General features: G+C 38.2%; 3 protein-coding genes and 1 long non-coding RNA gene across 14 annotated transcripts; 2 read left to right on the top strand and 2 right to left on the bottom strand.

Annotated features, from left to right (window-relative positions):
- Window positions 1-7,399: 7,399 nt before the first annotated feature.
- HAGHL (hydroxyacylglutathione hydrolase like) lies at window positions 7,400-43,850 on the top strand. Of its 8 annotated transcripts, XR_012484448.1 has the most exons (10): window positions 8,182-8,331; window positions 11,635-11,754; window positions 14,559-14,623; window positions 21,187-21,304; window positions 22,352-22,460; window positions 22,778-22,881; window positions 24,242-24,343; window positions 26,460-26,539; window positions 33,367-33,614; window positions 41,208-43,846. XR_012484448.1 is itself a non-coding variant. In XM_074279748.1 (9 exons), exons 2-9 carry the CDS (start codon window positions 11,650-11,652, stop codon window positions 33,530-33,532), a joined length of 849 nt encoding a protein of 282 aa, XP_074135849.1. In that variant the 5' UTR covers window positions 7,400-7,632; window positions 11,635-11,649; the 3' UTR covers window positions 33,533-34,386. The 8 variants fall into 8 exon arrangements, 7 of the variants coding, with proteins under 7 accessions (XP_074135849.1, XP_074135850.1, XP_074135854.1 ...); XM_074279748.1 differs by lacking the exons at window positions 8,182-8,331; window positions 41,208-43,846 and adding an exon at window positions 7,400-7,632 and having other exon boundaries at window positions 33,367-34,386; XM_074279749.1 differs by lacking the exons at window positions 8,182-8,331; window positions 41,208-43,846 and adding an exon at window positions 7,933-7,953 and having other exon boundaries at window positions 33,367-34,386.
- Window positions 34,718-64,812, bottom strand: CIAO3 (cytosolic iron-sulfur assembly component 3). Of its 4 annotated transcripts, none has more exons than XM_074279746.1 (12): window positions 64,597-64,740; window positions 62,053-62,148; window positions 61,337-61,421; window positions 53,308-53,451; window positions 52,749-52,881; window positions 50,698-50,832; window positions 50,047-50,165; window positions 48,165-48,294; window positions 46,712-46,784; window positions 39,090-39,227; window positions 36,529-36,686; window positions 34,718-36,000 (listed from the first exon to the last, which is right to left on the bottom strand). In XM_074279746.1, exons 2-12 carry the CDS (start codon window positions 62,076-62,078, stop codon window positions 35,762-35,764), a joined length of 1,380 nt encoding a protein of 459 aa, XP_074135847.1. In that variant the 5' UTR covers window positions 62,079-62,148; window positions 64,597-64,740; the 3' UTR covers window positions 34,718-35,761. The 4 variants fall into 4 exon arrangements, with proteins under 4 accessions (XP_074135847.1, XP_074135848.1, XP_074135845.1 ...); XM_074279747.1 differs by lacking the exon at window positions 64,597-64,740 and adding an exon at window positions 62,827-64,449; XM_074279744.1 differs by lacking the exon at window positions 61,337-61,421 and having other exon boundaries at window positions 64,597-64,812.
- Window positions 64,813-64,846: 34 nt separating this feature from the next.
- LOC141549807 (uncharacterized) lies at window positions 64,847-66,063 on the top strand. Its single transcript, XR_012484449.1, has 2 exons — window positions 64,847-65,042; window positions 65,325-66,063. It is a non-coding gene; the product is annotated as an uncharacterized LOC141549807 (long non-coding RNA).
- An 11,501-nt stretch (window positions 66,064-77,564) lies between these two features.
- On the bottom strand, window positions 77,565-104,045 carry LOC141554483 (mesothelin-like protein). Its single transcript, XM_074286417.1, has 15 exons — window positions 103,951-104,045; window positions 103,013-103,062; window positions 101,624-101,744; window positions 100,476-100,561; window positions 99,393-99,522; window positions 99,035-99,216; window positions 97,619-97,709; window positions 94,242-94,359; window positions 91,924-92,117; window positions 91,138-91,290; window positions 90,095-90,228; window positions 86,979-87,115; window positions 84,275-84,369; window positions 83,663-83,852; window positions 77,565-77,952 (listed from the first exon to the last, which is right to left on the bottom strand). The coding sequence occupies exons 1-15, from the start codon at window positions 103,993-103,995 to the stop codon at window positions 77,840-77,842; spliced, it is 1,839 nt and encodes a 612-aa protein (XP_074142518.1). The 5' UTR covers window positions 103,996-104,045; the 3' UTR covers window positions 77,565-77,839.
- Window positions 104,046-109,628: the final 5,583 nt, after the last annotated feature.

The following is a 109,628-nucleotide window of genomic DNA, read 5'->3' as shown; positions in this document are numbered from 1 at the left end:
CATATAGATACTCTTCTAAACTTTAGTGCTAAAAAACTACCGGATACTATGGTGGACACTGAAAACAGATAGTTTGTTCATTGCACAGATTCATGAGTTCATTAACACAACATTTCACAGTGTGAACCTGCCCATCTATGCCTTTTCTTTGATTTTCTTTAAGATACAGATAAAATCCTTCTACAAGGAATCTTTCCCAATTGCCTTTAATACTAGTACCTTCCCACTGTTGATCATCTCCAATTTATCTTGTATATCTCTTGTTTGTATATAGTTGTTTGCATGTTGGCTTCTCTTAACAGAGGGTAAGACTGTGAGCACCCAGGGCTTTTCTTTGCATTCTTAGTTCTTAGTGCAACCTGGCACATAATAGGTGCTTAATTAATATTTTGACTACAAATCTTCCATAGGGTTTCACTCAACAAGTTGAGGGCCTTCTTCCAGGCCTCTTGAAATTTTGGGCCATCTATATGGACTGTTCCATTGCTTATCCTTTGCTCTTGTCACATGACTAGTTCAATCCCTTTTCTGAGCAGAGTTCCCTACTGACATCCTTTATTCTCTTCCTTATCGTCTTTCTTTGGTCATATGCTGCAGCTCACTCGTGCCTACCACGTTTCTGTATTGCCTTTTGGATACCCCTCATATTTAATTCTTTGAATACTGTAAAATTTCATAATGATCATATAGAATTATTGGAAAAATATCGATGGGCCTTGGTTTCAGAGAGGACATTAAACCCATCTGTTAGTTTTTCTTTCTTTTAAAAAATTTTTTTAGTTTTTAAATGTTTCTCTTGATTTCTGCTTTTTGTTTTTGTGTGTTCTTTCTTTTTGGATGGAGAGTTGTTAAAATCACCAAAGTTTCTCAAAGGTAATCCAGCCAATTCTTCTCTTCTTATTTGATTCTTAGTTCATTTCTTATCTGCTTATATCATTCCAAGATTAATGTATTTCTGTATTAGCTCTATGAAGTATAATAGGACAATAGGTGCTTAGATGTTTTATTGATGCTCTTTTTTTCTTTTTTATAGTATACTTTCTAATCTACCCCACTCCAACAATAATTATTTTTAAAAATTTAATTAAATTTAATTTTTATTATTATAGTTTTTTATTTACAAAATATATACATGGGTAATTTTTCAACACTGATCCTTCCAAAACCTTCTGTTCCAACTTTCCCCTCCTTCCCCCCACTCTCTCCCTTAGATGGCAAGTAGTCCAATACATGTTAAATACAACAATACAGTTCTTAAGTGTAACACAATGAAGTTGAACAAAATATGTCAACACATTGGCCATGTCTGACAGAATATACCACATTTCTCCCCTCCCAACATAATAGTATTTTATTTTTTCCAATTACATGTAAAGATAATTTTCAACATTCACTTTTATAAGATTTTGAGCTCCAATTATTTTTCTCCTTCCTGAGATAGATATTACTTATAATTTTAAGTAAAGCTCCATGTATTCCTTTGCTCTTCAGTGGTTATTTTTAGAAATTTTATTTTAGTAGTATATTATTTTTCCAATTACATGTAAAGATGGTTTTCAATATTAATTTCTAAAACTTTTAATCTTTGTGTGTGTGTGTGTGTGTGTGTGTGTGTGTGTGTGTGTGACAATTGGGGTTAAATGACTTGTTCAGGGTCACATAGCTAGTAAGTGTCAAGTGTCTGAAACTAGATTTGAACTACAGTCCTCCTGACTCCAAGGTAAATATTCTCTCCATTGAGTCACCTGGCTACAGCAAGTCTTTTCTTTCTTTTTAATTTTTAAAATTTTATTTATTAGTTTTTAATATTTACTTTTATAAGATTTTGATTTCTACTTTTTCTTTTTCCCTCTTCTCATTTCTCCCCAAGACAATAATTGATCTGCTGTAGGTTATATGTGTATAATCATGTTAAATATATTTCCACATTATTCATGTTATGAAAGAAGAATCAGAACAAAAGGGAAAACCATAAGAAAGAAAAAAAAACCAAAAAAGTGAAAATAGTATGCTTCAATCTGCATTTAGACTCCATAGTTTTTCCTCTGAATGTGGACAGCATTTTCCATCATGAATCTTTTAGAGCTGTCTAGATCATTTCATTCCTGAGTAAAGAGCAAAGTTAATCAAAGTAGATTATCTGAACAATATTGTCTTAATTGTGTATGATGTTCTTCTGGCTCTGTGCACTTCACTTAGCATGAATTCAAGTAAGTCTTACCAAGTTTTTCTGAAACCTACCTACTCATTATTTCTTATAGAACAATAGTATTCCTTTACACTAAACCACAATTTGTTTAGCCACTTCCCAAATGATGGACATTTCCTTAATTTCCAATTCTTTGCCACCACAATGTAAACTATTATAAACATGTTTGTATATGTGGGTCCTTCTCCATTATTTATGATCTCTTTGGGATACAGACCCAGTAGAGATTTTGCTGGGTCAAAGGGAATGCAGAGTTTTATTGCCCTTTGAGCATAGTTGCAAACTGCTGTCTAGAGTGGTTGGATCAATTCACAACTCCACCAATAATATTTTAATGTTCTAATTTTCCTACATCCTCTCCAACTTTTATCATTTTCCTTTTCTGTCATATTAATCTGAGGTATGAGTTGTTTTACTTTGTATTTCTCTAATCAATAGTGATTTAGAGCATTTTTTCATATGAATATAGATGAGTCTTCTCTTTTCAACTAGACAATGCTACCTCTCATATATGAGAGTATGATATCATGATCTAAATGTGGGGTTTCAAAGTCAATCAATCAACAAGCATTTACTATGTGTCATGCATCTTGCCTAGCACAGAGAATACAGATCATTCCTGCAGCTCAAGGAGTTTTTATTTTATCAAAAGAGAGAATAAGCACATAAACACGCATATGCAAAATAGGGGGAGGAACTGGCAGCTAAGGGACTCGGGAAAAGTCTTATGCAGAAGGTAGAGTTTGAGTTATCTTTGAAGGAATTAGTGACCCAAGGAGACGGAAGCGAGCAGACTGCAGCATTTGAGGTACTGTTGTTCCAAGATACAGAGACGAATTGAGAAATCTTTTTAAAAGGAGAATTTATTAAAGTTGACTTTGACCACACTGGATGAGTATCCAAATCATGTAGCCCCGAACAAAAGGACATAGGGCCTTTTATAGGGTCTAAAGAAATCAGCCTGCTTCCTTATTTGTTTGTTTGCAACTGTTAAGGGGGCAGGGATGCAGAAGTCTTGCATGAGATTTCCCCTACTAATGTTATACAAAAGAGGAGACAAAAGTGCAAAAGGGATTGCTGGATCTTTGTAAATTCTCAAATCTAGTTTTCCTGGGGGGTTGGGGCTATGGTTGTATACAGTCAGTATAAAAGGTATAGACAGGGAAAATTGAGGGCTTTGTTTGAGTAACAAGGCCAGTCTGGATGGACTTTCAGAGGGTATCGAGGGAAGTGATGTGTAATAAAACTGGATGGAGCAAAGTTGTGAAGAATTTTAAATGTAAAATTTAGTAGTTTAACATTTAATTCTAGAAGCAATGAGTTATTTAGAGAGCAGAGATTAATTGGAGTTCACTGGGGAGAGAGGCAGAGTTTGTGACATGATCAGACCTGTGCTTTAGGTCTTGGTGGCTGCTTAGATTGGAGTAGGGGCAAAACTGGAAGCAGGGAGACCAATTAGAAGGCTATTGCAATAGAAAGAAAAGGTGATGAATTCCTGAATTAGAGTGGGTACCTGTAGGAGTGGAGAGAAGGGGACATATTTGGAGATGTTTTAAAGGTAGAGATGACAAGATTTGAGAACTGATTGACTATGTGGGGGTGAGACCAAAGTATCAAGGATGACAAGATTGTAAATCTGGGATTCTGGAAAGAAAGTGGTACCCTTGAAGAAATAGGAAAGTTTTAGAAGAGTTTGTGAGGAAATATAATGAATTCTATTTTGTACATGTAGAGTTTAAAAGTCCTGTGGAACATCCAGTTTAAAATATCCAATAGACAAGAAGAGATGCAAGACTGGAGCTCAGGGTAGAGAGTGGGGTTGGAAAAGTAGTTGTAGGTATCATCTTCATAGAGATAATAATTTGCTCACAGAAGCTAATGAAGTCCTTAAGAATAATGAGGGAAAGGAAAGGGGGAACCCATTTGTCAGTGCATAGATCCTATGAGGCACAGTGTCCCCTGTAAAATGAATTTACAGGCCCGAAAACCTAGATTGATAAATAAAAGGTTTATTGTAGAAATTTGGAAGTAAAGCTCAGTTAGAAAGACACCAGGGCCAAAGGTGGCCATTGGTGGGCAGGGACCCTTACATGGCTGGAAGGATACCACGTGTTGGCTGGGAGGGCTCCTGCAATGAGGGCGTTCCAGCTTGTTTCTTTTATACCCAAAAGATGATGGGCAGTACCCAGTTCTGGTGGGCTTTTCAGTTAGCCCAGATCAGGTGAGGGCTGGGGGAAGCTGAGCTGATGATGGTGGGGGCTGGGCCCGGATATTCAAAGGGTGCCTTTGACCAGAATTTGTGAATCAAGGTCAGTCATGGGTTGGGCAATTAGAAAGGAATCTTAAAGGGACCCCAATCCTCATCAAGAAGAGAAAAAAAAGGGCCCAGGGCAACCTTGGATCATGCCCATATTTAGAAAGGGGAATATGATGAACCTCTAAAGTAGACTAGGAATAAACACTTAGACATGTAAGAAGAGAAGCAAGAGAGCAATATCCTGGAAACTTTTTTTTTAAATTAATTTCATAATTATAAAATTTTTTTTGACAGTACATATGCATGAGTAATTTTTTTTTTTTTTTTTACATTATCCCTTGTATTCATTTTTCCAAATTTTCCCCTCCCTCCCTCTACTCCCTCCCCCCGATGACAGGCAATCCCATACATTTTACATGTGTTACAATATAACCTAGATACAATATATGTGTGTAAATCCAATTTTCTTGTTGCACATTAAGTATTAGCTTCCGAAGGTATAAGTAACCTGGGTACATAGACAGTAGTGCTAACAATTTACATTCACTTCCCAGTGTTCCTTCTCTGGGTGTAGTTATTTCTGTCCATCATTGATCAACTGGAAGTGAGTTGGATCTTCTTTATGTTGAAGATTTCCACTTCCATCAGAATACATCCTCATACAGCATTGTTGTTGAAGTGTACAGTGATCTCCTGGTCCTGCTCATTTCACTCAGCATCAGTTCATGTAAGTCTCTCCAAGCCTCTCTGTATTCCTCCTGCTGGTCATTTCTTACAGAGCAATAATATTCCATAACCTTCATATACCATAATTTACCCAACCATTCTCCAATTGATGGACATCCATTCAACTTCCAGTTTCTAGCCACAACAAAAAGAGCTGCCACAAACAGGTCCCTTTCCCCTCCTCAGTATTTCTTTGGGATATAATCCCAATAACAGCAATGCTGGGTCAAAAGGTATGCATAGTTTGATAACTTTTTGAGCATAGTTCCAGATTGCTCTCCAGAATGGCTGTATCCGTTCACAACTCCACTAGCAATGCATCAGTGTCAATATCCTGGAAACTTTCAAAGAAGATAGTGGTCACCAGTATCAGATGCTATAGAAAGATCAAGACTGATAAGAATTGAGAAAAATCCATTGTGTTTTAGATTATATGATAACCTTGGAAAAGGTAGTTTCAGGTGAGTTTATCTATTAGTTAATTTGGGATGGTCGGATCTAATGAGCATTTTTTGTTTTGTAAGGACAGGGAGACTTGAATGTTTTTGTAAATATGGAAACAGTAGCTGTGGGGAGAGATTAAGGATTAATAAGAATGATAGTGTAAGAAATTTGATGAAGAGAGGAGGAAAACATTGTCACTATTTTAGTAATTTTGACCATTTCCAATTTTGTCATGTTCCTAATTTTATACTTAAATGCTTTCAGGATGATCTGGCTTATTTAAACCCCTGTAAATATTAGCTTTCGTCCATAGCTACAGACTGTTTTATGTACCTGTATAATTTGCCATTATCTTCCTCTATAGGGTTTTATGTTTATATTCTAAACTACTGTTGCCTTGGGGGCCATTATCAGTTGGCAAGGAGATATATTTGCTGATTGAGGCAGTTTCTAGGTTCTTTTGAGCTTCTCCTAGTCACAAGTTACATTGGTTAAATTTTCCTAATTGTGATGGTGTTTGTCATTGTTATCAATTTTCTTATTTTTTGGACATCAACAACTTCTTTAAATAGGCCAAATGAAAGTTACCTCAATTGCGTGCAATAACTGTTCATTTTTGTTCTTTATTCTAATTTTGATCTTTGCTTTAATAATTTGGTAACTGTACACTGACAGCTAATTTGGAAATGACTCCCACATCAGGACCCAGTTATTTCTTGTCTGTTAAAATATGATTAATTCCTTTTTTTGTGTTGCTAGCAAGGCTCAGTGCCTCCCACCTCTCTTTTGAAGATTATATATTTCCTAAAGATATGACATTTTCATATAGTCTATAAAGTCTTATATCCTTCTCATTTCTTTTTTTTTTTGAATGTTTTTAAAAATTAATAGTATTTCTCCCAATACATGCAAAGACAGTTTTCAGCATTCACCTTTGCAAAATCTTGTGGTCCAAATTTTTCTCCCTCTCTTCTACTCCTCCCTATCTCCAAGACAGTAAGCAATCTGATATAGGTTAAACTTATTTTTATTTTTTAATATAGTTTTTATTTACCAGATATATGCACGGGTAGTTTTTCAGCATTGACAATTGCCAAACCTTTTGTTCTAATTTTTCCCCTCCCCCCCCATGGCAGGTTGACCAATACAATACAATGTTAAAGTATAAATTAAATACAATATATGTATACATGTCCATACAATTGAGGTTAAACTTATTTTTAAACCATGTTTTACAATTCTTTGCCGTCCTTCTCTCTTTACATCCAAGTTGGAGGACCTGGGGTTAACAAGCATTTGGTAGAATGTTTACATCTCTTCAAGTTGCTTCATCTTATTTCAAACGTTTAGCTTGAGCACTAAGATAAGCAAACATCTCATGAAGTGATGATTCTTCTTGTCACTAGACAAACTATTAATAAAACAAACTCTGCTAATTCCTTTATTTTTGTCCCAGGGAAGAAACTGAACTATTCTCTGTTTGGTGACAATCCCCTTTTGCCTTCTCACATGTCACCTCACCTTTGATGTTCATAGTCTGTTTCATTTAATCTAGGCCCCTTTTCCGTCCCTCTGGCCACTCACTGTCCCTGCAGGAGCATCAAGCTGGTCAGATAGGACTAAGGACCATTTCATAGTTTCATCTGTTGCCACAGTGAAAGGCATTCACCTCCAGGTGCTTAACTGGCTTCCGTGTCTAACTGATCCTAATAAAGCTATGCAGTCCGGTCCGCACGTAAGAGTTCTTCCGTCCTGGGAGAGCCTGTCGGACAGTTGGGTGCTGGTGGGTTTATGAATCCCCTCCTTGCCAGTGGAGGCCTTTGTGGCGCCAGCCAGCCTGAGACTGGAACCTAGGTTTCGGAAAGCCTTTCTAACAAGGGGGAGAGCCCGGGTCTCTGGACTCCTGTCAACGAGCTCCCTAACAGGCCATTCTTTGCCCTCTGGGAATGGAGGCAGAAGGGCGTGTGGGAGGAAGCCGGAGGCCGGCGTCTGGCACGTGAGAGGCAGGCTCTGAGCTGGGGAAGGGGTCTTGGGGGACGGAGGACGTTTGCTCGCGGCTGGAGGGAGGGGGGAAAAGGCAGCCACACGGTACTGTAGGTGCTTGCTCAGGGATGGGGGGATGGGAATAAGGGAAGTAGCCTGGGAAGACTCAGGGGAAGAAGGTTAGGGGAGGATTTCAGGGACTGAAGGCAGGAGAAAGTGGAGAAGGAGCTGGAAGAGGACCGGCCTGGGCTAGGAGCCAGGGTGGGGCGGAGTGCTTGTGGGCCGGGCTTGGTCTGGGACGGTGGACGCTGGGGCAGGGAAACCTCAGAGATAGGTAACTGAGGCGTGGGAAGGACTCCTTAGTCCGGCAGTGCCGTGGTAGCCTGGTGGGGGGAAACCGCAGAGAGGGACGGAAGCTTCTCTCCGGGGCTTTTGGGGATGGAGGGCAGTGGGGAGGGAGGGGGCGGAGCTGGAGCTAGGGGGGAGGGAGGCGGGGGCGGAGCCTAGAGGGCGGGGGTGGGGCGCTCTCCGGACGGCCGTTGGCGGCGTGCTCTCCTGGTGGGCGGGGTTGCTCCCGGGGCCAGTGACAGCGAAGACCGGCCCCGGACGAGCCCCCAGTGCAGCCTTCGGGCTCCGCCCCCAGCTCCAGCGCGCTCCCCCCACCCCGCGCCGTTCCTACTGTCTGGACAGGTCAGGCCAGGCTCAACCACTGGTGAGGAGCCCGGATCTTGGGTGGGGTCCTTCTCCCCAGAAGGGGAGGGGGGTGGTGGCTGTAGGGGAGGGGCCGACGGGGGCGGAAGTGGAGGGGAAAACCGGCGGGGGCGGAAGCTGGCGCGGTGGGCGGAGCAGTGGGCGGAAGTGGGTGGGGCAGGAGAAGTGGAAATAGAGCCTGGGAGGGGCGGGGGTTGGGGGGAGCGGGTAGACTTTTGGGGCGCTTCTCTAAGAAGACTTGAGGCAGATGGGCAGAAGTTTGGGGATATGAGGAAATTTTGGGCATGTCAGGAGATGGATGAAGTTGGTTGTATTTGGAAGTGTGGGATCCTGCAGATGCCCAGTCCCTACATTGTTGCAGAAATTGAGGCCCAGTGAGAAGTGACACCTTTGCCCAGATCCTTTATGGAAGCCGCAGCTGACTGAGTCAGGTTCCCTAAGTGACCGAGAGGGCCCTCCATCCGCCGCCGCCCTTAGGTGCCTTGCTCGCCATCCTGGGGAGAAAGGAGTCTGTAAGGCCATCTCCCACTGTGTGTCTGTCCTTTGCCACCACGCAGCCGTGTGACCGCTTATGCTCCCGTTCTCCCAGCCTGCTCTGAGCTCTCGGTGAGGTGCGAGAAAGCAGGATTTCACAGAGTTGTCTGCAATGAATTCATGGACTCAAATCAGGAGAAATAGTTTTATGTGATGCTTAGCAAGAGGGTCAAGCTCCTAAAGAACTAGCAATTAACTTGGGAGAAAGGGCTCAAAACTTGCCTCAGAAAGCGATCACCCTGGACGGGACAGCTGGTCAATGCATTTAAAATCAAGGGTCAATGTTTGTTACTTCTTTCTGTGCGGCCTTGGGCAGACTATGTCACCTTTTGGAGGCTCCGTCCCTTCATCTGCAAACTGGGGATAACACCTGGGCCACCCAAGGTGCTTGTGAGCATCAAATGCTGGCATTCCAAAAATCTTAGACACGTCTCAGTAAATAAATAGTTGCTACATTTCAGCTAAACTGGATCACTCGCTTTTCTTTCAAATTATCTTTAAGAACTTGCTCTCACCAGTCAGACAATAGCATTTCAGTAAGCACCTATTATGGCGCTGCACTGGGACAACATGTGCACATAATAATGTTTAAATTATATATAAAGTCAGTACAAGGTAAATTCACGGGGGAGGTGCTAGTAGCTGGGGTGGCGACCAGCTCAGGTGGTTCCTGAGCTGAGCTGTGAAGGAAGCTGTCACCATGCTTTCAAGTCTTTGTTCATGTCATGCCTTATGCCCAGATGCCCTCCCATCCTTTTTTTTATTATTAATTTTATAATTATAACATTTTTTTGACAGTACATATGCATAGATAATTTTTTTTACAACATTATCCCTTGTACTCCCTTCTGTTCCGAATTTTTCCCCTCCTTTCCTCCACCCTCTCCCCTAGATGGCAGGCATTCCCATACATATTAAATATCTTATAGTATATCCTAGGTACAATATATATGTGCAGAACCGAATTTTGTTGTTGTTGCAAAGGAAGAATTGTATTTGGAAAGTAAAAATAATCTGGGGAGAAAAACAAAAACAAAACAACAACAAAAAAAATGCACAGTTTACACTCATTTCCCAGTGTTCCTTCTCTGGGTGTAGCTGATTCTGTCCATCATTGATTAATTGGATCTGAAATAGATCTTCTCTTTGTCGAAGATGTCCACTTCCATCAGAATACATCCTCATACAGTATTGTTGTTGAAGTGTATAATGATCCCCTTGTTCTGCTCATTTCACTCAGCATCAGTTGATGTAAGTCTCTCCAAGCCTCTCTGTGTTCGTCCTGCTGGTCATTTCTTACAGAGCAATAATAATAATAATAATAACCTTCATATACCATAATTTACCCAGCCATTCTCCAATTGATGGATATCCATTCATCTTCCAGTTTCTGGCCACTACAAAAAGATGCCCTCCTATCCTTGCCTGTTAATAGCTATTCTTCAAAGCCCAGCCCTGATGTCATCTCTTTCCCTGGTCCCTCTGGCTAAAAGTCCATTAAATGCTTGCTTTGTGAATGAACATTGATTGAGCACCGGCCAAACACTGAGGATACAAAGAAGGGCAAAACCCAGCTTGTTCTCAGAGCTCATGTTCTATCAGGAGAGACAACATGTAAATACTAATCAGATATATTTAGGATAAATTGGAAGTAGTCAACAAAAGGAAGGCACTAGTATTAAAAGAAATCAAGAAAAGCTTCTTGTAGAAAGTGAGATTTTAACTGAGACTTGCAGAATCCAGGAGAAGTTAGGAGATGGAAATGAGAAAGAAGAGTTCTAAACATGAGTGCAAATTCCGGAGTCTGGAGATGGAGTGTATTGTGTGAGGAAGAGCAAGTAACTGAGTGTTACTGGATCACAGCTTATTTAGAGAGGAATAAAGTATAAAAAGGTTGTAAAGGGAACCATGACCTGGACTTTCTTATTTGTTATTAATAGTATTCAATTTTTCTAAATGCATGTAAAGATAGTTTTCAACATTTACCTTTGCAAAACCTTGTATTCCAAAATTTTCTCTCTCTCCCTGCCCTTTCTTCCCCAAGACAATGAGCAAACTAGTACAGTTTGTGCAATTCGTCTAAACATATTTCTAAAGTTGTACAAAAAAAATTAGATCAAAAGGGGAAAAATAAGAAAGAAAAACAAACAACAAATACTATGCTTTGATCCACATTCAGTCTCCATAATTCTCTCTCTGGGTGCAGAAGACTCTCTCTATCACAAGTTGGAGTTGGCCTGAATTGCCTCATTGTTGAAAAGAAACACATCCATCACAGTTGATCATTACATAATCTTGTTGCCATGTACAATGTTCTCTTGGTTCTGCTCACTTCATTTAGCATCACTTCATGTAACTGTCTCCAGGCCTCTCTGAAATTCTCCTCCTCATCGTTTCTTACAGAACAATAATATTCCATAACATTCGTATACCACTATTTATTCAGCCATTCTCCAACCAAAGGATAAGGGACTTGAAATGATTGATTCTTCTCTGCATTCTTCCAGGATTTAATTAGTAGCACTTATATAGCTTTTAAGGGGTCCTGATTTATACTATACTTAACTGTAGGTATTTTATGTTTCACTATATATGTATATATAATTTGTTATATTTCACAAATGTGTTCCTCAAGGGCAGGAAGGTCTCTCATCCATCTTTTTCCTCCCTCTTTAGGATTGCTCATACAGATCCTTTCTGTAGTAGATACTTAGGAAATGATTGTTAATTTACAGATTGAAAATTTTCATTTTCTTTAACTTTCATGTAGAGCTGGAAACTGACCATGAAGGTCAAGGTTATTTCAGTTTTGGAAGACAACTACATGTATTTGGTCATTGAAGAGAATACCAGAGAAGCCATTGCAATAGATGCAACAGTTCCCAAAAGGGTAAGTATAGATTTGAGAACTTGTCCTTTGTGCACCTCAGTAAGGTGGCAGCCGCCAGGGCCAACTATTCTCAAGAGGCTGGGGTTGCTTCAGAAACTGAAGAATTCCCAGTTTTGAGTTATTGTACTTTGGTTAGTGAGTTATTAGGATTCTAATCAATGTTTTAAAGTTTAAGCTCTATGATAACTTTTAAATTATTAAAGAATTAAAATGAATGAAGTTGAACAACAGTTAAATTTAAAAGCAAAAAATTTTGAGGAATCTTTTTGGGATCCTTTTCCTATTCAGGTGATTAGGATAAGGGTGACAGATTAGGCAGGAGTATACTTTTTCTAGATCCCAAATTCTGTAAATCCTCCTGTTTTAGTAGATTTGGTCATAGTAATAATGGTAAAATGGCATATGAAAGAAAGGAATAGCTTTATTGGATTTCTGGCTCTGTCACTGTGTGATTGCTGCTGTCATTTTTTTTTTTTTTAAGATTATTTATTTTTAAAGTGAAGAGGTTTACTAGATGAACTTTAAAGTCACTGTTGACATTAAGTATGGCCAAGATTTTTATGGTAATAGAGAAAGAAGAAGTTATAAAACTGAGATTGAGAAAATTTGTTGCGTCTTGTCTCTTGATAATTACACTTCCCTTGTCCTCCATGCTGATCCCTCTCAAAGCCCTGCATATACCCAACTAATGGCCTTCCTGGAGGTCGTGCCCCTTAGGGATCATAAACATGAGACACACCTTTAAGTCTGACATTGAGGTTATGGAATCTCTCACACACCTGAGGAAGAGCTCAGAGAGCCTCACTATGGCTGTATTGGAGATGTTCTCACATCTTACCTTTGTTTCCTCTGTGCTTCTACAGCAAAATGGTGGTTAGATCAGGTCACTAAGCTGTCCTCAGTGAGGTGAAATTTCTTGATGCGTTTCTTTAGAGATTCAAATTTGTCTAGGGATGGGCTGTCATTGTTGTCTGCTTAGCAACTGTGTCCTCCTCTTCTGACTAGCCTTATTTAGGAATCAGTCAGATTGCTCTTCCTCTTTTTTAAGCTGTCTCCTGTTGTTTCTGAAAACTACTGATCCAATTTTATGAGTCAAGGGGAGGGTAGTTTCGAAACAAGGACAAAAGGCAGAGATTTAAGAAGACATATCAATGCAAAACAATTTTAAAGAGAAACAAGTGCAAAAAGATGTCAGCTGACTGCAGGAGCAGAAGCAGAAGAAGAATTCTTAGGATGGGTCCCAGCTAGAGCTTAGGTCATTGTTTACCTGGAAAAGAGACTGAGAGCAGGAGCCCTGTGTCTACTGTCCAGGGTCACTACCTTGGACTATTTCCAAATATAACAAACAATCCTGATGCAGGACTAGAAGCTCTTTTACCCATGCAGCCCATTTGTGGGAAGTCCTGCCTAACACTGCCTAAGCATTCCATGAAAGCCCTCTGTTATTCCAGCTCCTTCTCTTCTTCCCTCTCACCCCTCTATCCCAAGGACTCATTATTCTACTTTCTGATATCTGGCCTTTGGATCCTCCCAAGATTCAGTTCTGGCCATGCTTGTGTTGAGAAACTTACAGATTGTTATGTGTGTTATGCATATGTGTATGTTATGTATGTGGTGGGTGCCATATGCACATAGGTTATGTGTATTACATGTTATATGTGTTATGAGCATGAATGTTATGTGTACTGTGATGTGTGTTGTGTGTATTTTATGCATGTGTATATGTGTTGTGTGTTATGTGTGTTATATGTAGAGAGAGAGTGTGTGTGTGTGTGTGTGTGATACCAGTGGTAGGTGGGAAGAGATACAATGAAATACAGCTCATTGTGAGCTGAGCAAGGACCAGATTTATGTAACTACTGGGGTGAGCTGTGTAGGTGGGAGGGGATGGAGCCCTGACAAATGTCCCAGCAGTATCTTTTCTTCAGCCCTTCCCTTAAATGGAGCAGAAGCCTCCAAGCCATCTGAGGGCTGGGCTTTGCCCGAGGAGTGCCTGTCTCCTGCCTTGCCGCCTCCTCCTCTTTGAGCTAGACTCACTTGGGATGGCGCCTGCTGTCATTCTCTGTCTAGCCTCAGGCCTAACTGGCCATTGCTGCTTGTCATAGTCTGTGCATCTTCGGTGCATGTGTGCAAAAGCATGGGCACAAGCACAGAGGGGGATCAGGGAGCTCAAGAAGCTACTGAGCAATGAAAGGGCAAGCGACCTACCCGTAAGCTACAGCTCTGCCCCGTGTTAGCCTTGTGACCTCCCACGTGGGGCCTCACTTTCCCACTATGGAAAGTCTAGATAGAGGATTAATTAACCTCCAAGCTCCCTTTCAGTTTGGATAGTCTGTGCTTGTGCTTGTGATTCTTGGGAAGGCTTTTGCTTCTTGGTGGTAAAGCCCCTTTGGACTGATGGGCTGGTAGCTTCTGCTGACAAGAATCTATCGGTACTGATTCTAGTTCTTATTTTCCCCAGATGCCAAAAGATTCTTTGTGAGGGTTCCTCTAGGGGAGACAGATCTGGGAAATTCCTTAGCATCCCCTCATCAGTTGCTGTACACTAACCTGATTATAGGAGGATAAGGTCTGCAGGCTGCCCTGCTTTAGGATCAGTCCTGTGCTCTGTATGGCCCCAAGCAGGCTGCTTTAATTATGTGTTCCTACCTAATGTATGTATTCCTTCCTCCTCAGTCCTCTCTCTAGTATTAAGACTTGCCTCCTTTACTCCCTCAAACCTCTCATCTCTTGCTGATTAATATGGTCCTTGGGCAGAGCTCAGGAGGAAGCAGATTTCTCAGGAACTCCCAATTCCCTTTCAGTTGCTGGAAATTGTCAGGAAGGAGGAAGTGAAGCTGACTACCATCTTGACCACTCATCATCACTGGTAAGTTATTTTCCTTTGTCTGAAGACTGTATGTTCTAGTCCTAGACCCTTCAACAAGACTAGATCTATTAGGGGCAACTAGATGGAACTAGTGAATAGAGTGTTGACCCTAAGTCAGGAAAACCTGAGTTTAAATCTGGCCTTGGCTACTGACTAGCTGGGTGATCTGGGTAAGTTACTTAACTTTATTTGTCTCAGTTTCTTCAACTGTAAAATGGGAGTAATGTAATTACCTCTCAAAGTTGTTAAGAGGATCAAATGAGATAATATTTGTAAAAGTGCTTAACAGTGCCTGGCACATAGCAGGTGCTTAATAAAAGCTAGTTTTCTTCTCCTTCCCTGCACTTCTCTATATCTTTCAGAGAGGAACTTGACATTACTTTCTTTTTTTTTCTTTCCTGAGGCTGGGTTTAAGTGACTTGCCCAGGGTCACACAGCTAGGAAGTTAAGTGTCTGAGACCAGATTTGAACTCTGGTCCTCCTGAATTCAGGGCTGGTGCTCTATCCACTGCGCCACCTAGCTGCCCTGACATTACTTTCTTTGATGAGCAGCACATGTAGGTCCTAGACAGATTCACTAGTGTGGGGGGAAAAAAATCACCCCATAAGACCAAAAGAGAAACTGAGGCAGAGCTCCAAGCCAAAAGCACTTAATTAAAGAAATCCCGTTCCCCTCCCACCAAACAGACCTCAGACCTCCCTCTTGATCTGAGGTACCCTTTAAGACACTACTTTTATAAGGTAACAGTGATGCTAAATATAGAATCAATATAGAACAGAATAACTATAGACAGCAATTTCATTGGTTCCCATAATACAAAGGCTAAACAATGAATACCAGCAAAGTCATAAGGTTTCAAGATGGGCATTCTCAGTCCTTTTTTGGAGGAATTCAGCACTTAATAGCCTTCATTACTGTTCTGTATCTTGTACTGGTTTTATATCTGGAAATTAAACTTCACTTATTGGAGAAAAAGAAGGTAGGCAATAGGAGATGGAGAATAAGCTGTGGGGTTTAGATGAAAGGACACTGGATTTGGAAAAAGAGGGCCTGGGTTTAAGTCTCAATTCTATTACTACCAATCAGTAAAAATTTATTGTCTATTGTGTGCTGGGCACTATGACAGCATGATAGGGCAAGTCATTCCCCTCCTTTGAGCCTCAGTTGCCTCATTAGTAAAATAGGGATTATAACATTTACATGATTCACCCCATGGGATTGTTGTAAAAATTGTATATTATGAGTATTAAAAGGCTATAGTAATGTCACTTGGCATTATTATTGTTTACAAAATCATCATGCCTGGAAGAAAATGTTGCACTTGACTATACTACTACCTGGACCAATCCAATATAATCCAAGATCAAAGTTTGGGCTTGGAGTGAGATGAACTGAGGTTCTGAAAAAATGGTGATTATCCATACTTTGTTACATGGCTGTGTTTAATTTTTATTATTTTTTTATTATAGCTTTTTATTGACAGAACATGTACATGGGTAATTTTTCAACATTGAACAACATCACTTCTGTTCCAATCTTTCCCTTCCCTCCACTCCTTCCCCTAGATGGCAGGCAGTCTCATACATGTTAAATATATTAAAGTGTATCTTAAATACAATATATGTGTACACATTTATACAGTTCTCTTTTTGTAAAAATAATCTGGGAAGAAAAACAAAAATGCAAGCAGTCCATACTCATTTCCCAGTGTTCTTTCTCTGGGTGTAGCTGATTCTATTCATTACTGATCAATTGGATCTGAATTGGATCCTCTCATTGCTGAAGATATCCATGTCCATCAGAACTGATCCTCATACAGTATTGTGGTTGAAATGTATAATGATCTCCTGGACCTACTCATTTCACTCAGCATAAGTTCATGTAAGTCTCTCCAGGCCTCTCTTTATTCATCCTGCTGATCGTTTTTTACAGAACAATGATATTCCATAACATTCATATACCCCAACTTATTCAGCCATTCTCCAACTGATGGCATCCATTCAATTTCCAGTTTCTTGACACTACAAAGAGGGCTGCCACAAACATTTTGGCACATACAGGTCCCTTTCCATTCTTTAAAATCTCTTTGGGATATAAGCTCAGTAGTAACACTGCTGGGTCAAAGGGTATGCACAGTTTGATAACTTTTTGAACATAGTTCCAAATTGTACTCTAGAATGGCTGGATCCATTCACAACTCCATTAATAATGCATCAGTGTCCCAATTTTCCCGAATCCACTCCAACAATAGTCATTATCTTTTCCTGTCAGATTAGCCAATCTGACTGGTGTGTAGTGGTATTTCAGAGTTGTCTTAATTTGCATTTCTCTGATCAATAGTGATTTAGAGCATTTTTTCATATGAATAGAAATAGTTTCAATTTCTTCATCTGACCATTTATCCTTTGACCATATATCAATTGGAGAATGGCTTGATTTCTTAATAGAGTCAATTTTCTGTATATTTTGGAAATGAGGCCTTTATCAGAACCTTTGACTGTAAAAATGGTTTCCCAGTTTATTGTTACCCTCCTAATCATGTCTGCATTAGTTTTGTTTGTACAAAAGCTTTTTAACTTGATATAATAAAATTTTTCTATTTTATGATCAATAATGATCTCTAGTTCTTTGGTCACAAATTCCTTCCTCCTCCACAGATCTGGGAGGTCAACTATCCTATATTCTTCTAATTTATTTATAATCTCATTCTTTATGCCTAAATCATGAACCTATGTTGATCTTATCTTGGTGTGTAAAGTGTTAAGTGTGGGTCCATGCCTAATTTCTGCATACTAATTTCTAATTTTTCCAGCAGTTTTTGTCAAATAGTAAATTCTTATCCCAAAAGTTGGGGTCTTTGGGTTTGTCAAACATTAGATTGCTATAGTTATTGACTATTTTGTCCTCATGACTGTGTTTTAGACAGAAAATCCAGAGTATACCTGTGCAAGTCATGTTTCTTAGGTTATAGATATTTCAGTTTCTTAACTTTGGGAGTTTGAATACTTGGAGCTTTGATTTGGTTTGTTGTCCAAATACAAAAGGCCTAGATAATGGAGAATGGAACTGTATGGACTAATGCAAAATGAAATGAGCAGAACCAAGAGAGAACAGTGTACACAGAAACAGCAACACTGTGCAGTGATCAACTTTGATAGATTTAGCTCTCCTCAGCAATATAATGATTCAAGACAATTCCAACAGACTCATGATGGAAAATGCTATCTACATCCAGAGAAAGAACTATGGAGATTGGATGAAGATCAAATCATACAATTTTCACTATATTTAAAGAAAATTTAGGATGGAATATATTCCCATGTATAGATAAATCAGAATATTAAGTTTGAGATAGTTTTCCAACACTGTGATATAGGATAGTACTCCAGGTCAGTAGAGCAGAAAGAACTCAATGATTTGGAGTGAGAGGATTTGGTTGGCCTCCAGTTCTGCTACTTATTTTGATGTCCTTTGTCAAGTCACTTTACTTCATTGAAGTTTCCTTATCTAAAAAATGAGATTGAACTAGATGGCCATTAAAAGGCTTTCATTTCTAAGCCTATGGAATCCTAAATAATTTCACCATTCTTTTTTGTTTGTTTGTTTTTTGTTTATTGTTGAGGCAATTGTGGTTAAGTGATTTATTCAGGATCACATAACTAGTAAGTGTTAAGTCTTTGAAGCCAGATTTGAAGTCAGATCTTCCTGATTCCAAGCCTGGTGCTTTATCCACGGGCAGCTCTATCTAGCTGCCTCTAAGTTCACTTTTCTGATATCAGTTTCCCCATATGTTATAGGCCATTTGTACTACCTGTCCACAGGAATGTTATGAAGAATTTTGTTGAACTAAAGAGCATTATGCCAATGTAATGGAACAATTATCTTTTTTCCTTTGTTAAAAACCATACCAACCTTAGAAACTTATTCTTATGTTGTGAAATATATATTGATGGCTGTACATGAAAAGGAAGAAAATAAGTATTAGGACCAACATCAAAAGGACTGGCAATTATGGATTAGGTTGGGGTATTCAGGATTCAAAGGTAGGCCAGTGTGCCTCCTGCTGTAAATTGTGAATTCAGGGATCACTGTAGAAAAAGGTAAAAGGTAAAAGCCTTGGGTTCAAAGCTACATGGTCCTCTGCTTGGTGATAAATGGCGGAACTAATATATTAGGCAGTTTGTGGAGAGTTAGTAAACCTAAGACCTAGTATGAAATCCTTTACATGTAGGTGGTGGCAGCTGGGGACTTAAGGAACAGAAAGTAGAAAAGAGAAGTCCCTTATCTCACAGCATAATCTCATTATTTCATAATGCAGTTATTCCTAGGGCATCATGGATATTAAGGCATGGCACCCCCAAGATCTAGAAAATCTGCATAAAATGTATTGGCCCTCCCTTTGTAGCAGAGAAGTATCAATATTATGGTATTAAAAGATAAAATATATTGATATCATATAATCCTAGACATATATTTTATGTATTTCTGAGTTTCTAAACTTTTTCTTTGTTGTTTGCTGGCTTTCCTGTGTAGTCTGTGGCTTCTGCAAAATTCCTTCAAAATTCCCATTTAATTTTCTATACAACCTGTGATATACTGAAACCATGATTAGTAAAGTCTCAATGTGGAAGGGATAACTATAGTTGGAGGAAACCCTTTGTGGTTCTCTAATAGAACTTGTACAAGGAACTCTTTCTTCTCAGCTAAGTGATCATTTCACCATCTCTTTGAAAGATCGCCAGTAGGCTCTCAGATCTGTGGAAGAAGAATGGATTTATGACCAAAGAAGAACTAGAGATCATTGTTGATCACAAAATAGAAAATTTTGATTATATCAAATTGAAAAGTTTTTGTACAAACAAAACTAATGCAGATAAGATTAGAAGGGAAGCAATAAACTGGGAAAACATTTTTATAGTCAAAGGTTCTGATAAAGGCCTCTTTTCCAAAATATATTGAGAATTGACTCTAATTTATAAGAAATCAAGCCATTCTCCAATTGATAAATGGTCAAAGAATATGAACAGACAATTCTCAGAGGAAGAAATTGAAACTATTTCTAGCCATATGAAAAGATGCTTAAGTCATTGTTAATCAGAGAAACTCAAATTAAGACTAGTCTGAGGTACCATGACACACCTGTCAGATTGGCTGGAATGACAGGGAAAGATAATGCGGAATGTTGAAGGGGATGTGGGAAAACAGGGACACTGATACATTGTTGGTGGAATTGTGAATATATCCAGCCATTCTGGAGAGAGATTTGGAACTATGCTCAAAAAGTTATTAAACTGTGCATATTCTTTCATCCAGCAGTGTTTCTACTGAGCCTATATCCCAAAGAGATCTTTAAAAAAGGGAAAAGAGCTCACATGTGCAAAACTTTTTGTGTCAGCCCTCTTTGTGGTGTCCAGAAACTGGAAACTGAGTGGATGCCCATCAATTAGAGAATGGCTGAATAAATTGTGGTACATGAATGTTATGTAATATTATTCTTGTATAAGAAATGACCAACAGGATGATTTCAGAAAGGCCTGGAGAGACTTACTTACATGAACAGATGCTGAGTGAAATGAGCAGGACCAGGAGATCGTTGTATACTTCAACAACAATACTATATGATAATCAATTCTGATGGATGTGGCCATCTTCAACAATGAGATGAACCAAATCAGTTCCAATAGAGCAGTAATGAATTGAACCAGCTACACCCATCGAAAGAACTCTGGGAGATGACTATGGACCACTACATAAAATTCCCAATCCCTCTAATTTTGTCCACCTGCATTTTTTATTTCCTTCACTGGCTAATTGTACACTATTTCAAAGTCAAATTCTTTTTGTACAGCAAAATAACTGTTTGGGCATGTATATATATATTATATTTAATTTATACTTTAACATATTTAACACGTATTGGTCAACCTGCCATCTGGGGGAAGGCGTGGGAGGAAGGAGGGGAAAAATTGGAACAAAAGGTTTGGCAATTGTCAATGCTATAAAATTACCCATGTATATATCTGGTAATAAAAAAACAAAACAAAACAAAAAACCAGTAAAATCCTTGAGGACATGAAAAGAAAGAAAGAAAGAAAGAAAAAAAAAAGAAAGAAAGAAAGAAAGAAAGAAAGAAAGAGGAAGAAAGAAAGAGGAAGAAAGAAAGAGGAAGAAAGAAAGAAAGAAAGATTGCCGGTAGGGACAGCTAGATGGTGCAGTAGATAGAGCACCAGCTCTGAAGTCAGGAGGACCCGAGTTCAAATGTGGTCTCAGACACTTAACACTTCCTAGCTGTGTGACCCTGGGCAAGTCACTTAACCCTAATTGCCTCAGAAAAAAAACAAAACAAAAAACAGAAAAAGAAAGATCTCCAGTGATAGGAAAACCACTCTCTCCTGAGATAGTTCATTTGAGTGTTAGGTAGGAAGTCACTTTACCCTTTGCTTCTCATTCTGCTTTTTAAGATTAAAGCTCTTACTTGGTTTTTGGAGCTGTGGGGAAGGGAAGCTGGGATGTAGAGAACTGTAGCTTATTGCTGGTCCTTAAAAGCTTCCTGTCTGTGCAGGGATCATTCCAGGGGCAATGAGGAACTGGTGCAGCTGGTTCCAGGGCTTCAGGTGTACGGGGCTGATGAGCGCATTGGTGCCTTGACACACAAGTTGATTCACAACCAGGAGCTCAAGGTACTGTAGCTGACTGGGGGGCAGGACAGGGTCATGTGTTCCCTTCTGTCCTTCCCTCCTCTCGGATGTCCTGTGCCTCAGGTGTGTCAGCCCTGGGAACTTTCAGAGTTAATTTGATTGTTGGGCTAGAAGCAGGGATCAAGAGTCGGGAACGTGACAAGCAAGTCACTGCTAAGTCACTTAGCATGAGAGAGAGATGAGAAGGAGGGAGATCCGGACTCTGTCTAGAAGGCTCAGTCTGTTCTGGGAAGATGGGAATTACACACGGAAAAAGGAAAAGAAAGATGATTATCAGGGTACAAACAGGTTGCCCGGGGGCATGGAGAGGAACATGGATCGGATACCATTTTTGTTGTATGCCCTGGGCTATACTTCGAGGAGTCTGTGTTGGGTGCTTCTATCTGATCTTTGTGGAGAAGCACTCACAGGGGACCTTAAGAGAGCTTCTCCAGCTGGCTCCCACCTGGAGAGAGGCTAAAGCAGCTGAGATAAGTTTTGGCCAGAAGGGGGCATCACTGAGCTTGCGGTGAATCGGTGAGATCTCCTTGCTAAAGAGAGACCAAAATCTCCTTCTAGAGGGGGTTTTAGAGGATGAGGTTGGCCTTCTTTGGTCTTGTAAGTGCCTCCCGTTGGAGGCAGTGTGGTGCAAACAAAGGAGCTGGGGTAGATTATCTCCAAGGAACCTTCCTCCTCTGACCTTCTGTGTTCTGAGGCTGGCCAGATCAAAGGCTTCATTGTTTACCCTTTTATGCAGAATGGGTAATGGAAATTAGGGGGAATGATCCCACCAAGTCTGTCTGTCTTCAGGAACCTATTTAGGTGAGACACAGAGACTTTTATCTCAGTCTTGTTTCCATTGGCCTCCTGCCATGAGAGTGAGACAAACCATACCTGGAGGAAGGATATGGGATAGGGGTTATAGAGACTACATCAGGCAGCTTGGGAGCACACCTTGGGTTACAGGTTGGGGGGGGGTCGTGACAGGGTAAGGGGAGGAAAACTAGTAAGGCTCCAGGCAATTTCCTGGCCCTTCCCTTCCCTCTGCAGTTTGGAGCCATCTGTGTGCGGTGCTTGCTCACACCTGGCCACACCTTGGGCCATATGTGTTACTTCATGTGGGAAGACAACTGTCCAGATGCTCCAGCTGTGTTCTCAGGTACCTGGAGGCGCTTCTTTGTGTGGCTTAAGCTTAGGAGCCAGGGCGAGCAGGAAGGGGAGGGAGCACTCTGGTTTTCCCTTGGGATTGTAGTCGGCATCATTCCCTGAGCATCCTCCTTTGGCGGATGTCATTGTGTGTGGGTGTCTTGTCCCGATGGGACCATTCCAGCAGATACCGCATGATAGTTTTGTCTGCTTCCTGCCATCTGGGATTGTGTGTGGCTGTGTGTCTCTTTCCTCTGTGTTGTGTCCCTCTCCATGATGTCCCTTTCACCTGGCAACTAGAAAGAACTTCCACTCCCCTCCCCTGAACAGGTGATGCCTTGTTCGTTGGTGGTTGTGGTCGACTCCTAGAAGGGACAGCAGAACAAATGTATCGGAGCCTCAATGAAACACTGGGGACTCTGCCCAAGGAAACTGTGAGCACCCACTCTTAGTCTGCTTCCCTTCCTTCCCTTTTTCCTCTTGATAATTTACCACATTTTCCCTCCTGAATCTTTCTCCTTGGGAGGCTTTACATGGATCTGGAGATAAGCTATCTGATATCTTAGTAAGGAGATGAGCTATCTGATACCCTAGTAAATGACAACCTGACTGGGACCTGATACTTCCAGATCTTTGGGACAAAAACCCAAAGGACCTTGCAGTATGGGAAAAGTAAGGAGTAGGAGATCCAACAATCTAAATCTGTTGGAGCCAATTCATCTAGTGGGATTCATCTAATTTATGTTTTGAGGAGACAGATGATTTAGGTATGTCAGGCACAGCCAGCAAAGTCTAGAATCTAGCTCCGTAGTCTAGCCAAATCTATGTCTGCCTGCAATTGGGAAACTGAGTGCTTTACCCTGAGAATGAAATACCTTGTGTATAGAACCCACTTGTTCAGGTCTATAACCTTGTTAGAACTATATAAAAATCTATTTGTTCACCATAATTGAAGCAAATGATTACTATCCACTCTTCCTTTTACCTTGGATGCTATTTCTTAGCTAGCCAAATTGTAGTGATGTTCTTAGTCCTTTCTGCTTGCTTTCTCAAAGTTGGAACATTCTTGGAAGATCAAATAGCTGGCTATATTTATAAATATCCCATACAACTTTTGCCTTATATTAAAAGTATTATGGACCAGTTTTTTAATTCCTTAGTAGGATATATTTTCTTTTTTTTCTTTTTTTCTTTTTTTCTTTTTTTTTTTTTTAAGGTTTGAAAAGTGACTATATGCATTATTTTATTTGACTTTTTTTAATTTATTATTATATATATATATATATATTTTATAATATTATCCCTTGTATTCATTTTTCCAAATTATCCCCCCTTCCCTCTATTCCCTCCCCCCGATGACAGGCAATAGTAGGATATATTTTCTGAAGCATGTCTTGGGTTTTAGTCTATACTCCTACTTTAATCCTGTGTGTGATTAATCTAGACCCTTCGCTTTACTCTCTTTTCTCTCTGTCTGTAGTCCTACAAATGGCATCAATTCTAGAAAGCTATGCTAGGAAGAAAAAGGGAGAAAAATAGACAAATTCAATGTTAGCCATTTTGGGGAGAGAGAGATTTGTTGAAAATAGAGATTCATAGCTGTTGTTCATCAAAAGGTTTGGAGAATCCCACCTATCTGCATGAATGATGGACATTGAAATGGTGTGGTACCTCATTGTCCCCAGCTGAGCTTATTCTTGAGGTGGTCTGGAACATCTTTCCATTGGCTGGATGTGCCAGGGCAAAATCTCGGCACTATGGGAACCCTAAGTGTCTCTTCCTTTCCTTTTGCAGAAAGTGTTCTGTGGGCATGAGTACACTGTCAGGAATCTCAAGTTTGCTTTGAAGGTGGAACCTGATAATGAAGATGTGAAAACAAAGCTGGCTTGGGCCAAAGTAAGTATTATATAATTTGGGAGGAAGTGGAGTTATTAGACATTAAGTAAGCCTGCTTTGAAACTGAGGACTTAGAAATGGGGGAAATTTTTATTTTACATATTTTACATAATACTTCCTTTTGGGGTTTATAAGTCAGAACTTAACAGCTTCATTTTATTATCCAAACTTATCAAGATACGTAAAAGGTGTGCTGGTCAATTTGTTAAGATTTTGGAAATCTCAGGTTAAAAGATATAAGCTATTTGCAAAAACACTTTAGAATTGTTTCCCAAAAATGGGAGTGACCAATTTCTTTAGGTCTTTATTTCATGGAACACTGGGAAATAATATATTTCAGTTCTTGATTTTTACTTTGTAGAAATAAAGCAAAACAACAGATATCTTGGGAACACTTGGATAGAGGATTCTTTTATCATTACTCCTCCCCATCTTCCTGTGTTGACTGGGATGTTCAGCTCCATAGTAATGGTTCATTTTGGGGATAGGTCCTTGGCAACCTCATGCTTCAAAGAAGAGGTTTTATTGGGTCTGGGCTATCAGGAACCAGATGTAAATCTGAGAAAAGTCATGTAGAGAAATTGTCAGGATCTAGTCAGTCTATTCAATTGGTCTCTTGCTTTCATTCAAGCTCATCCTTTTTGGTTTGGCTGACACTCTGACTTCTCTGTTTAATTTCTCATGGACATTTAGTGTGGAGAGATGATGACCCAGATTAGAACGAGTTTCTTCAGCTCACTAGAATTAGCTTTCTCTCTCGGAGTTCCTGTAGAGGATACCTTCATCTTCTGGTCCTTAGCACACTGAGCCTGCTGGCCTCAAAGTGGAGATATTAATGATTGTTAAGACATTTGAAAGACAGGGGAGTAGGGCATGTAATGCCTCCTTTTGTACAAACTGACACAGTGGATGATCTCTAGCATCTCCACTACCAATCTGAGCCCTTTGACTGAAGTTTCTCTCTTTATGATAGCCAGTAAAATCTAATTTATTTCCCAAGCATAAAGTCCTTTCTAGTGTCACACAGAAACACTTTCTTTACACATTGCTATTGCCTCCCAGAGGAGAGGAGCATGAGCCTTATATAATCCCAAGCTCACTGTAACTTGTTTCATTAGGGACTTTAGGAGGCAGTTTAATGAATTGTTGTGGTAGAAGAAAGTAATCACTTGAGCCTCTTTGTATTTAGCTTGATAGGGTAGTCCTTGGATGGCACAGTTACCCAGCAAGCTTCACTGAGAGCCAGTTCCTGAGCTCCATTGAATTTACGGTCACTTTCAGGCCACAATGAGATGTCAGAATAGAGCTTTGGCAAAGGAGATTTTCAAGACTTGTTAATTACTAACAAGTTTTACGTCAGTTTGTATGCATACCCTAATTTTTAATAATTTTTCATAACTACCAGGATATCTTTGGCTTATGTTCTTCCTCCCTTCTGCTCATTCCTTCATTGTTTTGATGGTTCTTCTGTTTTCTCCTGTTAGAACTTTTCACCTTCAAATCCCCCCAGCTTCTTTATCTTAGTTTTTTTTTTCCTATCATATTGACTTTTGCCTCTTCTATCCCTTGATCCCTGCCAAATTTTTTTGCTTTGTTTCTCCCCCACTCTTCCCAGTACTAGTGTTTTGAGCTGAGTCAGCCACTTAGGCAGCTGTACTATCCCATATACCATATTTAGCCTTTAGTATATTTTAATCATATTGCATTGGGTTTATGGTACAATAATAATGTTTCATAACACTCATTTGATGTTGAATAATGGGGATTTTTCCACACCCTTCTTGGACTCATGAGCCATTTTCATTGTCTTCCCCTTTGGATACTAAAAGGGCAGTAATAATGTCTGGCCATTAATTCCTTCTTGCCTCTCCTTTTGGACATGGGGTTGTTGAGTGATGAAAGGAGTAGAGGTCAGGCTTGGCCCCTGTAATTTTCAGCTTTTCTCCAAAGTGGGTAGCTGCTAATAAGAAAGCTAGAAAATTAGAAGGATAAGCTGAGCATTCTTTAGAAAGTACCTATAGTGGCTGGTTCTGAGCCCGCAATTGATTTTGCTTTTTTGACAACAACTTAATTGTGACATGGCATATGGTCACCACTTAACTTGTTATTGTTCCAGGCTAGAGATGACGACGACATACCCACTGTGCCTTCGACCTTAGGAGAGGAGTTTCACTATAACCCCTTCCTCAGAGTAGCGTAAGTATCTTCTTGTTAGTTGGGCTTGCTTTGTAATATGGAAATATTCCACATATTTATGTGCCCCCTTGTCCTTTACCTTGACCTCTTCTTCTGTCCTTCTCTCCCCCTAATTGAGCCTTACTATTCTAAGGTATTGTCTTCAACCCATTTCTTAGGTGTCCAGGGGTTGCTTGAACTTGAGAGTCTAGCACCAGGTATTCTCAATTGAAATGCTATTTTGAAAAATACTTGTGTTGTTAGTTTTAGAAATATGTAGCTTCCATGGGACGATGATGATATTTTTGTTCCAGGGGCTTTCATTATGACTGTTGTGAGCCCAGGAATGTCTAGTAGTTGAGTAAGAAAATCTACTTTGAAACAGATAGCATTCTTAGAATGAGAAAACTTCCAGGTAGGAGAGCCATGTGGCAAGTGACAGGCTCTCATTTTCCTCAGGGCTCAAGTCCTCCCTTGGCAATAATTTGGTCAATTAGTGATGTCTTTATGGGACCATTTGCTGTACTAAATGGCGTGTCCTTGGTACTGGTTATAGTCAGGCTCATCAAATTTCCAGGCATAAAGAGCTGCTTGAAGCTCTGCTCTGTCTTGTATGTGGACTTTTGCTTGGGTTAGTGAACATATCATGAGTGGGTTCTGTTAAGTTTTGAAAAATAATAATCATATAATTGTAAAATGGGAAAGGATTGAGAGGGCTGAGTTTTGAGGAAACTGTTAGGACTGTGAAAATTCAACCTAACTTATTATATTCTTCTTCCGTTCTTGGTCTTGGCCTTATTCTCTAGAGATGGGAGCTCAGTCCCTATCCCTGACACATAATGACATATTAATTTATAGCGACCATAGGAGATCATTCAGCACTCTACTTGAATGCTTCTAGTAAAAATGCCTGGCCACCTGTCTCATTTTTGGAGAATAATTGTTAGGAAGTTTTCCTCGGATCAAGGTAAATACCCTCACTTTTTTCATTCAGTCTTTGTATGGCACAGTCTTGAGATCCTCATCATCTTGCTACTTACCTCTGGACAATCTCTGTATTGCTCATCTGTATCATTCCTAAAATACAATAAGAACTGAATACCATACCCCAGACATGTGGTCCAATAGCAGACAATTATGGTCCAATATTTCCTCCCCTTTTCTGGACGCTGAAGCCTAGGGGTTGTAAGGAGGCAATTTTGTGGAGCAGAAATCTAGCCTCAGAGGTAAGGTGGAGTTTCAGGCCCTAACTCTGACATATACTGACTGTGTAACTAACTCCCTAAGACTGAGTAGAAAAAGTTTTCATTCTGCATTATTAGAGAAACTTTTCCCATTGGGAGTGGCCTATTCCAATAAAATCATAGGTCTTGGTTGCCATATCACATTGAAGCTGCTTTCCATTAAAACCCTTACATCTCTTTTCTGACTGCTTTCTAACTAATCTTTCCCCCTCTCATACTTGTGAAGTTGAATTTTTTTTTTTAATTCAGGTGCTATTATGGCTCATCTTATTAGATTCAATTCAGTTATTGAGTCCACCTTTCTCTTCATCTAAAAGAAGAATATAGTGTGACATGATGTTTTGCTTAAACCTAGGTAAAGTACATCCATCTTGTTCTCTTGACCTAGAAATCGTCAAAAAAAAAAAAAAAATAAAAAGGAAATCTTGGGGCAACTAGGTGCACCAGCCCTGAAGTCAGGAAGACTGAGTTCAAATCTGGCCTCAGACACTTAACACTTCCTAGCTGTGTGACCCTGGGCAAGTCACTTAACCCCAGCCTCAGAGAAAAAAAAAAAAAAAAAAAAAGGAAATCTTGTTAGTATGGCCTGACCTGTTTTGGAAGCTCTTCTAGTTCTTGGGGCACTGCTTCTTTTCTTAGCTTTTCACTAACTTTAATAAGTTCTAGGATTTTGCCAGAAATAGAAGTCAAAACTCACTAGTTCATAGCTGGCACACCCAATTCCCTGTCCATATCTCTCCCTTTTAAAACAATCACGACATTTTTCCTTTCTGATTCTGGGGCATCTTTCTGGTTCATTGACAGTGACCCAACAGTCACATTGTCAGCTTAGTAGCTCAGGATAGAATTCATTTGGACCTGGTGATTTGAAGCCATTAAGGGCAGTTACTATTATCATACTTGGATATCTATTCCCTACTAGCTATTTTTGTTCACTCTTTCCTAGCCCAGAGATTGTTCTCCTTAGAAGACGAAACTATTCATTCATTCATTCAGGACAGTATAGCAATAAAAGAGTTAAATGTCTCTGTCATCAGTTACCATGGCCAATCCACCATGAATAGCAACATTGTATTTTCCTAATACAGGGTTATTGGTTTTTTCCCTACCACTTTATTTTGCTGTCCTTAATATTCTATAACTTTGACTTACATATGTTCAGAGTTTTAGCGCTCCTGACTCTATTCTCATTGGTCAATGCCACACTTCTGTATTCATCTTCAATTCTGATTTCATAGTTTCTATATATTTTGAAAAAAATTTTAAAGCTTATACTTATAAAGTGGTTGGTGATTTTTCAGTGCATTTATATCCATTCTTTTGAACAACTACCCTTTTTTTCTCCTCAATGAAATTGTTTCTCTTTTTCTTCAGAATTTTATTTGCAAGAGTTTCCAATTCCTCTTGGACTGCATACCTTGGTATCATTTTAGTCTTTGCCATCCTATCATTTCCTGAATCCATTGATATCTGCCTTCCCCAAATCTAGGATGCATATCAGAGGCTCATCTTTCCACAGGCAGCTAGGTATTGGACCAGGTGCCAGTAAAACTTAAGTTCAATTCCAGCCTCAAATCTCCTTACTAGCTATGTAACTGTGAGCAAGTCACTTCAGCTTTGCCTCTTATTTCCTCATCTATAAATTGGGGATAATAACAGCACTTCTATAGGGTTATTGTAAGGATATGAGATCATATTTTAAATGTTGTAAGGACATGAGATAATATTTTAAAGATAAATATTTTAATATTCATATTTAATAAAGATAAATATTTTAAAGATCTCTGTAAATCTACATGGCACTATATAAAAGCTAGCTAATTATTATTATTGATTATTACAAATTCTAAGATAGTGTGGCCATTTCATCCCAAGGTTCTCATTGTTTCCATTCCAGCAGTCAGTTCTTCCCTTTCTTCAAGATGTGCTATGATCTGTCCATTTCCTTGCTAAGATATGATGTTCAAAATTGGACATAGTAGTCCTCATGTGCATGACCAGGTAGATAACAAGGCAGTGGGCTTTTCTTAATGAAGTTTAAGATCACATTTGGAATGTTGGCCACCATGTTTTGCATTGAGCTTGTATCCTCCCTTTAGTCCCACCCTACTGAGTTTTTCTTCTTCTTCTTATTTTTTTAAATGAACTATTCCATAGCCTCATTCTCCTATTCAGGCCTTTAAGCCCACTAGGTTGATTTTTTTTTTCTTTTTTAATCAGCTTGTTTTTAGTTAGAGGAATACTCTACTACTTCATTGTAAGGAAAAAAAGATTAGAAAGGAAGGGAAGAGGCACTGAGAAGTGTGGACTGGATTGAGTTTTTACAGGCATACCAATTTCCAAGGCAGGATTGATTGGTTTTGGAGCTAATTTAGTCTTCCTGTACTGCTATTAGGTATGCCGTTCTTCCCAAACAGGAGAAAACTGGACCTTCTGAGGAGGAAGCAGCTGCTTGTCCTTCAAGGAATCATGATGTGTTTCTATAGGGACCATCAGTGAAAGACAATCCACTTAAGGATCAGAGGAAGAAGACATGCTGATGAGACCTCCACAGTTGTCTTCTTAACAATAATACAAGTCTTCTGTCTTCTTGGGGCATGTGTTCTTGGGGCAAGAACTTCTTAAGACTTGTTAAACCTGATTACTGTTTACTTCTTGTGAATGACATGGCAAAAATGGTTTTTCCAGAAGTAATCTATAAAGCACTGCTTAAGGATTATGAAATCTTGGTTATGAAACTGAAAACTTGAGAGCAGCTTTCATGCTGTTAACTAAAGGCAGGAGCTTCAGGAGAGAAAGGCAGATTCAGGAAGTGAAAGATGGTTAAGAAATGTCTGAGGAAGGGATTTAGATTTTCTGAACTGCAGCTTAAAATACAGAAATAACATCCTGTTGCCCAAGGATGGACTGCACTTAAAAAGATCAGGTAAAAATGAAATCTTTTTCTAATCAAAAGTGAATTACTTATGCGTATCCACCAAGCTAGATACCATAGAGAATAACTCCAGTGAAGGAAAAGAAGCAATAGAGATTACCTAAGATTTCATAATAAGATTAAAAAAAAAACCCAAAACATCCATGACATCAGGTACTTATATATAAATGCACAGGAGATGGGTAATAAACAAGGTAAAGAAGTAAAATTGTATGGATCACTGGAATGTGAGGAGATGGAGCTCATGATCAGAATATGCTCTGGAAAGCTATTCCTTTTTTCTAAAAGAAATAGGATAGTTAAAAGGAGCAGAATAGTAATGTACGTAAAGAAGATGTTCATCTGAGAATATGTTCATCTGAGAAATCCAGGCAGCAGAATTAGGGGAAGAGTTGGTAAGGAGCACATTTAGGTAAAGAACAACAGAAAAATAAACACTATTGTCATGCAGTGGTATACAGTAGACCACTAGGACAGAAAGGGAAAGTAGAATAGGGATTTAGGAAACCAATTATGGGATTTGCATATGGGTGTGATTTAGAAGTGATAGGATACTTCAGTTAATTGGACACTTGTTAAAAGGAGAGCAACTAATAATTTCTTCCCGTTTCCAAAGATAATTCCATTCTTCAAAAGTTGGAGAAAACAAAGGGACCTTTTCTGGACCTGATTCTCACTAAAGAAGGAGTTACTGGTCACTGAATAGAAAGGAGAAACTTAGCGGGCGGGGGAGGTGGAAAAGCAATCACTTCATCTTAGGAAGGCAAGCTGGGCAGTATAAAGTGTACCCTAGAGTCTGGGAGTTCGGATTTCAAAGGGTTTAGAGAAAAGATAGGATTTCATGCACTAAAATTTTCAGGGTAAGTCAGCCTAACAGGGAGGACTCCGGAATGAAATTCCAAAAATGGAAATGGAAACAATTCTATTGAGGGACAGAGGGTGCAGTTGTTCAAAGAGACCATTGGTGGAAACCTAGAAAACTCATTGAACTACAGGAGTTAAAGACAGCTATAGAAGATGAATATGGAAGTGTGGCACAGTGTGGAAGAACAGTATTAATGATGCTAAAGTTCAAAATGGGTGGAGGTTGGTGAGGAAAGTTAATGAGAACAAAATAGGATGAGGGTTTTTTTTTTTTTTTTGTTTTTTTTTAAGCTAGACTGAAGAAAGAAAATGGGAAGATCAAAGAATGAATAAGACTATTGCTGCCAGGATGATGATAAATAGCTATAATGATGGAAGACAACATGGAGCTACACAACTTTTAATTTTCTTCTGTTTTTCCTCCCTAAGAGAAATATCTTTGATCCAGAATGTTTAAAACAAAAAAGTAGCTCATAGGGAGTTGAAACATAAGATAAGGAAATAGTAAAAGGACACTTAGCTGCTTTTGATGATCAGGACCTGATGAATATTAGAGTACTATAAAAGAATTTTTTGAATATAATTGCTGTCCCACTGCTAATAATCTTTGTAGGACACTGGTGAATGGGAGAGGTACCACAGGATAGATTTTGAAAAAAGGAAGAAAAGAGAGTACTAATTAGATAAGGGCATTTGACTTCAATTCCTGGTAAAATTCTAGAACATACTTTTTAAATTGGATATTGAATGAACATCTAGAAAAGAAAGCCAAGATAATAAACCATCATGATTTTGAGAACATGCCAAACACCATTTGCTTTGACTAGACTTGTAAAGAAAAAGCAATGGCATTACACCCTCATCTACCAGACTATTTGAATTTCAACAAGATATTTGACAAAATTACAAGCTATTCTTATGGATAAGAGAGGGATGTTAGTTGGAAGACAGTGCATTTAGGGGATATCAAAATCAGTTGAATGAGTGATCCAAAAATTTGCCATTAAAAAGAAGCCATGAATTTTCCAGTACCAGCTTTGAAAGAGGTATCTAGTGGAGTGCCTCAAAATTCTATTTTTATCCCTGTGCTAATATCATTTTCGTTGACTTGTATAATGGCACAGAGAGCATGCTTATTTGTTTTGTAGAAGATACAAATTAACAGCTTAGATGACAGAACCAGGCTCCAAAAATATTTGATAAACTAGAACAGAAGAAAGCAAACTATATGCCCCATGTGGCCCACTACCTGTTTTTGTATGAGAGATCTAAGAATGTTTTTTACATCTGTAAATCATTTTATTGTATTTAAAAAAATTTAAATCATCTTTAACTCAGGGCTGGATGATGAGTGGCTGTAGTTTGCTAACCTGTGGACTAGAACATTGGGCTGAATTTGATAAGATGAAATTTAAATAGTGATACATGTTTTACATTAGGGGAAAATATATCCTAGATATCAGGTCTGTGAGGCTTGGATACACAGTGAATGTTAGATTGGGACTGGTTGCTGATTGGTAGTTGGAGAATCTGTGATTCCAACAGTGGCATTGAAAGAAACTAATGAATTCCTACTCTCATAGTTAAACCTGCCTCTCTACATTGCCACTGACCCAGACCTTTGTGGGTAATCCTGGTTTAATTAATTATTTGTATTTCTCTCAAAGATGACGTATTTTGAGATTTACGGATTGTGTTTCAGAGTGTATAATTTTGTTTGCTATTGTAACACTTTCAGAACCCTGATTGGATTATTTTACATCTCTAACATTTTTACTTGAACTAAAGCTACCTTTTAATTGTAGAGAAGAATCTGTCCAGAAATATACTGGGAAAAAGGATCCAGTGGAAGTCATGAAAATTCTACATACAGAAAACGACAACTTCAAAAAACCTGCAGAGCCACTGGACCCTCGTGCAGTCTTTGCACTAGAGTGGGGCCTTTTGGGCTCTTTGGTGCAAAAAGAATGAAGCCAGGGAAACCAGCTCTTGCAAGTTGGACCCATCTCACCTGACTTTGGCAACACTACAGCTGGGAAGATCTCCTTGAGTGGTACATTGCTTGTTTTAAATTAATACTTCGGAAAGCTACTCCTGGGCTTATTTTGGCCTACTGCTGCTAAGATTTTGGGAATGAATCTTCAATTTTTTTGGGAGATGGTTTCTTCCTATAGTTAGCTAATCTGTGATTTTTAATCTGATTTGGCATTATTTCAAAGGGGAAAGAGCCCTGTAGCTGGAATCAGAAGACTTCGTTTAAGGACTGGCTCCATCCTCTACTGGCCATTTGACCTTGGGCAAGTCATACCATTTCAGTTTCATCTGTAAAATTAGGGGGCTGAATTAAATGCTCACTGAAATCTCCTCTAGCCCTAAATTTATTGTTCTGTTGCTAATTTACCACTTTTCTTTCTTCCTCTCTCCCTACCTCTTTCTCTTCTTTCCTTCCTTCCTTTCTTTCTTAGAAAGTTAACAGTCCACTCATGGGTCCTGTTCCAATACTGAGGGAGTTTGGAAGCTTTAATCTGCTGATTTTTTCCAACTGGGGGTGGTCTGCCCCCTCTTTGGTGGTTTGGTGGCCCTCTTCTCCTGGGAACTCCTCACCTCAGTGTACCTGATTGGCTTAGAGCTTCTTAACTCAAAGCCTCAGGGACTACAAGGTGTGCACTATCACACTCAGCTGCAGCCATATTTTTCCCTAAAAGTATTAAAATCCAGTCTTAATCATGGCTTATAATCTTTCCTTCCATATCACTATTGCACCTACATTGCCTATAATATGTAAAGAAAGTCTGTGAAAATAAAACCCATTTTGGAAAATGGAATATGGAAGCCAAGTTGATTTTAAAGAGCTGCTTAGTAGCAATGTGAGACAACCATTTTCATGTTACTGTGCAGAACTTACTTATTTTTAGGAATGGTGGCTTTTTTTTTTTTATCTTAGAAAAAGCTTTTTTTAATTTGAAGAAAATGTCAGAGGGAGGAACTTCTCTTTTAGAAGTGTTGAGTGGCTTTCTCATAGATAAAAAAAAAAAAGCACAGTAATTCAGTCATGGTTCAGCCTGACCTGCTGTATAAAAGCTACAGTTTAGAGGATTTCATCTAATACATGTTACAGTCAGAACCCTGAAATGAAACAAGAGGCTCACAAGAAGGAAATGGAAAAATGCCAGGGACTGATTTTTTTTTTTTTTAATATTGTTCATTAAGTCACTATGCAGATTTTAGAACATAATTATATGTAAGCAAAAGAGATTTTAATGACCATAGGAGTCACTGAAGCATTTTAAAAAATAAATACTATGTTTTACCTGAGATAGCAGCACACAGATGGATTCTTAAGGCATCTGAGTGGGTTAGGTACTTGACACATTGAACCTAAGTCCTTGATCATGCCATTTGTTCAAATACCAGGATGGTTTGGATATCCATATTTATCATTTGACTTAAGAAAATGACTTTAATTCAATATTCTACAACCTCCTGATAATATCAAGGAATTAGGGTTGGATTCTTGTCAAGACAACCTTAGTTGTACCTTGTACTTTCATCTTTCCCAATCCACAGACATTTTCAGGGAATGACTTGAGACTCATATTTTGCTTTACATTAAGATCTGGGATCAATTAACTAGTAATCTATTTTTTTTTTTTTTTAAATGAAGCTAGCACCATTGAATTATTGGAAAATTTCCTAACACGTGTGTAAAAATAAGAGAGACAAACATCCAAGGAGCTCAAGGAAACCACCCTCGGACTCTTAGATCCTGGTGACAAAAATGCAAATCATAATAACATATGGAAGTGTTTACAAAATTACTTATGTGAAGACTAGATTGAATGGGTATTGGGGCTGGGAGAGGGGGCAGAGGAAGAGAGAATTTAGAGTTTTTAACCTTTTTGGTAAAAACTCTAGGGCAGATAAAATGTAATGTCAAAATATCTTCTGTCCCATTCAACCAGAAACCCATCTTTTCAGCTGGTTTCTATTTTTATCTGAGAGCCTCCTTGCCTCACTATAACTCTAAGATTCTATCCTGTGGTAGTCTTGTAGTTTGTTTTTCTTAGTGAGCAGTTGGAATGATGACTTTCTTGGGATTTCTTCTGCTGGGGCCAAATTCAGTCAACTTCAGCAGCCTTTGTTTTCACAGTGTTCTTATTCCTTCAAGCAGAAATTGCACGCTGGACCCTTTGCTTTTCCCTACCATTTAATATTAAAACCAGTGTTCATCTTCTCTACTGCATGATATTGTGTATGCAATGTTGTCCCAGCTTTTTCGGAGTCCTTCCCTTTAAGCCACTGTTCATACAATTCCTTGATTTCTGGACTTGTCTCAGGCATTACAGTGCTAACCATCTCATAGAGCTTTTCAACTTGCTGGAGAAGGTCCTTACTGGAGATAGCTTCTGCTTTGATCTGACCACCACCATTTAAACAGCCTAAATGCAAAAGAAAAGCTCATGAATTTGGAGTGAGATGTTCTATTTTAAAGACACTAGAGAAAGCAATTATTGCAACTATAAAAATATTCAGAACTACAAAGGTATGATGGGCTTGATGCTAGAGGTGAAATAAAGGTGATATGGGGAAGGAAAGGGAAATAAAGTACCAAAATTATCAAGGATTGATTTAGATTTGCCATTACTTTACTCCCTCATCATATTCTTTCCTCCAAAGAACATGAAGAAAAAACCTCTACTCTGTTCTGGGATGTAGGAAGGGTCCGAATAAACACCCTTGGCTTATTCAACAATGGGAAAGTAGGATCAGCAGAACTTTACTATCATCCCCTACTGGTCACTGTGAAAAGCACAGTCCTACCATCTAAAGCAAGGCCCCATTATACCCTACCTGATCCCTATCTTATCCAAAGTTAATGCCAGCAAATTTATACCTTTGTATAAGAAATCATTAGGTCTTAGGCCAGTATAAATGCTCTGCTAGCCAGTTAGAAGCAAAACTTTTACCTGATGGACAGGCCATGACTTCCACATAGTGATATGGAGACTTTCCTCTCTTGAGTTTCTGTACTAAGTTCTGAATGTTTCTAAATCCATATGCCAATGCAAAGTGAAGTAGAACTGTACCATCTTTTTCTAGCACCACTTCTTGGAAATCTTTGTTTCTAGATGAAAAAAGAGGAAATGTAAGAATATAAGAAACTATGACCAATTATGTTAATGCACAAAATATTCTATTTTCTGTATAGATTGGGGAATGGGAATTTGGCAGATTTATAAGGAAATAAGACCACTTGTGTGCCTTTTCAAATGAAGTACAAATTCCCAAGGTCTGCGATTGTAACACTACTAACACGCTCTATTCCCTAAGCAGATGTGGAATGATTAGAATTAGACTGAGCTGAAAATTGGACTCAGGCAGGACTGGCAACAAAGAAGAGCTTGTTGATATAGAAGGATTAGCTTGGCTTTGAGTTGAAGAAGGTAACAAAGTAATTATCAAGAGTCCTCAACCTTTCCTTTGGCAGCAAGCTGCCACAAACTGCTAACTGCTAAGTGAACTCTGAAGAGAAGGAAAGGAGAGGCGCATGCCGCACAGGCTGACTTAAAAGAACAGGTAGAGGAGGGTACCAATTTTGGTTGCCATCTTCTCAAATGGACACCAAACTCCTGGGAAAGCAGCTGATGTTTATCTTCCCACTTTGTTTCTTCTCACTCAGGTCTTAATCCCTTGTGATTTAGCTTCTGATCATAGCCGAATTGGACCTGCTCTCTCCTGTTACTAATGATGTCTTAACTTACTAATCTGACGGCCTAGTCTCAACCCTTATCCTTCTTTTCTGCCACATTTAATACTGTTGACCACCCTTTCTGGGATCTCTCTGGGTTTCTGAGACATCACTCTCTTTTGGCTCCACTTGTCTAACTATACCTGTAGGTCTCTCTTGCTAGGTCTTCATTCAGCTCACATGCTCTTTCCCCTACTTGTGTTATGACACAGTTCTCTTTTATTGTCCTGACTCAGCTTCCCTAATTATCCTGACTCAGTCCTGCCTCGGTTTCTGCTTCTCAGTTCAGCAAAATCTCCCCTCCCTCTTTATCAGAATACTTGATAAGGGTAAAAGATCTTATGTTTTAGAATTTCGGAATGGCTCTCCCCACCCCAAGCTATCAAAATGTCAGATAACATCTTATCAAGATGCCTCTCCCCATTTCCAGTGTCTACCCCTGATTAGGCCATCTCATCTGTTCCCACTCTCAGCACCCTGAGCCTCAGTCTGGCCCCTGCGTCTGAGCCACATGTATATAGGTCATTGAGAACTCTGATTGTTTGCTGGATTCTTGGAAAGGATAGTCTCATTTAGCCCTGGACCAAACCATGGATCCATTTGGTTCCAGTATATCTCTCCATTTAGTAAACTATTAAATACTCTCTAATCTCTATCTCGCTCAGTTTCTCCAGCATTACATTTGTGGGTGTACTTTAAGATTGTATCTTTTTTCTCTTAAACACTCTCAATGTCCTCATCAGCTGCTAAGGATTCACTTATTTTTTATGTAGATGACTCTGGTCTCTTTCCTGAACTTCTGTACTTGATGGCTGGATGTTTCAAACTGAACATTCTCCAGGCATCTTAAACTCAACCTGTCCAAAACAACTAAAAATCTTTTTGCCAAAACCTATCCATTTTCTGAATTTCTCTATCTGTTGAGCACCCTATCAGTCTTCTAGTCACCCAGGTTTACAACCTTGGACTCATCTCTGATTCTTCACTCTTGCCCATCCTAAAAATATAATCAAATATCAGATGTTGTTTTCTACTTCCACAACATCTTTCACCCCACCCCTCACTCATATGGTTATCATCTAACTCAGACCTTCATTACCCCTCACCTGCACTATTATCTCTTCCCTCCCTCTCTAATCCAGTCTTTATTTAGCTGACAAAGTTATGCTGATTAGAGTGCAGGTCCGATTACGATAGCTTCCTCAGCCCTATTATTCAATCAACTCCAGTGGTTCCTTATGCAAACTCTTACATAGTCATGTAACACTTTTTACAACTTGGTTCTAGCCTATTTTCCCCACTTTGTTACACAAGATTTTCATAGAGTCTTTTGCTTCAGTCAAATTTGCCTCAGAATTTACTGCTTCTCACACAAAACACTCATTCTCCCATCTTTGGAAGGCTGTCTTCCACGTGTGGAATCAATCTTCTCAATTCTAGCTCTTGGAATCTCTAATTTCCTTCAGAGCTCAGTTAGAATGCTATCTCCTTAATGAGGCCTTCCCTGATTTTTCTTTCTGTATCTCCCTAATAAATTAGTATTGTGTGTGTGTGTGTGTTTTATATATATATATGTATGTATGTAACCTGCATATGTTTTTTAAGAGTTTTACCTCCTTGAGGACAGGGGCTATTTGCATTTGTATTCCCAGCCTCCAGCACTGTGCTTGCACATAGAAGATACTTGATAAATGCTTGTTTATTGCCTGCCTTAATATAGTTATCTGGAGTGATCACACTCTAAATCCTCTTTTCTGCATAGTAGTTGAAAAGCCTTACTTCAAAGGTTTGTAGGTGATTCCATCCACATGGATTCCAAAGAGTTCTTGGGCAGCATATCGGAATATATGCTCTAAATAACCACCAGAACCACCGCCACAATGGCCGAAGAGCTCCTCTCCAGAAACAAAGCTAAACCTGGGGGAGAGAGGACATGAGATCATGACCAGCTTGATAAGACACATGTAATCACAAGTTCACATGTTCATAGATGCATGAGAATCTCTATTTGGGCAAAGATTCCATATATCAGTAACAAGGAAAAGGCTTTTCTCAGTCGACCTGCTGGTCCATAATGTCCTGCAGAATCTATGTGGCAGACAGGTACAGTACTTATGGAAATCCGAACCATGGACTCATTTGCTGACAATGGAATTTTCGCACTAGCAACAGTGAACATGTTTATGAATGTCCTTAATGTTCATAAACAGCAAGAGTAAGTTTGTGGGGAAACAAATTACAGGACACAATGGAAGCACAAAAGCCTTTTTGTATCCAATGTACTGGGTGAACAAATATACTGCACTTTAATACTGAGATCTGGGAAGGACTCAAGTTGGATCATTACCCTTTTATCACATTACACAGGAGACAGGCATATGTGCACTGGTGCAAGAAATGAAGTAAGGCTTTCCCTTGGTTCATCATGTTACATTCAGACTATTCAACTTTAGCAGCCCACTAAGGCCTATGGGGCAGGGCTCAGTGCACATGATACTGCTATGCTGGAGTACAAAATCAACTTAGCCCCATTTCCATATCAAATCAGGGATGGATAGATTTCCATATACTTTGTCTCACTCTTCTGTGGAATGAGATAAAAAAGTAAAATTTGATCCAACAAGTTTATGATGAAAGTGCCAACAAAATGTTTTATTTTCTGATTTCCTGGTAATGACCAAGTGCCTCTGATATTAGGATTTCTAAATGTTTGTGAAAATGAAGTTATTAAGATTGGCCATAAAAAAGAGTTGAGAAAAGGAACCTCTCCCTTCTTTGTATAGGTGGAAGATTATGGGTGGGGAATAGTTCATAAAATGTTAGATATGATTGGGGTTCTGGTTCGATCTGCATAACAGTTTTCCCCCCCTTTTTTTATTCTTTGTCACAAGGGATGGCTAGTTGGATAGGTACACATTCAGAAATGAAGATGACATAAAAATAAACGATACTAGCAAAATATATTTTAAAGTGGCCTACTATATCAGGCAAGGAAAAATTCATTTAACTTCATTGACTTTATTAATCCTATGAGGATCTTTAGAAGAATGGAAATGGTTGTATTCTGGTAGTTTGGGTGCTTATTTACAAAGTGGGAAAAATTCTTTGAGTATTAATCTTTCCCCCCCCCCCCCTGAAGTTGGGGTTAAGTGACTTGCCCAGGGTCACACAGCTAGGAAGTGTTAAGTGTCTGAGACCAGATTTGAACTCGGGTCCTCCTGAATTCAGGGCTGGTGCTCTATCCACTGCGCCATCTAGCTGCCCCTTGAGTATTCATCTTATGTGGGAATCTATCACTTGACAGCAGCTGCCATTGGTATACTATTTTAAGATTTGCAAAGCACTGTCCTCATACTGTCCTAAAGTAGGTCATGCAAGAATTATCTCTGTCTGACAGATAAAATAATTGAGGCTCAGAAAGAGTACGTGATTTCCCAGGGTCACAAAGTTGGTATGAGTACTGAGTTTCAAATTTTCTGGCTCTATTTCCCACTATCTACTAATTCCATGCCATCTCTCATGAGGGTATCTTTAAGCATGAACTAAGCCTTGAAGTCATTTATAACTTGTTTCATGTGGATGCAATTTCATTTCATTCATTTGTTCATACGTATACTAGACTTTATTTAGGTCTCAGGCCTTCACAGTGGAAATAAGAAATTCAATGTAGAGTATAACAATAGATTTGTATAGGAATTAAGACAGAAAGCTGTTATTGTGGGAATAGCCGAGCAGAAATCAAAGCTGCCTTCTCCCTGGTCAGTGCTGAAATTTTGGTGCCAGAAATAAAAGCTGTGGTCTTCTAGATTCACATGTTCACATGTTATGAAGGGCAAAATTTTTCCTGGGAATCTGCTTCAAAGCTTCTATTTTTAACTCCCTTGCTCTTGTTTACAGGAACTGAGATTCATTAGTAAATGCTTCAGTGTGTTCAGCATCACGTCCTGCTGGTCTCTACCAGGAGAGCCACCAGTAGTAACCTCATCAGGAAACCAAAGCAGATTCAACTATAGTCACATCAAGAACAGTGGTTCTGCCACCAGCAGGCCAATACCCCCACCAACTTGATGAGCCCCGTTCTCTTTTTCCCTATATGAAAATAATCCCCACTAAAAGCAGTCATTGGGCTGTTTGTATTTGTGCTACAGCTGTCCTAGAAAATGTCTCTCAATACTTAAGAAAGTTAAAAAGCCAAAAGTAAAAGGAGAATGGTTACTGCCTTGAGGTGAAATCAAATTTGGTACCTCTTGAGTGGCCTTAATATGTATATTCACTGCCAAAAGATCTGAAGCCAGGAAATGAACACTCTAGGATCCTTACCCCCACAGATACTGTTGCCTCTTTATTGTAAAAGAGATTACCAAAGCTGAAGTCACAATTATGTCACAAGTTATGATGCCATCAATTTACCATAATCAATCAGTATTCCATTATCCACATTGGTGCCTCTGGCTCAGGAGATCTTTGGCTGAGAGCTAGGTGAGAGCTGAGCTAGAACAGGATGTATGTCAATATCTGCATGTTTGACTGAGCTCCAAATTAAAATACAATATATATAACTGGCACTCACTGTGGTTAGAGCTTAATAAATGTTTGCTGGTCGATTTGATCTGGGGGTAATTTGTAGTTTGATATTAACTGTTTGTGTGGATCTGTGTTCTGGGGGTGCTCAATGCAATGGTACAGATCACAACCATTCATGGCTATTCTAACTGTGGACACTCCTATCCATGTGATGCCCTAAACTGACAGTGTAATTCCTTGATCCAGCTTTCCTGGTGGAGGCCTTCCTTTGTCTTTCCTAACAAACATTACATGGATGCCAATGGAGCACAGAGGCTGTTCATCCCTTGCTCGCTCTTTGTGACTGGCCAATCTTTTCCTGACAACATCTTTTATGTGATTTCTTCCAAACAGTTTTTCATTTTTAATGTATTGTATCCTATGTTTATTTACATGTGCCTTCCCACTGCCCTTTATGTGACCCATTTTACAACTCATAGCCATACAGCATCATCTGAAGAATATTAATCTTAAAAGGATGAGCCTCTGTTTCAGACTGGAGTTATTAGGAGCGCTGAACAGCTAATTGCTTAAAGGCAACTCAATCCTATTTCCTTCTCTGGACCAAGCTGACTGTCTATTTTCAGCATCTGTGCAAGGCATATGTACTGATGAATCAGCTTTATCTGCAAATCAAAGTCTGGACAGCAGACGTTATTTACTTGTATTTTTCTGTGTGATTGGGTGGAATGCTTTTTAATGATCATGGATCTCATTTAAAAGACTGTGTAATATGTGGAGTCTAATGAAAATGCACAATGTTATCTGTAGTGAGACATAGCTGGAGAATCTCACTATAGGGAATTCTTATTTGGACTTAAGAATCCCTAAATGAAAGAATCAAATATAGTTGTCAAGCATATCATTCTATTTTATGTTTTGCCCAACATTTATAAATGTTGAACAAAGTTATCTTGGTTGTTATATCATTTAAGGAATTAATAATATATAATTTTGACATACATGGGATATACTTTATTAGAGGAAAACTTCAAGGTAGTGTTTTGCTGTACCAAATCAGGTTTTTAAAAAAGTCAACAATAAATACAGTGAGATCTTGTATTTTCTCAACTTTCATTCAACTCTATAAATATATGGCTTCTTATAAAATAACATGAAATTTTGCTGATTCCTCTCTCAAACCTTCAAGTATGCACTCAAAGCAAACATAGATTACTCCACAAAAATATTGTTGACATGGAAAACAAGTCAAATCAGTATATGGATTGTTAGTTATAGATAATTTTTTCAGTTGCCCTTTAAAAAATGCAACAAGATTTAAGATTTTTCCCCTAAAAAGTTTGGTATCTTCCCTTTTTTTTCATAATTAATTTGAGAATCAACACTAAAGTACTCAAAACTGCCTCACCACTACTACAGATCTTGGTACATACTTGATTCAGTTCAAGAGCTCTTGCCATTTTAAAATTGTATTCTAACATTTATTTTTATTCTACATGTCAGGAGTCGTCTGTTCAAATCAGATTGACTAATATGATAACTAAACTGACTTACCACTGATTTAGAAGTTGACTTGCTTATCAGTATTGATACATCAAGGGATAACTGGTCTTATATTTTTTATGATATAATTTGCTGCTCATCAAATCTAGTGTCTTCTTAGTCCAATCATGAATAAAGCATCCATGATATAGATATGTAGCTTCTGTGTTGTCTTGAAGTCAGAACCTTTTTGTTTTGAGCTATATTTTTCAACATGTTTTCACCATGCTCATCTATGTTCACTTTTGCAGTGAAATTATGAAGAATCAACTGGATTAGGTTCTAATACTTTTTTTTTTGCCATTAACTGTGTTGTTTAATAACCAAATTAATACAGACTTAACATGAAAGATGTTACCATCAAATTCATTGTGGAATTTCTCTATCTTTTCATATGATAGGTTGGTGCATATGTTACAGTGATTTTTATAACACTTTTTTTTTTCTTGCAAATACTTATGAGGACTATAATAATAAAATAACCTACTATTCCTTGAAATATTTCTTTATTTGAATCTTGAAAGAGAACTTATGAGCCATCTTTTCACTTAGCTGTACTTTCTTTTGTCATCTTGTTACATTTATACTAGGAATCATTTTCAGATTGGTTAAGATTCAGGCCTTCCAGTAGTAGGTTCACTTGTTAGTTACTGGTTATAAACCTCACATTTAGTTAACTGTTGGAGGGTCAAATTTATGTATGATTGTGAGGACTTCCTCCTCTCTTGTCTGGCACTATGCTACTATCTTTGCAGAAGCTGTATCCAGATAACTGGCTATTTTATTTTTTCCTTTGTTTTCTGGGTGGTCATAGATAGAGAATTCATCACCATGTGGCCAGTCCACTGGTGAAGAATCTACTCCTCAGGAAGTGGGCATTATCTATTTGTAGCCTCTCTAATATTCTGCTGATAGCCTTTGAAAATCCAAGATCATCTCTATACTTCAATGAGGCATTGATACTATGTTATAATAGTTTTTACTATTCCATAGTATACTGTTACAATTACAGAGTGCTTTCTTCACAACCATCTTGGGAAATAGCTCTTTATTATTAACATTTATACAGAACTTCATGAGTTTAAACATAAATATTATGTAATTTAATCTTCACAGTAATCCTGTGGGAAATGCATCAAAACTAGTAGCATTCCCAACTAACTTTATAGACAGGGAAACCAAGATTTAATGGTGACGTGACTTATTTCTTAATTCCACAAATCTTTCCTCTAATATAATGTAAAATAAAGTCCAAGAATCTTCTCCTCCCCACCCAAAAGAAAGAAAAGAAACAAAATATATAAGTAAGCTCTCATATTAATGGTTTGTATATTTTTTGACCATAAAATATTCAGGCTGGCTTCACTTAAATACCAAGTCACATTCCTGCCTCCTACTTCATGCTGACAAAGTTTTTAAAAGACAAAAACAGGTGCAACTCTTAGTAATTCAAGTTAAAATGGCATCTCCTGGGTAGAATTCTGCAAACCCAAGGATACCTTGATGATAAAAATGTCTCAAAATAGGTTATACTGTGCTACTTTTTTTTTTTTTTTTTTTAAATCTTTAAAAAAGGAATACACATCGATAAAAGGTTAAAAAAGGGGCAGCTAGGTGGCGCAGTGGATAGAGCACCAGCCTTGAATTCAGGATGACCCGAGTTCAAATGTGGTCTCAGACACTTAACACTTCCTAGCTAGCTGTGTGACCCTGGGCAAGTCACTTAACCCCAGCCTCGGGGGGGGGGGGGGGGGGGGAATGGCTCGATAAAAGGTTAAAAAACCCTATCAAATCCACAATTAATTCTATGAGTGATGCAGTTAAGCCAAAGTTCACTTTATTAGCCCTCAGCAGGTCACAGAGGGAACAGAAGGACCCTTTAAGGTCATCAAAAGAAGCCTGCCTTCTCATACAGAGAAGGCTCTCAGAGAAGCCTCATATTGAGGGAAAGGAGAAGACTGAAGATCCCTGAAGGTCAAAGAAACAGGAAGAGAATCCAGATCTCTGGACCCTGAGTCTAGGTCTTTTCCCCACAAGGCAGCTTCACTGTGCTACATTTGGATACACATGGACACAGAAGTCCAAATTCAACTTTGTCCATGGTCCCAAGCTATTTAGTAACACTGATTAAATAGGAGGCAAGACTACAAAGCCATTTTCTGTGCACTTAAAAAGAAATGGGCTTAGTCGAATATGGTACATTACAGCTGATACTAATTTAGAGCAGCAAAACATGTAATTTAGAAGTTATTCAAAGTCTTTTGAGGCCCATCTCTGTTTGCATGGATGGCATCCAGCCAATGGTGCTGCTTTTCACTTTAAGCATTTGAATCACTGTTCATCTGTTTTTCACATTTGAGAGCTCCTGCTTTTATTAAATTGAAAACAAATGACACACACAAAGGGGTAGGCTGAAGTGACCCCAGATGACTTTATCGGTGTACTTAGGATTCCAATACACTCAGGAAATGACTGACTAAACAGAATGGCCAGAGAGGGGAAAAGGATTGTGCTATTTATCACTGCATAATCTGTTCCAGGGAATTAAACATCTGGATAAAAAAATTGGGGACATTCAAGAGTAGACACACATTTCCTGTAACTTTCCCCTCATCGGTTAATGGGCCTGGAGTCACAAATAAATTTTCTAAATATATAGGTACTCCTTAGGAAAACAGGGAATGGTGTATAGAAATAAAAGACAGGAAGGGCACAGAAGCCAGAGTAATAGGTTAGAGACTATTTTGCATGCCCAGAACAGGGGAATCAAATGATCAAAAGCATTTACTGAGTGAGTGCCTGCTCTATGCTAGGTCCTTGGTAGGTGCAAGGGCTATAAGTATAAAGAATGAGATAATCCTTATTTGAAAGGGACTTGAGGGTTTATGGCAGCGAATGCCTATTGGTCTCTCAGGATGCACCATGTAGTGGAAAGAAAATTGGCTCAGCAATCAGAAGTAGGTTCCAGTTTTGATATTGCCTCTCTCTAGTTGGGTGATTTTGAGTCAGTCTTTTTCTTTGTTAATGAAAGGGGCTGAACTTCATATTATCCTAAGGTCCTTTCTTCATCTCAGGAAGTCATAGACCAGTCAAAGAATGGCCACTACCAAAACTGACTTACACATTTGATTTGCTCAGCTTTAGACAACTGGCCACTCTAGACACTTCCAAAATAAAGTTCCTTATTTCTAATGTGACACAAGAGCTCCTAGAGTCCAATACTTTGATAGTGAGTAAGAGCACTCAGTAATGTTTCTAATGTTGTTCTGTTCCTCTCCAGTTTTAGCTTTATAAAGGCGCTTTGGCAAATGTGCCATAAAAATATTTGTGCTTACTCAGCATCCAAAGGGGCTGGATCCACATCTGACAAAGAGACGCCCTCTTGTTCCAACAGCCTTAATATTTCCCCTAGAACAGAACCACAGCATAGATTCTTTTTTCACTTGGTATGTCAATAAAAATTCTGAGTCATCTAGTTGAAATAAATTTCACAAAAGACATGAAAAAGCAAACAACAACTGTTAGGGCTTGAGAGAAAAGGGGGACACAGTCACATTGTGTAAGCCTTCCATAATTAATACAAGTGAACTCAGTGAAAATACATATTCTTATAATCTAGTTCCTACAAGAACTCAGAGCTGGGACCCTAAGGAATCATTAAATCTTTTTTTCTGTTCAACTGGTCAGATGTGTGATTCTATCCAACTTTAAAGTTGCCAAGAAGAGATTCACAATTTCCGATAGCAACTAAATACCTGAGCTAACAAATCCAAGACATTTTTCCTTATCATCATTGCTGACTCCCCTACTCCTATCATTATCACAGAAAATACTGCAGGTTTAGACCTTTGTCTATAAACCCTTTTAGGTGCAGCATAAGTCAATCTCTTCCTATTTGTTCTCAGTGGAAATTAATAATGGCTGATCAAGAATGACTGCTATATTAGGATCAAGCAGAAGAGAAGCTCCTTGAGGGCAGAGGCCATTTTTATTTTTGGCTTTTTATCTGCAGCAGTCAGCCCTGGGCCTGGCACATATGCACTTAATAAGTGCTTGCTGAGTAGATGTCTGATAATGAAGACTGATTATGTTTTCTGCTTTCTAGGATAGTACCTCAGGTTATTTAACCTTCCCTCAAAAAATTTCTACTTTTTTAGGGATTCCTTGAATCCTCTCTAACTTCTTCCCATTTTCCTAAAGGCCAGATATGCACATGCCATCTTACTAAAGTGTCTGCAAGAGTTGAATTGTGAGGGGAATGTACCAAGTCTTGTGCTTGCTGTTTGTCACATAGCACAGCACTGCTGATTCCTATTCAGCTTGTGACATAATCCTTTTATGTTATCAACTCTCCTCAAAATGAGAATGTTTTGAACACTATTCCAATTCTGTGATGAGAAAAAAGCCAGGACTTTTTGAGCTTCAAAAGAGGGAACAAAGGTAGCCTGCTATACTCAAAGCATTTAGTTGCTAAATTCACGAGAAACCTGGAAGTCCTCCAAATTCAGAGTTCAACTCTAAGGGAAAAGGACTAATATTGATATTTCACATTTCACATAAATATGACATGAATAAGAAATAAATGGGAAAACCAAATTATAGCTAGATTTCACTCAAAAGTAATAAAATAGTATTGTTTTCTTTTATGTCATGGGAGGGGTGCTGGGAAAGGCCAGGCACCTAAGAGATGCTGTTAGTCTAGTAACTAATAAGAAACAACTGTAAAATGCAATGAAAATATTAGGTCCCAGAAAAATGCTAAGTATATTATAATAATGTTACCCATACCTGTGGTAATTACACAGTCTACATCTCTAGTTTGGTACTCTTGGTTGAAAAAGTCTGGTCTTGATGCTTCTAACTTTTTGTCATAGCAGGGCATCACTGTTACATGATAGATCTTGTCAGGAGTTAAATGCTACATTGAAAAAACAGGGAAAACATGGAATTGCTGCATTGATTACTATTCATAAAAATAATCTCATTACTAAATTATAACAATTCACAGTCCTATAGTACTTTATGGTTTATACGACACTTTTCACTGACAAAGCTGGAATGAAAGCTCATGCTGTCTGAGTCCTAGCCAAACATTCTTATGAATATATGATATTGCTTCTCAAATACATTGAATGAGGGGGATCAAGCATATATCATTAGAGACACAAAAATACAATATATCCACCAATTTCTTGGAAGGCCAGGAAATAACTCTGATAGTCAAGGCCATTTAAAAGAGTTTGCCAAATATTTTTTGTCTCTGTCAGTTTTTTTTTTTTTTTAAATGCATGCAGATGTCTTGAGTTAAATTTAGTAGAAGAAAATGAAACCATTCACAGATAGTAAATCATTCACAGATAGTAAATCATGGAATTTGTAGTGTTTTCACATGTTCCCTAACAAAATCAATTTTAAATAAGAAAAGAAAAAAAAACCCATAGGAGCTATATATCTAAGGAAGAATTACAGAGATCAAGTAGAAAAGAAAAATCACACTGGAAAAAATAAGCTTGCAAAAAAAAATCCATTAATGTTTTAAGGAAAAACAAATAGTCTTTAGGGAAAATAATTAAATGGATTTACAGGGAATTTTCATCTATTCCCAAAGGCTATATTGCAAAATATTTGGCACATTCCAGGTAGAATAAATGCCTCTTTTCTATAGAATCATAGACTGCTTAGGGCTAGAAGGAACCCCAGGGATCAACCATCCATTTTATGGACAAGGGTCAATAGTGAAGTGAGTTGTACAATCACATGGCTATTAAGTGGAATGGCAAAGCTGGGACTACAGCTTAAATCTGATGACTCATAATCAAGTGTTTTTTTAAAATTATATTATACTGGCTTTTCATCCCTTAGTTTCATCCCACTCTCTTTAGAAAGTATGAGGGCATCATGGATGCCTCTATGTAAGTGCAACCTATATTTTGGAAATGGGACCCTTTATTAGATTAGCTTTGATTGCTCAATGGACATCAGCATTCAATAGTTATAAATTATTGAGAAGTTGAATGGGGAAAAGTATATAGTATTAGTACCCACACCATGTTAGGATATTTAGAAAAAAATTTTGTGAGCTGACAATTAATGGGAGGAACATGGGTAACAGTTAAACAGGATGAGAAAGAATGAATGAGTTTTGATGTATACCATAGGAGAGAGCCCCCACATCAACATCACTACATATTAGAAGAACTGGGATGCTGTCAATGTATGTGTACTCTTTCCACTAGTGGGGACTGCATCCTCATTATACCTTTGGAGATGGTTTTCATGAGATGCTGCAATCAAAAATCTGCATGGGGGGGTCAACCTTCTGGTACAAAGTCTCAGCAGACATAGTTTGCCACCAAGCCCAGACTCTAGCTCAGGGGTTCTCAAACTATGGCCCATGGGCCAGATGCGACGGGCTGAGGATGTTTATGCGGCCCGCTGGGTTATGGCAAATGGGCTGAGGGGCGGAGACAGAGTGTGAGTTTTTGTTTTTTATTATAGTCTGGTCCTCCAATAGTCTGAGGGAAAGTGAACTGGCCCCCTATTTTAAAAGTTTGAGGACCACTGCTCTAACTGGTCTTGTTAATCCTAAAAAGTGATCAAGTAGTGAATAGATCTAAAATAGAGAGTGCTCTCAACATTGCCAGCTTCATATAGACAAGAGAAATATTACCTGCTTTTTTGCAAAGTGATCCTTGATAAGGCTGCCCATGACCTGTTGGGGAGATTTAGCGGTACTAATGTAAGGGATAATAAAACTTCCATGGGTTTTCTCGGCATAACAGATCCAACCTGTAAACCACCATGGAATTCAGTTACTGCACAGATCTGATAAATTCAAAAAGCCTAGCCACCCACTTCCTAAACAAGGTTAAGATTCCAGGAACTTTTGCTGCCAAATGTCTATGAAGCAGGTTTGCAAATGACATGACACTTGGGGGAGGATTAGCTGCTAAAGAAAGTCTTGACAAGAAAAAAACATGTATATGATGACATTAGAGAACTTTCCTATTTTTATCACTATTATTTTTATTAACAGTAGTTCAAATGATCACATCAACTCTGGTTTCATGAGAATTGAAAGACTAGAAAATCGATTTCAAGAACTAAGAAAACTTCCTGGCTCCTAGAAGAAATTCCTGTGGGTTTAGGAACAGTATATTTTATGTTTATATTATGAACCAGCTCTTTTATATAATTTTATTTCCTACCCCATCTCCTCCCAAGAATGGTTCTTCCTCTGCTTATTTTGAATGATTGATGACCTGTCAGGCTTTATTTTGATATTCAGAGCCCAATAAAAACCTGTATTCTTCAGGCACACCTGGGCAGGCAGAGGCCAACATGGGCAAGGCTTGTTTGGATTCTGTTCGTCTTCGAAATCTCTGTACAAACTCTTGTTGGCTTTCCAAGAGGCTGAAATTTCTTGAGAAGGTTGTGTCAAACACATAGTGTACTCCTGTAAAATGATTATCTCATTTAGAAACAAAAAAACTTGAAAAAACCCCCCCCCCAATCATGAATCTACCTAATTACTTTATATTTGGACTGTTTATTATTTGACTGTATCAAAATAACCAGTTTGCTCATTTTCAGTAAATACTACAAGTTAGAACTGAGGTTGAATCTGGTCTCTCAATTAACTCTGCCTAAGGAGGAAATGATACTGCTGATTATGCCACAAAAATAACAGTGATCTTTTGAGTCCTAGTAATGTTATTGCTCAGCTGTTTTTATATTAGCCAAAAAAAATACTATTTTCTGCAAAAATGCCCCACAGACTATCTGTTGTGTTTGTGTATGAAGCATTTTTTATAAGAAGCACTATTCCCTTTTGTCAGAATGCTAACAGCTTCAAATTGGACTCTATAGTCACAAATGGGGCAGGTAAAAGGAAGTGCAGCTAGCTCAGCATAAGCCCACAGAAGGGCTTTCTTATTTGACAAATGGGATGAAAAGAACTGCAGATGTTTAATTTGAATCAGATTTAGAATACTGAATACTTGTCAACATGTAAACATGATTAGACTTATTCCGTTCATTAGGACTGATGGGTAAAAGCAGAAGTTATAGGGATTCACGCTTTAAGGATGGAATGCACTATTGTGGGTTCCCTTTCACCTAAGGTTTCACCACCGAAGGTGGTTCTGTGGAGCCATCATTCATTTGGAGAAGGAAGGAATTCCTAATACAGGCAAGAGCTCAACTAGATGACTTCTGAGGCTGACTCTGTGATTCTGGAAGCCCGACATGGTCCCTGCAGTCCCTGACCGAGGACTGTCACTGTACAGGAAAGGCAATGCTTCCACCCCCCAGCTACAGGAAACACAGCACAGTGGGGAGAATGTGACTTGGAAGTTTAGACCCTGATCCAGAGATATACTATGTAATTGTGGGCAAGTCATTGTCACTTCTCGGGCCTAGTTTCCTCATCTGTAACATAGCAAGAGTAAAGACCTACTACCGTCCTCATGGGGCTATAATACAGAGGGCAACTTCAATGCTCCATAACTATGAGTGATGATGAGCAGAGATGTAGGACAGCCCAATGCGGGGGAGAGGTCCAATCTCTCCTCCCCAGGGCAGGTGTCAGAAATCTCTGATTGCCTCTGATCAGCATAATACTGTGCAAGGACAACCAAGACAGCATCCTCAAGGGGCTGCTGCCCCCCCTCCCCTGTACTGGATGACCTGAAGTGCAGGCTTTGGTCAGCATTAGGTAAGAAAGGGACTGAGAGTGACCTTAGAGATAAGCTGGGCCTGTGGCTATAGATTGGGCTTCCCCTTCTATTAGAAGGGACCACCAGAACTGAGGAAGGGGAGGAGGTCTATTTGCACAGTAACTTTTAAAGGTAATTTAATAAAATCCAGAGGACTGTGATCTGTACATCATTGAAATCTCAGCTCTCTTAAATACTGAAGAAGTGGCTGAATGATGTAATTAAAAGAGCATTACAATCAGAAGATGTGGGTCTCAGCCCTGGCCTTGACACTGAGGGTGATATCATGTTATTACATGCTATGACCTCTGAGAGCACAGTAAAATGCTTTACAAATCAGAAAGCACTAGACAAATATGAAATATTGTTGACAGGAAAACTAATTTAACTCTGAACTTTTTCGGACCAAAGTCAGAATTTTTAACTGTTTTACTTTAAAGTGCACTGTCCTTGATCTTCAAAAGTGAAACTCCAACTTGAAGTCAAATATAATATAAATGGTTGAAGTTTCAAAAAAAAAAAAAATTACTTAAGATTTCAGTCAAGTACAATGTCAGTGACTAATAGGAATGAGAATACTTCACTTCCCACCTTGATAGTTTGAGGACACCCCCTTATTATCCAAGGGCAACTTGAACAAGGGCCCCCTTCCCACCTCTATTTTTAAAGAATGCAGTTAATTTCTTGGCAGTATCTAGAGGAGTCAGTTGAAATCTTGCTGCTAATGATGCTCTCGACTGTGGTGAAACAGAAATGATAACTAGCTTTTGCTGACTTGGCTCTGCAATCTGGAAAACAAAAAGTGAAAAATTAATGATAGTTTCAAGAGATAAAATGACTATACTGAAAGAGTACACACATGTCCTTGGCTCTGGGTCAGATATTCATCAGTTCTACGTAGATGGGACATCAAATTCAGTCACTTTTAGTTGATCATATCAAAAGAAGCTACAAATAATATTCTACAGTGGCTTTTGTGAAAAACACCATTTTAGGCTGAGAATAAATTGCTTCATGTTATAAAATTCATGAAGAGTCCACTTAGGAAATGTTAAAAAGGAAGGCAGCTCCTGGAAAATGTTTTGATCCTAGATTTTTAATGGAAACCATGGAATGTTTAAACACAGTGTCAGTAGGTAAACTACACTTTTGAGTCCTACACCATGCATAGCATTTGAAGAAAACACACATTTCAGAAGTTTGCTGCCACATACTTTGTTAAAATTTAAAATCTTGTACAGCTCTTCATGGCTTTGCTGGGTGATTAAGACACTTTCCGCTGAAGTAATGCAGCCACTGCAGGCTAAGCAGTCATTCAAAGAGATTTTAGCTTTTTCAAGCTTCCGAGAGCCTCCATCCTAGAGGAGATAACAAAAACAGTTCTTAAACAACTGACAAGTGACATAATTATTTCGGCATAAAGCTGACATAAAAACAATTAAACTTCTTTAAAAAGTTAACAAAGTCTTCATCTTCTAATCTTACGGTAATAGGTGATTGCATTTATAAAATAGTGCTTTATGATTTGCAAAGTGCTTTATGTATTATTTAGTTTGAGCCTAAGAACTCCTGTGAAGTAGGTGCTATGAAATAGGATGAGATCTAGAAGAATAAAAGGTCAAGAATATCGAGGGAATTAATGAAAAAAATAAAAATAAAAAAGGATGGTGGCTTAGCAGTACCAAACCTAAAACTATATTATAAAGTGGCAGAAATCAAAACCACTTGGTTTTGGTACTGGCTAAGTTGTGGATTAGTAGAATAAAGTAGATATACACAACATAATAATCAAGGCCTATAGCAATCTAGTAATTGATAAACCCCCAAACTCTAGCTTCTGGAATAAGAACTCACTATTTGACAAAAATTGCTGAGAAAACTGGAAAATAATAAGTCAGAAACTCGGCGCAGAGAACTAGAGAACATTATGAAAGGCAAAAGGGACAACTTTGATTACATTAAGTTAAAAAGTTTTTGCACAAACAAAACCCTTCAAACAAAATTAAAAGGGAAGCACAAAGCTGAGAAAAAATCTTTATAACCAATGTTTCTGATAAAGGTCTCATTTCTAAAATAGATAAAGAACTTTGTCAAATTTATAAGAATACAAGTCATTCCCCAGTTGATAAATGGTCAAAGGATATGAACCATTTTCAGATGATGAAATTAAAGCCAATAATAGTTATATGAAAAAATGCTCTAAATCACTATTGATTAGAGAAATGCAAATTAAAACTACACACCTCTCAGATTGGTTAAGATGACAGGAAAAGATAATGATGAATGTTGAAGAGGATGTGAGAAAACTGGGACACTAATGCATTATTAATGGAGATGTGAAATGACCCAACCATTTTGAAGAGCCATCTAAACTATGCCCAAAGGGCTATAAAATTGTCCATGCCCTTTGACCCAGCAGTGCCATTACTGGCTCCATATCCCAAGGAAATCATAAAGGAAGGAAAATGACCTCATGTGCAAAAATGTTTGTAGCAGATCTTTTTGTGGAAAAGGAGTGGATGCTAATCAATTGGGGAATAGCTGAATAAGTTGTGGCACATGAAAGTAATGGAATATTACTGTTCTTTTAAAAATGATGAAAAAGCTGATTATGGAAAGGCCTGAAAAGATTTACATGAACTGATGCTGAGTGAAACAGTACAACCAGGAATATATTTTACACAGTACATAGTAAGAATGTGTGATGATCAACTATGAAAGACTTGGTTCTTCTCAGTGGTTTAGTGATCCAAAGCAATTCCAATAGACTTTGGACAGAAAATGCCATCCACATCCAGAAAAAGAACTAAGGAGACTGAATGTAAATCAACACATGCTATGTTCACTTCTTTTTCCTGTTTTTTTCCATATCTCCCATGGTTTTTCCCTTTTGCTCTGATTTTTCTCTCCCAACATGATTCATAAAACATAAAACAATGTGTATTAAAAATAAACTTACTACAATTAAAAAAAAAAAGAATATTAGAAAGGACGAGACAGGGAAATTGTCTCCTCTCTACCTTGATATCATTAAAAAAATAAGCAGCATGAGAGAGGTTAAGTGATTTTCCCAGCAGCTAATAATCCTCTAAGATAGGATTTGAATTCAGGTCTTCTTGCTTCCAAGTAAGGCACTTAGTTACCTCTGTAGCTTATTTGCCTCTAATATTTGGATCTGAATGCCAGATGTACCATGTCCCAGGTACTGTACTAAGCACTTAGGTATGAACAAACAAGATGGTAGAATACAAGAAGCTTGCATTCACAACAGTGTTCCTGTAACAGTCAGTTCTATACCCATAATGTTTTTGGTTCTGATGCCATTTTGTAATTGCCTAAGGGAGGGAAAAAGTTCCTACATGAGAGAGTCCGAGGATGTAGCTGGGGTTTCAGTCTGAGTCCTGGTTCCAACACTTTCCAGCTGTGTGACTGTATATTTTACAGTATAACCTCTCAGTTTCCTAATATATGTACTACCTACCTCTCAAAGTTGTTTGTAAAGTATAAAAAGCTATATAAAAGTGTGATTATTAGCACCACTATAGCATAACCAAACCCCACTGAGATTTTAAATCTCACTCTTGTTTGTCAGATCAATTGTTAAGCATTTAACTGTGTATGGACATGTGCCTGGTGACTGGGAATACAAAGAGAAATATGAGGCAGTCCTAGGCCTGAGGGAACTCACGTGCTAATGAGGTAGACAAAACTCACCTATGTGGAGATATGTACAGTATACATATAAAGCAAACATAGTAGGGCAGACAAAAAGAATACAAAGCAGAAGCTAAGTAGCCTTCAAATCAGCTCTTCCTCAAGTTGTCTAACCTCTCTGAATGACTGTCATATTATCCTGCCATTTCTAACACTTCCTGTGGAACCAACTACCCACACACTATAAAGCTGTATTTCCTAGGAACCAATGAATGACTTTAGGTGGTGTCTACTTATCTCCTGAAGCTGAATGTTTATGGAAAATAGCACATTCAATATTCCTAAATTTCAAGTTCTAACACTTCATAAAAACTCATTCATAAATAGCGGAAAAAGACAACCATTCAGATTTCCTGTAGCTGCTCTTAGATGAAATAAAACAGAATAAACTCAAAGAGTGAAATAAACAAAAGTAGCAGTGAAATCAATGAAGGGGAAGAGCAGCTATATTCTTAAGTCTAAGTTTATTTTCACAATGGGCAATGCAGTGCAGTAGTCAGTGAGCTGACCTATGAGTCAAGAAAGTTTAGGTTCAAGTCTCACTTTTGACATATATGAACCTTGAGGCCCTGGGCAGGGGCCCTTTCAGGGCTCTCTCTGAGTTCTGTTGTCACTCAACTTCTTAGTGCCTCAGGTTCAAAGACTACTGAACCTGCACTGGCAGAGTGAGTTCCTTATACTAATTAATCACATATCTGAAGAGGGTTCAATTTTCTAACAGCCTTGGTGAAAGTGAGGGCAAATCAGAAAAGCATATTTATGCTTGCTTTCTCTAATGATGAGAAGGGAAAAAGAATGGTCCAGGGGAAGCCAGAAATAAGAAAGTGGCAAAGGAAAGAGTCAAAGGAACAATAGTGACAGTCCTGTAGCCTGGCACAGGCAGCCCCTAAGATTCAAGTGCTTATCATCTTATCTGATCCCCAAACTCTGAGCAGGCAAGCTAGGGCTCCCACCTTCTCTTTACCAAGGTGAAAAGAAGGGCAGGCCCCTGAGGCTCCAACTTAATTAACTCTCAATTCTCAGCTCTTGGTACTAATAATTACTTTGCCTTTTGTAATCCAGAATTCTAAAGAGAGACAGGGAAAAGAGACGGAGGAAGAAGCTAAGAATAGCAAAAACAAATAACAACTCATTTATGGAGTTCTCTGTGATACCAAAAAGAACTTTCCTAAGGTTATTCTGTAAGGCAGCCAGTGTATGATAATGTATATTTTTACAGGTGAGGAAACTGAGGCTCAGAGAGATAACTGACTTGCCCTGGAATCCCAGTTTAAGTATTTTGAATTCAAGTCTCTTCACTGCACTATCTGGTTTCTCAGAATAACATAGCAACCTATGGTGTGCCTGGCTTTGTAAACAGTATAGAATCTTTGTGAAAAGCTTTATTGGCTCAGGAGTGCAGATCTGACTGACAAGGATATTTAGCTCCCTCACGGGTAAATACTGTGGCAGAGCTGAGAGTTTTTCAGCTATCTGGAAATTAGGAAACCAGACCTTTCTTTTTAAACTTTATTGATGCGAAACTTAGAACTTCACAAACACAATAGCCCAGTGTTAAATGTTGGACTTCTAAGCTTCACATTTGGTAAAGACTGACTTACTTTTTGCTCAATGAAAATCAATAGCTCTTTATCCTCAACTTTAAAAATGTAGGGACAAATTGGGTGGGGACCAAATGATCTGTAAAGAGTCTTTTCTGACATTTTTTGCTCCTTTACCAGAATTTAACATATCACAACTTACTGGTACAGTAGGGGTGAGGAGGGAGTAGAGATAGTGAGGGAAACCTAAAGTACCTCTCATTTACCCTTGGGGCCTTTACTATACACTAAAAAGTCTTTATATAAAAAGTTGTTTAGAAAGTGACCTCCAATCAGGAGCCACAGGCTGTTTGGAAGAGCAACCTTGGGGAGACTGGTTATAGTTAATCTACAAATCTCTTGGTTAAATTTGGTCAAGTGAGTTTGCCAAAGTCAGGTCCTAGTAGTCCTAGCTGTCTAGTCTCATCACTTGAGGTGCAAGCATAATTTAACTCCCTCCTGAATCCTCTGATTCAGGCTCTCAAAATGTGGTCTGAGGACTCCTGGGAGTGCCTAAGACCTATTTAGGGGGTCTTAAAGGTCAGAATGATTTTCATATTAATAAAAGATGTTCTAAGTTCAAATATAGTAAATATCAACAGATAAAACATATCAACAATGCTGTTGTTTTTTTATTTTAAAATTTAGTTAAATTTTTTAATTACAAAGGTGTATTGTACCAAAATATTTGAGAATTGCTACTAAAAAAAAAAAAAAATCACTTCTACTTTTCTCCAATCACATTCCAACTCAGTTCTCCTATCACTTATCCTATTTTCCCCCAGTCCTTGGGAACCCCTGTTCTGTTGTCCCTCTCTACCCCCCACATATCTCCAGCCTTATCTTATTGCTCTCTCATGCACTAAGTGCTCTGGCCAAAAAACACAACTCTCCAAACTCTGCTGCTGTTCTTTGTGCCCACGATGCCTTCCTCTCCCCCTTTTGCCTATTGCTTTTTTTAACTATCCTTTGTCTCCTTTGCTTACCCCTTGTCTTCTTGACTCCCTCAGGTGAGCATTCTCTACAGATCTGTGTCCTAGGTAGGCCCTTTCATTCACTTCTACGGTTTCAAAAATCTCATCTTCGTAGGTGATGCCCAATCTTTATTTTCAGCCTGACCTATCTTAAAGCATTCCAGACTTTTGCCCACATGGACATTCTACTGGTACAGCACCTTAATATGGTCAAAACTGAGCTTGTTATTTCATTCCAAACTTGCTCATTCTTCTAACTTGGTTATATTAATCAGTGGCATCACTAGTCTCTTGTGTTTGAAAATCTGGTCCTTTTGACCCATTCTTTTTCCTTTCTTTCTCATCTGAGAAATGACACACACTTGCTCCCTCCTTCCTATTCTAAATGTCTTTGCTCTCATACAGATTCACCATTACTATTTTCCCTCCAAATCTACCCATCACATTGCTGCTAGATTTATCTTCCTTATGCAGAAGGAAGCAGTTCGAAACTCTTCACTGGCATCTTGCCATCTGCCAGATAAAGTCTAACTTCCTTACCATGTAAAGCCCTCCATAATATGGTACAACACTATCTTTCATTTTCTCCTTTTCCCCTTTTTATTAAGAGTTTATTTGTTAAAATTCAATTTTATTTTGTTTTATTTTTTTTCCTGAGTCTGGGGTTAAGTGACTTGCCCAGGGTCACACAGCTAGGAAATGTTAAGTGTCTGAGACCAAATTTGAACTTGGGTCCTCCTGAATTTAAGGCTGGTGCTCTATCCACTGCACCACCTAGCTGCCTCCCAATTTTATTTTCAACTCCAAATTTTTCCTTCCTTTTTCCTCTTCCTCCAATGGAGAAGAAAAGAAAAAACAAAACATGACATATACCATGTATAGTCATGTAAAACAAAATTCTGCATTAGCCATGGTCAAAAAAAAAAATATGAAAGAAAAGAGAGCTTATTCTGCATTCTGAGTCCATCTACTCTCTACCTGGAAATAGACAGCATTTTTCATCATGAGTCCTTTGGAACTTTAGTGGTGAGTCACTATGTTGGAGCGAAAGTCCCTCAAGGTTGAATAACTTTACTATTCCTGTATTAAAAAATTCTTCTGGTTCTGCTCACTTCACTCTGAATAAAGTAAGTCTTTCAGAACTTGTCCCTCTCATCATTTCTTTTCTTTTTTTTTTTTAATTTATAGCTTTTATTGACAGAACATATGCATGGGTAATTTTTTACAACATTATCCCTTGCACTCACTTCTGTTCCAACATTTCCCTTCCCTCCCTCAACCCCCTCCCCTAGATGGCAGGCAGTCTTATACATGTTAAACACCTCTCATCACTTCTTATAGCACAATGGTTCATATACCACATGTACCACAACTTCAGACATCCCCTATTGCATTTCTTCAGTTTCTAATTCTTTGCCACCACAAAAAGAGATGCTATAAATATTTTTGTTAATATGGGTTCTTTCCTCATTCTTTGATCTCTATGGGGTATAAACCTAGTAGTGGCATTATTGAGTAAAAGGATATGCACTGTTTAAAAGCTTTCTGGTATATTTCTAATTTGCTTTCCACAATGACAACCCTGTTTTTCTAGTCTTGTCTCATGCTATTTCATTCCATGTTACTTTGCCTTCCAGCTGAGTCAGACTACTTGCCATTTCTTATATATGACCTACCTTCATGGGCTCATTTTTCCTTCTGCTCAGAATGCTCTGCTCCTCTGCCTTGGGCCACCCCCTTGCTCTTGTCCCTATTCACAAGTCTGCTGAATTCTCCCCATGGCCCAGTTCTAGCATCCCTACCTCTGCAACCCTGAGTGTAGGTTAGTAAAAAGGCCTTTTGGCTTGGGAGTCAAGAGACCTGTGCTCTAGCTTCAGTTCAGCCTCTGACTAGGCTGTTCTCCCCAATTCAGAAGCATTTTTGTTAACTGTGATCTTGTATTGGGTGCTGGGGGAAAACTACATAGCTTAATTAAACTTAGCTATGTTATGGTCCTAGTAGAAAGATGCAAAAATACCATGGGTGCTCTCCTATGACTCTCCACATTTGATAATGAGCACTTTGCTTGCTCCTCTCTTCATATAAGTAACTTTAATACAGAATCAGCTTGATCAGGGCTCATAGCTCAGTATAACACTAGTAGAACACTCAATAGAAGACCAGGAAATCAAAGTTTTAGAGGAGACCTCCACATATACATCAAATTCCCTAAGTATGAGAGCAGAGGCTTTGAAAAGGAAAACTGTAAGCCATGTAATGAACTCTTTCTGAAAAGAAAGAGTAAGGTAAGTGGGTGAATTCAATAAATCACTGGACTAGATGATAAAGATGTACTGGAGCTAGCTTTGTGAGAGGTGATTTTAAAATTTCAGTGTGAGCAGTGACACTTCAGAGGCTACAAATCAGAGCTTGATATATTGCTTTGTGGATTATCTAGATTTAATAAAGTTAGAGAAAATGTTAATAATGTAGATTAAATTTTAAAATGTTGTCACACATCTATTTCCCCCCAGAGAGTCCTTTATTAAATATTTACCAGCATACTTCTGGATGGAGGGAACCTTAAAGGAAGAGAAGTTAAATGATGATGGCAAAAGGAAAGACCAGAAATGGAAGAAATATGTTTCTTCTATCTGCTCAGTGAATGAAAGGAGGAGCAACTGGTACTGGAAAGGGTGGTCAGTGATCGCTCAGTCAATATAATCCAATGTCTTTAAAAAGAGGCAAGTTTCTGTTATAAAAAGATGGAAGGAATGTGGAGTAGAGAGATCTAGGACAAAGGGAAGTCTGCCAGCAACAAAATAGGGAATCCAGAAGTTATAGTAGAATGGAAAAGTAAAAGGTAATCTGGATGAAGGAAGGATAGGGCTGAGAGGACTGAGTATGGAGAGAGATTGAAGAGAAGATATATCTCAGCAGATGGGAATTCTAAATTAAGGCCCAGGAAAAAAAGAAGCAAGTGGGAATATGCTTACCATAACACAAGGGTGTGACCAGTCTCTTAAGGGCTCCTCAGAATAATGCTTTGCACACAGCCCTCTGTCAATATGGGCTCTCAGCCTATTGAGAAGTCAAGTGACTCAGATAGTTATATAGCCACAACAAGCAGCAAAACTGTTTTGGGGACTAGAACAAGCCTCCTCATTTCCAAGCCACTGCCTTTTCCCACTACATGACATTCAAGTTTCATCCTCGGACACGCTTTCATTTCCTGCTATTAGATCACTGTAGATCTACTTGAATTATATAAATTCAATCCAAATTATAACCAGGTAAGAATTCAGTGAAGTAGCTTGATTTTAATATAAAGAGTTTGATTTTGATTATATCATCAGCTAATTATGCAACAGATGTTCACTCAGGATAAGTAGTTTTCATTTGAAAATCTCACTTTAAAAACTTGAACATGCTAAAGAGAAAAGAGACCAGTCACTTGCCATATCTTTCTTAAATGAATATCATTTGCTGAACAAATCACATTCATTGTTCTATATGAATGGACTCCTCCATCCTTCCCTGATTACAAGAGAAGAGCTCTGTAAAATCCAAGGACTGATATAAAACATAAATTACTTCTGTGTAACTAGCATTCAAAGATGGAAAGCAAGCTGGAAGAACAGAAAAATGGATCTCAAGATGTTAGTTGCAATTTTGTGTTGAGGAATAGTGAGAAAAGCCCCCCAGTTCTTACTTGATTAACTTGGAAATAAGTCCCATCGTCTTCAATCTGGATCTTGGCTGTGCCTTTTCCAAGTTTCTTTTCAACTTTCATAGGCTTTATGCAATCCTAGGCCAGAAAAAACATACAAAAGCCAAATAGTGTAAGAGGAAGAAAATCCTAGTTATCAGAGATACAATGTACGTAGGTAGAATTAGAAGGGCTCCTAGGGATCATTAGATCTAACCCTGTCAATTTTCTGAGAAGGAAACAGAGGCCCGGTGAAAGGAAGGCACTCACTCATTATCCCACAGCAAGTAAATGGCAGAACTAGCATCGAGACCCTTGTCTTGCTAATTTCTAGTTCAATACTTTTTATTCACTGTGAATACCCTGACCATAACACAGGGTTTTATAATTTAAAAGCTCTTTCCCCACAATCACCCTATGGGGAAAGCAGTACAAATACCATATTTCCATCTTATACATAAAGTTATTAGTCCAAGATCCGTCACACAGCCCGTATTTAAGTCATATAGGACCCGGACTCCAAACTACATTGCAGTAACTTCTGTCTGATAAAGTCTTCTGCAGAATTGAAAAGGTCTCACATAGCTTTACTGATTATTTTAAAATTTACCTACAAAGATATTATCAAATATGTGCATTAACTTTTTCATTTTGTATCTCACTTCTTCAGCCCTTCACCTTCTCTTTCCAACCAATCCTGAAATAGTAAAAATAAGCTAATTGTTGAGGCTTGTTTCTGCAAGCAGAAATCTTCAGTACAAGATAAGAGTTGCTTACCTTGTTTTCACACAGAGAACAGTTTTCTAACATTGTGGAGGAACCCAAGGTTATTCAGCTGATCATAAAAAAAGCCCATGAAAGGTTCACTCTAACTAGCCAATGTCCGCCCTGCAAGTGTCTATACCAGCCCCTCTAAAGATCTCGACTTTCCTTTTTAACAGCAGCAAACAGGAGGTGTGGTCACTAAATTCAGGATGACAAAATGCTGCTTTTGCTCCTGAGAGGGAGGTCTGTGAGAAATGTTCTGCATTAGAAAATCTGCTGCATAGACCATATGCAAGAACTTCCCTTTCTCTGCATCTTCTCCCTAGATTCCCCGAGGCTAACCCAATAGTGCCAGAAATCCTCCTTAGCTAAGAGGAACAGAATCCTTCCGGGCATGCTGTCATTTCTCACAGATAAAATACCCCTCAGGGACCGAGACAAGTATAAAGTACAGCACAAAGAGCCTGGGAAGAGGGCTCTAATCAGGATTACAGAGCGGTCCCAAGCAGGAAAATGTATAAAGATCAGCAGTTTGTGGTGACAAAAACGGAAACAAAGTACAGGCTCCACAACTGGGGTCAGGGTTAGAGTGCGCTCCGTGCAGGTGGCAGAATATTACCGATTCATTTACAAAGATGGCTATGAAATATTCACAGAAGTGGGGAAGCCGTCCGCGCCATCTGTAGGGTCAAACACCGGACACAATGTATACATATGTATTTACACAGAGACTAAAAAGAAACGAAACGCGCCAGCAGAAACCAAAGCCGAGGGTTGCGTAATTATAACCACCGGGTTTGGCCTCGGAAGGAGACACCCTCCTCCCCTCATACACAGACAGGTACTATTGACTTTTTGCTTTTATTTCCCGTTTTAAAAATGCAAAGGATGTGTGGAGGCCGGAAGAATGATGGAAAAACCAAAGAGAGCAGCCGGGTGACTTCGGCCCCAGGCACAGCCATCGTGGCGACAATTCACAGCTAGAACCGGGCTCGTAAATGTTACAAAGTGCCTTCCGCTCTCTGCCCCACCTCGGGAGTGATGACTTTTACCAAGGGCACACAGACACTACGGACTGAGAGCAGTCTCGCAGCTGGGAGACCCGCCTCGCAAGTAAAGGGCTCGGCAAACGTCGGGGGCGGAGGAAAGGAGCCGGCACCGAGCCTCCGCGCGGCCCGGCCAGGCCCGTTCCAAAGCGCTGAGTCACGGTGCCCCGGCGGCTCCTCCCAGGCTCCTCCCCGAGAAGGCCGCGTGACACCGGAGGAGGGGAAGGTGGTGCGTGTGTGGGTGTGTAGGGGGGTGCGCAGGCCAAGGCCTCTCTCTCCCCTCCCGCGAGGGCCCCTCTGGGGCAGCTCGGCTGGAAACCGAGTCCCAGGCAGCTCGAATTCACGTGGACAGGAGCCAGTGTCAGAGGCAGGATTCGAAAACAGAACTAGAGACCAGGCTAAACTTAGAACTTTTGCCACTCTCCGTGAGGAGAGGGAGGAGTCCTGGCTTAGGCCCTCGGAGGAGCTGGGTCCCTGAGCGGGTTCACAGAAAGCTGGAGAAAGCACCATTGCTGGAACTCAGTTTTCCCCATCTGAGAAATGGGAGGAACGCCAAAGGAAGGCGGCGACAGCGTAATTCTTTAAGCATATAATTCAGATAAGCCCCGCCCCCGGCCCTCCATGACGTCACTAACAACCCTTCTCTGGTGCCCCTACCCCTTCTTGCAGACCCTCGCCACCATCAGCCACCAGGCTTCCGTCCTGAGGCTCTTCCCCCCCGGAACTCCTGGCCCACCTGAGACGGCCCAATGAAGTCATCCAGGTCCGTTAGTTGCAATGCCCCGCTGAAGGGCGACGCCATGACGGCCACACTGCTGGGTGGCGCTCCGGCTCAGACGGGACTGTCGTCAAAGGGCTTGCAGGGTGGTTCATTTCCGCCACACTGCCGTCAAGAACTACTCACGCACGCCCAGCCCCTTTCCCCCCGCCTTTCACTGGAGGTCATGCGCACGCGCAGTGCTTGTACTTCTGGAGCGCCTCTTGCTGAGCCCCTTCCTTTTCTGGGAGCGGGTGGCGGTAACTGTGGTAGTGGCGTCTGCTGCCCCCTGGCGGGGTCTCTAGCTCTGCTCTTTATTATTAAGCACCTCAGCCCAGAGGAGCCAGTGATCAGACATCCAGCCTACTAAGAGGCGGTCATTAAGCACTTCCTTCGTAAGAGGTGCGGGTTACCTCAGTGCAAAGGTGAAGTGTCCCTGCCCTGGAGACGCTTACCGCCTTACAGGGGGCAAAAGTACGAAAGAGGTAGCCACTCTGTGGGAGGAGCAGCACTCGGGGTCGGCCTCAGGCGCTTACTAGCTGTGTGAGCCTGGCCGTGCCCTTTAACCCCGTGTGCCTGTTTCCTCATCCGCCGCAGTGTCTATGACAAGAAAACCCCGAATGAGGAGTGAGGGAGAGAGGGGGCTCCGTGAGCTTGTTCTGTGAATGTGCTAATAACCTCTTCTTTGTAACTGCTTCTCTCGGTAGTCCCCGTATGCTGAGTTAGGCGGAACCTTTCCCGGAGAAGCGCGCCAGAGAGCCCAGGACCCAGAGACGCTGCAGAGAGGGACAGAGCGGGGATCCAGAGCGGCGCCTGAGAGAGGAACCTCAGCCCCTGGAGCTCAGACAGAGAGAGAAGGCGGGAAAGGGGGGGGGGCGGGCAAAACGCATGGTAAGGCTGGAAAGAGGGATGGGGCCCTGGTGTATCAGGAGGTGAGTTACATCTGTAACTGTGGTCAGACTTAGGCTTTAGACAAATCTCTTTTTTCTTAAAAAAAAAAAAAAAAAGCCATCTGCATCTAGAAAGAACTATGGAGAGCGAATGTAAATCAACACTTGCTATGCTCACTTCTTTTTTCTGTTTTTTTCCCTTTTAGTGGTTTTTCCCGTTTGTTCTTTTTCTCTCCTAACATGATTCATAAAGAAATGTGTATTTAAAAAGTTAATATAACCAGAAAAATTAATAAATTAAAAAAATTTCTCTCCAATTTAGGTTATGGATGGGCTATGATTCTTGCTAATGAGGAGGCAGACGTTGTTTGAACAGAAGTCAGAACACTGGAAGGCTCTGCTCTGGGTCTACAGAAAAACTCACCCCAAGACCTGGGGGTCAGAGTGACAAAACTGCGGGATCATCCCTGGTCCTTTAGGACACAGCTTCTTTTTTCTTTTTAAAATTTTTATTATAGCTTTTTATTTACAAGAAATATACATGGGTAATTTTTCAGCACTGACCCTTGCAAAACCTTTTGTTCCAACTTTTCCCCTCCTTCCCCTTCCCCTAAATGGCAAATAGACCCATACATGTTAAATATGTTAAACACAATATATATATATATACACACACACACACATGTCCATACAGTTATTTTGCTGCACAAGAAAAATCAGACTTAGAAATAAGATAAAAATAATCTGTGAAGGAAATAAAAAATGCAGGCAGACAAAAATAGGAGTAGAAATTCTATGTAGCAGTTCATAATCATCTCCCAGAGTTCTTTCACTGGGTGTAGCTGGTTCAGTTCATTACTGCTCCATTGGAGCTGATTTGGTTCATCTCATTGTTGAAGAGGGCCACGTTCATCAGAATTGATCCTCATATAGTATTGTTGTTGAAGTATACAATGATCTCCTGGTTCTGCTCATTTCACTCAGCATCAGTTCATATAAGTATCTCCAGGCCTTTCTGAAATCATCCTGCTGGTCGTTTCTTACAGAACAATAATGTTCCATAACATTCATATACCACAATTTTTTCAGCCATTCTCCAATTGATGGGCATCCACTCAGTTTCCAGTTTCTGGACACTACAAAGAGGGCTGCCACAAACATTCTTGCACATACAGGTCCCTTTTTCTTCTTTAAGATCTCTTTGGGTTATAAGCCCAGTAGTAACACTGCTGGATCAAAGGGTATGCACAGTTTGATAACTTTTTGAGCATAGTTTCAAATCGCTCTCCAGAATGGTTGGATGCATTCACAATTCCACCAACAATGTATCAGTGTAGGACATAGCTTTTTAAACTGGTTTGCAGCCCCATATGGGATTTTATAATTGAATGTGGCAGTTGTGAAGTTATGATTTATTACCAGTAAATGTTTGATTTGTAATCTATATACCCAAGATCATGCAAAAATTTCTTGGGTGGAAAAAGAGTGGCCAGTGAAAAAAGTTTTAAGAAGCCTGATTTAGGGCACCAACCCTGGATGGAATTAACACCAGAAGGCTCTGTGACCCAAGGACTTACCAAAGGTTCTCAATACATCCTGGAAGTGGGTTTTAGTGAGTTAGATGCCTATATCTGTGTTGTCAGATGGTATCTTTTCAGGCAATCAAGGCTTAATGAGCTATGGAGCAAAATTTAATAGGCTTTAAAATGAGGATCTGTTCTTTATGCAATTCAAATTAGAGTGGGAATCATTAGCTCTCATAGGACACACCTATAGGAGTATTGAAGGAAGATCCTTTAAATGACTGGTGACAAATTGGTTGTTCACAAATTGACTGTAAGTCACTACATTGACATCAACTAAGTTGTGATTGCCATAGGGTATACTGGGCATATTGTCTAGTTTGAAGTTTTTAATCTTTTTTTTTTTCATAATGTATATGAAGATATGCCAAATTACTTGGATTCTTAAAAATGCAACAGTTATTATAGTGAATGAATTGACATTGTTTGCCAAAAAAACTATTAAGAGCGTTGTAATTCTTTAAGACTAAAGCTTTACCAAAATAAGATACTTTAAAGTTATCCCCTTTGGCCATGGCCAAGTTAGAGAGAAAATAATTCTGTTAGAAGTTCAGTTCTTATTGAAAGTATATTCTGTTTAATTATGCAATTTGCTAGCTCATTATTTTACCTTATTCTCTAAACTTCTGGGAAGATGTCTTGCTGTTTCCAGAAATATAGTAATGTGTATCTCAGCTTTAAAGTAGTTTTTGTAGTTCTAGTAGGATTTTTTTTTTTTTTTTTTTTTATTGCCCTTCAGTTCCTGGGACTATAGATAACAGATTTTTGTGTGCTTTCTTTGCCATTCCATTTTATTTTGCCAATCATTGCCCTGCAATCCCTAGGAACTAGAAAATAGAAACCTTATTTATTTTTTAAATCAGAGATGGAACTTTTTCTGCATACAAAGGAAAAGCCAGTGAGTCATCTTTAATGCTGGACTGCTCTGCCCCCAGTTAGCCTCCCAGGTGCTGACTCCTCACCTGGAGTGCTGCCATATTCTAGTAATTCTCTTTTTTGCTGACATCACATCTGTAATCCCATCAGTCCAACTTTGGTGCTTCAGTCCCCCCTGAGATTCCTGAGAGTTGTTGTCTCCCACTAGCTGATACGGGATCTTTATACTTTTAAAATAAATGGCAGAGAATCATTGTTGATGCTTTCATCATTTGTTGTTTGTTGTTGTTTGGCAATGTATTTACTAACCAGCATTGCTTATTGTGAGGGCAATTTCCTCTACATGTTGGAAGTAATATGATTAATTTCCCTTTTTAATATTTTCCTGCAGATGCCAAGAGTAATTTTAATTCAGTTGGTAAAAAGTAGGGTAATAATTTAATCTATATTTCCTATATTACAGAGTTTTTACAGGGACCTGACTCCTTTTAACTAGCTCCTTCTAGCTTCAAGGAGGTGGGAGGTAAGGGAAGTCATTAATTTTTGTATTCTAAGATTTTGTGTACAAGGACAGAGACAGGGGTCATTAATTACTTTTCTAGGATTTAGTATACAAGGGGAAGAGGGGAGTCATTAATTCCTGTATTCTAGGATTTAGTGTACAAGGCAGAGAGAAGGGAGTCATTAATTCCTGTATCCTAGGACTTAGTCTTCAAGGGGGAGAGAGGACTCAGTAATTCTTGTCTTCTAAGATTTATTCTGCAATTCTGTTTCCCCATTAAAAAATGCTGAGGAATTGAGTCTCAGAGGACCTTAAAAGATCACACAATTAAGTAAATGTGAGAAACAATGGGCTCATCAGTTCTGAACTATTTCTGATTTAGTCTAAATCTCAGACTCCTTTTATTAGTTTACCCTACAGCATAGGACAATGAGGATCTGGGTTCAATTCCTGGTTCTGCCACTTACTTGCTGTGTGACTATGATCAAGTTGTTAATCTCTGTGCATGTTTCCTTTCTGTAAAGTGAAGATAATGTTGATGTTACTTACCTCATAGCGAAACTTGAACAAACTTAGGTATTTCCAGCACAGGAAATACCAGTGGGATCAGGGACTTGTCTCCAGCTGACTCTTATAATCCAATTCACGGTAGTTGCTGCTCTCAAACAGCTTATGCTTAGTGTGGGCACAGTTATGAAAATACAAATTAAATATAAGAAATTGGGAATATGTGTCAAAAGAAGTCTATATGGTTCTTGAGGTGAACCTTGAAGATTCATCTTCAACCTTGATAGGGATTCCAAAAGGTGGAAGAGAGTAGAGAAAACTAACAAAGGCATGGAGACAGGAGGCGATTTGGTTCCAAGCAAGCCAACTTGGGATATAAGATCCTTTGTGGCCATAGATCCTTCTGGAGATCCAGTATCTCAGACTCTTTGTCTGCCTTTAGATTATACTTCATTATTTTGCCCTTTGGATCCTGATGTTCTTTCAAGTTGACCCATACTTCTAGAACTCAGCCATGTCTTCTGTTTCTACCTACACTTCTTAAGCCCTGTCACTTCCCTGATAATAAGTGATTTGGTTCTCTCTCTAGAAGCATGCTTCCTTTCACCTCATTTCACCAAGATTAAAATATGATTCTTGTGGGAAAGTGCTCTGTAACCTGTAAAATGAGCTACACTAAATCACATGGTCCTCCTATTGATGAATATTTGCCTATTTGTAGATATGGTGGATGTGTGCTGCCTAGTATTTTGACTTTATGGATTCTGATTGTATAGTTAAATGTCGTGTGTAATAAAACATGTGAAAAAGTAATTTTATAGTTGTTTTTAAGGAAAGCAGCTATTAGAGAAAAGAGCTGAATAATTATTGCAGGAATAAATATTTTTAAGAACTTATTATATACTAAATTCTAGAGATACAAAGAGGCAAAAGACAGTCTTTGCATAATTTTGATTACATTAAATTTAAAAGTTTTATACAAACAAAACCTATGTAGCCAAGATTAGAAAGCAGAAAGCTGAGAAATAATTTTTACAGTTAATGTAAAATAAAGGCTTCATTTCTAAACTATGTAGAGAACTGGATGATTCAAATTTGTAAGAATCAAGAGTCAATCCCCAATTGATAAATGGTCAAAGTATATGTACAGACAATTTCAGATGAAGAAATTAAAGCCATATATAATCATATGAAAAAAATGCATTGATTAGAGAAATGCAAGTTAAAATAACTCTGAGGTATCACTTCACATCTGTCAGATTGGCCAAGATGACAGGAAAATATAATAATAAATGTTGGAAGGGATGTGGGAAAACTGGAACGCTAATGCATTGTTGATGGAGTTGTGAACTGACCCAGTCATTCTGAAGATCAATTTAGAACTATGCCCAAAAGGCTATTAAACTATGTATATCCTTTGATCCAGCAGTGCCACTACTGGGTTTATACCTCAAAGAGATCATAAAAGAGGAAAAAGGACCCACATGTGCAAAAATGTTGTAGCAGCTCTTTTTGTGATAGCAAGAAATTGAAAATGGAATGGATGCCCTTAGTTGGGGAATGGTTGAATAAGTTATGGTATATGAATGTAATGGAATATTATTGTTCTATAAGAAATGATGAACAGGGTAATTTCAGAAAAGCCTGGAAAGACTTGCATGAACTAATGCTAAGTGAAATACTTAAAACCAGGAGAACATTGTAGACAGTAATAACAATATTATGTGATGATCAATTATGATAGACTTAGCTCTTCTCAGCAAGATACTAATCCAAAACAATTTCTGATAGATATTGGATGAAAATGCCATCCATCCATGTCCAGAGAGAGAACTTTGGAGACTGAATGAGGATTGAAGTATTTTTTTTATCTCCTTTTTTGTTGTTTTCTTTTTTGTGTGTTTTTTTCCTTTTGTTCTGATTTTTCTTTCAAAACATGGATAATATGGAACTATGTCTAAAATGATTATACATGTGTGCCTACATCATATTGTTTGCTGTCTTGGAGAGGATGAAGATGAGGGAGAGAGAGAAAAAAATTGAAACTCATAATCTTAACAAAATGAATGTTGAAAACTAGCTTTACATGTAATTGGAAAAATCAAATACTATTGAGAGGAAAAAAAGATGGTCCTTGAGCTCAGTGGCATTTAAATTTAAGTGTAAGTGATAGCCATTTAAAATGGCATAAAAGAATGTAGATTTGTGTACTAAATCTGAGGATATAGGTGCTACAAGTGCCAGAGGGGTATGCAGTGGTACTGTTGTAGAAACTATAATTATCCACCCCTGACTACTTTTTCTGATTTCTGTAATCTACAGGGAATCAGGCTGTTAATTGATTGACTAATAAGCTAGGGAATGTGGCACTACTACTAGTAAGTGACACTACCCTGAGACCCATTAGCCCAGTGGTAATGTTAGGTGTGCATTGCCTGTGCATGGCTTTTGCCAACAGCTGTAGAATCCTTACTGCTCACCAGAGGGCACTTGACAGCAAGGTCTTTGATTGCTTCTCCCGCTGGCTCAGCTCTCCTAGGCACCTGAACATAGATGACATAGGGTTCTGTGTGGGTCTAAGAGTATGACCTGAAATATGCTTAAAAACAAGTAAAATGGGAAGATCTCTCATCTCTAAGCTTTAGGGAAATCTCCTGCTTACTGACCCTATTCAGAGATACAAACTTAGCTTTTTAAGGGCTAAGTAATTTATTGGACCAAAGTAAGATTATTGTAAATAAATTATAGACTTCCCTCTGGTCCTTTTGTTAGTCACCATGATTGCTCAAGGACTATGGAGGAGGATCAAGGAAGTATGGGTTGAATTGGCTTGATAAGAACATGGCAGAAAATAGGAGGAAAGTACTAGGGTTTAGAATTGTCTTCTGACCTATTGTGCTGGAGTTCCACTGGGGTGATCAATCCCATCAATTCCTTTCTGTCTGTTTCCACCTAGTACCATTCTGCTGGTTTCATAGGTTTTAGATTTTCACCTTCCAGTCTCCAGGATTAGCTTCAGTTCTTCCTTCATTCTGCCCAATTTAGGCTATAGCATCAGTGTCAGGAAAAGAGGGTGTGGGGAAAGGGGCACTCCCTAATTTCTTTTTTTTATTCATAAAAATTTATTTTATTTTTTCTCTTGCAAAACCTTTTGTTCCAAATTTTCCCCTCCTTCCCCCCCCCCCAACTGGCAGGTAATCCAATACATGTTAAATATGTTGAAATACATGTTAAATCCAATATATGTATACATATTTATACAGTTCTCTTGCTGTGCAAGAAAAATCAGATCAAGAAGGAAGAAAAAGAAAAACTGAGAAAGAAAACATTGCAAGGAAATAACAACAAAGAGTGAGAATGCTACTTTGTTTTTCACACTCTATTCCCACAGTTCTCTCTCTGGGTGTAGATGGCTCTCTTAGTCACTGCACAAGTGGAACTGGTTTGAATCATCTCAATGTTGAAGAGAGCCATGTCCATCAGAATTGATTGTTGTATAATCTTGTTGTTGCCATATATAATGATCTCCTGGTTCTGTTCATTTTACTTAGCATCAGTTCATGTATGTCTCTTCAGTCCTCTCTGAAATCATCCTGCTAGTTGTTTCTTACAAAACAATAGTATTCCATAGCATTCATATATCATAATTTATTCAGCCATTCTCCAATTAATAGGCACCAATTCAGTTTTCAGTTTATTGTCACTCCAAAGATGGCTGCCACAAACATTTTTGCACATGTGGATATCCTCTAATTTCAAGGCTGCCTTGTTACCCCAGGAGCTCCCACTTTCTCAGAAGCTTCTCTGCTTCTAGGTGCATGAAATGATGAATTGGAGGGTGTCCTCTGTGCAAAGCAGATGAAAACAGTCTGAGGTGAGATGGAGCAGGGTTAACCTGGTGAGCTCTTACACAAAATGTCACACTCATTCTTGATCTCTCTACAACTTCATCCTGGTCTTGAATTTAGACTTAGGTGGTCCTTGCAAACTGTATCATCTTAGAAATGGAACACCCCTTATTGCCTTTAAATTTAAAGGAGCTGGCTTCCAACAAGTAGAAATATCATGTCTCACTAATCTTGTGAGATATATGTCCTTGACTTACAAATATCTGAGTTATGAATAGCCCATATGCTTCGGATCACCTATGGGCATAAGCTCTAGCTCTGATTTAGTTTCCCAATCACTTGGAATAAAAGAGTTACTTTCTCATGCAAAAAAAAAAAAAAAAAATCAGCATATTTTTCTTTCCAAGTATCTCAGTCTTCCTCTCCCTTTCTCTTGCTGTTAGGTGACATCTCAAGTTGGAATGCATTTCCCTAAACAAATATTTTTATAGCTGATTATTTCCTGACCTTTAGTATACTTGGGGTAACCCATAATTAATTTTACAAACATGAAAGCCTCATATGGTTGCTTTCTGTACCTTTAGGTTAGTTATGAAATTATAACTGGGTGGACAGGTACAGTGGTTCATATGTCTGACCCGGTCTGGCATTCCTGAATTCTTTTTATAAATAGGGGTTCTTTGAATCCAAATATTCTTGAGTTCATTAACTAATTTGTTAAGTGTTATTATATCTTGCACATGGTGACATATACATGTTTGTTTGAATGAAGACTAGATTTTTTGCAGGGTTTGAGAAAAGGAACTATTTATCACACTCACTGCAAGAATTGAGTCATTTAATGGATATAGTGAAGATAAAATTGGTAGTTTTTCAAGCTCCATTAGCTACTCCCATGTGCTCCAGGCTGCTTGCTTCTGAGGTGTGTTGTAGTTTTGTTCAAATAATCAGTAAATCTAGTAGCTCCCCCCCTTTTTTTTTAAAGCTTTTTATTTTCAAAACATATGCATAATTTCACCCTTGCAAAACCTTGGGTTCCAAAATTTTTTTTCTCCCTCCTATCCCATCCCCTCTCCTAGAGGGCAAGTAATCTAATTTATATTAAAGATATGTAATTCTTCTATACATATTTCCACAATCATCATGCTGCACAAGAACAAATTAGATCAAAAAAGGGAAAAAATGAGAAAAAACCCCTAAAATGCAATCAAACAACAACAAAAAAGTGAAAATACTATGTTGTGATTCACACTCAGTACCCACAGTCCTCTCTCTGGGTTGTGATGGCTCTCTCCATCAGAAGACCATTAGAACTGGCCTGAATCATCTTAGCAGCTCACTTTAAGGCTAGGGTTAAGTATAACAGTCCCAAAGGTCCACTTATTTTCCTTCTCTTTACTTTTTTTGGGGATTATTTTGGAAGAAAAGTTCTGAGTTATGTGATATTAGCTAGAATGGAAATGTGACATGGCTCCACAGAATAATGTAAATTACCTTGAGTAAATATAAATAGGAAATTAAGCTCCAACTATCCCATGTGAACACTTGCAAGCAACTTTGGACTATTCCTGGTATTATGTCTTTGTTTTGTTTTTATATTATATCTGAGTTGATCTGGGATGGATGTGGGAATCCATTATACCATTCTGTCCTCTTGCCACTAAGGACTGGATCTCATGAGCTACTCCCTTAAATTACACTTAACCTAACAAATCTTAATAAATCTATATTTATACAATCAAGATGGTGTGAGCTCCTTCCTATCCTTTTCTTTGGTATCTCAGTATTCTCTTGGAAGATCTACATTCCTATAATTGCTATATCAGGGCAGAACAGATCAGGTCCCTTATATTTGACCTTACAATTAATTGGCACCTGCACACTTATTTCTGATTGTTTGAATCAGTCAAAAAACTGTTTGCCTCTAGTCAAGACACCAGAACCAAATGAGATGATTTGATTTATTCTGGCCTCTCAGTAGGCTTAAGGAAGATAGCATATAAGCCATACAATCAAAGGATTTCTTATAGGAGACAATATCACATATAAAGAGAAACAATTTATTTTACAAGCTAAACACAAAAAGGATATCTAACTTTATAGAAGACATCTAGATATAATGGAATATAGAACTTAATTTAAGAATAAAGTATGCACACAGAAGCTAGCTGTTGCTATAAGAAAGGAGTCAGAAGAAAACAAAAATGTCATTCATCTGTATAAACAAAGATTCACTGATCACTCATAGCTAATGGTTTTTGATAAGTCTGTGCCTAGTCTTAGTCCTCTTAACTCTCCTGAAAGTTTCTCAGAATTTTAAGGCATGCTATGTAGATCACTGTGATAGGATCCTGAATATTTCAGAATGTGAGTCAACAAACATTTATTAAGCCTCTATTATGTGTTAGGCACTGGGGATACAAAAAGAGGCAATAGATAGCGTCTGCCCTCAAGGAGCCCACAATCTAATGGGTAATCAATAAACAAATATGAACAAATAAGGCATGACAGAATAAGTCAGAAATAATTAAGGGAGAGAAATCATTAGAATTAAAAGAGGTTGGGAAAAACTTCCTGTAAAAAATGGGATTTTAATTGACAATTAAAAGAAGCCAAGGAAGCCAGCAGATGGGGATGAGGGAGAGTATTCCAGACATGGGGGATGGCATATGTTTGGGTGAGGCAATTATAGTTGTGACTTGTCCAGGATCACAGTGTTAATTATTTGAGGCTAAATTTGAACTCAGGTCCTTGACTCCAGGACTGGTGCGCTATTCATTTCATCGGATAGCATATATATATTTTTAAATGTACAATTCTAGTGGAAGACAGCTGTAGTTAGGAAGAGTGTATTATACTTAATTGAAATATACCTCCCTGTAACTTCCACTTATTGTTTCCAGTTCTGTTCCTTAATCATTTTGGGTCACTGAGGTAGATTATAGTTCTGCTTTTTCCTAAAATGTGTACTGACTCACTTCTTCAGACCAGAACTAAATAGACTTGAGATGGTATCTAGTTGGTTAGGGGATACATATCTTCAGTACCATTGTCTATCAGCTCAGTGTTTATACTATTAATAAACCATAGAAGTGGATCAATTAAATGTGGGATTTAATCTCTGCACCATGAAATATTGGTCAGGATCGAATGGGGATGCTGTGTCCTATTGCCTGTAATTTACTAAAAGCTCACAAACTTCTTTAAAACTGTATTTCTCTCATCCCATATTTATGCAACTGATATTCTGAAACCAAGCAGAAGTCTAGATTTCTGTTGTACTTGTCCCTTGCTTTATAGATGAAGAAACTAAACACCATAGACTCATTCAGTGCTACATAGTTGGATTTTTTTTTTTTTTTCTTTTTGGCTAGGCAGTTGAGGTTAAGTGATGTGTCCAGGGTAACACAGCTAGTAAAGTGTTATATGTCTGAGGCTGGGTTTGAACTCAGGTCCTCCTGACTTCAGCATTGACATTTTATCCACTAGTTGCCCCCCATTTTAGTCAAAATGATGGAATGAGAGGAAGCAATTGAACTTAGGTCACCATGACTCCTCCATGATGATCTAGAAAACAAGTCAGTCTGAGTTCTAATTGGGATAGCTAAGAAAAAAACCACAGGGAGTCATTTTTTTTTCCAGCTCATTATGACTTAGGGGAGACAGAGAGGTTTGCAGACATTGGGGGTGAATTTACAGTGGGATAACTACAGTAGGAGTCTCAGACCAAAGGAAAGCTTGTGATTTAGTCACTCTAAAACTAAAAAATCTCTGAATGGACTAATTATGACTGAGTCCAATCACTGAAATTCTCAACTATGTGTAACTCAATAAATAAGTCAGTAGAAACTGGCAGATCTTGGATCAAAGGATTGTGAACAGATCTCTCCCTGGATCATACCAGTTTGGGAGAACTAAAAGCTTGCTGATGCCCAACCTAAGCTGTGAAAGTATCAGAAAAACTTAAAAGGACAGAAAGCCAGGCTCAACACCCTTGTCCTCACATACCCACACTCACACTCCCGGAAATATCCAGACCCTGGTACTGGGGGTACAAAGTCAAAAGTCAAGAAACAGTCTGGAAGAATAAGCAAACAAAAAAGGTATCTATCTGGCCATAAAGAGCTACTAAGGTGACCGGGATCTTCATGACACAAACACAGAAGAGAATGACTTGAAAACATCTCTCAGCAAAATTTCAAAGTAATATGCAGCTTATACACAAGAAGAATAAAAAAAGAGCTAAAAATGAAAATGAGAGTATGGAAGAAAGATTTGAAAAAAAAAAAGGAATTATCAGTTTGGGAAAAGGTATTGAAGAAAATCCCAAGAAAATTAGAATTAGTAAAATAGAAAGTAATGATTATATGAGACATCAAGACATAGTAATGTCAAAGGTTTGAAAAAAATCAATGAATATGTAAAATGTCTCAGAGGAAAAAAACCAAACCAATCTGGAAAACAGATTGAGGAGAGAGAGATTAAGAATTACTGGGCTACCTGAAAACTATGAACAATAACAATAAACAAAAAGAGCCTATATTTTATACTTTAAGAAATCATAAAAGAAAACTACTTAAATATTTTAGAATCAGAAGATAAAGTAGAAATCAAAAGAACACACCTGAAAGACTATAGTCAGGATTGAAAAGTACCCCAACTCTCATTCCAGCATACTTTTCAATGTACCACAATGTGACCATATGGAATAACTAAAGGACAATAAACACAACACGAAATATGTCAAATACAACATTTCTTTCTTTTGAGAAGTTCTATATTTGTCAATATGAAGCAAATCTTACAATACCCTTGTGAGTTCTATATTTGGCAATATGAAGCAAATCTTACAATACCCAAGCTGCTGCAGTTAAAAGTTAAGGACTTCTCACAACGTATCCTTATATTCTCCATTCAAGAAACAGGTGGCAAATCACTTGTACATTGGGTAGATTGCAATTTCTCTTTTGTGCTGGTTTTGCAAATGATATGATGGTGTCGTATATTCTCAAATAGTTATGAAGCCCCCAAGGAAATCATTACTCCACAGAGGGCGAGGAGGGTAGTGTAAGAAATCTGGCTTGTGTGTTCTTTCAAGAGGGCTCCTTCCGCTCTGGAAATGGGTGGTGCTGAAATAGAACAGAGAATAGAGTTGGATCACTGGGACACAGCTGCAGGGGACTAGACACTTCAGAGAAAAAAAGAGGAGTTTTGCCATCTGCTTCTTTCTTTATAACAACACTAATTTTCTCCTCGGGAGGGAAAGTTGGATATAATTCTAGGAAGCAAATCAATGAAAAGACATTCTCATTGAATGCTTCAGTCCAGTTCTAGCTAGCTCTGCTTCTTTTAATGGAGCATGTTAGCCTTGGAATTAATCAACAATCCTTTTATTAAGCCCCTATGATGTATCAGGCACTGCTAGATTCTGGAGACAAAAATAAAGACAAAAAAAGAAACAGTTTATGTTCTCAAGTCCTCACATTCTATAGGGAGAGAACAATAGAACTACAAACAAGTATAAACAGAGTATACAAAATAAATCTAAGGTAGCTTTGGGAAGGAGGGAGGTCACAGGAGCTAGGAATAAGGTTAAAAATCTACCATACCAAAGATATAATCCATGGAACCCTCTGCTACAATATATAAAATAAACACAGAAGAGTAACTTTTGCAGTTCTTTGTATCCCCAGTACTTTAACACAATTCCTGCTACATAGTAGACACTGATAAATATTTACTGGGTAATGGACTGAAATCATCAGCTAAATTAATCCTCAACTCATTGGTTTAAACTGGTATTTCTTTTCCACAGAGAGTGAAAATATAAATGGCTACCTAACCATTAAGACTCAACTACCCCTGAAATTCTTTTTCACCAGAGCTCTCTGATGTCCCATCTGTGAACTTTATACTTCATATTTTTTAAAAATATTAATAATTTTATTTTATATTATAGCTATTTCTGCATGCAAAATATCTTTAATACAAAATAAATTATGTATATATGTATGTCTTGATGTGTATATATAATTAAGTAAATATATGGAGTAATATGTTTATATAGGAACATAAATAGGAATAAATATATTGATAGAGCAAATACATGGATATGTGAGTATATGTAGGGATGGATTTATAAAATATATGGGAGTATATATACACACATATATATAAGTATATAGTTATGTTAGAGTAAATATATATAGAAGTATGTATATACTTACATATGTAGAAGTGTATATATATATATATACGCATATATATATATATAAATATAAGCACATACACATATAATGGAATGTATATATACAAAGAGAGAGAGAGAATACACACATATGTGTAGTGTGCTTGTGTGTTGGAGTAAAATTGTGTCACAATGAATAAGTACTAGATTTGGAGTTAGGAAGACTTGGGTTCAAGAACTATTACAGATACCTACCTGGATGACCCTGAACCAGTCACATAAACTTTCTGAATGTCAGTTTCCTCATCTATAAAATAAGGGTAATAATGGTATGGATCTTGTTATGATGATTATATGGAATAAGTTATGTAAACTCTGGCAAACCCTAAGGCCTTTTATAAATGGTAGCTATTGCTGTGTATATCATTCCTTTCTAAAATTCACCCCCTCCAAATGACTTTGCAATTACCTGTAATATATTTTGCAAACACCAATAACCACCCCCAAATTTACAATTGCTTTTCTACATCTGGGTTGTATCCTTCAAGTAAAGTGAAAATTCCTTTGAAGGAAGGACTGATTTAGTTTTGTCTTTCCTTATTCAGCACATAGCATAGTGCCCCATATATCCTAGATTTGCAGATTGAAAGAACCTTTGAGAACAGTTTGACTTCATTTTACAGATGAGGAAATGGATTCACTGAGAGGTTAGGTGATGAGCCTAAGGTCATACAAGTAATAAGTAGCATAGTCTGAATTTGAATGCAGACTTTCTGACTCTTAATCTAGCACTTTCCATTACCTGCAATTGATTAATAAATACTTGCTGAATAGAATCTTATCTCGTCTCAACTTTCCTCTTTTTGCATTACTCTTGGAGCTACCTGAGGATGTTTCATATCTTACTTATCTTTGAAATGATAATTATTGCTGCATATGTAACATTTTTTACATTATAATGTGTTCTATATGAGAATAATAGATAGAGAGCTAGCTTTGGAGCTAGAAAACCTGGGTTAATTCCTATCTTTGGCACATAGCTACCTGTATAATCCTGAGTCCTAAGTTCTTAGAATTCTCTAAGAATCCTATATTGGTAAGAGGGAGTTTTCTTGTCTAAGGGTCCCTTAAACCAGTTGAAATCATAGCTCTAATACCTATCCCTTTTATACACATTTTCTCACTTGAGCCTCATAACAATTCTATGAACTAAAAGATATAGAAATAATTATTCCCATTTTACAGAAGGCTTCAACTGAGAGAAATGGAACTTGCCCAATGTCACACAGGTAGGAAATACCTATACTGAGATTTGAACCCAGATTTTCCGCATTCAGGTATAGTCTACTTGTTATCCCCAAGAAGTCTCATCTTCAGTCACAGGAGGCCTGCACAAAGGCAGTATGGTACAATGGTAAGAGTACTCAGTGGCTCTCAACTCTGATCACCTAAGTTCAAACCCTGCCTATGATAGCTACTATCTATGTGACCTTGGGACAAGTCACAACCTCAACTTACCATCCTGACTATAAAAAAGCTTTTGAGGACTCTCCCATTTAGTCCATAAACATTTATAAATCATTTATTATGTGCCAGGCATTGTATTGAACACTGGGGATACCCCCAAAAAAGGGAGCAAATGACAATCCTTATTTTCAAGGAATTCATCATGAGTGAGACAACATACAGTTATGTACAGTCAGGCTATGTATAGGATAAATGGAGATCATCTTCTAGTTCTAGATTTATGATTGTAAGAAGAGGTGGAGTCTCAATAAATGTCCACTTGAACTGAGCTCTTGAATTAGCATTGGACCTCAAATTGATAAAATGAAATCTCAATGTGCCTTGGTCTTTGTGAAGCATAGGGATTTACTGGGGAGAATAGGGAACTATGAGTCAGGAGAGCTGGGATCTAGTCCCAGCTCTAACCCTTCTTAGCTTTATTGTTCAGTTGTTTTCAATTGGTGTTTAACTCTATGACCCGATTTGGGGTTTTCTTAGAAAAAGATACTAGAGTGATTTGCCAATTCCTTCTCCAGCTTATTTCTCTCTCCAGGGAAACTGAGGTAAACAGGATTAAATGACTTGTCCAGGATCACAGAGCTAGTAAGTATCAAAGGCTGTATTTCACAATAACAGTGTTAACCAAAGCTTCTTTAACTTTTTCCATTCATAACCCCTTTTACCTGAGAAATTTTTACATGATCCTGGAATATAGCTATATAAAATAGGTATTTGAACTCAGGTCTTCCTGACTTCAGTCACAGTGCTATATCTACTGCATCACTTCACCTTTGTGACCCTGTGCAAATCATTTTAATTTCCTGTGCCTCATATCTTGATATTGTAACCCATGATACCTAACTCTCTGGGTTGGTATGGATATAAAAGATAAGATATGTGAATATTATTTGAGGAGGTTGAACACTACAATTCTATGTTTCTCTAGCTCTCTCCTTACAACACAGAAGTAGTATTGCTTAATGGTTAGAGTCTGGAGCCAGAAACCGGGAGGTTTAAATCCCTACCTCTGACAATTACTATCTGTGTGGCCACACTTTCAGATTATATTCTGTGACTATACATTTAGTCAGATTGAAATCTGTATTAATGAATTTCCCTCCCCCAGATACTTGATGCAGCAATACATTACTCACAATGGTTCTGTGAAGTTGGTAAGATAAAGTGTTGCTATGTCCATTTTCCAAATAAAGATACTGAAGCTAAGTGAGATAGTGACATCATATGGTTAGCAAGCTTTGGACTCAAACCCTGGTGTTCTTTTTGCAGGTTCAGTGATTATTCTACTGCCACACAGATGATCATATAACCTTATTTAGACCGGAGCTGGCTGATGTTTAATTTCATATTGACCATGAAGAAAGCATTTTATAAATGATGATGTAAATGATGGCATATGGCCATGTTTTACTCACTTAGAAAAGAATAAGCTCTCAACAATTTTAGAAGTATCCATCTTTGGGGCAGCTGGATGGCACAGTGGATAGAGCCCAGGCCCAGAAATCAGTAGGACCTGAATTCAATCTGACCTCAGGTATTTAACACTTCCTAGCTGTGTGACCCTGGGCATGTCCCTGAACTCCAATTGCCTCACCAAAAAAAAAAAAAAAGTATCCATCTTTATATGAGCAACTCATGGAGGAGCTAATGAACTAATTGTAGACTATTCTTATGAGTTCATTCAAAGATCTCTAGTTGCCCCTCACTTTGTCCTATTCATACAAAGATATTTGCATTGATATTTAAAAAAAATCTTATGTAGGCATGGCCTTTAGGGGCAGCTAGGTAGTACAGTGGATAGTGTTGTCTTCCTGAGTTCAAATCTTTCCTTCGACCCTTACTTACTAGATGTGTGATCCTGAACAAATCATTTTACCCTGTTTGCCTCAGTCTTCTTATCTATAAAATGAACTGAAGAAGGAAATGGAAAACCATTCCAGCATCTTTGCCAAGAAAACCCTAAATGTGGTCAAGAAGTTGGACGTGACGAACATTTTAGGCAAGCCCTACACCATATTACCCTGATCAAAATAATTTCATAATAACAGTGATAATACTTTATACCAGAGCTTCTTAAATTTTTCCACTCATGACCCCTTTTTACCCAAGAAATTTTTATATGACCCTAGGTATATAGCTATATAAATAGGTATACAAATCAAACATTTACTGATAATAAATCATAATTTTATGACCCCTCATTCAGTTAAGAGATCCTATATGGGGTTGTGAACCACAGTTTGAGAAGTTGTGCCTTATACTAAACTCCATTATTAACTTTAAAAAAAATTCTACCACTTTATTTATTTTTAGTATACATTGTTTGATTCATAAATCATGGTTGGAGAGAGAAAGCAGAGCAAAAGGGAAAAACCATGGGAGAGGGAAAAAACAGAAAAAAGTGAAAATAGCATGTGTTGATTTACATTCAGTCTCCATAGTTCTTTTTCTGGATGCAGATAGCATTTTTCACTATGAACTTTGAGAAACCTTACTGTGGCAAAACATTGGAGACCAACTTAGCTTCACTTAATAGTTCCCATCCTGACTGGCTCTACTCTGGTCAATTTGGCCTCAATACTTTAATTCCCTATTACAATCACAGGTAAAGATCTATTTTTTAGATTTTATTGTTTGAATTTTGAATGCTCAGGAACATATCTCATGTCTGTAACATTGTTCCTGTGGAATTAACTTCCTCATAACATCATTTTTATTAATATCATATATTCAAGGAATCCAATAATAATGTTAGGTCTAGTTTGACTATATTTCAGATTTGTTAATCAATAAATTCACAAACATTTACTAAGTATCTAGTAGCTACTATATGCCAGGTACTATTCTGGTTACTAGAGTCCAAATGTCCTCAAGGAGCTTACATTAGAGTATCAGAAAAAAGTACACATAAATATATGTAGATACATACAAAATATATATAGAAGAAATATAAAGTTATTTGCAGGGGAGAAGTACTAGCCTCTGGAGTTGGGGAAGGCCTCATATTGTTCACTCATATAGACTTTTCTTATTAGCCTAATTTGGTGAGGTTGCATTACTTTTGGAAGACTAAATACCACATGTACACTGTTTCGGTCATTAGAGCAATGTCCCAGGAAATTACTTACCTGATGTTAAAACAAAGAAGCCATCAGGTGTTGGGTCTGGATGTCCAGCCATAATCTTGAGCCCAATGGCATTCACTTCTGACTGGGTATGAGCCTTTACCCAAGCCTGTACTGTAGGATGCTCAACGATGGTGTTTAGTTCAGAGAGATTCATGTCAAGTAAGTCTTTTAGATTTTGAGGACTTAATTTCTATGAATCCAAAATGAAAAGAGAGAATACCTCATACTTTTGTCTTAGGTCCATCCTACGAGTAACATAGAGCAACAAGACAGTACCAGAGGTCTAGGGCTACTTAGCTCAATTGATTAAGGCACAACTTTAAGAAAATCAAGGTCATACATTTGACCATCATCACTTAACTCTTCTTAGTTTCATAAAGCATGAAAGGAAGCAATGTGGTTAAGTGGAAAGATAACCAGACTTCATCAAAAGACTGATTTTTGCCTTTGTTTCCTTTAATGTTCCTTAGGTACACCAGTTCATCTTGGAGACTAAAGTGGTAAACTTTAAAAGGCAATTGTTTATTCAATCTGTGAGCCAATGAATGGTTAGTATGAATAGCATAACAGTTGACATTTCCAATGAGAAGCCTTGTCTCCAGTATTTCCCACCTTAACCACCTCAGGATTGAGGGCTGTAAAGGTATCCATGTCCATAACTGGGGAATGAGCTGCAAATTGGATGAGATCTTCAGCTGGGGCTCCTCCTACAAGCGGAAGCAGAGGGAAAGTCCCAACTTAAACTGTTAGCCAACTGGCTAGTACTGAGTTTAGTCCAATCCTATTCACCTAGTTCTTCTGAGTTCTTTGCACAGGCCCACTTCCACCCCCATGCATATACTGGTCTAAGAAGAATCTCCTTACTGTGCCCCATAGACCCTGTACTTAGGCTCTCCCCTGATTCCTGCTGCCTGGAATACTTTCTCCCCATTAAAAGAGATCACAAGCTATCTAGTCTCACATATACCTGAGCAAGAATATCCTTTTTCTTATTTCTACTGAGCTGCAACCTACTAGCTATTTTTTGTCTTTAGTCTGAAGTTCATTCTCTTTGACAGAAAAAGCAAGCAATGTAAGAATCGAGTAGTTCTATCTTCTTTCTGGAGTCTTATCATTATACTAACCAATCTGGGCCAAGATTTTATTGCTTCTTTGATCCTCATCTTTTCTTCAATATAGCTAAAATAAACCCCAGGGCCCACCCTTTTAGATGTCCTTATATTTCCTCACTAGCCTGAATTAATTCTGAGTTTTAGTGCTCCTGACACTATTGTTACAGAGCCATACCATGTGTTTGTTTTTCAACATTTAGCTATATGACCATGGACAAGTTACTTAAACTCTGTCTCTAAGGCAACTTGCTAAAATCTATTTTTTTAAAGTTAGAAATGGGTTGTGATCTATATTACTCTACTAGTAGTGGCCAGATTTCTGGGTATCTTAAAAGTCTTAGTATATTGCTGGGCAAATAGTAGGCATTTAATATTGATTAATTGATTCTTGGGACCTCACAGTAAGATTTGAGGAGAGGATATAAACAATGCATAGAACCATTCATTTCCCCTAAAGAATCATTGATATCATTAATATAAAACTGAAAGAGACCTCAGAGATGATCAAATTGTATCCCTTCATTTTTCTAACAAGAAAACTATGGCCTGGAGAGTAGAGTGACATAAATAGATAGTCAGTAGCTAAGTTATAGTCTGAACCCAGGTTCTCTGGATCCAAATTATACGTTCTTTTCATTGTGCCATGCTACAACTATTCAAATACCTAACTAGGTATTGTACTTAAATGTATTACAAATATCATCTCATTTAGTCCTCACAACTCAGGGGGAGGTAGGTGTTATTATTGTCTCCATTTATAAATGGGAAAATGTTCCCCTCTTTCTCCTTCCTTCTCTCCCTCCTTTCTCTCTCCTTCTCTCCCTCCTTTCTTTTTCTCTTCCTTCCTGTCCTTCCTTCCTGTCCTTCCTTCCTTCCTTCCTGTCCTTCCTTCCTTCCTTCCTGTCCTTCCTTCCTGTCCTTCCTTCCTTCCTTCCTTCCTTCCTTCCTTCCTTCCTTCCTTCCTTCCTTCCTTCCTTCCTTCCTTCCTTCCTTCCTTCCTTCCTTCCTTCCTTCCTTCCTTCCTTCCTTCCTTCCTTCCTTCCTTCCTTCCTTCCTTCCTTCCTTCCTTCCTTCCTTCCTTCCTTCCTTCCTTCCTTCCTTCCTTCCTTCCTTCCTTCCTTCCTTCCTTCCTCTTTGTCTTGTCCTCTCTTTCTTTGTCTCTTCTTTATCTCTCTCATTCACTTTGTATCAAGGTATGTGATACTCTTGTTTCTTCTTGTTCTCTAGAAAAGAAAAAAAAGATGCAGAGGTTCTTTTGGCTCTTTGGGGGCTTTTTCCCTTATCAGTACTAAAAGGACCCAATCAACTGACTGTCTCCATAGGAAGAATTGGAAATAATAGGTATTTAGGTTTTGTGCTAGAAAGAAAACAGGATTGAGAGTTAAGAGACATGGGTACTATTTGTAGTAGCTTACACTTAAACATTTTGCCTTATAAAACATACAAGATAGGTATTATGTTCCCTGTTTGGAAAATCAGGGAAATTGGGTTCACACAGGGGAAATGACCAGCTCAAAGCAATACAGCTAATATGTTGTATGACTCAATGCCGGGTCTTCTAGTTCTTTCCTCTGGCACTAACTCTGGTTCTTATGGGCAGATCCTTGTCTTCTTTGTACCTCATTTTCCCCATTTGTGATATGAAGGTATAATGGTAAATGAGTTCATTCTCTCAGTACCTTGTAATTCTGTAAGATTATAGTTTCAGAACAGGTAAATATCTATATTAGTGGAGAAATTCCCCCCCCCCCCAAAAATTCCCAGAGACTAAATGATCTTTAAGTCCTTCCTAAATGGAATCTTCTATGACCCTATTAAAGTGCTGATAATGCTGAATAGGGGTAGGAAGTCTGGGAAAACTTTAATGTGGCCTGAGATTTAAAAAAAAGAAAAGATTTATTGATACTTTTTGCTTTTGTATCACAGTCATTTTTGGAAATCTGCTATAGCTTCTTGCTAAACTGTAAGCCCCTGCTTTCATCATTCTGAAATTTAATTCTTCTGGGTAACTAAGAAAAGTAGATTAGCAAAAATATCCCAAGCAGGGACTGTATCTGGCAATATATACACTTATTCTTTCCTTTTAGTCTTCCACCTCTTTGCCAAGAGAAGGGAGGAACATTTCATGATTTGTTTTGACCAAGCTAAGATCTGTGAGCTGGAAGACAAAGATCCCCTTTTTTGCTTGTGACTTTTGAACTTACCAAGTAAAGACTTTAGCATCTGATAATAGGCATTGTGTGTATTCTGGTGTTCCAGGACTGTGGCTTTCATCTGGTGGTAGAGGAGGTTTTTGTTTCTTTGAGAACACTGAGAAATATTCAAGGGTGACCTCAGCTCCCTGTGCCATTAAAAGATTTGTAATAATTTTAACTTATAAAATGAAAACTTCAACTTCTATCAAAATTCTACATCTGCATACCTCCTTATAGCATGAAAATAATTCTAGGTTCTTAAAGGCTATGATAAATGGAGTCTCTGGTAGATGCCACTGATTTAGAAAGACTTTGAGTATAAGTCCACGGATAGACTACATTTCTAATTTTCTCAGAATAAGCTTAGTTATAGTAAGAGCTTAATCCTTAAATTTACATGAAGTGAGGAGTTCACTTGGCTGCAACTCATGAAGACCATTTGCAAATGACAGAGGAATTGTGAGACATGTAAATGAAGAGAATAGTATCCAAATACCACATCAATAAAATCACAGATCATTGAAGTGCTGAGTACCTGTAACATGTTCTAAAGTCAGTCAATAAATATGTCTTGAGCACTTACTATATGCCAGGAGCTGTACTAATTGCTTCATTCTTTGGAGCATCACATGCATCCTTGTTCAGCTGAATAGCTGTGATAAAATCATAGGCAATAGCATAGGAGTCAGGAGAAATGGGTTGTAGCACTGCCCTTGTGGCACTTTGAGGGAGTTCTTTCCCATTGTTTGGGTTTCTTTTTTCTCCTTTGTAAAATGAGGGGCAAGAATCAGATTTTTAATGAGCCTTTAATTCCTATCCTCCTTTTCATATTTCCAAGCTGAAATATTCTAGTTTTTCTTATTCTTTCTATCTTAATAACATTTCATCTTCTCCCTATTCACACTCAACCCAACCACAAAAGTTGCCACCTTAGAATTGTTACCTGGACCACCATACACTTCTTAGATTGGCTAATATGACAGAAAAAGATAATGGGAAAATTGGTATACTAATGGATTGTTGGTGGAGTTGTGAACTGATCCAACCATTGCTCTGGGGAGCAATTTGGAACTATGTCCAAAGGGCTACAAATCCCTTTGATCCAGCAGTGTCTCTACTGGGTCTGTATTCCAAAGACATCATAAAAAAGGGAAAAGACTCACAGGTACAAAAATGTTTGTAGTGGTATGTGAATGTTATGGAATATTATTGTTCTATAAGAAACTATTAGCAATCTGGTTTCAGAGAGGCCTGGAAAGACTTATATGAACTGATGAAGCTTAGTGAAATGAGTAGAACCAAGAGAATATTGTCCACAGCAACAACAAGATTATATAATGATTAATATGTTGAACTTGGCTCTTTTCAACAATGAGGTGATTTAGCCCAATTCCAATAAATTTGTGATGGAGGGAGCCATCAAGAGAGGGGAGTATGGAGACTGAATGTGGATTACAACATAGTATTTTCACCTTTTTTGTTGTTTGCTTGCTTTTTAATTTTTTCTTATTTTTTCACTTTTGATCTGATTTTTCTAATTCAACATGATAAATGTGGAAATATGTTTAGAAGAATTGCATATATGTAACATATATTGGATTATTTGCTGTCTAGGGGAAGGGGTGGGGGAAAAGGAAGGAGAAAAATTTGGAACACAAGGTTTTGCAAGGGTGAATGTTGAAAACTGTCTTTGCATGTATTTTGAAAATAGAAAGCTATTATTATTAGAATTGGTACCTGGACATTTTCACATTCAATTTTTAAAATTAACTAACATAATATAAGGGAAAAGATTGTACATAATTGAGCAAATCTATTATGCTCAATTTGCTTTTCCTTTTAAATATATAATAAAGCTTCAATCTAAATTTTTTCTTTTTTTTTTCTTTCCCACCTCTTGTCCTAGAGATAAGTACTATTAGAAACACACACACATATAAACATATACATGCATATAAAAACCATATATGATTATTTATACATCAATTTATCAATTTTTTCTCCGGATACAGATAGTGTCTTTCTTCAAAAGTCCTTTATAGTTATTTGGGTATTTATATAGTTAAAATGACTTTTCTACTACCCTCCCCATATCCCAGTTACTCCCCAAGGGGAGCACTTAATAGATTCCCAAAATTGGAAGGATCCTTAGAATATTTGAGCTTAGGACTTAAAGACATAGGCATCTTAGGACATAGAACACAATAGTGTTTGAACTGCAAGGGATCTAATAAATTAACTAATTCTAGACCCTATCCCACTTTTTCTTCTTTTTTAATAGATGAAGAAACCAAGTTGGCCCAGGGAAGGGGAAGTATCTTGTTAAAGGTCATACTGTTTTTAGTGGTGATGTCTGGGCTAAGAACCCACATATGATTATTCCAGAAAAAAAAAAAAAAAGAAGAGGCTCCAGGAATATAATCCTATTACTTTGCTTGGGAAATACTCTTAGTACTTCAAATCCATATGAAAAGGAGGGGATGATCTGAATTCATAGAGCTTGGGGAAAAAGACTTGGGAGCCAAGACACAGATTGTATGTAGCTCATGTCCCTTTCCTGGACATCTACTAGCTCTTTTATTTTCTATTTTTAATGTCTTTGGGTTTGAATGAATGCCCTGGGCACTAATTCCATTTAGCTGCCCCTCAGACACTCCAGAGGAAGCATGGAAAAGAATGTTGGACTAAGAGGTGAAAAGATGTGTTTAATTCCCACTTCAGGTGCAATGACACTGGGAAGGTCACTTTATTTCTATGAACCTATTTTCTCATCTGCAAAATGTGGATAATAAAACAATTCTCTCATTCCTGGAGTCAGGAAGACTGAGTTCACACTCAACTTCAGATACTTCCTAGCTGTGTGACTGGGAGATCACTTAAATGGTTTGCCTCAGTTTCCCATCTGTAAAATGAGGGTAAAAATAGCTCCAGGGTTGGTGTGAGAATAAAATTAAATAATAATTGTAATGTTTAGTACAGTGCCTAGAAAATTGTAAGCACTATATAAATGCTGCTATTATTGTTTTTATTATTTTTTATATATAAAGTGCTTTGTAAATTTTAAGGTGCTATGTCAATGTGAGCTTAGATGATTGTAAACAAGATAAAAATAACTTGAATTATACCTGATGGCTTCAGGACTGATTTGCTTCAGCAGATGGTCTTCCAGAGCACAGATGTAAGGATCCAGTGCAGTGAGGATGGTCCCTTCTAGCTGGGTATGGTTTCCTTTTAGGTACTGGTTGACCATTGCATTGACCTATGAATACATACACACACCATGTAATTTTTTCTGGCCAAAATTCAATGCTTTCTTCCCTCTCCTTTCCTTGCAATGTCTCAGGTCTGTTGCTGGTGGGTACAGTGCCGCATTTTGGAGCATTTTGTTTGTCGGAAGAAGAAAGGGCTGTGTAGCAGAGTAGTTTAATGTTTCATCACCATTCTCTAGTTGCTTTCTGGAAAAACCTCCTCTCTACATTCAGATTATAAGAAAGATTCTGACTTCTTTTGTATCTTAAACATAGCACAAGCTTAGGCACATACTGAGTTCTTTATAAATGCCAAAGGAAGGAAATGAGAGGAAGAGGGGAAAAGGAGTCTTGAAGACACTTCCAGGGATCCATAAGGTCCCATAAGGGATCCATAAATTTTCATGATATTAAGATGTTTTAATTTTTAATATAATTAATATGGATACCTATAACCCACATTTAAAAAAGTATGTGTCAGGGGTGTTCAATAATTTTGTAAATGGGTTCTGAGGCCAAAAGTTTGAGGACCCCTGTTGTAGCAGATTTTCTTGCTTCTATTCTCTCCCTAATCTAACCCCTTCTCCATATCTCCTTAAAGAAGCCTCCCTAGTCCTTTTAGTTGACAATACTTTTTCCCTTTTGAGATATCACATAGTATTACAAGCTTTAGAGGCAGCTAAGTAGTTCAGTGAATAGAACACTAGGCCTCAAGTCAGGAAGAGAGCTGAGTTCATTTACTAGCTATGTGACTCTGGGCAAGTCACTTAACCCTGTTTGCCTCAGTTTCCTCATCTTTCAAATGATCTGGAAGAGAAAATGGCAAGTCACTACCATATCTTTGCCAAGAAAACCCCAGGACTTCATGTCTTTGAGGCTAACTCTCTTCACTATGCTATTGTGCCTTTCTGTCTTCTTACCTTTTCATCCTGATTTAGCCAAGAAGTTCCTCTCAGGAGGGCGACTAAAGTATCAATTGCAGTGATGTTCCACTTGGCCATCTCTGCAGGTTGGTATGCTTTGGTTATGTGGCCCAGGAGTGGAAGGTAATCTTCGGGAAGCACTTCAAGCATCTATTTCAAGACATGTTACTGTGTGACAAAGCTAAACATGATCTCAGGTATTTTTTAGTTTAATTTTTTCCATTTTAAAAAAAAGGTCTAAACTCATTAACTATCAAGAAAACACAATTTAAAAATGATTGTATATAGATCCATAAGCTCTACTATAAATTGCTTTTAAAATGCATATATTGTCAACAAAGCATTTCTATAGTTTTTCTTTGTCTCATGAACTCTTTTTATTTTGTATTTCAATTTGTTGTTTTTATATATTGTCAGTGTATATATTGTATATATTATATTGTATTTATAATATTGTATATATTGTTCTGATTCTGCTTTTTTTTCCCCATATTTTTTGGTATTTGTTATTCTTTTGGTATAACTGTACTTCATTAGATGCATAAACTTGGTTTGCTTTATAGAGGAGGAATATCAGGTATATGTAGAGAAAGATTAACCCAAGTCAGACAGTAAATTAATAGAAGAATTGGGACTAGAATCCAGGTCTCCATTCACTGTAGCACATTGTCTCCTATTCAAGGGGAAAATGTATGGATTTGACAGTGCTATGCAACTTTTTGGATTTGTGAATTGTCTAGTTATGCATCTCATCTCTCTCATTCATAACCAGCACCACTCTACCTTATCTAGTTTCATCTTCAGAACCTGGAGCAGGGGATCCTCAAACTCCATACTCCCAAATATCTCCAAGTGGTTTTTTAGGATGCTGTCCGGCAAGCAGGCTTTCAGATCACTACTTGAAGTGTATCTGGCAGCTATCATGTCTCTTTCCTTCCTTACTTTATCTGCTGTTAGTGGGACTCCAGGACAAGCTGCTGTGGCACAAAACAAAATTAGCCAGGAGTGACTTTCCAGAAATGCAAAACTTTCCTTTCCTTTAACTACCCAATAATCTTTTCTCAGTCTCAAGCCTTTGTGCTGGGCTTCCTGCAGAAAGAGACCACTTATATCCTTCATGTGAAATGTCTGGAAGACTTATGAATTTAGGGTCCTGGCATTCAACACCTTCCACAGTCTGGCTCCAACTTACCTTTCTAGTCTTATCTTATGTTATTTCCCCATACTCTGTTTTCCTTTAACTATTTTCTGTCCCTATACTTTTTGCTCCCATCCTTTTTTATATCAAAAATTCTTCTTTATCCATTGAGATATTCCTTTTTATTTTTTGGTAGGTCCAATTCAGGTGCCTTATCTTCCATGTTCCTCTATGAAACATTATTCTATCACCATTCTTGCTTTTTACCCAGCCCCAATTGAAAGCATTCTTCAGGTTCATGTTTAATTTACTCTAATGGTATCTAATGAAATCCTCCTAATCTTTATCCTCTGGACAGTCTTGTCAGTGGGAATGTGAACTCAGAAGACGCACCCATTGGTCTGACTAGGGGAGAGCCCAGCAGCATGGACGCCTTCAGTGTTCTTTGGATTCCCATCTGCACTGTATGCATCTACTAATATCACATTAGAATTTTTTTCAGCTTCTCTGTCACATTGTTGACTCATATTGACTTTGTAGTTCACAAAACTTTCAGATCACCTCATACAAACTACAACATTAGATACTTACTTTTATTACATACTTATTGAATTTCATTAAACACAATCTTTCCTTCTCCATTCAAACATTTCCTGAAAAACATTTATGTGGAAGACTCTGAGTTTGGGATTATGAGAGAGATAAAAAGGAATGACATGCTTCCTTCCCTCAGGGAGCTTACAATTTAAGAGGGCTAGTCGCAGGAAGGGGGAGAGACAGAATATAAGAGTATAAGATAGGAACAGAGCAGATTGTTCAGGTCAGTCTTGGCTAAATATATTAAGGAAGGTTCCCTAATGGAGGAGCAACTGAGCTGGGCCATAAAGGATGATAATAATAATAATTGACATTCACATACTACTTTAAAATTTGCAAAACACTTTATATACATGATTTCATTTGAACTTCACAATAATCCCAAGAGGGAAGCATTACAGCTCCATTTTGCAGATAAAACAACTGAGGTTCTGAGAGATTAAGTGATCTGCCCCATGGTCACCCAGTTAGTACAAATCAGAGCCTTTCCTGATTCCTAGGTCTAATTATACTTGCATTATCTACTTCACTGTATAAGCTGCAAAGTACTACATAAATATAAACTCTTATTATGATTATTATTGTTATTTCTGTAACCTTTAGTATTGTTCAAAATTAGGCAACTCTATAAAAAGATAATAGAAGACTTTCCTGAAAAACTGAAAAGGAAGTAGCCTATGTCTTAGTGAGGGAGGGTCATGATCATAGGCAGAGATTTAGAGCTGGAAGGAACTTTGGAGGTCATCTGATTTAGTTCCTTCATTTTACAGATTTGAAATTTTGCACTCACCTAGATCATTCATAGTAAAGCTGGGATTGGAATCCAGGTCCCTGAGATAGAATCTCAGGTGCTTTTGCATGATATCATTTTTGATGGTATGAGAAAGTGCTATAATTAGGAAATCTAAATTCTCTTTGGGTTTATATTGATAGCTTGCTGCATGACTTTGGGAAGCTCCTTCTTTCTGGGATGTAGTTTTCTTCATGGGAACATGGGCTAGTCAAACTAGTATACTTCTAAAGTCTTTTTTGGTTTTGATTGTCTATGTCTGCTTATGACTTTTTTTTTTTCTCAATAGTATTTTATTTTTCCAAATACATGTAAAGATAGTTTTCAACATTTATTTTTGTAAGACTTTGTGTTTTAAATATTTGTCCCTTCCTCCATTTCTTCCCACCTCCCAAGACAGCAAGCAATCTGATAGAGATTAAATATGTACAATTTTTTATGTGTATTTCCTTATTTTCATGTTGAGTAAGAAAAATCAGAATGTTTATTTCAAGAAGCAACGACATTTGAGCAGAATATATAGGAAGAGACTAAGAGAGATAGGAAGCCCAGAATTTCAGCCTATAGATTACCTACTTGTGTCCCTTTTGTTCCTTTTGGATCCTCTGAGTTGTTTCAAACTGTTTGTGAACTGTTCTTTGTTGTGGATCTTTAGCCAACTCAAGAAATTTGGAAAAAATTGTGTCTTTGAGATCTGTGGAACAAAGGAATGATTTTAGGAAGAGACGGGCACTTAGGGCAAGAATTTTTTTTTTTCAGTTATTTTTCAGCTGTATCCAAATCTCCAATGACCCCATTTGGTGTTTTCTTGGTAAAGATACTGCAATGGTTTACCATTTTCTTCTCCAGCTCATTTTACAGATGAGGAAACTTAGGAAAACAGGATTAAGTGACTTGCCCAGGGTCATCCAACTAATTTGAGGGTAGATTTGAACTCAGGAAGATCTTTCAGGACCAGCACCCAATCCACTGGGTCACGTAGTGACCCTTGGGGCAATAATACTTGGTTAAATCATAGGCATTTTTATTAGCCATTTGATCTTTACAGCAGTCCCATGAAACAGATAATGCAGAGGTTATTATCACCATTTTACAGTTGGGAAAGTTGGGGATCAGAGAGAAGAGACTTGCCCAATAGAAGAGAAAGCCAGGACTGAAACACAAGTCACCTAACATTAAATCCTGATGAGGGAAATTAGAGGTAGAAACTAGCCCAAGAAGAGATAAGAGAAGAAGCACGTCTCATGTGCTTCACATTTCCTTTTCCAGCTTTATAGACCTTCCCTATCCTCCATCCAAGTCAAACCTGTTTGACACAAGCTGTTGTGGACCTATAAATTAAATAATAATGTTAACATTTATAATGATTGATCTTAATATAGTATTACATTTTACATGTGATCTACATGTTATCTGATTGTCACATAAATCCTATGAGATAAAGGAGATATCATGTCCATTTTTACAGATGAGAAAACTGAGGTTCAGAGATGAGAAATTATTTGCCCAGGATAACTTAAAAAGTACATGCTAATGTTATGAGATGATCAGCTATGAATAACTTTGCTATTGTTAGCAATACAATGATCCAGAACTACTCTGAAGGATTTTTGATGAAAAATCCTATCTGTAGCCAGAGGAAGAACTGATTATGTCTGAATATAGATTGAAGCACACTTTCTCTCTCTCTCTCTTTTTAACTTTCTTTTTCTTGAGGGTTTTTTTGGGAAGGGATCTATATTTTCTTTTACAACATGATTTATGGAAATGTTTTACATAACTTCACATGTGCTTTCTTAATGTGAACTGGAGATAAGGAGGAAGAAAATATGAAACTCAAAGTATTAAAAAACAAATGTAAAAAATTGTCTTAAATGTAACTGGGAAAAGTAAAAATGTTTTTCTAAAAAAGCACACACTAGATATGATTTGAGCCTTGGGCTCTTCTTTTCACTATACCATTTGCTGTAAGATATTCTGATTGATAAGAACTAAATGGGATTCTCACCTCTCTCCACCCTCAGAGGGCTACTTGCATATTCACAAAGAATTCTAATGAATTCAGATGAATTCAGATATGAATAGCTTTTTGGTGGAAATTGGAGGTAGCTCTTTTCAAGATCCTTTTCATTCCTCCATGTAATATCTCTATGAACAGGTAGATGGAGGCAGTTCACAAGTAAAAAGAAAATTCTGCTTCTTTTAAGATGTTTTTCCTGATCAAGGCAGTTGCATGTTGTCAATAACTGCCCTGGATTCCCCTTCCAACCAGACTTTTACTGGTCCCTAGATAGAAGGGAAATGCTGAAGCAGACATCTGAGTATTTACCTGTGTTTGAAAATGACTCGAGATGATTTCCCAGAGGGCATTTAGCACAGTGTGAAACAGACTGGAGATTTTGGTTTAAGTCTAAGCTCTAGCACATAGTGGTTATATGATCTTGGGCTAATCATATTCCTTTTCTGGGCCTCAGTTTCTCTATATATAAAATAGAGTGAAACTAGATGATTTTAAAGATCCCTTTTAGCTCTAAATTCTTTGTCAAAGTAGAGACAGACTGAAATAACAATTGAATACAATTGAAGTCTAATAAAGCCCTTAATTTGATATTCTAGATTTTCCATGAGCTGGCACCAACCTGACTTTCTAAGTTTATCTTTTATTAGTCCCCTCATATTCTTAATGCTCCAACAAATTGGGCTCCCTACCTAAAATTCTCTTAATTTAGTTGCTTCTTTCTCCTAGAAGGCCCTTCTCTCCAGATCCACCTTTGAAAATCGGATCCATCCTCCAAGTCCAAATGCCACTTGCCCTTTGCTGCCATCTATCCTAGTTAGAACTGAGTTTTTCCTCCTTGGAACCGCCAGAGCATTTTATCCAACTCTTTCTTAATGCCCTCATTCCCTTCTGCCATTATAGCAATCTGTGTCTTTATTTTACTCTCTTATGAGGGCAGACACCAAGTCTCCTTCCTCTCTGCCTCTTCTATAGGGTACAGAGCAGGGCCTGGCACATAATAGGTAGCTAATAAATATTTAGTGAATGAATATAATTGCATACCAACAAATCAACCATTAATATCTATGTTAATTTTTATGATAAGCTCTCTGAGAGTAGAGATTTTTTCATTCATCTTTGTATACCTAGCATTCAGCATAGTCTGACACACAGTAGGTATTTAATAAATGCTTATTGATTATCTTTCCCTCCCAGGTTTTATTGAAGGAAGAATGTGGAGCAGGGTAGGGGAAGTGATTTATGGGGTCCAGGAACAAAAACGGGAATAGAAAGACTGATTGTGACTGATTCTTAAAGCAAAAACAAAGAAATAAGTTAGAGGGAACTGAGAAAGCCAAGTCCCACTGGTGAGTCATTAAGTCCCAAAGATAACTTTCATTGTAAAATTAGAGGATTATAGATATTCAGAACTGGAAGGAGACCTTGGGCGTCATTTAGTCCAACTCCCTTATTTTGCATATAATAAAATTGAGGTCCAAAGAAGTTTAATTTGCCTAGTGTCACACAGCTACTTAGTGGTAGATTCTCAATCAGCATACTTTCTATGCTATCACATTTTCTCTCCTTTTAAGATCTCTTCTAATTTTCCCATTTTGTGCATTACAGCCCCAATCCAACCCCTCTGCCTGTTTCCTGATGACAATCTCTACAGAAATGAGTGTTTGCCACCAGGGATGGAAGAAAAGACAGAGAGAGATCTCATCTTGTTCTATAGGAAGCCTAAGGGTGGGAAGAGAAATTCAGGTGGGAACCAAAAGGAAACACATGGGAAGTCCATGAAAGAAATTAAAGGATTGACTGAAGGGCAGTTTTGTGAGTAAGATTCCTGGAGGCTTCCATTGGTTAGAAATCCCATACCCTGATACCTCTCCTCCACTCTCCTTTGATTCAAAGCCTATAATAGAACCATGCTCTGAAGACCATTGCAAAGTACCTCAGGGATTCTCTGGAGGATTTTGCTTTCTAAGATGCTGGCAAGATTACCCATCTTCTGCAGGGTGCTGGCTGTCCATGTTGATGGAGACCTATGGGGGAAAGAGATATAGTTCACAGGAACTAACTTAAAGAGTTCTTGTGTTGCTCTTGGATGTTCTATTAGCTCCTTGTGTGACTTCAAACTATTCATTTCCCTCTCTTAGATTCTTAATTTTATTGTCTGTACTATGGTGGTGAGGTTTTTAGCCAATGTTTTCTTTCTTTCTTTTTTTAAATGTTTATTGATTAATTGATTTTACAGACTAGGAAACTGATGCACAGAGTTATGTTTGGTTATGATGCTACAGCATATGGTCAAGATCTTCAATAAGGAAATGATGGAATTCAAGAGGCTTATAAGTTAGCTGATGGATGGAAAGCAAACCTAGGCCAAGTTGGATAGGATTTACAGCAATATTCCTGGTGGACTTGTATCCTTGTACTAGGAAAAGTGGATATGGACACAGTGAGCATTTCTTTTTGGGTCCCCAAGTTCCCAAGATGTTCAACAGTGTTCGATTAAAACATTCAGCTGTGGAGCTACTTATGGATGTCACCTGCCAAAGCCAATATTTTCTTGAGTACTTTGGTCTCACATCTCTCCTTCAGTTTAGAATGTATCCTGGTAGAGAATCTGCTTTGAGGGTATGTTCCTCATAGGCTTTCTTTCTTTCTCTTTCTCTCTTTCTTGGAGTTAAGTGATTTGCCCAGGGTCACACAGCTAGAAAGTGTTAAGTGTCTGAGTCAGATTTGAACTCAAGTCCTCTTGACTTCAGGGCAAGTGCTCTATCCACTGTGCCACCTAGCTGCCCTTCTCAAAGGCTTTTGAATGGAGATGTGATATAATCAGACTTGAGTTTTAGACATATCAGTTTGACAACTGTGCATGAAAAATGGACTAAACAGGGAAATCCTGGATAGCCAATGATTTCTAAGATTCCTTATACTCTAAGATCCTTCTGGCATTCTGTGTTCTGTGTTCCGAGGTGCCTTGGATATAGGTTGTGGATGTGGGACTCATCTAATTTCTTAAATGCACACTTTTGTGAATGGATTGGAATGGTGAGCAGACTCTTGAAGAAGGACTAAGTCTAGTGTTTTCTAAGGGTCAAATTTGGTGCTTTGGATTGCTCAAGAGTATATCTATACTGTTGGTCAACAAAGGTGGCCATTTGCTCTTACTGATATGGACATAGAATCAGATTCTAGGGGCAGCTAGGTGGTGCAGTGGATAGAGCACCAGCCTTGAATTCAGGAGGACCTGAGTTCAAATCTGGTCTCAGACACTTAACACTTCCTAGCTGTGTGACCCTGGTTAATCACTTAATAACCCCAGCCTCAGGGGAAAAAAAATCAGATTCTAGTACATACATACCCAAAGATGTCTTCCAACTTATGCTGAATGGCTGTCACTTGAGATGGAGTGAATGATGAACAGGGCTGTAGCACTTGGAGTACATAAGGGTCAGATTGTATAATTTGTGACTCATTCAAAGTGCAGGACAAATTACCCAAAATTTGTAGATTTTTCTTGGAAAGAGAGTCACTTGAAATTCCCTGAAAGAGAATAGGGAAAGGAGACAAATAAACAGAAAAACATAATGTATAAAAATGCAGTTAGGAGTTGTAGGTCACTTTTCTCAAAGCTTTTTTTTTTTTTTTCTTTTTTTTTTTTTTTCCCTTCAGAACTTCAGATTCTATAAATTTCTAGGTAGAGGCAAAAAGTCACTTACCAGGCAATGCTCAGCCTGGTCCATGAGAGTTTTCCACTTAGAAGCCTTTTCTTTCAAGATGTCAAAATGAATCTGTCCAATTTGCCTAAAATATTTTTCACAGTTGTCTGGGTCAAGTTCTTTTTCCATCCTGAAAATGATAATAAATAATGAGAATTTTAACTAAGAGTTGAAATCTAGATCTCAAGATAGATAGTCTATGGGGCCAAATGTTCTCATGTTCTAGGGTTTCATAGCCTGGAAATGCCAGGATTTAAAGACATCCAATGTAGGAAGGTCCAAGACAGTAGAAAAGAGCTTAGAATTAATCTAATCACAGAGCTATAATTAATCTAATGACACAGAGTCACCTTTTGGTGGTTTCTGCCCCAGATTTCTGGCTGCTTATAGTTCACAATCTGGCACATAAGACTTCTCCAGGAGAATACAGGATACATCAGGAGACAGACACCCAGGGAATGCCAGTTAGGAGCCACAACTCCATAGCCACATTTCTCTACCATGTAGAAATCTCTTCTCCCTTTGGTATTTCCTTTCATGACAAGTAACTTTGAAACTGCAGTATTAAGAGAAAGTCTAAAAACATCAGGGCAGATGTCCTGATTCTTTCTGATTTCATCTATTATTCTGCAAATAACTACAATCAATGTATTATTCTTCAGGGCTACTGCTTGTCAGTCCCCAAGCCAATAAGCTAGGAATTCTTATATTTGTGGCAAATTTCTTTCAAGTGGGACAGAATGGGAACAGTGCAAAGAACTAGCTGATAAGTGGATAGATAGAAGGAATGATAAGTGATAATAACAATGGGACAGAAGAAGCCTGACTATGGCTGAAAGATCTGGGAAAGATAATCTATTTCTCAGAGGACCCTTGGAAAAGAGATCTTGGTGGTAGAATTATGGATGACAATTGTATTTCATGCTGGCCTGGGCTGGGAGAGAACTACAAGGTATTTTGGGGTAGAGCCTCATTTGTCTTATTCCAATTACTTTTTTAGGCAACCCAAAGGTTCAGCTGCCCTGCCTTCTCCAGTAAGGTAACAGCATGGAAAGAAGAACAAGATTTGTAGGAGAAACTCACCCCAAATAAATCAGGATATCAGCAGGATATTCCTCAAAATCTGATGGTGTGATGAGCTCTATTAGTTTCTTGGCTGTGCAGCTGAGCTATAAAGAAAATTGGAAAATCTGATGTTGCCATTCAAACAATTCTAGTGAAATGGAAGACTTTTCTTTTAAAAATTATATTGATATCTCATGTGTGTGTATGTGTCTTTCATTTCCCAATATATTCCTTCCTTCTACATCCAAAGAACCATCCCTTATAACAAAGAATTTTAAAAAAGGAAAAAAAAAGTTCAGAAAAACTAACAACAGTTCAGGCTCAGAGTACATTCAGTGTTCTACATGCATAATCCTTTACTTTCACAGAGAAGGAAGGGAAGTACATTTTCTTATTTCCTCTTAAGCTTAGTCATTATAATTACAACATATTTGTTTTATTTTTTGCTTTTTTATGGAAGGTTTTTTTCCCCCGCAGCTGAGAGCAAAGTTTGAGTTGTTTTCCAAATCAAACCTCTTTGTAATAGTTTTCTTTTTTGGTCATATGAAAAATGTCAAAAGGATATATATATATACATATATATATATATAATATCTGCAGTAATTAATATAAAAATCACAGAATCATAGAATTGTGAGATATTAGAACTGAAAGGGACCCAATGTATGGAAAACAAAGCCTATTCCTTCCAGCTTGTCAGTCTAACCTGAATTCTGATTTTAAGCTGGACTAGTCTGTATAGAATGACTAAGTGGACTTTCAGAATGTTTGCAAAAAGCTGGGGTTAGAGCATTTGGAAGCTAGTATTCATAAATTATTATTATTATTATTATTTTTATTTTTTTTATTCATTTTTCCAAATTATCCCCTCCCTCCCTCCACTCCCTCCCCCCGGTGGCAGGTAATCCCATACATTTTACATGTGTTACAATATAACCTAGATACAATATATGTGTATTCATAAATTATTAAAGAGACTATATCTATCTGAATCCATCCAAGGTTTCATCACACTGGCTATCTCCTGAGCTAGTTTCCAAGGGATTAAATACTAAAATTAGGTAAGAAGGGTGTGTGTGTGTGTGTGTGTGTGTGTGTGTGTGTGTGTGTGTGTGTGTGTGTATCTGCTGGGGATGGGAGGAGAAAAAGGAGACATACTTACTTACCTGGCTTTTGTCTATTCTGATATGTTTACTGGCCAAGACTCTGATAAGCTCAGCAAATTGACTCTGGTTCAAGAAGTTGGCTGCTCCACAGCTGAAGCCCTGTAGCAGACTTGAAGACAGCCTAGACCCCCCCCAAAATCATACCATTTGCACAGGATCCAGAATTCTCTGCCCTTATACTTGGGGGTCATGGATCAGTAAACTGTGGATTATCTTTTGAATGAGAAGGTAATACTTGGGAAAATTCCAATGGAAGGCATTGTGACGGTAGAACAAAGAGCCCTGGCCTTGGATTTAGGGGATCTTGGTTTCAGTTTTAACTTTAATATTTACTAGTCAATTTGTGTGACTCTAGTCAATTATTTTCTCTATCTGAGCCTCAGTTACCTCATCTGTAAAATTAGTGGAAGATAATAATCTTTGTCTTGTGTCTTTCAAAGGACATTTGTATGGAAAGTGTTTTGTAAACTATGAGAAATGTGAGCTATTATTATCATTATCATTATTTTTCTCTTCTCTTTGGTCTTAGTTTCAAAGGCTTTTTATAGTGACTTAGGGAAGAGCTCTCTGCTCTTGTTATCAGTGATCATAAATAGTTCCTTCTTCCTCTTCACAAACTTTAAGTCACAGCCCTCTTGGAGTCCCCAAACTTCTGACCTTTAGGACCAAGGAGAGACACAAGTGAGAGATGTGTTTGAGCATAAGCAAAGTTGGGACACACTGCTTTGTATCTGGGCCTGGAGTCCCAGGTGGATATTCATCCACTCAATCAGTATTTGTTAAGTATCTATTTTGTGCAGATCTTTGAGTTAGTCACTAAGAGATACAAAATTAAACAAGAATTTGTTATCTTCAAGAAAGGAAAAAAATTTATTAAATACCTATAAGATGCGGAGCACTTTATAAATATTATCTTGTTTGATTTTCACAGCAATCCTGGGAAACAGTGGCTATTATTATCTATTATTATCTTCATTTTACATTTGAGGGAACTGAGGACAAGTAATTTATCCAATTTATCCAGTTATAATCAAGTAATTTATTTAATAATAAGTTATTGAGCCTGGATTCGAATTCTGGGGCTTGTAGTCTAGTAGGGAAATAAGATATATAAATGTAATGCAAATTATTTTTTAAATGAAGAAGAGAAGGACAAAATGCTATGAAATACATATGAAAGAGAATATTTCTGGCTGATGATAATTGGGGAAGACAGAATGGAGAAAATAGTATTTGAGTTGGATCTTATGAGCACTACAAACTTTCCTTTATTAATGTAAGGATGGGATTCAGTGCCAGTCACCATAGATAACTGGTTAAAAGGAGCACATGTAAATAAGGACTCAGAAATAGGCCCCCTATGTGGGACCTGGGAATTAGTCAACTTACTGTGAATATTTTAGAGGAGATTTGAGCACAGTTTGGAATAACACTTGGGCCTATGGGAAAGACAGAGGACAAATTGCGTGTTAGTGTGAACTGGGTCCTGTAGCCCATGAGAAAAGACATCATGGTCTTGGGATCAAAAGATCTAAATTTGAGTGCAAGTGGTCAAGCCTCATGAAAACATGCAGTGAATATTCAAATAATATGACTATTAAATAGAACTTATATATGTACATACATATGTAAACACACATGTAATGTATATTTATGTACATACACATTTTTGTATATGCACCTATATATAGTTATTTGAGAAGAAAGATAACACTAAGCACTAACTACAAGGGGAAGTAGGAAGGAGTTCTAGTACAAGATGGCACATGTAATGATCCTTGAAGGAAACTCTGGATTGTTATTTACAATGCACTTGCTCACTGGAAAAGTTTGAGCATTTGAGTCTTTCAAATTCTGCTCTGAGAATCCAATGAGAAAACATATGTAAAATCCTTTGTAAACCTTAAAATTTTTTAAAAAATAAAATCAGTTATTATTCTCCTTATTTCTTTAGGAAATCTTTCTGGTCTCCTTCTTCATTACAACCACTCTCCATAAAAATGGAGAAGTGACCAGACTGTATCATAGTTGATATTTCTATAGCCCATCACAGTTACAACATCATTTTAAATATGTAATCTCACAACAATAATTATAATTATAATTTTTTGTACTTATATAATGCTTAAAGATTTACAACGATGTGCTCATTATGTCCATTTTATAAAAGAGGAATTGAAGGGTAATTTGCCCAAGGTCCTGTAATTGATTAATGGCAGAAATGGAATTCTAACCCATGATCTTTTGTACCTAAAATCAATGCTTGCTTCTCTCTCATTCCCAAGCTATATTACCTCTTCTAGGACAATCACATTGATGAAAACTACCTGGGCAGGTGTCCACAGCATTTTGTTGATTTCATTAATGTCCATCTGGGAAGAAAGCAGCTGAGACAAGGGAATTTGGGAGGCCAGAGCAGCTGGAACTCTGGGAAAAACCTTTCCTTCATTCCTTTGTAAGATCTGAAATACAAAGCCCCACAATCTCTCATGAAAATGCAGCTATTTCCATAAAAGAACAGTTAGCTTCTGCAACCTATGCACACCCCTATCAGTAACTCACTGGGGTCACAAAACAATGAATAAATAAAAAAGTATTTATTAAGTGCCTACCATGTGCCCAGTGCTATGTTTGGCAATGGGGATGCCAAAAGAGAAACTATTCCTGTCTTGAAGTAGCTTATTATGTCATATAACACGGGCAACATTGCAGTCACATTAAGAGGCTGAGATTCTGCTTGGTGTGAGTTTCTGGAGCTGAATCTGACCCACTGGCTGCATAGCTTACCTTCTTCCACTTTCTGCCCCCTACAAAAAGGAAGGAGAAATGCTGAGATTCTAGTCAGTCAGTATCCTCCACTAAGAGCCCAGTGTTCTGACAAGCATTGCGATAGAATTTTGGGAGAGAGAGAAACCAAGATTTGCCTTCTCATACCTGCACATTAATTCTGGTGCTATATGGAGTCACACAGAACAAATCTAATTTCTCTTCCCTATGACATCCCTTCAGGCATTAAAAGATAGAAACCATTCCTTCCTCTAAATCTTCTCTTTTCTAGTCTAAATATTCTTGGTTCCTTTAATAGATCCTTGTGTGGATCAATATCCCCTCCATAATACAGAATCCAGAGCTCCAGAGTGTTTCTGGACAAGTCAGTGCAGAAGCATCACCTACCTCAGGATGGACATCAGGTATTTATTAATAAAGCCAAAGATCACACCTATTGTTTGGGATGCCAAGAATATATTCAGGTCTCCATACTTGGGGATAGAATTAGTGGTATCAGGAAAAGAATAGGTGTAAACATCAACTTGTGTTCAGGCAGAATCTGGGATGCATGTGTTGAATTGTGATTAAAGGAGCCCATACTCACCCTATGTACAAATGCATATTGTAAGGCCTCTGGGGCCCTCTGGAGAATGTTGATGAAATTCTCATCTGCCGAAAGCTGAAGGATGGCATCATCATTTAGCTGGTTTACTTCACTCGAGGGAAGCCCAGATATTAGTGTTCCCAGGTCTAGTACATCTCTAGCTTGTGTGAGCTGTGGATAGAAAGAAGTACATAGATGCCATGTTTATGGGTTAATACCTTTAATACTTTATGTATCAATCAATCAATGTTACCATTAAGGATAGGAATTATTAACCTGAGATTCATGAATTAAAAAAAAAAAGAATTGATAGCTATTTCAATATGAACAGTTTCTGGTATATATGGACCTCTGTACACATGCCACATTGGGAATCCCAAGAAAGTCAATTCAGGGGATAAACCAGGTGTCTAACCCAATACTAGACTGAATTAAATGAAACTCAGATTACTGTTACATACAACTGCTGTAGTTTATTCTTGAATCAAATCTCCCCCAAACTTCTATGAACTCTCCATAATTTACCCAGATAGCCAGGTTCACAAATTCAGTTATCTTTGATTGTTCTGTTTGGAATTATCAGGTGCTACCTGACAGGTGAGTGTACAAGCAAGGAGGAGGATAGAAATGGAGGTGGCAATGTGGCTTCGTCTGGCTCTCCCCCTTGGAGTCTTCAATCCTTAGACAGAAAAGGAGTCACTTTACTTAAAAGGCTGGGATCTATGTTATGAAGGTTCAACTCCATGGAAACAGCAAGTCTGAGTGGCCAAGGGTCAATGGTGAACTAGTAGTTCAATCATGAACAGCCCATGACTGGGGAGTCAGAGGGCCTGGGTTAATCACTAACTCAGTATGTGACCTTAGAAAAGTCTTAGTTTCCTCCTTTATAAAATGGGAGGAGGGGTTTCAACTATATGGTCTCTTAAAGTTTCTTCCAACTCTGTTATCCTGTGAGTTTAAGTCATCCAGGTATGTGGACTGTGTGTTTTCAAAGCATTTCTTAAGATGATATCATTTAACAATTTTTTTTTTACCTGAAGTCCATTTTGAAGGAGTTTCTTCATAATGACAGAAGCCTGGGCAGGGGTCCATTCCCTAATGGTGGATAGAACTGGGAGTGTCCTGTTTAGCATCTGTCCATCTGCCTTACTCAGGATCACAGATGGTGTTAACCCAACAGCCAAGGTCCCTAATGTCTGAAAGGTTTCCTTTGAAAGGAGTTCTGTGAAAATTTCAATGTCCTAAGGAAATCAGAGGCAGAAGGAAATGAATGTTCTTGGAAGGTTCCATCTCTGTTTCATGAAGTTCTTTCCTCAGTACTGTTTTAGATCCAGGTCTGAACAATAGAAGTTTTTCTTGAAAGGCTAGCATATATAGAGAATTCCATGGTGGGACCTTTATTTCCCTCATATCCTGGGGATATTAATATATAAAGTGGTATTTAAGCCTTTTGCTTTTGCCTCCATAGTTCAGCCATCAGAGATGTATTAATGCTGAGAAATGGTGCTTACATCTAACCTTCCCTTCTCCATCAAGATGGAGACTGAGCATGGCTAGACTAAGCCCCTGAAGGACAGAGACTGTCTCATTTGTGTCTTTGTATTCCAATGCCTAGCATAGTGCCGGAACATAGTAGGCACCTATTGCTTAATTTATTGATTGGCGAAATTTCAGTCCTATCCCATTTATAATAGTAGCAGGGAGCTGTCTGCCAAGTTAAAACTTTGCTAAAAGATCAAGGGAAACTAGGGCTAGTCCCAAACATTAGGGCTCAAGAAGATATTGGAATATTCATTGGGCAGGGAATGTGCCCCTCTGGACACCCTCCCCAAGGTTGGTACATACTTTGTCATTGGTATAGCTAGCTGGGGTACTGAGCAGATCGAGTTTTAGACACTTACTGAAGTAATATTAGGGTAGAATGTATCCAGATCACTGAGGGGAGCATCGGTTGAAAACTTGCCCAAATTCTTGGCCAGCCAGTCAGCTGATCTAGTTGTGTTCCCTGGGCACGCTGAACCTCCTGTACAGAATTTCAGAATCAAAAACTTATTCTCACATGTGGCTAAGGAGAATACATTCAAAGTTCATTTGAAATAACTTCTCTTTTGTGAAACCTCTGAAGACTGTCTATATATTCTTTCTACTTCCTGATATACTTTCACATTGCTTGAAAGAATGTCAAACCTTATTGTTTCATTTGTCATCCTTGTTTTCTTCCCAGACCACAAAGTCCTTTCCTGCTCACCACTCCTCTGTATGTGTTGTCTCCTTTTAAGTTTCCTGAAGGCAGAGAATTCCTTTTCTATTTGTATTCCTTTTGTTTGCCAAAGAACTTGGGCATTTAGAGTTCAACAAATTATTTTTCATTGATTCTATCTCAGATTTTTTTTATCTGACTTTTCCTATGTGTATATGTATGCAAGTATGTGCACAGCATATACATCTGTGTGTATGTGTGTGTATGTGTGTGTGTATGAGGGGGGTCTCCCTCAGATTGTGAACAATATAAGGCTCATGCCCTTCTTCTGCTTCCCTGAGGTCAAAGCTTAGGCCAAATCCTCCTACTGTTTCCTATAGCATTCAGCTAAAAGTGCATTTCATAGTACACAGGAGTCTTATTATAACCATCTGTTTGACAGAACTCCTATGACACTATGAGTGAGATACATCTCTGTACCAGTGATGGAAGGTTGAAAAAACCCAAGTTTATATTTAGCTGTCTTTATTTTCTATCTCCCACTTTTGAGATGGCACGTCTCCTCTGTAAGCTATGTTTCCTTCCTGTTCTGCCCTACTAAGGTGCCCAGAGGAGTATGGGCTAGAGCCTGAGGAGGGGAGGTGGGATGTGTAGTTTGTGATGGTCTGATCAAATGACAACAAGCAAGAAAAAACAGACTCAAGATCTGAAAATATCTCAGTAAGCTAGAATCTTTTCATTTCAAAATATCTGCAATGGATGGTTCCCATATTTGGAAAGTATTTCTCCCACTTGCACAGAGTAGAATCCCTTATTTCTGTTAGCACTCTAGTCTCAAGCTCCATCTTCTACATGAAGCCTTTCTTTATCCTCTCACAAGTTAGTGTCATCTCTTCGGAAATGCTCTGGAATTTATTTTGTATTTATTATAAAACACACACACACACACACACACACACACACACACACACACACACATACTGTCTTGCCTGATAGCAGGTAACTTCTTTGAGGGCAGGAACTATTTCATCTTTATCTTTGCATTCCCAATGGTTGGCGTATAATATACTAGGCGTTTAATAAATGCTTATTGATTGATTGGCTGAATGAATCTAGTAAGATGGAATTTAATGGGATAAATGCAGAATCCTATCCTTATTTTTAAATCAAATGTAACTATAAAGATACAGGACAAGTCAGACATGACTAGATAAGAGTCTATGTAATATAAATCTGAAGGTTTTAAGGGATTTCTTGAATAATATATGTCAAATTAACAACCAAAAGCTAAATGTAATCTTAGCCTGCATAGGGTCCAGAGTCAGGGAAGCAATAGTTGCTCTGTATTCTATCTCTGCATGAAGTATTGTATTCAGTTCTGGATCATGTGTGGAATACTGTATTCAGTTCTGGGTATCACATTTCAGGAAAGACAAGATGGTGTGGAACAAGTACAAAGGATAGCAACCAATGTATTTGGAGGTATTCTAGGTTTTCATTACCTTCCCCCTGTAACTGTTGATTTTTTTCTCTATTTAAATATCTCTCTACTCCAGTCTAATCCATTCGGCTCTCAGAAATGATCTTCCTAAGTGTGATCATTCACCCTCCTATTTAACAAATGCCAGTAGCTCCCTCATACTCTCAAGAGCAAATATAAAATTCTATTCCAATTTTAAAACCTTTCATAATCTGGCTCCCTTTATCTTTCCAGTATTCTTATAACTGATTCCCCTTGATGCCTTCTCCATTTCAGTGTTCCTTATGTGAAACATTCTAGCTCTTGACTTTTGGCATTTTCACCAGCTGCCTTCATGTCTCAAATGTTCTTCATCCTCATTCCCATCTCCTGCCCTCCATGTCCTGCTTCAAGTAGCAGCACAAATTCTACCTTCTACAGGAAGTCTTTATGGATCACTCTTAATTCTAGTGTCTTCACTCTATTCTATATCCAATTTATTTTAAGCTGATTATATCTTGTTTGTACATAGATATTTGCATATTGTCTTCCATATTAGACTTTAAGTTTGAGAGCTCTCAGGTTTCTCCTTGTGAACAGGAACTGTCTTTTGCCTTTCTTTATATACCCAGGGATTAGTACAGTGCCTGGGACATAGCAGGTACTTATTAAAGATTTACTGACTGACCAGGGTTCTAGTTCTAGCTTTGCTATTAATTGTGTGAACTCAGGCAAATTACTTTGCCTGACTCCCCATTGACATATATTGTGCTAGCAAACCTCTAAAATCTTCAGAGAGGCAATTTGATTTGTCTTAAAGGTTAGTGTCTTAAGTGTTAAGTTCTACATGTTTCATCTGTCAAATAGGAATAACAAACGATTAATACCTAATAGTACTGTTCATTTAACATTTATCCATTAAGTATCTACTATATATAAAATACTATATTATATATTTCAAATGAGATATTTT

The sequence above is a fragment of the Sminthopsis crassicaudata genome, chromosome 1 (genome assembly GCF_048593235.1).
Source record: "Sminthopsis crassicaudata isolate SCR6 chromosome 1, ASM4859323v1, whole genome shotgun sequence".
Taxonomy (NCBI): Eukaryota; Metazoa; Chordata; class Mammalia; order Dasyuromorphia; family Dasyuridae; genus Sminthopsis; species Sminthopsis crassicaudata.
This window is presented reverse-complemented; position numbering and strand designations above follow the sequence as displayed.

Excerpts from the sequence above, each read along its gene's own strand:
- HAGHL (XM_074279748.1), top strand. The coding sequence starts at position 11,650 with ATGAAGGTCAAGGTTATTTCAGTTTTGGAAGACAACTACATGTATTTG. Across the intron at positions 24,344-26,459 it reads CAAAGCTGGCTTGGGCCAAA|GCTAGAGATGACGACGACAT; the intron begins GTAAGTATTATA and ends TTATTGTTCCAG. Across the intron at positions 26,540-33,366 it reads AACCCCTTCCTCAGAGTAGC|AGAAGAATCTGTCCAGAAAT; the intron begins GTAAGTATCTTC and ends TTTTAATTGTAG.
- CIAO3 (XM_074279744.1), bottom strand. The coding sequence starts at position 64,662 with ATGGCGTCGCCCTTCAGCGGGGCATTGCAACTAACGGACCTGGATGAC. Across the intron at positions 50,833-52,748 it reads TGCATTCTTTAAAAATAGAG|GAGTACACTATGTGTTTGAC; the intron begins GTGGGAAGGGGG and ends ATCATTTTACAG. Across the intron at positions 36,001-36,528 it reads AGTCATGGCCTGTCCATCAG|GCTGTTTAAATGGTGGTGGT; the intron begins GTAAAAGTTTTG and ends TTTTGCATTTAG.
- LOC141554483 (XM_074286417.1), bottom strand. The coding sequence starts at position 103,995 with ATGGACATTAATGAAATCAACAAAATGCTGTGGACACCTGCCCAG. Across the intron at positions 99,217-99,392 it reads ACCAGGCTGAGCATTGCCTG|GGAATTTCAAGTGACTCTCT; the intron begins GTAAGTGACTTT and ends ATTCTCTTTCAG. Across the intron at positions 92,118-94,241 it reads AAGGAACAAAAGGGACACAA|CAGCTTGTCCTGGAGTCCCA; the intron begins GTAGGTAATCTA and ends TTTGTGCCACAG.